Source organism: Primulina eburnea, chromosome 11, assembly GCF_022965805.1.
Source record: "Primulina eburnea isolate SZY01 chromosome 11, ASM2296580v1, whole genome shotgun sequence".
NCBI classification, from domain to species: Eukaryota; Viridiplantae; Streptophyta; class Magnoliopsida; order Lamiales; family Gesneriaceae; genus Primulina; species Primulina eburnea.
The window spans coordinates 5,726,467-5,840,514 of record NC_133111.1 but is presented as its reverse complement, the minus strand read 5'-3'; the positions used below and the strand labels follow the sequence as shown (position 1 = coordinate 5,840,514).

Genomic DNA, 114,048 nt, shown 5'->3' with positions numbered 1-114,048 from the left:
ATGAAATACTCGGAATGTGTATTAAAAAGCTGGATATTCGAACATGCATTTAAAAAAAACAAATGCGCAACTAATTGAATTTTTTGAAATACTTAGTTTTACTTGTGAAATACCTAATTTCAATTTTAAAATACTTGATTTAGTAAATGAAATACTCAGAATGTGTATTAAAAAACTGGATATTCGAGTATGCATATAAAAAAAAACAAGTTCGCAACTAATTGAATTTTTTGAAATACTTAGTTTTACCTCAGAATGTGTATTAAAAAGCTAGATATTCGAATATGCATTTAAAAAAAAAACAAATTCGTAACTAATTGAATTTTTTGAAATACTTAGTTTTACTTATGAAATACTTACTTTTAATTTTAAAATATATTATTTAGTAAATAAAATACTCAGAATGTGTATTAAAAACTGAATATTCGAATATTCATTTTAAAAAAAACAAATTCGCAACTAATTGAATTTTTTGAAATACTTAGTTTTACTTGTGAAATAATTAATTTTAATTTTAAAATACTTGATTTAGTAAATGAAATACTCAGAACGTGTATTAAAAAAACTGGATATTCGAATATGCATTTAAAAAAAATCTCAACTAATTGAATTTTTTGAAATACTTAGTTTTACTTATGAAATACTTAATTTTAATTTTAAAATACTTGATTTAGTAAATGAAATAATTAGAATGTGTATTAAAAAACTGGATATTCGAATATGCATTTAAAAAAAATCGCAACTAATTGATTTTTTTGAAATACTTAGTTTTTCTTATGAAATACTTAATTTTAATTTTAAAATACTTGATTTAGTAAATGAAATACTCAGAATGTGTATTAAAAAACTGGATATTGGAATATCCAACGCAAGTTCACCAAATGCTCGCATTTCCATCCAAGATCCATTTGGATGACATGTTCATTTCATTTAATTATTTTTTTATTGTTAAAAAACAATTTCGCAACTAAGCATTGAACTTTTTCAAGTACTTAGTTTTACTTGCGAAATACCTAATTTCGATTTTAAAATAGTTGATTTGGTAAATGAGATACTCAGAATGGGTATTAAAATACTGGAAATTCGAATATGCAACGTAAGTTCACCAAATGCTCGCATTCTATCCAAGATGCATTTGGATGACATGTTCATTTTATTTAGAAATTTTCTTTATTTTTTTTGAAAAAAATCGCAACTAAGCAATGAACATTTTGAAATACTTACTTTTATTTGCGAAATACCTAATTTCAATTTTAAATACTTGATTTGGTAATTGAGATACTAATAAAAGTTAATAAAATACTGGATATTCTAGTAGGCAATGTAAGTTCACCAAGGGCTCTCATTTCTATCCAAGATGCATTTAGATTACATGTACATTGCATTTAAATAATTTTTTTTAATTTTTAACAGAAAAACAAATTCGCAACCAAGCATTGAACTTTTTGAAGCACTTAGTTTACTTGCCAAATACCTAATTTCAATTTTAAAATACTTGATTTGGTAAATGAAATACTTAGAATGTTGTATTAAAATACTGGATATCGAATATGTAACGTAAGTTCACCAAATACTCGCATTTCCTTCCAAGATGCATTTGGATGACATGTTCATTTCATTTTAAAATACTTGATTTGGTAAATGAGATACTCAGAATATGTGTTAAAATACTGGATATTCTAGTAGGCAGTGTAAGTTCACCAAGTACTCGCATTTCCATCCAAGATCCATTTGGATGACATGTACATTTCATTTAAATATTTTTTTATTTTAAAAAAAAAAACAAATTCGCAACTAAGCATTGAACTTTTTCAAGTACTTAGTTTTACTTGCGAAATAATTAATTTCAGTTTTAAAATACTTGATTTGGTAAATGAGATACTCATAATGAGTATTAAAATACTGGATATTAGAATATGTAACGTAAGTTCACCAAGTACTCACGTTTCCATCCAAGATGCATTTGGATGACATGTTCAAGGACTTTTCAGCAGCCAAAAAGCTTTGAAAAAGAAAAAAGGCTTAGAGCGAAGATTTAAAGATTTTCGGACAATGTTCTTCGAGAGAATATCTCGTGATAGGAACGAGTAACTTAATCCGTGGATTTACAATTTACAGAGAAATATGAAGTCGGATATACGTCGATAGTCATAGTTCAGTAGGTCGAAAGCTAGTGGATTTAATAAAACGACATGCAATTCACCCTTGATAAATAATTAAAGAGATTTAATTACTTCACTGAGTTGAATTAGTTTGACATAGCTTGAGAGGGCGTGTTCAATTGGATATGAAATCTCGTCGAAAGCATAGATCATTGTCGAACGAATTAAGTAGATTAGCGAGAGGTATGTGAACCGAGATTCTCAATAAATTCATTTCTCAATTTAACTTTAATCAATCATTCTAGCTTATTTATTTCATCATTTAATCCTTGAACCATTTCATTGAGTTTTTATTTAATAATCGTAGTAGTAAACAATCATCTGAAGTATCGCTGCTAAAAATTGAATAACTGAGAATAATAATTGAGAAATACAGTCCTTAGAGGAACGATAATCGTACTCTTTTACGCTATATTATTACTTGACATCGTACACTTATGATTAATTCGAGCTTGAATATTATTAATTTTTACTAAGAATTTTACAATGAAAGTTTTGCTCGATCACAAAGCATGAAACATTTTGAAGTACTTACTTTTACTTGCGAAATACCTAATTTTAATTTTAAAATACTTGATTTGGTAAATGAGATACTCATAATATGTGATAGAATATTGGATATTCGAATATGCAACGTAAATTTAGTCATGATTGGTTTTTTCAACTAAGATTCATTAGAATACTTATTAATGTCATTTAAAGAAATGAAACAGTTCATTACTGATCGTGGAGTAAGAGTAAGTTGTTTGTAGATCAAAATAAGCACTTACTTTTGACAAAAATATAGTAGCATACTTGTCCCGGAGTAAAACTAAGTTTTTTATTTGTATACCGAAATAAATTGTTATTTTTATTTCATGAGAAGTGATGAGCAATGTATTTGTTAAAATTTCATTTGCATTGAAATTGCATCAGAATGCATATTCGAATATCCAGTATTTTATTATCTATTTTAAGTATCTCATTTATAAAATCAAGTATTTTGAAACTAAAATTAGGTACTTATCAAGTAAACTAAGTATTTTAAAAGTTTCATGCTTAGTTGGGAATTTGATATTTTTTTTTTACAAAATAGATATCACATGAGAAGAATATGTCATCCAAATGTATCTTCTGAGGAAAGACTAACACTTGGTGAACTTACGTCGAATATTCGAATATCCAGTATTTTAATACTCATTCTGAGTATGTCATTTACCAAATCAAGTATTTTAAAATTGAAATTAGATATTTCGCAAGTAAAACTAAGTACTTCAAAAAGTTCAATACTTAGTTACGAATTTATTTTTTTAACAATAAAAAAATAATTAAATGAAATGAACATGTCATCCAAATGCATCTTGGATGGAAATGCGAGCATTTGGTGAACTTACGTTGCATATTCGAATATCCAGTATTTTAATACAACATTCTGAGTATTTTATTTACCAAATCAAGTATTTTAAATTGAAATGAACATTTCATCCAAATGCATTTTGGATGGAAATGCGAGAATTTGGTGAACTTACGTTACATATTCGAATATTCAGTATTTTAATACAACATTCTAAATATTTCATTTACCAAATCAAGTATTTTAAAATTGAAATTAAGTATTTGGCAAGTAAAATTAAGTACTTCAAAAAATTCAATGCTTAGTTGCAAATTTCTTTTTCTTTTAAAAAATAAAAAAAATATGTTTAAATGAAAAGTACATGTCATCTAAATGCATCTTGGATAGAAATGCGAGCACTTGGTGAACTTACATTGCTTACTAGAATATCCATTATTTTATTAACTTTTATGAGTATCTCAATTAGCAAATCAAGTATTTAAAATTGAAATTTGGTATTTCGCAAATAAAAGTAAGTACTTCAAAATGTTCAATGCTTGGTTGCGATTTTTTTTTAAAAAAAATAAAGAAAATATCTAAATAAAACGAACATGTCATCCAAATGCATCTTGGATAGAATGCGAACATTTGGTGAACTTACGTTGCATATTCGAATTTCCAGTATTTTAATACCCATTCTGAGTATCTTATTTACCAAATCAACTATTTTAAAATCGAAATTAGGTATTTCGCAAGTAAACTAAGTACTTGAAAAAGTTCAATACTTAGTTGCGAATTTGTTTTTTAAACAATAAAAAAAATAATTAAATGAAATGAACATGTCATACAAATGGATCTTGGATGGAAATGCGAACATTTGGAGAACTTGCGTTGGATATTCCAATATCCAGTTTTTTAATACACATTCTGAGTATTTCATTTACTAAATCAAGTATTTTAAAATTAAAATTAAGTATTTCATAAGAAAAACTAAGTATTTCAAAAAAGTCAATTAGTTGGGATTTTTTTTAATGCATATTCGAATATCTAGTTTTTTAATACACATTTTGATTATTTCATTTACTAAATCAAGTATTTTAAAATTAAAATTAAGTATTTCATAAGTAAAACTAAGTATTTCAAAAAATTCAATTAGTTGCGATTTTTTTTAAATGCATATTCGAATATCCAGTTTTTTAATACACATTCTGAGTATTTCATTTACTAAATCAAGTATTTTAAAATTAAAAGTAATTATTTCACAAGTAAAACTAAGTATTTCAAAAAATTCAATTAGTTGCGAATTTGTTTTTTTTTTTAAATGAATATTCGAATATCCAGTTTTTAATACACATTCTGAGTATTTCATTTACTAAATCAAGTATTTTAAAATTAAAAGTAAGTATTTCACAAGTAAAACTAAGTATTTCAAAAATTCAATTAGTTGCGAATTTGTTTTTTTAAATGCATATTCGAATATCCAGTTTTTAATACACATTCTGAGGTAAAAACTAAGTATTTCAAAAAATTCAATTAGTTGCGAACTTGTTTTTTTTTAAATGCATACTCGAATATCCAGTTTTTTAATACACATTCTGAGTATTTCATTTACTAAATCAAGTATTTCAGAAGTAAAACTAAATATTTCAAAAAAATCAATTAGTTGCGAACTTGTTTTTTTTTTTAAATGCATACTCGAATATCCAGTTTTTTAATACACATTCTGAGTATTTTATTTACTAAATCAAGTATTTTAATATTTAAATTAAGTATTTCATAAGTAAAACAAAATATTTCAAAAAATTCAATTAGTTGCGAACTTGTTTTTTTTTAAATGCATACTCGAATATCCAGTTTTTTAATACACATTCTGAGTATTTCATTTACTAAATCAAGTATTTTAAAATTGAAATTAAGTATTTCACAAGTAAAACTAAGTATTTCAAAAAATTCAATTAGTTCCGAATTTGTTTTTTTTTAAATGCATATTCGAATATCCAGTTTTTAATAAACATTCTGAGTATTTCATTTACTGAATCAAGTATTTTAAAATTGAAACTAAGTATTTCACAAGCAAAACTAAGTATTTCAAAAAATTCAATTAGTTGTGAATTTGTTTTTTTTAAAAAAAATATTTAAATTAAATATACATGTCATCCAAATGCATCGGGATTGATGAGTGGAAAGAGAAAATGTCCAACAAAAATAAGTATTTATATATTTTTTATTAATTAAAAGGGTAAAAATGTAAAAATACATTAAACATGTAGTAAAAACTAAGGTGGTCTTTTGTCAGGTACTAAAATACAAAAAAATTCTGTTGGGTACTGAATCTTAAACAAATCATGCACAGATGTATTTTTCTCTAATTTACCGTTATTATAATGAGGTGTCATAAACTATTTTTATATAATAACATGATATTATATTTTAGATATATACACAATAAAAATAAATAAACAGTAAAATAAATATTTTTACTTTCACTACAACAAAAACGCAAAATGGCAACAGATATTATCCGTTGTCGTATGTGCCAAAAACCATTGCAATTGACAGTGTTGTTGAAAGTGTGTTCCGTGACAACGGTTTTAAACTGTTGTCTTTTAGTACCAACGACAACAGTTTCACAACAGTTTTTAACGTTGTATTTTAGCGACGGAAAAAAACGTCACTAATCAACTTAACGACGGTGTTATCGACAGAACTTTAAATCTTTGCTAAAGTCACTGTCGCTGTCATATTGCGATGATTTTTGAAAAATTGTCGCTTATTAGCGACAGTTAATTAGTGACGATTTATGATATGGAGAATTGAACCTTCGAGTATCGTGCTGATAACGTGTTAAAAGTAAAAATTTACGGTAAAAAGTAAAAATCTCAAACTCCCAAAATATATTAAACTACACACTTTATAAAATTTTGTCTACTCAATTGTGTTTTTCTTTACAAATTAAGATACATATTTATCAGTGTTTTAAAAAGTCCGCTTAAGCACGCTTAAGCTTGAAGCTCGACAAAAAAGCCCCGCTTCGGAGAAAAACGGTTAAACTGTAGTTCGACCGAATTAAACGTAATTAAGACGTTTAACTAAGTGTGCTTAAGTACAATCAATCGCATCTATTTATTTTTAAATTTTTTATTTTGAAGGTATATATTTTATTTTAAAATAATTAATTAGGTTTATAATTCATATATTTATTTTTAATTTTAATAATGATTAAGCATATCTAATAACGATTTGACAAATATTTAGCATTTTTTAATGTGGTCTAGTTGCAAAAACAAATAAAAATTGTAATTTTGATATTTTTATGTTTTTATAAATATGAGAATTAATGTATCAAATTTAAATTTATCATATTCATGTAATATTTTATTTATTTATTGGTTTGATATAATTACAATTATACTAAATATAAAAAACATTTTTTCACACTTAAATCTGACCTAATCTCGCTTAAGTTTGAAGCTCGACATCCGCGTTTCAAGATGATTCACGTTTTTTAGAACCTTGCTATTTATAGCATTTCTTTAAAAATAATTTAAAAATAAATATATCATTACATAAATCATCACAAACTAATTTTCAATATTTATAAACCTTCAATCTCTTATTTTCAACAATTTTTTGTTTTAAAGAAAAAATCATATTTCTCGAAAAACAGACTGAAAAACAGACTGACTTTCCCAAAAAAGCAAAACAGTGGCATCAACGAAACCAAAAATCAATAGGAAAATACCTGTTAACTAATTTCTCACATTTAATAAGTAGCCGAAGAAGCTAAAGAAATCGAAGATCTTTGCACTTGGTGGCCCAAGCGCTTCCGTCTTCGGTCATGTTTCCGCGACTGATTGAATCACATGAATCAATTTTAAGCCGAGAAAATATTCAGGGTGCGAGCATTAAGGAATATGGTCAAAGGGTTGGCGGGGATCCGTGTGTAGTCCTCACTTCCGATCAGAAACCACGCCTTCGATGGACTGCTGACCTACACGAACGCTTCGTTGAGGCCGTTGCGCAGCTTGGTGGCCCCAGCAGTCAGTTTTCTTTTTCATACTTTGTGTAATTAGCTTTTGCAGTAAATTAATTCATTCAATCTGTTGAAAGATTGTTTTGGTGTGCTTGATAGGTTTTGTTTTATCCCGCGTTCATGTTTACGGTCTTGAGTACGTGAAATGTGAATTCCTTTACCATTAAAGATTTTAGCTTGATGTCAGCTGGAATGTTATACAAGTGATTTAATGTAATCATATAAATAAGAAAAAGTTAAGTGCAGATGGGAATTTAGATGAGTGGAGAAGGCTTTATTTTGGGGTCAACTTTCATAAAGTTTGAATTTGTTTTCGTTTTTCTCAGTCCCGTTTTGTCCATCTGAATTAATCGATAACTTTACTTGAGCATTTGCTTGTTTACTGGGATCATTCTTGACCCAGCTCATATGTTCATATGAAGGAAATTAGAAATTGATGTCCTCCAGAAATACTAACCCTTGAGTTAGTCGTATGGGCTGGATATGTGAGAAAATGGACATCCTGGTAATTATTTGGTCAAATTCGTTTTGGTATAAACAAAATCAACCTTGTCGAACTTTGTGGTATACGTATTTTCAGGGCCCTTACGCGAACGCATTGAGTTCTTAATGGAAGTTAGACATTTAGCATCATGTTGAAATTTTTCTCTATTTGGGATTTTTTTCCCTTCTTATTTGATTGGTTCTATTTGGGAATTGTTAATCTGTAAGTATTTATATCAAATGTTCTCTGGAGTCTAGATAGGGATTCATGCCTTTTGGTAGGCTTTACTTTAATTATATTTGCAGAAGCTACCCCAAAGGCTCTAAAGCATGCGATGGGTGTTAAGGGATTAACTCTTTTTCATCTAAAGAGTCATCTCCAGGTTGTTCTCATTTTATTTACTTATCATTGTACATGTTTTCTTTCTCTGTGCGCCGTCATATTTTGGCAGCACCCTGTCCTAGTGTTTGACTGGATTATTCATACATTCTCGCAGAAATACAGACTAGGCAAGCAGTCAGGGAAAGATCTTGGTGAGGCCTCAAAAGATGGTAGGTGTAACTTCAGATGCCTATCTCGACTGCTGTCATTATAATTGACTTTAATCTTGCCAACCTGGTTGGCGTATAATGTGAGACATTGTCTGTGACACCATATCAGCCCTTGAACATTGCCCTCTACGGAGAAGTGGGGGATTAATTTTTGGGATAAATGATTTGAAGATATTGATATCAGTTCCCTTAGTCAACCCCATCCTCTAAAACTTGATTATATTCAGCCCTGAATCATGACTTGAATCTGTTTATCAAGATTGATTGTGCTAATAATTATTTTAAAAGCAAGAGCTCTTAATTACTATTTATCTTGAACTGATTTATTTTCTTGCAATTGCATACTCTTTCAGGTTCCTACGTTTTTGATAGCCCTCATGTCAGCAGTTCTCCTCGAAAGCTGCAATCCGCTGACATCAAGGAGTATAGTGTTTTTATTATTGTTTGGAAAGTCTGTTGGGTGAATTGCTCTTTGATTATAGCTTCTGCAATATAATTATGGAAACTAATAAAAGATTCAATGATGTGTTAGGGATTATCGAGCTAAGGAGGCATTGGGAGCTCAAATGGACATTCAAAGCAAACTACACTTGCAAGTTGAAGTAAATTCCCTTTATCGGATATTTTTTAAACTAGAGGGTGCAATTATGGATATTTGGTGGTATTTAGAGATGGCTCTTCAACTCGTCTCAATTTAAAAAATTTGAAAGAAATGTATGGAAATGATTTGAAATGGTTTTCGGGTATAGATTTTAAAAGAAGTTTTGATGTTCATGCATGGAAGGGTAACATTAGACTAGAAAACCAATTTCCTGAAATTACACGGTGATGTTGTGTTCTCCAAACTTGTTGGTTATGTGTATATAAAGATTGGTTTTGGCTGCGCAGGCTGAAAAACACATGCAGATTCGTCAAGATGCCGAGAGACGGTATATGGCTATGCTAGAACAAGCCTGTAAAATGTTAGCTGATCAAGTTATTGGAACTGGTGTTGTAATCGATGATGGTGATGGTTTTCAAGGGAATGAAATGAAGGTGTCGTTTCCTTCTTCCCATAATCCAATCGGACCGTGTCCAACACAATCTTCTGATGATTTTGGATTCCACGGCCCCGAAATGGCATCGCCTGCGTGCTAAGGTATGTGCTAGATGAGGATCAATGGGATGTGCCTACTCCTAGTCTGGTGTAAAAACCGGACACTACCTCTTAACTTTAACTTCTTGTTCTGTTTTTTCTGATCAAGCAAATGCCAGAAATATTCCAATGTTGTAAATCATGTATTTGTATGATAACCAACTCTCGCTGACTTTAACTTAATGTAATATTACTTTAAATTCATTTTTTCCAAATAATTAATTATAGTTATAAGGTCCATGGGTCTACCTCTTTTGGGTCTTGCAATCACATCTGATAGACCATGACACATTTACTCACAGAATTCTTCACATTTGGCCGTGGAGTACGTGATTCCCCAATATCGAACCCAAAACTTCTGTCCAAATCATAAATACTTGGTCCAAAGAGAATTGGTACAAATTGATACTAGCTCAATTAGCACCAATTCTCTTTGGACAAAGTACTTATATCCTGTACATAAGTATTGAGTTTGAGACTGGGGAGACACGTACTCTACTACCAAGAGTGGAGAGATTTGTGAGTAAACTTGCATGAGCTATCGTAAGACCTGTGATTATATGACACAAAACAGGTAGGTCTGTGGGCTTTACAATAGTAGTGTTAATATACATTAGTGGTTTGACATAAGTGTTACTTGCTTATAGAATATTTGATTTTTAAAAAAAAATCTTTGGAGTTTAATTTTTAATTATAAAAATTGATATGAAGCGTTTTGGTAATTTTTTAAATTGACCATAAAAAAGGGGCAAAAGAAAAAAATGATAAAATGAAAAGAAAAAAAACATACCATCCTATCATTTTGGTCTAATTGCCCCTCTTTTTCTTACATTAATACTAGCATCAAGATATATATGTTGCGTGTTTGTACACTCTTTTGAAAAAGTGAAAAAAATGGCAAAATAAGAAAAATACAAAAGCTTTAATGTAGAAATAGAAGATAATTTTCTATCTTTTGACTCAATTTGAAGTTCAAATGGAGCAAAAGAACAATTTTGAAAAGTGGCTTCTTCGTGAATAATACTCATCAAAAGGCAGTATATGTACATTAATTTTACATAAGTAACAAATTTGAAAGTTTGGGCATACCAACGTACCAAACCCCCCGACAAGCTTACTTGATATTTTTCGTTATTTACACATTAAAAATTTTTTCATAATTTTTTTATTATGAGTAATTTATAAAAAATTTAATAATATAAATATATTAAAAAAATTAAATACTTCTATAAATTTAAAAGTATTTTGGCAGTTGATAATATATAATAGATATAGATACGTTACAAATTTACTAAAATAGGTTTTATAATATTTTATATTAAATAAAAATTATAATATATGTAGATAGACTACAAATTTATCAAAATAGGGTTTTTATAATATTTTTTATTAAATAAAAATTGTATTTTTTTAATTTGATATACTTAAAAATTGTCATACTCAGACATAAAAAATAATTAGTATAAGACTTTTGTCCTTACATATAAAGAGTAGATCTCTTGTGATGCGGTTTCACGAATCTTTATCTGTGATACGGGTCAATCCTGCTAATATTCACAATAAAAAGTAATACTCTTAGCATAAAAAATAATGTTTTTCCATGTATGATCCAAATAATGCTATCAATATATTATATAAACCGTACGTAGTTATTGTTCGAATATATTTATTGTAGGATATAATTTGATTGAGTATGTCTCTCGTGAGACAGTCTCACGAATCTTTATCTGTGAGACGGGTCAATCCTACCGATATTCACAATAAAAAATAATACTCTTAGTATAAAAAGTTATACTTCTACCGATACTCAATAAAAAGTAATAATATTAGTATAAAAAGTAATATATTTTTTTCATGGATAACTCAAATAAGATATCCGTCTCATAAAATATGACCGTGAGACCGTCTCACAAGTTTTTGCCAATTTGATTAATAGACTTGGAAATAAAGGCATTACAGATATAAAGTAGGCGGTTAACCAGCCATATAATATGAACACCAATAGAATAAGAAGTTGAAGTAGCGGAGTTAAGAGAAGTAGATCTACAGAAAATTGATATCAATAACAATTATATATATATATATATATATATATATATATATATATATATATATATATATATATATATATATGTATATCAAGAACGCATTAATTACATTCACTTCCCTTGTTATATGCGACATCTAACTCTTTTTCGGCATACGAGAAAATGTTAAATTCATCAAATATTAGGGAACTATTCTTGAAATTTTAATTCATAGTTCTGGAAATTAATGATATTGTAAATTAAGACAGAAGTTGACAAAAGTAAGGAAAACAAAATAGCATCACTACTTTGTAATGAAAACATAGATTCCGAGTATAAGGACATGAAATAAAATATTGTATTCAATTTTTTATTTTTTATTTCTAAAATAAAATAAAAATACAAACATAAAGAAATATACCCCGAATATGACTACATTGAAAAAATTACTCCCTATTCAACGAATAATTGATGTTTTCACAGTCGAGATATGTGTAAATACTAACCGAGAATAATTACATGTTTGTTAACTTTTTGGCTCATCCAAAATATCTATAGCTTGTATTTAAATTTTGAATTTTGTAAAAAATATTATTTTAATAATATTATAGTTTATTTGATTTTTAAACATTGGTAAATATATATCTTTACTAATATTTAAAAAATCAAATAAGTTATAATTGTACTAAAATAATATTTTTAACAAAACCTAAAATCCAAATAATCATATATATATATATATATATATTTATAATCAATAATATAAATAATAAATGTAAACTGATCCAACTAGTTCAATACTAGTTCGACCAATTCTTGATCGATTTTGATCGGTTAAACGGTTTTGAAGAGTTGTTTGGATCGAACACATGAACAGTTTTCAATCGAATGGATAACTCTTTATATAATATCTATAAATTTATAGATTTTTTTTCTTTTCGTATCCAATGTTTTATAAACAGAATATTTCTTGATATATATCTTTTGCTTCTTACTATGTTAATAAGACAAATTTGGTATGTTGGTATGATCAATTATCGTAATAACAAATTGGTCCTATCAAGTGTAATAATTAATATCGCCTCTTATTTTCTTATTTCATCAATTGATTATAAAATTCGAATGAACCCTAATTTATATTATAATTCAAATTAATTTAAAAAATGTCCAAACTAAAATAAATATATATATATATTTATATATATAAACATTTAAAAATGTACAAACAAACAGTACATACATCGATACTGAAATTGTGTTTGAGAAGATGAATTTGAAATCCATAAATTTTGATTATAATTTTATTATGAAATAATATATCAAACATTAAATCAACGCAGTACTTATTTACATATTAGTAAGAAAAAATATAATGAATTTCAAATAATGTTATTATCGACTGAAATTGAAATTCATTATAATTAACATGAAATATTATATAGACAAGTAACGAGTGAATTTAAAGTTTATGATCTTACTTATTTGAACAATCAAAATACTTTTGAAATCCATCGATCCAAACAAACAAAACATAATATAATATAGAGTAGGTCTCTTGTAAGACAGTCTCACGAATATTTATATGTGAGACGAGTCAACTTTATAGATATTCACAATAAAAAGATATATTCTTAGCATAAACTGATAAAAGTAATACTTTTTCATAAATGATCTAAATAAGAGATCTGTCTCACAAATACGACCCGTGAGACCATCTCACATAAAATTTTGTCTATAATATGAATCAATCTTGGAACGGGAAGCTGATAGATTCCATTGCCGGTTCACTGTCTTTGTTATTGTCATTTTGCTCGGCCGTTTTGGAATTTTGAGGGCAGCGGGCAACCCCTTCACAAGCTAGTAGTACCTGCCCGGAGGGGAACCCCTTGTTATGAAAATTGAAAACATCACCATGCGAATTTACTCTTCTAACCTTGCAACGTGATATCCAGAAAATGACAGTGGTAATAATTGGTTGGTTAAATTATTGTCTGGTAGTCAAACTGCATGGCATATTTTTTCACCGCTCGAATGATTATAGTTTTTTTTGTTCACAAAAAACACGAGGAACAAAGGATCAAGATCTTGATATCAAATAAAATTTAGATAATTTGAAATTGTGACACAAATTTATAAATTTTTACTAAGACAAAAAACCTAAAACGATAATATAGGGACAAATGATTTATATTATAACATAAATGCACAAATTTTAAGTATTAGTTAAAACGAATTAAGTATATATTTATATGAAATGTTAATATTTTTTCTTGAAAAATAAGATACATAGAAAATAAGATACAAGTATATGCATTACATTTAGCAAGTGACTTAAATTGAGTATGTATAATTTAATATCGAGTGGGTGTCATGTGAGATCGTCTTACGAATCTTAATCTGTGAGACGGGTCAATCCTACCAATATTTACAATAAAAAGTAATACTCTTAGCATAAAAAGCAATACCTTTTCATGAATGACCCAAATAAGAGATCCGTCTCACAAATATGACTCGTGAAACCGTCTCACACAAATTTTTACCTTTAATATTTTGTTTTTAATTTCAGACAATCAGATGATAGAGTTAAAACTAAGTTTTTCTAATATGGGGACTGAATTACAACTTATATTTAGACTTAATGACTAAATACCAAATAACCTCAAAAACATATGCCAAATTTGATTCCAAATTTCAATTAAAACACTATTTTGAATGTTCACATCGTTCAAAGAATCACATTTTTCTTCGTTTTTAACACATGTATCAGATTTGAGCTCGGCTCATTTATGATATATATAGACTCGAGTTTAGCTCGAGCTTAATTAGAGCTTTTATCATGAGACTCGAGCTCGACTCGTTTCAAAAATATTGAACTCGCAAATAGTTTGATCTGTCATGTGTTAATGAGTCTAACTTGATCTCGACTCGTTAAATAGGCTCGTTTTTCGAGCTCGTTAAACAATGTCATTTTCGAGCTCGTCGAACATTCTTTAACCCAAAGATCAACTAAAATATGAGAATATAAGGGAATGCACTATTCATTTTATAGTTTTTCAATCACTTCTTTTACATTCAAATTTTAACGTGAGACCATGCAAGTTATTATTGTACACTCAAAGCTCAACTATAAATGAGTCGAGCTCGAGAACAGGCTCTCGAGGTTACGAGCCGAATATCCTTAAACTCAAGCTCGGTTCGATAACATTGTCGAGCTTGAGCTAGCTCAATTAAGTGAATGAATGATCTCAAACGAGTTTTTTATTGAATCGATCTCCGAATATTTGCGACCGACATAATAAAATATGTTTAAATCCAATAGTTTTTTCCACCAAAATTAGGGTAATCTCATCCATCTAATTTTTTGAATAAATAAAATTGACTTAAATTGATCGTACACTCATCCCTTTATTATCACCCAAATGAATTTTCAGTGCCTTTAACCACTCCCCTCTTGGCTCAGTAAAGCTTTATTTTACAAATCGATTATTATTATCCGAGCAAGGTTGAATCACCGCACAATCGCGAGTTTATCTTCATCGTCTTTACTTCTGGTTATTTGGGTGTTTTACCGAATTGAATTGTTGGTTCGATTTTAACCGTGTTGAGTTGAATCTTTTGGTTCGTAATAGCATATCGAAGATTTCAAGGATCGGCCTTGGAATTAATGGATCTGGGTATGGATTCATTTTTTGTTTTTTCAGTTACCTTGTTCATTTTATCATCATGTGAATTTTCCCCCACTTTCCTGGAAATTGGAATTGCATGCTTTCTCGGTTCTGGAGTTCTGTCAATTTCGTGATTTTTTTGAGCTTTTGATATGAGAATATTGATTTCTCAAATTCCCGCTGAATTATACTTCATTTCTGGAGTGAGAGGTGGCCATAGCCTAATTATGGATTTAACGGTGCTTAATTAAATGCTTCATTTATGGGAAGTTATTTGCTAATTGCTACCTGGCATGATTTCTCCTGAGGATTTTTAATTTAAAAGTTTCCATGTGTTTTCGAAATATTTTGCTATCTTGGAGACTGGAAGAACTTTCCTCCCCTATTTCTACACGTCCACTGCAGCATTCCTAAAGATATGGGTTCTTATATCATATTTTTTAACCTTGGTCTAAATGCCACAGTATTGCTTGAAATTATTCAGATGACTTTGATTTGGTCATATGTGCTATTTCTTGTCGTTAGGATTATTAGAGACTGATGAGCAATTTCCCTCAAGTGTTTCCTCCTTATAGCGATGACTGTAGCTTTGTGTTTATTTTTGTTGATTTGAGCAATCCGCTGGAATTGTTACTTCACCTTTATCTCACTTAAGTTTTGTATACCTTTTGTAATCCATCCTGCCTATCAGGGTTTTCCAACACCTGCCATTTCATTTATTAATTTTTGCATTCTCGGTGTAACAAATATCTAAGTTAATGTTTTACGCGATCTGTACGGAATAATTGCGTGATATTTTCATTTCTATGGAAATCGAATAATAAATTTTGTTCAATGGGCCAAATGTGCCGAATGCTTTCCAATTATCACCATCATCTATTCTCTTGATGAAAACCTGTCCTCATTGTTATGCCATCGTGTCTCCCCCTCCTAGTATCAACCTCACATGAAAGGAAAAGGAAGAAGTAAGTGGTTTACTAGAATGCATTAAGGTTATCACACCCAACCGATGTTTATCATGTGTTTGGATGCTGCCTGCTTTGGTGTTGCTTAGACTTTTTCCCATCCTGTCAATACTTTGGTTTTGTTTCCTGCATGGCTTAATTTGACAATCATCAACCCAAAGGTGGTTCAAGCCTTAGCTTAGCTCACAGCAATCCAGAAGTTTGAAGTCAGTTGCTAGACTGTCGCACAAGTGCTATGGAACCTACCAGTGGAGGTAACAATGCGAATCTGGCGTCAAAACAGCGGCTTCGTTGGACACATGAGCTCCACGACCGATTTGTTGATGCTGTAGCACAACTTGGTGGTCCTGATAGTAAGTTTTTGTCTTCACACTTAAAAAGTTAAGATTTTTGGCCCCTCCTCCAGCTGCCCAAAAGAGAGCTACAAAAGATTAATGAGTTTTCTGATATCTTCACTTTAATTTCAGGAGCTACTCCAAAAGGTGTACTCCGAATTATGGGAGTTCAAGGGCTGACAATTTACCATGTAAAAAGCCACTTGCAGGTATTCATGTCATTAATTATTTTCAGAAGGCGGTTTATCTGCGTATTTTGTCAGCTTGGGAGCTTTCACTAATTTTATTGTTGCAAACAGAAATACCGGCTTGCCAAGTATCTTCCAGATTCATCTTTGGATGGTAAGTCACTGTATTGCAAATTTTACTGATTATTTAGTTGTTTGGTTGTATTTTTATCTTGCATTTGGTTACTTGGACGTTTTGTGATATTTTTTAGGGACGATGCCAGATAAAAAAGAATCTGAAGATATGCTTTCCACCTTGGATGGTTCATCGTAAGTTGAATATTATTTCTTATTCTTATTTTTGTCAATTTCTCGTATGGGTCACTAAAAGACGCGGGTGACCTTTTTATGTTATCTTGTGCCTAATCATGTGAATTATTTAGAGATATTCACTTTCTGTTCTGCTTACTAATGTGGAAACTGTTGCTTCTAATCGCCTCTCTCCTTGTTTATGTGATCATTCCATGAAAGAAGGTTTTTTACGTGTTGCATGTAGTGGTGTGCAAATAAATGAAGCACTCAAGCTCCAGATGGAGGTTCAAAAGCGACTGCATGAGCAATTAGAGGTAAATTCTCTCATTCCTGTTCTTTATAACCCCTAGAATTTTTTTTGAAATACAACAAGGCCAAGTTTGGGAAGCTCATTTGATTACGTACCTTTGTTGCTTACCAAGATGTGTTTTTAAATATTTATCAGATTCTATGTATTTATTTTGAAACTTATTCTGGAGCTGTTTTGGTATTTAACTACTGTGAGCTGTGGAGAATTTATCCTCTAGAGATTCAAAATGTTGGAACATATTTTCTTCTTGATTAAAGATGCATTACACTGACATCTGACTTGTAATGGTTTCCCAATCATCCCTCAAAGTCTATTTTGAGCACCCAATTGTTATATACCTACCATACGCATATATTGTCACCAACGTTGAAAGCCTTTTTTAAAGTGATCTGTCTCTGACCTCCTGAAATGATGGGGTTAATTTAAGTTAAATTCACCTTTGCATTTTCCACCTGTTGAGAAAAATATAGTCTGACATTTACCTGATTAACAGTGTATATTAGTTTTCAACTAGGAGGATGGGATAACTTATGAATGAATTTAGAAGATTGTTTTGCATATTAGGTTGTCAAAATAATTTGATGAGATTATGTTACGTTTGAATCTTACAGGTGCAGAGACAGCTACAGTTGAGGATTGAAGCCCAAGGAAAGTACTTAAAGAAGATAATTGAAGAACAACAGCGCATCAATGGAGTTGTTCCTGAGGGGCCTGGAACAGAGGACAATTTTCCAGAATCAGATACTAAAACTGGCTCAGGTACTCCTGCTTCAACACCCGAGCCACCTTTTCCTGACAAACCTGCCAAAAGACATACCACAGATAAGAGCCTCTCTTTTGATGAATCATTCTCTCATCACGAACCACAAACCCCAGATTCTGATTTCCAGTCGACTTCTCGAGTTAAAGGCACTAATGAGAGGCCCGGAAAGAAGCTACGGGTCAATGATGATGGAGCATTCTCTAAACCTGAAATGGAACTTACCCATTCGATATTGGGGTCGAGTTTGAACCCGCTTACTAGCAGCCATTTGCATTTTTCTTTATGAGATGCAGCCTTGATCATTCTGCAATTGCCCAAGTGTTGTTCATATGGTGCATTTGCCTGCTTCCAAGGCTATTACCTATTTGTCACCTTGTATCTGTAACTTGTTATCAATACATTGCTGGTTAGGTCAGGTAAGCGTTAATTGGTACCTAGATGACAAGAGGTTTTGACGAATAAAATTTAGGAGATGTTTGAACCTTAACTTCTGAGTGGGTGAATGTTTGGATATCAGATAATGTGTAGCCATGGATTTACTTTTATTTTTTCTGTCATATATATTCTACAGATGTGCGTATGACATTCAATCAAAGAAAGATTGAGATCCTAATCTCGAGATCCCAGCCAAATGTGTGGATTAACCACTTTTCCAAAGTCTGAATTTTTGTTAATTTTACGAAATTTCCATTCAATTATATGGACCTCTTGTCATTCCCATCAATTATTATGTTAGTACATATTTTTCATATATCTATAAAGTGTTCTTGTTGGGGCTCCTAGAGAACCAACCAAAAAAATGGAAATTTTTTTATGTTATTTGCGTCAAAAACTCATGCTAGTGTAGAAATCATTATTAACTGAAATGAGCTATGTAAAGAGAATTATCATTCTAGGTTACTATTTGACTTGATAAATTGCTTACGTTTATATACTCGTCAATTCATTAAAATGCCATCAATCTCACTGAGTTAATTACTCCAATTGTGGAGATTTTTTTTAAAGATTCTCGCTTTAGCTTTATAAGAAATATGATGATAGGTGAAATAAGAAACTTCACCACTAAACAAATTTTTTAAAAAAACTCTTCGATTTCCTCAAAAAAAAAAAAAAGCACTTCGAATTGAACTTGGGAGTTATTGCACCAAGCATCTGAAATATTGAAAACAAACACTTCTCTCATGTAAAAATTAAATAAATATCATAGATTTTAAACTTTATAAAAGTTGTACTTCCAGTCTCACCTGGAATCTGACGAGCTGAAATATTTTGATAATATGTCATATACAAGTGATCAAATTAACCAACGAGCAAAACAATTAAAAAAAAACTTAATTTGCTCCAAGTCATATATCAGGCCGGCTAAACTAGTTCGGACGTTATCTATGCTAAGCGGACGTTAGGTTGTTGTATATGTGTCATCCAGCTCGAGCTTGCAGCGTCCTGATTAGTATAGATAAAGTCCAGACTACTCTAAGTGATTTGAAATATGACTTTTCGAAAATTGAATTTTCTTTTAACCGTTTTGCCCCCGATCATTTTGATCAATGAACACTGTTCTACGAGAAGCCCCTTAGTTATAAAGCCATATCTCGATTTTTCATATATAAATGTAATTAATGAGTTATGGCCCACCACGCTTCGGCTGCACAATTCTGATTTGGCTTCATTTGATTTTGATAAGGGTTTGGAAGAGATTCATAGAAGAAGTTTGGGAGAAAATGATGAACCCTAGCTATCTCAATTTTTCTGGTATGTGTGGGGAAGAAATGAGTAAAATATCATCTCTCCTAGCATTTAAACACCTAGAGTCGTGTTTTCCAACTTGTGAGACGCTGGGACGATCATCAAAATACTTCAGTTCACCATATCCATATTTCAAATGATGTAGGTGTTTGTGCAACTTTTATAAAAAATTAAAGTTTAGAATGTCTATTTAATTTTATCATTGGAGAAGTGTATTTTTTATATTTGACATTAGATTTGGTGGAAAAAAACCCATTGAACTTTTCATCATGCTTCTGTCAATACAGCTGTATGGGATTTGAAAATTATTACAATTGCAAATGACCATACACCCAAGACTCATTGGCCGCATAGCATTGTTCTGTTAGACCATCCGGGCGGTCAATTCTGCTCCAAACATGCACCATTTATTGAGAATCTCAGCTGATATTAACACAAAAATTAAAGCATATACAGTAATATGTAGAACATGATATAAAAGAATCGAAGTGGAGCTTAGGATTTGTAGCTGAAGTTACTTATTACTTTACACTGCGGATCGCAACAGTAGGCAGCTTACCGTACTACTGCAGTGAGACAATTAACATCGAATTCTTTCCTGTAAATGCAAATGGAACAGACAAGATTGGTACAGATATCAGATTACACCGGGCAATCTCATCTTTAAAGGGGCAGGGAAACATTCTGGATCTCTTCAACAAATAATGGCTTGTCATTACCGCCGGAACGCATTCTTATCAGTATCTGACCTTCCCTGTGAATAATGAGTTCGACGCCGAACACTCTCCTCAATGGTCGAGCTTCCTCCCTTCTCAGCACCATATATACTTTTTTGAGCAGTATCCAGGAAGTTTCTCCCAGCATATGCTTGATCTCGAAGAGCTTCCTGAGCATCACTTTCTGCAGCCTTGTCAAGCCTTTTCCATCTTTGCACTTCGTGCACTTCAGCATCCATTTGCATCTCCCGCAGCCTAGCAGCCCTATCTTCTGCTGTAAGTTTAACAGAATTTTGAAGTCTATTGTTGGAATCAGGTCTTGGTGGCTTTTGAGAAGATTTGAGCCGGCTTTGCTTGTCATAATGAGATTCAGAATGCCTTTCTGAAATATGTTCTCGCTTGTCATGACGAGACTCAGAATGCCTGTCTGAAAAACGTTCTTTGAGTTCATAATCATGACGACTCTTCTTTATTTTCCGTGCATCATCACTTTTCTCATGTTTGGGATCAAGGTGGCCATTTTGGTTGTCATAATGAGATTTGACGGTTTGACCTGTCGTCGTTCTGAAATATTCTTGATGTTGAAATTCATAATGATCCTTCCACCGTTTTCGTCCACTATTGTATTCGGTGTCCTGATGGCCACCAGATTGCCCTTCTTTGTACTGCTTGTCATAATATCTCTTTCTTCTATTACCCCTTTCGCTTGATTCTTCATCAGAATTCTGAGCTTCTTCATGGGAAGATCCTTCATATTTTTTGCGTTGTTGATAAAACTCTGACTGTTTTTTCACAGGTGAACTCAGTATCTTCTGAATCAGAATCACTTTTCGATGATGATCGTTTCCGATGTTTAGACTGCTTCTCACGACGTTTCTTTCTATGTTTTTCCTCCTCATTGTCCTTCTTTTTCGCTTCTACCTGTAATTTGACAATTGAACTAGTGACCATTTGACAAAGATCTAGTGCACATCACTTAAACACCCTCAATAGGGTGTATATAACAATCATTTGACAAATATAGCCTCAAAGTAAAGTATTTTCTAGAGATCTTTTGCGTAATAGATAATAACAATCAATAATACAAGGTGATATGTCGGATATCACATCAGATTGGTAGGGGCAGCTGCATCGAATAGTCTGGTAGATGAGACTAGATCTATGCGGTGATTGAATGTGGCAAGAATCCTATGTTTATACTGCATTCCAGAAAGTTTGAAAATTCGATACAAGTCTTTGGCCAAGCACCAGATTGTCGACTCATTTTCCAGTTATGTCTTTTGAAACACAAGGAGATGGGCTTATGAAAACATTAACAGAAGAGAATAATGTTCCTCCCCATGGATCCTATCAAACTTGAAATGGGAAAAAATGTATATTTCTCCTAAAACATTGCCACTAGTGGCACTTTAAAACCAACCATTAACCCTTCGGCATAAGCCCCAAATACCCAACCTAATACAATAATTCTAAAAAACATCACACTAGCGCGCAATTTCCAATGGCTTGATTTTGAGATAATTGATAATTCATAATTCTGATCTAGCATGCATTTCTAAAGTAAACCTAATCGAGATATCGAAGTATATATTAGATTGAAATGCAGAAAAAACGTCAATTTATATTATACTAGATCACTTTGTTCTCATCAGAGTGAAAAGGAGGACAACCCAAACATTTTTTAATTAAATCTTCGGAAAAATAAGCCTCGAATTCTTTATATGAAGTGTGGCACAAATATATTAATGAAGTTGCATAGATTTGCTCTTTCATCCACCATTGCGCTTTCTGTAAAATAATTGAGAGTGCTTATTCCATACAAAAACAACAAGTTGAAAACAAAGGTCAATATTTGAAACACAACCAAAAGATGTTATAGTGAGGCATCAAACAGTCTTTTATGTTGTCCTATAATTGTTTCTATGCACCAAATCATGAGTAAAACCAGAGAGATTAGCTAAATGAGGTAGACCAAACCATACCAAATAAATGTTTTCATCCAATGGACTTACAGATTTGTGAATCATGGCCATCTGAACTGGGTTATTCTTGACACGAGCAAGTGCTTCCTGCTCTCTCCGACGGATCAAAAGCAAAGGATCTGAATCAAAAGCAAAGGATCTGAATGCAGTTTCCTCCAAGTATCATTTGCTGATTGTGGCTTCTCCTCAAACAAAGCCCCTGGAACTGCCAATTGCTGTTCGATATGACAAACATGCAATTGCAATGCATACATTAATACTTCAAACACCAGGCCAATTTCCATAACAATAAAAATATAAAAGAAGAAAAGCCTTTGACAACCTGAGCGGTAGCAGTAACCGAATCGACAACAGAAGAGGAAGGGGCAGCGTTTTCGAGATCATTCTTGGGCAAAGATTCAAGAGCCTTGAAACCGGAAGTCCCCTTCCCAACAGCTAATCCCGATTCGTACAGAAAGTCCAAACGCTCTTGCTTGCTGCAAATGAATCATTTCAAATAAATTAAGAAAGAACCCATAAGCCCTAATTCTCTAACAGACCATAATACAATAGAATAGTGAGAAATTACGGTATAAGGCCAGCTTGTTCTTGGAGCTGGCGAAACTCTGATCGCTCTCGTTCCTCGTGTATCTGCTTGCGGAGTTCCTCGAGCTTCTTCTGCTCGGCTTCGTGCTTCTGCTCGGCTTTCCACACATTCTCGATGTTGCGCAGACTGCCCGTGTGCCATCCCTTCTTGTTTAGAAACTTCAGCGCCATCTCCAAACGATTCCGCAGAGGAAATCAACTTGGAACCGGATTTCCGATTGTGGTGGTCAGCAACTTGCGGAATGCCTTAAAATACACAGTCAAATATTAGTAATTCCTGAAAAATTGAATATAATTATTTTTAGAGTATAAAAGATTTCCTTTGTTTTCACCATTTACATGTAGGCATTTTTGTCTATTTTAGCTTTAAATATTAGTAAATTCTTAGGATACACCGATTCTAGGTTTTTAATAATTTTTATGGAGTTTAAAAATCTAATTTATTCAATTTTATATACTCTATAAAAGTTTGGTCATTCAATATAAACTTTTGTAAAATTTTAAAAAGTAATGTGATATTTAAGTTTTATTTTTTAAAACTCTACAAAAGTCTATAGGTATTCAAAATATAAAAAAACTTTTAATGATTTCATGGAATTCTATTAAGTACAAGAATTAAAGCTTAAAGTACAACAATAAAATGTATTTGATTCAACTTAATGATTTAGATGTTCATTTAATTGAGAAATCTCCTAAACTCATGTACTTAATACAAATACTACGTTTTTATTATTTTCTTATCTATTTATTTTTTCTTTATTTGTATTGTTTAAAAATATATATTTTTATTGCAATATCACACCCAATAACACTACCGATGTTTGTTTATCGAAAAACATGACAAATATCATTTTATTATATCATATAATCTTTTGTATGTGTCATATATATCATGCCTCGCTAACTTTTTGTCCTACCATACTTCGTGGCACTTTTGAAAAATCAAATAAGTCCTATGTTTTTTTTTTGTTTAATTTCTTATTTTCTAAATGATCAATTTTTAATTGAACACTCAAACTATTATGCTTTCTTTTAATATTGCAAAAATAAACATTCAGAAAACGATTTAAAAAAAGAGTATAATTTTATTCAAAATAATCGTAACATGTTAAATAGTTTGGTAACATTTAGAAATTCGATTTTTTTTTCAAAAAGTACTATCAAATGTATTTATTTATTCGGATAAATTTCAATTTTTCTACATTCACTTTTATTTTTAGAAATTAAATTAAAAAAATCTTATTTTATCCAATATTGATTTTAATTTTTTGAAAATTTGATATGTTTGTAAATTTTATTTTTTTTGTATTATTTAAAAAATTCTCAAAATGACGTGGCATATGATGAGCCGCCATATGCGGATAATATATTTCTGACATTGGAAAAAATTCCAACCCAATTCAGCCGAGTACCACCGCTCACTAGCGGAATGATTCAGTGGCATCAATGGCGGCCAGAGCTGTAGAGCGAGCCCAATGAATTGGAATTGAATGCTCGTGACATCTAGCGAAATGATAGGACTGGAATCCACAGTCTACCTTCCGCCACAGAAATTTCACACTCAAGCTTTTTCAAGAAGTGCCACAGCTATTCAAATCAGCGGGAAAATCAAGTATCGCAAATTTTGTCGGTTCAGATTGGTTCCTAATCGTTCATTTTTCGGTGCTACTCGGAGGAAAAAATCGGGTCCCTCTTTGTTTCCAGCTTTTGTTGGTGATTTTTCCTCTGCTTCACCGGAATCTGATCAGGTTGTTTGTTCATGATTCAATTATCCAAGTACGGCTCACGATGTTGACATATGACAATGCCTTCAAATTTGCTGGCTTGTTTTAAAAGAACGTTTTGGTTTTGTTTCGAGTATAGGAGAATGCGCGGAGGAAGGCCCCAAATGTCCAACTCCTACTGAAGAGGTTTTGGGAAGTGGCTGCACCTTATTGGTTTTCCGATGATAGGGTCCACGCTCGGTGGCGGCTTGCAGGCGTTTTTGCACTTACTTTGGGGACGACGGGTATCAGTGTTGGTTTCAACTTTCTTGGCCGTGACTTCTATAATGCCCTTGCTAGTACGATTTCTCCCTTGTTCTTTTCATGTTATTGTACTATCTTTGCAGCTGTTTGATTTACTAACGAGGGTGACTTCTCTGGTGTGTTCTCTGGTGATGATAGATAAAGACCAAGAACAGTTTACCAAGCAACTGATGTATTACTTGGCTGCCTTTGCTATTGGAATTCCGGTGAGCACATTGCTCCATTTTCTTAGGTATTTCTCGTGTTAGTCTTCTCTGCATTATTTACAGGATGTGAAATGCCTTCATTGCTTGTACCATGAATATGATGATTGATACCTAATATCCAATCTGAATCGATATTGCTTGAATCTTTTTCTGTCTAAAATGCATTTAGAGCCCTTGTGATAATTAAATTATGCTGAAACCCCTTGTGTTAATATTGAGGATACCAGATCTTTGTGTTAGAAAATAGCCTACAAACCCTTGTGCTATTGAAAAACATGCAAAAAGATCCATTCTTGCATTTAACCAGAGATGCTGTTGCATGCGCTTGATCCTCACAACTCAAGATCATTGTCGAGCTGTTGCCATTTAGTCATTGTCTACTCCATGGACATGACTATAGCATCATAACAGTCACCTCAATCCAACGCATGGCTACAATAGCAAAGGATCAAGACTCAACATTTCAAATTTAGTAAATGCATCAAATGGCAATCATGACAATGAGTGATAATCATTGAGTGACTTCGAAAAACTCACGGGTCGATTGATTCACTATCAAAAAGAAATCGGATAATCACCAATTAGTAACATTACGCCAATTATGGAAAATTCTTCTGTATTACCTAGTGGTAAGGTAATTTTCATCAAGTCATCGGTCCAGCTAGAAAGCGATTTTTATCTGTCAATCTACATCAAACAATCTGCTTCTATTTAACATTTAGCCAACATAAAATACTTAACACATTTGATAAATTGTTTGGCAATTTGAAGCTACGGGCCAAATTACTTATGTGAAAATGATTTCAACACCTTCCTTGAAATTTTTAACAGAGCACTAGATTCTAAAAAATTACCAAAAACTATAAAATTACACTTTTACCAACCAGCGCCTAAATAATACTTTTAACATGCTAATAATATAAAGCTTTTACACCATCGAACTTCAAATAGATATGTTTTCTCAATTGATAGAAAATAAACATTTCCAAATTATTACTTGCCATCATTTTGGTTGGTCACTACCTTGCGGATGATCTAATTTCAGAATGTTGTTACTTGAATTGAAATGTGTCATAAAGAAGCTCCATTACAGACTGTATAATTCCTGTGAATTGTTTAGTGGTGTTCATTTACCTATTTAGGAATATATCAACGCAGGGGATGTATGCGCCTTATTTTATTGTTTCCGTACATATTTGGATTCTAGATTACAGCAAGGCTCCCAAAGGAATACTGTTGCATGTCAAATTTCCTTTACCTCTTGTATGCTATTGAAAGTATTCAATTCATAATATTCTGACTGATTTATGTCATACACGGTACCGAATGTCTTAGGTAGGATTTTCAGTGATAAACTAAGGAATTAAAGAATATTCTTGATTGTGTTAACTTTAAATTTTATTTATGACAAAATTAAGAATTTTTCCTGGAATTTCTTTTATTTGCTCCATTTAAATCCAGGACATGGTCGGAGACTCAGAGCGTTACAATATATGAGCTCAAAGAATGCTTCCTCATGTTTTTTCCTTTTCTTCATATTGATTTTTGTCTTAGCTTCTGCTGATTTTAGGAGTTATTCCTACTCATATTATTTTATTTTCAGGTTTTTGTTTTGAGGGATTATGCAAAAGATACTCTTTCTTTGAGATGGAGATCTTGGATGACAAGCTATTACATGGATCGATATTTGAAGAATGGAACTTTTTACAAAATACAATCTCAATCAATAATTGATAACCCGATCAGAGGATTGTTGATGATTTAAGTTCTTTCACAGCAACAGCTCTCGCATTTTCCTTGACACTCTTCAATGCTACCTTGGACTTGATATCTTTCAGTAATATCTTATATGGAATCTATCCACCACTTTTTCTCGTTCTTCTGGGTTACTCACTTGGAGGAACAGCTATCAGTATTGCCCTTGGAAGGGTAAGTCTCACCTTAAACATCACGCAGTTTTAAAATACATAGACGTGCTTCTTTAAAACTCCTTGGAGCAGTATAATATTTTTATCATAAACTAGTGTGTGCACAACTTACCTTCCAGTATTGAGAACTTTTTACCTTCAGGGACTGGTGAATCTGAACTTTTTGCAAGAGAAAAAAGAAGCAGATTTTCGTTATGGACTAGTGCGCATTAGAGAAAATGCTGAATCCATTGCATTTTATGGCGGTGAACAAAATGAGATGCAACTTCTAATGCAGCGATTCAGAAGTGCATTCGAAAATCTCAGTGTATGAAAGTTATAAGACTGTCTTTTGTAGTACAAGCTTTTAACCCTTCTCACCAGCCATTTGCGCTGTTTCCACTTCATTTCGATTTTTGAACCTTGACTGTTTCACTTTTCATCTTATAAAATTTCAAACACAGGGGTGGAATCATTCTTTCAGAGTTATTTGTGAAATTGTGAAATGCAACGTGAAATAGAGAATTCTGTAAATCTAATTCTAATTAACTTTTGATTAACTTGATTGTTTCCCTGATTGGTTGGTTGATGTACTGCCTTTGCTTTGTCACTGGTTGCTGTTAGTGTCTTGATGAATATAGGGACAATGAAAGGGATACTCAAAACGGGAGTCTAGAAAAAGCAAGTGAAAATATTATGCGTCAACGATCCTTGAAATACCTGTGAAATATCCTGATGTTTCTTTCATCTCCATCCATTCTTTCAAAATCAGTATTATTCCTTTATAAAGAGCTGTTGATAGTTGATATCATTTAAGTCGCTTATCTTATTATATTTAAAAATTTCATTTAAAACTTTACAGCAATTATTGATATCTTCCAGAAATCTGGAGTTCTTCACCAATGGCTACAGATACCTGATCCAGATTCTTCCTGCAGCAGTAGTTGCACCCATGTTTTTCTCTGGAAAAATTGAATTTGGAGTTATTAATCAGTCTGCATCTGCATTTAATCACATTCTTGGAGATTTTTCCCTCATAGTGTACCAATTTCAAGCTCTCAGTGCCTTTTCTGCTGTCATTGAGCGACTAGGTACATCAATATATTCTCTTTGAAAATGTATTAAGATTTTCTCTTGAATATCTTAAAGTCAGAGCAACTGTTATCACATAATTCTGATTTCATTAGATGCTGATGTGTGGAAACCACCTGGTGTTGTTGATGTGTCGAAGTTCTATGTTGAGCTGAGGTGATGCTTCATGAATAAACAATTTGAAACTTAGTCAGTTGGTTGATAATAGAATTTTATGTTGGCCATCATGGCCACAATTTATTTACCAGCTATACTCATTTGGATTTAGATAGCTCGTTAAATTTGGTATGCATATGTTGTTGATAGAAGACAAAGTATGGTGAGAATCACCTTTTTATTTGGTGAATGTGCATGGAGTACGATAATTTATATTGCTATGTCAGAACAGTGTCATCGCTGATTCTATCCGTGTCCTTTTTTTAAAAAAATCGTGCTTGTGCAATTTGATTTATGGATCTTTCACATATACTGCTACAGTTCTTTTGTAGCATTGTCAATGGTTGTAAATTTTCAACAGCATGCCAAAATGCGATGTAATTTAGAAAGTTTAAATCTCAGGTGAATTCGACGATCTTTTAAACAGCAAAGAGACTAGAAGTGATGCTGACAACTTGGAAGAAATCTGTCGTGAATTATGCGTTATTTCTGACTGTAGCATTTCTAATGGATCTGTGCCCCTTGGCAACAGTTCAAAGTTATTGAGTATCAATCATTTAACTCTAATGACTCCAAGCGGAGCAACACTTGTCAGAGATTTGTCTTTGGACGTCTATGAGAGGAACCACTTGCTGGTTAGTAATTGTATTTCATTATTAAGATTATAACTGAGTTGGGAAAGTGAAAGAATGGATTGGTTATTGGTGCTTGGCTTGAGTAACAGATTACAGGACCAAGCGGAAGTGGTAAAACTTCATTACTAAGAGCTGTAGCTGGTCTCTGGAGCTTTGGAAAGGGCACTATCACAACTTATGAGATAAATGAGGGAGATCCTCTGTCACAGTTTTCTTCAAACCTGACTTCTCTTGAAGAAAGTTCAGTGGACAAGACCAAGGGCCATGAAAAAAGACGGAAAAATGAACGTTCTAGAGGTGTATTTTTCCTTCCTCAGAAACCATATATGGTTTTGGGAACGCTTCGTCAACAATTGCTTTATCCTACTTGGTGTGAAGATTCAATTTCCATGTCAGACAACGATAAACCAACTGGTATAATATCTCATATATGCCACCTCATCCCTGAGTATCACCATGCATGCCTGAAACTGTTTTAATGCTCATTAACCTATGAAAGGTTTATATGTTGTGAGGACTTCAAACTTTTGTATGTTTCGATTAATTACGGATAATTTCATTGATTAAGAAATACACAAAAAGTCGACAATGTAGGAAAGTCCTAGGAAATGCTAGACGTCGAACTTAACCAATTTCACAATGTTCGAAAATTTGTAATTATCTTGAAATATTTTTGTTAGTTTTTTCACCACTCTAGGACATTCTAAACGCACGTTAACTGAGTAGATTGAAAAGAACATGAATTGGGAAATGCATTGAAGCCTGAAAACTATGGCTGATATGGGTGCACGTGCACTTATTTAGAACTAAAGTTGTTGAGAGATTTATTTTTCAGGTTCACTACCTTTCCTAATGAGGGCACAAAACATGGATCCAAGGCTTCAGAAGCCTACTACTGATGATATAATTCAAGTTCTACACGATGTTCGGCTTGGCTACATACTGTCACGATTTGATCTAGATTCCATATATGAATGGTCTAGTGTTCTTTCTCTTGGTGAGCAGCAACGTCTAGCATTTGCACGTTTATTGCTTTCAAAGCCATTCTTGATTCTCTTGGATGAATCTACTAGTGCTTTAGACGAAGCCAACGAGGTGACTGAAATTTAATACCTTTGTTTCCCTATAATTTCTTTTTGTGACAAACTTTACATTATGCTTACCAAATCAACATATTTGCTGAAATATCTGGACACTAGGAGTGAAGTGTTCTTGAGTAGTCAAAGCCAGCCAATTATGGATCTTCTGCAGCGTACTTGAATAGTTTTTCCAACTCTTTAAAAGCAACACCCAATGTATGGCTGGTTCTTGTCAACACAAACCAGATTCACTCCTTTGTTTGTATATATATATTTTGTATATTTTGTCACAGATTCGTTTATCGTGTAATTCTATGTGCCTCCTTTCTTTATTGTGGAATTATCATCTGTCTAGTTATTGCTGGTGATTGGCAACGATATCCTTGCTTCTTACACTAAACTATTACTTGCAGACACATATATATCGGTTGATCGAAGCTGCAGGGATCACATACATAAGCGTCGGTCACAGAAAAACACTATACGAATACCATAAGCAAGTCTTGCGTGTATCCCCAGTGGAACCAACAAATGCAGATCGCAACTGGCACTTTGAGCCAATCAATGAAACTTCCACATACAATCTACTGAAGCAGTCAGTAACAACAACCTGAAAGGCGTCGAGGTATCAACCTTTACTCCTTTGCTTAGGAATGGCCTTCAAATGATGTACAAGTCCAATAAGGTTTGTATAAATATAACCAATGGATTTGCCATTGATGTCTCGTTCCTTCGCTAGCGGCGAATCATATTACACGGATTTAAGAACTGTGGGACAACAAATCATAAAAGATGATATAGAAATTATTGTCAATGCAATCAATGAATTGATGCTGTACTGCAACAAGATCTAGCAAATTGAACCGAATTGCATTGGATAACTGAATTAATCAAAATTTTAAAAAATATTAAAAAACCGAATCAGTACATTCAAAAAAAACCGGCCTTTAAAATAAGTCAAGCTTAGCTTAATTATGATTGTATGATTTTCTCTGTATTTTATCAAGTATCTTATGTTAATCGGTCAGTTTTTTTGTTTGTTTTGTATTTAATTGTAGGCAAAAACTTGTGTGAGACGGTCTCACGGGTCATATTTGTGAGACGAATCTCTTATTTGGGTCACCCATGAAAAAGTATTAATTTTTATGCTAAGAGTATTACTTCTTGTTGTGAATATGGGTAGGGTTGACTCGTCTCACAGATTATGACCCGTGAGACGGTCTCACATGAGAGTCACTTTTGATTGTATGTCATTGTTTCGATGATGGGTAGATTTTTTGGTATTTATATGTTTTCTGCTGTGCAATATCATCTCGTTCTGTTTTTTATTTGATAGTATCTCATTAGTTTCTTAATTTTAGATTGTGTATCCAGATATATTTAATTATTTTTTTAATATTTAAAATTCTGGATATTTGAAGTTAATAATGGAAGTAACCACATTTGAACATGTTCAAACTTGAGTAGGTCTTTTGTTAAATGGTTTCACGAATTTTTATCTATGAGACATGTCAATCCTACTGATATTCACAATAAAAATGAATACTTTTTCATGGATGACTCAAATAAGAGATGCGTCTCATAAAATACGATCCGTGAGATCGTCTCATACAAGTTTTTACGTTCGAACTTTGTTAGATTTTGAATAAATCTTGAATTTTCCTAATTATGTACGGCATAAATATATATAACATATAATATTTATTAGCTCATATATAAATATAATAAAATGCAAAAATTGAAAAACAAATGCAAAATTCGAACAGCAAAACCACTAGATTACTTAAATAATACATAACTTATAAATTAATATATTATAATCAAATACACACTCAAATAATTTACATTCATTTTCTACACAAACGATGTCCTGTCCCACAACGATACAAATAATAATATTAATTAAAAAACATAATAATTGCAATACTTATTTGTATTTAATAAGTTAATAATAAGAATAATAAAATCTATATTATGTATGTAAAATAAATTAATAATACTATTTTTTATATACTTCTTACATAAAATAATAATAATAATATTAATTGTAATATATAATAAAAACAAATGAAATTTATAATAAAATAATATAGATTCTCAGTCTCATGCATCATAATTCATATGCTAACCTCATTATAGATGATGAAGGTGATTCAGCTCTTTATATAGAAACAAAATATAATGAATTGATTGTTCTCATAGAAGAAAAAAATATTCAATGGCTTTATACATTTTCTACAAATTATTAATTTATTTTATATTTTTCTGCTTTCCGTAACTCACGGATTTCTTTTTTTTTTTTTCTATCTTTTTATCTTTCAAACAAATTTTTTCTTTCTATAAAATTTTTCATCCCTTTTCGCTCCGCTTAGCCTTATCCCCCTCTAGGGGGATTTTAGTGATAGGTTCATCTTTAATTTTTTTCTTTCCTTTATTAGGTGAATGAATCCATACCAAAGGAACACAATGGTCTAACATAAAAAAATATTGAAGTTCATTAGGGAAAAAAAATATGAATATACTAAAATTTCACCGAAACTTTGCTCATTCTGATTTTTTGACAAACAAAAATCTTCACCTTTAAAAAATTTAAAATAAAATCATATATATTAAAATATATTTATTGTAAGAGAGTGTCACATATTTTTTTTCGTGAAACGAGTCAATGAGCGTATATCTACAATAAAGAATAGTATTTTTTAATAAGTGACTTAAATAGAATATTAGTATTACAGATCGTGTAAAAAGTTTTTGTGATTTTATATGTGGTTGTATTTTAAAAAAAAAATGCATCAAGCTATATTGGAGATTACTTTCTCTAATTATTTTTAATCAGTCTTATTCATATAATTGAGGATTGAACCATAATATTTTATATTTTAGAAAATTTTATCAGTTAACCCAATAAATAAATATTTGTTTATTTATATATTTTAAAAAAAACAATATTTGAATAATGAAAACACAAAAAGAAAGAAAAGCAAACAGTGAAGATTTTGGAATCAGTCCCAAAACGGAAGATGAGAAGCAGCATTAGGAAAATCCCCCACCCATTGATCGGCCGCGCCACCACCTCTGCCTCCATTCCCGCCGCCTTATCTACCTCTGGTGGAGGTAGGGGCCGTGGAGGACCCACCCCCTTCATTTTCAGTGTCGACAGCTCTGCCCAGACTGAATCTGACACTACCAAAGACGAATCGCCATCTTCATTTGGCCAAGGGCATGGCCATGGTAGAGGTAAACCTCTTCAGTCCCCTCCTATTCTACCGTCATTCCCTTCTGGTCCTGCTGCCATTGGCAGGGGCCGAGGCGGTGGATTTATTCCCACCAAAACCATTCCACCACAAGAATCTAAGCCACCCCAACAACGGCCGCCACCGAATCCCAATGCCAAAAAGCCCCATCTATTTGTTGAAGATGATGCACACCGCGATTCAACTGATTTTGAATCTCCTGTGAGGCACGAGAATATCCTGCCTTCCCAAATTATCAATATCTTAACCGGCGCAGGTCGTGGGAAGCCCACAAAACCTGAAACGGCTCATGCCTCGAAGCCCAAGACTGAAAATAGGCATGTCCGACCGCAGCAGCCCACAAAACCAAAGAGCTCAGCTGAGGAGCAATTGACTCAGGAGGAGAAAGTGAAAAAGGCCGTGGGAATTTTGTCAAAGGGAGATGGTGAGAGCGTCAGAGCTAGTGATAGCATTAGAGGTGGTAGAGGTCAACTGGGCCCACGAGGAGGCAGAGGAAGACGAAGAGGACGAGGAGGATTTTTGGGGAGAGGTAGTGGCCGAGAGAGACGAGAAGATAAATACGAGGATTCCGACAACGATGAGCCTGAGGGGCTTTATCTGGGTGATCCTGCAGATGGAGAGAAGTTGGCCGAGAAGCTCGGGCCAGAGGTTATGAATCAATTAGCTGAAGGGTTTGAGGAAATGTCGAGTCGGGTGCTGCCTTCCCCCGCAGATGATGCTTATATAGATGCACTTCACACAAACTTACTGGTAATGCACTTTAGGTTTTGGATTGTAGGCTTGTCATGTAAAGATGAGATCATTTGATCCTTCACATGGAAATTGTTTTTGTGCAGATTGAATGTGAACCAGAGTACTTGATGGAAGAGTTTGGCACCAACCCGGATATTGATGAGAAGCCTCCCATCCCTCTGCGTGATGCACTTGAGAAGATGAAACCTTTCCTCATGGCATATGAAGGGATTCAAAGTCAAGAAGAGTGGGAGGTAAAAAAGATTTGCTCTCTTGCAATTGTTGTCTGAATCAATTTTGTTTTCTACCAATACTCAGATTTTACTGATGCAGTGGTCAGTGGCATTTGAGCCTTTAATTTTTTGGTTCTACACTTATATGAAAGTTGAATTTTAAGAAAATTTGAAGGGGTTTCAGATGCTTTTGATATGGGCGCCTTATACTTGCATGCATTTGGTTTGAGAACATTCACTTAGGATGTTACTAATTCAATCTGGAAACTCGATAGATTTAGCCTGTTTTGAGAGTTTCTCAAAACTTTTGTACTTGCACTTTGATTTACCTCCTTTCTCAAAACTTTAGTTCTCTCACTTTGATTTATGTCCTTGCCCTCTTGATATTATAGATATCCATGTCATTTACATGAACTTGCTACAAGTTAAGAACAAATAATGCACATTTCATTAAAGTTTAACCCTTTGACAGGAGAAATGTGGTCGGCACAATCTAAGAATGCACATTGCTTAATAGTTTATCAGATCATACAACTTCTTATAACTTATATGAGTTCATTTTTTGCTTGCCTGTGTGTATAGAACTTCCAAACTTGTTTGTTCCTTGATTTGCTTCTTGAAATGCACATATTTGCCAAATTTTAGTGCTGAAAAAATATTCTGGCCGAGAGAGTATATATATATTTATTTATTTATTTATAATTTATAATATTCCATTGGTTAGCTGATATGAGTTTTGTCCAGCTCGAGGATATAATATTTAAAATTTACCTTATTCAAATTTTGACTAATAATTCTTGAAAAAGCCAGATAAGGTACATTTTTTGCATGCCTCTGATTTGGCAATTGGCATTGCTCTTGCTGCATGGAAAGTCTTATGATTTTATTCCTACTCGTACATTTTCAAATTTAGGTTATGTAGAGAAAGTACTTCTTGAATTAATAGTTATCAGAGACGTGTGAACTGTCATTTCATGTATTAAAGTTACTCAATTATGCGTTTTGTTGTATAAAAAAAATCACGCGTCTTGTTGTTCACTCTTCTGTTGAAGATTTTTTGTGTTCATTTCTTGAAATATTTAATGGACATTATTTAATATTTTGCAGGAAGTGATAGAGGAAACTATGAAGAATGTGCCCCTTATGAAAGAGATTGTAGACCACTATAGTGGACCTGAGAGAGTAACTGCCAAGCAACAGCAAGAAGAGCTAGAAAGAGTGGCCAAAACTCTCCCAGCAAGTGCACCTGCATCTGTAAAGCGCTTTACTGAGCGTGCTGTTCTTTCATTGCAGGTCGCGTTTCTTATTGGCTTTTACTTTTTTATTTGCACCTTTAGCTGCATAATTTCAGTGTCTTTTGTATGAGTTGCAGTCTTATATTTGTTCCGTTCTTGACGTTTACTTTTACCTCTTCTTGCAGAAATATGTATTTAGGGCGGAGTGTTACAAATTATTATGGTTCTCTGAAAAGCAATGAGTGAAAAATAATAGCTGGTTATCTTTTTTAAACCACTGACTTGGTTTCAGATTTTGAAGGAAAATGCACATTTTTCCTTTTGTTATTGAGATTTGTTATCTTAAAGGGCCAGAAATAACACCTTTTTCTTAACCTCGCAATTGTTATGTCTAGAGTACAATTGATGATGTACATCCCATATGGCGTATGATACTTGTATCATTTACCAATTACTTGGGTTCCATGTCAAATTCATGTGAGAGACCCATGCATGTTAAATTATGCTACAACTTAAACTATATAAGGGGGTGTTTCATCCTGGGTAGCATAGCCTTGGTCCCTGCAAATCTATGTGTCGATAGCTGTTATCTTTCTAATCTGAACCTCTTTAACTCGGCCACTCGGGAGAAGCTCAAGTTGGGGGACTTTCCTCTATGCAAGTTCTTCTGTGCATTTGCTCGTTGGGAATTCCAGAGGGGACCTGCCTGCTATGGCTGTGCCAGTTTTGATTTACATATGCCTTATCCACGTGTATTTGTGGTTTTATTTGGTTTTGCATCACATTTTCAGATTCAAAGTTTTTGTTTCTTTCATTCTAACGTTTTATATACAAGTTTCAGCAGCTGTTACTTGATCTTTTTTTCTGGTATCAGTAGTTTTGTCGAGCGCCAAAACCTACTGATCAAAATTTGTCAACACTCTTAACAATCATCTTGCATGTGAATTGCCTTCATTATCATGTTTTTCCCGATTTGACAAATCGTCATGGTGCAGAGCAATCCAGGCTGGGGGTTTGACAAGAAATGTCAGTTCATGGATAAGCTAGTAATGGAAGTTTCGCGACAATACAAGTAAGCTGGGCATTGCTGCTTACTTGTTAGCAGTCTTGATCATGAAAGAACCACCCCAGATGAGTTGACACACATCGGTTAAAGTCATTGATATCGATCTTTAAGAAATAAATATATTTTTTTTGTAGTTTGTCTATGGCTTGAGGGATGGCATAGCTCTTCTTGTTCATCAACATGTCATTGCCATTTTCCAATGGCTTTTGGATTTTGATAAACCATTCCCAATCTCTTTTTCATTTTGTGCTAGCAATTTTGTCCACGCATCGCATTGTTACAAAATATCAAAATCTAAGATATTTAGTGAATAAAATATCAAATATTGTAACTTTATGGCTAACTTAATTTTTTGATTCATTAAACTTTTTGAATTTATTTTATGATGTATAATATAATATTGTTAAAATGTATTAGATAAGCTAGCTAATAATAATGGGGTTTTATTTTCAAGTCAATTCCACCAAAAAGTTTTTATGGTCCATTCCACCGAAAATATCACGCAAGTAATACAGAATTATGTGGATTCCAACGAGTTCTTGTAAAAATAATAACAACTATACATACGTTCAATGTTGGTGTCTCTCTTGTAACAAAACAATAAATGAAAATAGTAATTAATAAACATCATGGAAATGTGTCTCTTGTCCAACGTGGATTTCTTAGTGAGTTGATTTTTGTAATGGGAGAGGACATACCAAATAAACATTTGAAATTGCATCTCCTAAATTTATTATATATAAGCCGAACGCACTCCATTTTTTTTACGCTTATATCACTTATATTCCAAAGTATAGTAAAAAAAATTCTTAATATTTGTATTCATTTTCTAGAAAATATTTCTTATCCGAAAGGAATAGAAACAACTGTTGTAAGTTATTTTTTTTTTCTCTCTTTCTCAAAACAAAAAGTATTAGTTTTGCGGTCGCCCAACATAATTTTTTTACTTTTCCTTGTTTTTACAAAAAAATAAATAAATTATTATCATATGTTAAAGATCGAGGATATTAGTTTATGAGGGATGAATAAACTTGTGATGTCCTGGCCCAAATAAGGTTGGGAGTGATCACCCAGGCCAATAGGCTGTACGGACAATGAATTGCTCTTGACATGCTTCTAGGAGAAAGGAACATAAATGAAGCGATCCCACATCAAAATGAGAGTGATTACAAGACTGTGTTGGTATGAAACTGTACTATTGAGGAGATATTAAAATATTGATGTATACTGCTCATATCAACAAGATGCATAATATTTACGAAGCTCATCACATAAAAAATACAAAGTTAAGCACGTTTAAATTGGAGCAATTATGGGATGAGTGACTCCCTGAAGAGTTTCTTAGGATGCGTCTTAGTTAGGACATAAGCTCGTTGGAAAGACCTATGTCGGTACGGTATGAACAATCATCAAATCTAAGGCGTTACAAAATTATTATCCAAATATGACAAATAATTCAAAATTTAATATGTGTTAACAACTCAAGTTAATATTTCTATCAAATTGAGTAAACTGTGCTACTAAAATACTAAGTGCGGAAGCAGCTCAAAGTACTAATTGAATAAGATATAAGTAATTGCAACAGATCAATTACGTAAACATAATCAATAACAGATAAAACATGTAAATTGACTGATAATAAAAAGAGGACAATAATTTGTTTCCGGAAGTTCGACGATCAGACGAGCTTGTAACGAGTTTATCAACTATGCTATTACTTGGTAGGTTAAGTTAGTGCATGATAGAAGGAGATATAATGAGGACGCTATAGGAATGAGGGATAAGATGAAAAGGGTGATGATGAAGCAATTTGTTTCACTACGATAAGAGAGTTGGCAGGATAGATGAACGTGGCTTGTATGAATCTTCTTTGACATTCATCTGGCGGTCAAGATTGTAAGAAAAAATAATTGATAGGCCAATGATGGAGTCGAAACGTGAAACTTTGAAATATTAATATCAAGATACATTTAAAAATTCAATTTCTCGTACTTGTGATATTATATGTTGTTGATGTCTAGAGATAGGACATGACATTATACAATGTTCACATAAGAAAGTGACAGTAGTAGATTCATCAATTGGTATTGAATTTCAAATTGGAGTTGAGGTTGGAGTGGAACCTGAATATGAGGTTGCGGTTGAGAAAGTTGTTGATGATATTATTCCAGAAGTTAATGAGTCGAATGATGTTGAACGATATACAGTGGAGACTGAATCATTAGCTGGAGAAGAAATGTCTAATTTATCTACTACGGAGGAAAAAAATAATTAAAGTGAAACTTTAGTTCAAACTTGTATTGAGGAAAAATGTCTCTTGTTCAATCGAATCTAGAAGAAGATGTTCCAGAGGTTTAATTGATAGTTCATGAAGTGAGTGAAAAATATTGTGAAGTGGTCGAAAGAAAAGGTAAACAAAAGAGTGAGATTATCGAAGAAAGAAAACTAGACAAAAAAGATGAGATGAAAGAAAAAAAAAGGCCAAAAAAAAAAAGAAGAGAAAAATAAATTGATGGTCTAAAAGAATGAAGAATGAGATAAACTTGATTTTATGTAAAATCCTTAAAGTACCTTTGTACAAAGAAGTTTACTCACATCATGTGATGTGGCATGTTCAATTCCGAGAGTTGTTATTCCCTCTTCGCAGGACTTTGGAAGTGTCATGAGGAGAAGACAAACAAGACATGTTGATGGAAGAATCCAATGGGTTGAGCCACGTGAATTCAAGGGAAATCAAGGTGTGGTAAGTGTACTTGCTAATACAACGACTCAAATAGGGTGTCTATTCGGGTGGGTCGGGTCGAGTTGGTGCATAGTATTTTGTACAAATTGCTCAATCCGAACCCTGTCCAACCCAAAAAATCTCAACTCGAATGCAAACCCGACTAATCCGATCAACCCAACTAAACCGATTTTTTTATTTTTTTTAAAATTAAATAAAATTAAAAAAACTTTAATTTAAACACTAAATAACAAAATCTCTCTTATATATATATTAATTAAATTTAAAAGTCTAATTGTAAAAAAATAAAGTATATTTACTAAGTTAAATAAACAATTGTTTAAAAAAATAAAAAATTTACAAAATAAATATTAAAATATGAAATTTATAATATAAATATACAATAAATATTTTTTTAAAAAATACAATATATAAAAATGCATGCAATTTTTATTAATTATATTTTTAAAAAAAATTAAAATTTTCGGGGCACCCCGGGTTGACCCGAACCCGACTCAACCCCATCATTATTTTGGGTCATCTATCGGTCCAAACTGATCTGACCCGAACCCAAAAATCTCAAACCTAAACCTAATTTTTTTCGGGTTGAGCCGTGTCGGGTTGATGGGTCGAATCTGATTTTGGCACCTCTAGATTAAATGCATATCTTTCTTCCTTTCTTGTTTTGTTTTCAAATATATTGTTTTTTTTTCAAGAGTTTGAAGAATAAGTTTCAAATGTGGTAGTCAAGAGAACGGATTTACGCTTGATTTTTGTCTCTAATTTCTATGGATTCGATGGTAGTGAAAAGTTGCATGTATATATTGTTATTTCTGATTTCTTATAAATTGTCAAATTGATGAAACTTAGTCGTAAAAATGACATGTATGCATTGGAGTTATATTCTTGTGATTGGTTAAAGGATTGCGTGGATAAAACATGTAGTATGTTCTATTTGCATATTATTATTTATTAGATGATATTGGTGAAATGTGCATGGATGAATATGATAATTTCTAGTTCATGATGAATATCTTTTTAAAGACAATAAAATTTTCAACTTATATTCATTGCATGAATTGAGTGATAGTGAGGCATACTGCTATGATTTTATTATTGATATAATGTATGATTTTCTCTGTTGGTTACATATGAAGCGAAATGTTGAGTGGCTTGCTGAAACATGCATCACATTTAGGTAAATGACGTTTATTCTAGATTCTTATATCGTGCATGAACTACATCTTATTCCTAGTGAGAAAATGTCATATATTTGTATGGAAATTTTTGTGTTGTCAACAGGTCTAAGAAATTGAGGAATTTGGTTTTCATGATGCTTGATGAGATTTTTTTATTTTCATTTAGTATCGTTTGTTATTTTGTGTATGGTGTAGTTGATAATTACATGGTGAAGGCAACCATAGAGTTAGGATTCCAATCAGTGATGGAGCACATGGACGACATCGCCTACAGACTAGAGTTGAAAAATAATCATGTTGATAATATAATTCTTTTTATTACTTACTTGCTTTGTTTTTGCGCAGACAACGAAGATTTGAGAACAAATGTTTTTGAAGAAAGAAGTATGATAGGAATCTGACCGAGAATGACGTGCTAATTCTTGGGAGAAGATTCGGACATGTGTGTTGTCTCGATCCTACAATCTTGATAATGATTAAAGATGAAGAATTAAGCTCATTCGAACGATTGAAAGAGCTCAATGAAGCATTCCATGAAGAGGTATCGAGCAACAAAGCATTTGAGTCCGAAATGACAGCGGAAAGCAGCCAGGACGCGCCCTAGCGGCCAGAAACATGGGCCCCAGCGGGGAAAAATCCCCGCCCTAGCGTGCAAGGCGCGTCCCAAAGGTGAAAAAGAGCCACCCAAGCACGCCTATGTGTGAGGACAGCCTGCCTCTGCAGCCAAAATTCCCCGCCACAGTGCATCGCAGTGCAGATTTGAAGATGGAAATCATAACCTACAATTTTTGTTATATATTTCCATATAAACACATTTAAAAAATATTATAAAACAATTATTGAAGATTGAATATATTTCTTTGAATTTTTTCTCAAGATTTTCAAAACTCTGTTTTGTACCACCAAAAATCAAGTTTATCAAGATTTAATCTTTGTGGTGTTTATCGATTGTTCTTTACTCGGATTGTCAAAGACGAGTTCTTTGAAGGTTCATTTGAGATCAGCTATTTATCTTCATAATTATTTGTTGCTAAGTTTTTCGTAGTTTAGAGGTTAATATCACAAACTTTACTTGTTTCAAAAAAATCGGGACAACACAACGTTCTTTATATAATCGAATCGAGGGCGTGACTCAGTTTTTGCGCGCGTTTTCTTTTCGTGTTTGAAGATTCACATCACTTTAGGTTTGAGGATCTCAAATGTAGTTAACAATAAAGATCGAATATCAATCTTTTAAGATCGACATAAAACTTGAATAGAAAGGTGAAAAAATAGTCCAACTGAATTTAGTGGATCAAATACTTGTCAAAATCAGCAGAACATAATCAGTAGACGACCATAGTAAATGAAATGCTCAAAAGAAATAACATAGTGATTTTTTATGAAAGTTTAAAGGACAAAACACTTTTATGTCTCTCATTCTTCTGTTTGCAAAAAGATTTCGCTAAATGATTTTGATAATTATAAGAATTGGAATTATGATTTTGATGATTACAAGAATTGAAATTACACAATTCAGCAAGACTTATCAATTGCATTACTGAAAACTCTTGATGTTAGATAAAAGTACTCACATTTTAAAAAATGAATGTTCGATACCCTTGTGCGTGAAAATCAGCACAAAAGATCCTTCAAGAGATCAAACAAATACGTTGAAGTGTGTGTGTTGAGGTGCAATAATTGTACTAGCAAGAAGAGCAATCAAATATGACGTTCGGGCTGTTGTACGGTTTAAAATATTTGAGTTGTACCATTACGACTGACTATAACTTTTGGTAAAGCGGAAAACATTTGATCCTACAATTGATATCAGAGCTAATGTCACGAGTTCGATTCTCAATTATTCAAAGAGTGGAATTATCAAGAGGAATATTGTTAGTGTGCAATAATTTCCCCTGCTAGAAGAGCAGTCGAACGTTGCATTTGGTATACTGTATGGTTTAAAATATTTGAGTTGCATCATTACCACAAGTTATAACTTTTGATAAAACGGCAAACGGTCGGTCCTACAGTGTGATTGACGATATTTCAACATAGATTGATTTTCTTCTTAGACCTCGGATATATAAAAATATTATCAGTTCGTACAGTATAATCTAAATCTTGAATTGACCTTTTATAGAGAAAATGCAAGGTTCAGATTTGAAAAACTACAAATAAGTTGTACTAAATCCATAACAGAAATAATACTCGATGTCATATGTCATTTTTATTTTTCTCAAAATGGCAAGTATCAATAAATACTTAGAATACTAATATAAAACGATCATAATAAGTTTGTATTTATACTCAAAACATTCTATGAATCATATGATTTGCTGATGATTGAGTTTTTCAGATATGGAAATATTCGGAGTTCAGCTGACATTAGCATAGCTGACACTAGCATTATGTTCATTGTCATTGAAGACTTTCTGAACTAAAGTCGGTAGATGTCTTCTGATTTTATCACAATAACATCTTCTTATATGCATTTCAATTATTTTTAAAACTGTGTGAACTGAATATTATGATCCGTTTTATTTGTCTTGAACATATATTTGCAGTTAATATTTGCTGAGTTTGACATCACTAAAAAAATTCAGAATTTTTTTTGAAAAATTATGAGTATCAGCGATGTGATGCTAACTGAAAAATTTCAGTTATACAACTTAGTACAATTTACATAGAAAGATCATTTCTGCCAATTACGAGTAGTCACACTTTAAACGATAAATATTTTATACACTTGTGAGCGGAAAATCATCACAGAAGATCCTTCAAGAGATCGGATAATACTTTGAAGTTTGTTCTTTATGGTATTTCAGCAGAGCTTGATTTTCTTTTTAGATCTCGTATAGATAAAAATATTAGCATCGCGTAGAGTAGAATCTGAGTCTTGAATTGGTCTTTTACAGAGAAAATGCAACGTTCATATTTGAAAGTCTATAAATTGATCGTACTGATTTCCATAACGAATATAATACTCGATGTCATGTGTCATTTGTCTTTTTCCCAATATGGTAAGCAATAACAAATGCTATCTTTATGCTCAAAATATTCTCCGAATCATATGATTTTCTGATGATAGAGTTTGTGTAGATATTGAAATGTTCCGAGTTTTTCTGACACTAGTATTATGTTTATTATCAATGAAAACTTCCTAAACTGAAATCTTAGAGGTATTTTGATTTGATCATGAGAACATCTTCTGATATGCTTTTGCTGAATTGACTTGTTTGCTCTGAATTTTGGTTATTTTTCAATTAGCACCACATCACCAAAATTTATAATTATCCAACCAACTTGGTCATATATGTTCGCTTATCAATGTCACGCATTTTTCAATCTGCTTCTAACGTGATTCTGACAATCAACTCTCTCAAAATTAAAAGAAATTTTTTCCATCCAAATACCAATCATAAAAATAAAAATAAAAAAGTTAAAAAACATAATAATAGATTTTCTCAATGTACACCACAATTTAGTTGAATTGAGCACACTAATTAAATTTTTGGTCTCGTGATTCGTAATTTTTTTTGGTCCTGATAACTGTGAATTTGCAATTTTAATCTTATAACTTATATATTTTATCTGTAGATTGTAGTCTTGTTCATGGTGAATTGTATTTTTTGTTCTGTAACTTGTAATTTTTTTTACTTATTTCATTGTGTCTTTCATAAACTGTTTCGTAACAGACGTGTATGCTGACATGGATTTTTAGAAGAAAACTTGCATGTATCGTGATTTTTTTAAAAGAATATTATGTATCTTTTCAAAACTCCATATGAACATCTACGTCCCCCATTAACACTTAACAAAATTAAGTTGTAGGACTAGTAATTTCAATTTATTGTTAACACTTAACACGATCAAAACTTCAGATGTGAGATAATTAGTTTGCTGTGAACTTGTTGTTAGCAATTAGGTGAAGTGACATGAATCTCTCTTTTTGTTTTGTTTTTTTGTTTTTTTAGAGAGAGACGAATAATATTGCAGTCGGAAAAGAATAATGTGTTTGTCTGAAATAGACTCATCCCAGATCTAATATAATAGAAATCAGTTTTACCAGGTGTCCAAATTATCATAATTCCTATAAGATCATTCTAAATTAATATTTATTAAAGTGTTTCATATGTGACCAAATTGACGTGCATATATAATTAGAACTCTAAGAAAAAATTAATATAACACAAGAAAACAAAGGCCTAATTGTCCTAGTTTGGTGTGCCCACCCCATATTAAACACGTGCATCGTTTCGATCAGCTTTTTAAGGATACTTTAATTATCCTATTAACTAATATCTAATAACAACCAAAAGACTAAGTAGAAGAGAAAGAATATATATTTATGAGATTGTTTTCCAGATCTACATCAATATTGACGAATCAATTTGATTTATATATACTATAAAAAGTAATATTTTTTTACACTAAAAGTATTATTTTTTCATAAGTTGAATTGGAGATCCGTTAAATAAAATTGATTTATGAGACGATATCACAATTTTTTTATAAAATGCCAATTATTGGTATAAAAACAAGCAAAATTCCACATCATAGTATCACATAGTATATATGGGAATAATATCACATAATATATATGGGAATTGTTAGTTGTCTTAAATCGGTTGGATAAAATACCTAAGAGTTGTATATATAGTCTTGGACAATCCTCTCCCCTTGAGCTAGGTTTTGAGGTGGAGTTTGGTCCAAGTTCCAATCTTAACATGGTATCAGAGCTCAGGTTCCACCGTTATGTGTTGGACTGCCCATAATTAGGTCACTCATTCTTCCAATAATTGGGTCATTTGTAAACTTCACGCTCCAGATGTTCATTCTTGTACGTGAAGAGAGTGTGTTAGTTGTCTCACATTGGTTGAATAAGATACATGAGAGTTGTATATACGGTCTTGGACAATCCTCCCCCCTGAGCTAGCTTTTGAAGTTGAGTTAGGTCCAAGTTCCAATCTTATCATGATATCAGAGATCAAGTTTCATCATTATGTGTTGGCCTGCCTATAGTTGAGTCACTCGTTCTGCCCATAATTGGGTCATTTATAAACTTCACGGTTCAGATGTTCATTCTTGGGCGTCAGAGGGTAAGTTAGTTGTCCCACATCAGTTAAATAAAATACCTAGGATAAGGGAGTGTGTTAGTTGTCCCACACCGGTTAAATAAAATACCTAGTAATTGTATATATGGTTTTGGACAATCTCTCTTTGAACTAACTTTTGGGATTGATTTATATCCAAGTTCCAATCTTAGCACAACAATGGATAGATGTAGATTCAATCCCACGTTAAAACAAAAACCTTGGCTCCGATGGCTATCGTAATATAAAAAACAGCAAAGGTTTAATTACGTTGTATGTCAGCATTGGTTCTAGAAGAACCCAACATAAAACAGATCAAAAATAGTTTGACCCATTAAGGTAGATAGAAACATGGGTAAAAATTATTATTGCTGGAGAGGACTCCGAAACTCCTGTACAAAGAATGGGGAGAAAAGGAAATACCTGACGAACTGCATATCTCTACGAAGCATATACAATATACCAAGAACGTGAATATTTTTACAAGATCTTGCTCTTCATCCAGGAAAGAATACACAGGTTGGCTGTACTCGTATCTCGTACCCCTTCATTATGAGACTTGTTCAGTTGTTCTATACTTTAATTGAGCAATTGAAGAAGGCAGTGGTGCATCTATACAGGGATCGCCTCACTATTCTGGTTTTCATCGCTCGTTAAAACAAGGCCCTCGATGTATGTTGGGAAAAGGCAACATGGCCAGCGGCAGCCTGTTGAAATAGGTTCTGTGGGTGGAACAATCATGACCACGTTATCATGGCAACGAATGATCCCCATTACGCTTACGGTACTTCCTTCTTTGACACAACTGCGACAAAATAACAACATATATATAATCAGCTGAATTATAAAGGTTTCATAAACTCATCATGATAATTACTCACTTCTCTTAAAAGACTTCGCCAGTCATCGGGAATATATTTATCTAGACATGTAACTCAATGAACTCTCTGTTTTGGAGGTTCTCTTTAATAAGGAGCTGAGATTCCAATGGTATAACATTGACCCCGAACTTCTGCAATGCCTAATTCTAAATATGGTACGTTCAGTTGTGATCTCTCAATTTATTATCAATATGAAGTAGAAGAATACCAATTTTACAGGTATTTTTTGGCAGTAAAAAGTGTCTTAAACTATAATCTACAGTAACATGAAATGAAATCCTGTGATTTCAGAGAACACAATAAACATTAATGGTCATTGGGACCATTGTTTCGCACATAAGTATGAAGTGCACCCTTCTAAGCAATTGTCTTACCCTTCTTTGAGGCGCAGCACACGGTCATCACCAGACAAACCTCTAGCGGAGAGCCAGCTTAGAAAGTTTGGAGATAAATCTTTGTTATTCTTGGTTACATCCACAATTGTAGTTGGTTTGACAAATGGGGTGACTTTAGCACCATAGCCTGCTTTCACTAAAGCTCTCAATCCAGACTTGAAGTCTGATATATAAAAATCTGCTACGTACTTCTGTTAACAGGGCAAAAAAGCAATCAATTACGAAAATTGAATGGCTATTCTAGTGAACAACTCTGACCTAAAAAAAGTCATGACGATAATGTGATTCTAAACAGTACTACACTCAATTAGACACCAAATTTCTTCGTAATCTCAACAAACAATATCAGAACTATCACATTCTAGCATTTTATGTGACAACGAGGCTGAAATCATGTTCAGGTGCAAGAGAGGAAATAAATGGAATCGGTCACTGAACTTGAGGTGAATTGGCTGCCAAGAATAACCACAAGACCTTTTTGTACAACTGCCCTCTCGAGTCTAGGTTAACATAAATAATAACATGACCATATTCAAATATCAAGTTCCATTTATAAGCATGCATTCAATCTCTTAGAAATCAACGAATATATTCAGCAATCAGTTTTAAAATAAAACAGATTATGTATCTTTCATATAATTTGATCACTAGAGGATATTTTCAACATATTTATCTCAATGTAATTACAACAATATGAAGAGGACTAATGTAATTTAAAGAGATTATAAGAGTTTTAGCCTCCTGATCATTATGTCATGGAGGCGAGGCTTTATGGTTGAACCAAATAACCGCGTGTTGTGTTCCTCTCTCTCCTCACAATATTCCTGCTTTTTAAAGTTCAGCACAATCAAATATTGATAGTTGACATAAATGTCCCCGAAACACAACAGACATAGTTTACAAAGATCCACATTCTCAGTTACATCTAAATCCACATGATTTACAACTCACCTCTGAATGTCTGCATCCCCAAGAGAAAAAACGCTGTTTAGTGTTGCTTGGTTTTCCACCACAACCTCTGTATTCATACAATTCAGACAAAGTGTATACACATCTTGGCACCTTCTGAAATGAAGTTTCGAGAGGTATACTGCCACAAGTAACAACCTACAGTACACAATCACTCTATGATGTAAAGTGTAAGAAAAAACACGGTGGAGAGCAGAACACGAATGTTTAATAAGTTCCAGGTCACGTAGCACATGGTTATTAATACACAACAGAAAATGGAGGAGCCACTAAAGAAGTGAAACTGGTAGAAAGATCCTGGATAATTTGATATTTACCTTCGCCAAGAATAATTTCTCATTATTGACTTTTCCATTGATATATACTGAGATCATAACCACTGTTTCCAAGAGCATGGCATGATAGTAACATGCCACCATTATTTATTTGCCCATTATTAGAAAACTTAAATGGCAACATAAGTTTGAGTCGTGATCGTTACCATACTATAACGAAAGGAGATGAAAAAAAACAGATAAACAAATAATTGAAATTTTTATTTAGTAAAAATTCTAAAATAGACAATGATTGAAATCCTCCACTTCACTTCAAAATTATCTATTATGAGTGTGCAGAAAGACATAGAAGAGTTGAAATGCTAAGGATTTTTTCGCCACAAATGTAACGCTATGACTCCATAGCATCATGGTTTTAGCAAAGAAAGTGTCTATGGTCAACAATTTGTCATTTAGAGCAAGCTTGATTAAAGAAAGAATCTTTCCCCATTTGCTATCACAGGAACTCAATTTCCCCACCACTTTTGTAGAGCGACGATCCTAATAGAGCTAATTGTGCAAATTTGTGCTTTTGCATCTTGGACAGAGGGTGTGGCATTTAACTGATGGTAAACATAATTTTCTGATATCACTTCATCATTTAAGGGCAACAGACATGGATTAACCAAAAGAATAAAGTTGGCGCAGAAAGGCTACGACATGGCTGTATTCCATTGATTTATCATGAGTGCGCACAGAGTCTTAGACGAGAGTTAAAAATTAAGCATGTTCATTTATCTTTTGCCTCAAAAGTAACTACCATGACTTCGTAATGCTTAAGTAAAGAAGGTGCCTATGGTCCATATTGTCATTTATGGAAAGCATAATTAAAGAAATAAGTCTCTTCCCATTCACTATCAAAGAATCTTGATTTCCATACTATGCCGTCAAACCAATATAGAGCAGCAACGCCAAATTAGAACTGAAACCCCACACTTTCCAAATTAAAGCAAAAATATGACATCCGGGAATTCGAACAATTTATGTCAAAAGATTTATTTCAAGAAATTCCTTGTTTCCCCGCTACTACATGAGATCAAACATGGCAAAAACAAATATTTTGTCCATGGCAAAAAAAAATTCAAAGTGTCTTATCCTAAAATACTAATATTCAATTTGGTACATGCCAGATAGTTACTCACTCTCCCATGATAGCCTTCAGGACCAAAATGGTGACTGCTAACCAACCAAACACGAATATATCAAACAATCAATCTCAAATCAGTAAACACGACAATCGAAAAATCAAATCATCCAAATCAATGAAAATAATTTAGATAGTTTAACATTATGGAAAAATGCATCGTAAAAACAGGCAGAAAATTTACCCCAGTAATCTTGACGTACTGCCCATCAACCACGCCCCGCAGCTCAGCATCAGGATACTTGCTTAAAAACTGTAAAACCCTTGCTTTTTATACGCGAAATTCCATATTATAACCACCACTGCAGGGACAATAAGCGCAACCACCGCAACCATAACCACCGCGTTCTTCACGGCGGCCAAGAGGAACGCGCCAACCCCCAACCCGACAACCAACAGCACCAGGAACACCCACACGGCAACTCTCGACAACTTATATTCTAATTTCACCTCCTCCTCCCCCAAGCTCGTCACAGCGGCACCGTACATATTTTTATTAAACGAGCTCGGCGCGGAAGGCGTGTCAAGCTGGCCGGAACGGCGGTTGGAGCTGGACGAGCCCAGTGGAGCGGATGTAATAAGACCCGTAGGCTGAATTGGCGTCATGTGCCCGGAGAAGGAAGAGGAGGAGGACTTCTTGATCAATGGGCCAGAGCTGTCGGACTTGCTCCCTAGCTGACTAGAATTCGAGCCGGATCTGGAAGATCCGCTGTTGGTCTGAGAAGAAGACGGGAGGCGTGATGGAATCTTGGGGGAAGCCACGGAAGGGTGGTCGCCGACGCCGTACATTTTGCCAAGGTCGCCGGATTTCTTAACGTCGCCGCCAGTGTACGGAACAGGGCACGACGGCAATGTGGAGTGACGTTCCTTGGGCTTGTGTTCGGATCGACCCGAAACGAAGAGGCCATTGCTCAGTCGGTGCGAAGCTGTTCGATTACTCATCTCTACGACAATGAACTGATGAACTGAACAGCTTCTGCCTTGCTTTTAGTTTTAGTACAGTGGGGGCTGCACAGTGTAGCTGACTTTGCAATTACGTAAATACCCTTTTTTTCTTTTTCTAACATCAAACTTGTCTTTGAAATTACATGGTTCTAAGATGGATCATTTTCGTATATACAATATTTTAAAATTTAATGTTAATAAATATAGTCCAAGCCTACCTGTAACAATCATGGATCATAACCAATATGAGTCTGAATTCATACTCATATATCATTACTGATGTTAAGATGGTTCAGTTCATACCTACGTATCGTCACTCATATAATATTTCACCTCTAACAAGTGATTTTTTTCTCTTCTCCCAACATTTGAACTCAAGATCTTCAAACTTATCTAAATTCTTAAAATGTTGATATCAGCTGAGATCGAAGAAAACTAGATATGATATCCCATGGATGGACACATTATCCCTACCTCATCCTAACCCCAAATAGAAGACACACCCATCACGGGCCCAAGTACCCTCCTATAAATACCAAGTTTGAGTGTTCGGTTCATTCATTCACTATATTGTTTTTCACCAGCACCCTTAGCTGCTCCTCCTTATATCCTCAGTCTCTGACTTGAGCGTCGGAGGGGCTACGTCGGGACACTTTCTTGACCACCTTCTAACGGTCTTATTCGTGATTTCAGGCTCATGACAATCTCGAAATTTGTGTCTAGACTAATGACATTTGCTAGAATCGGATCTTAAATTTGTCGTTAGTATCAAGATATTAGAGTATTAATATCCGTCTATAGCTTTTTTTTAGAACTCTAATTTAAAATAAAAATTGAGGAAAACTAGATATTGGAGGATAGGGACATAAATTTGGTTAAAAATATTTACCGGGTTGGTGTGCCAGCTGGTCACCCAACCACATTTACAAAAGAAGAACCAAACTCTGAAAAGTCCGCATCTTGCCGACACCAATTCATAAATACTAAACAAAAAATTATATATGCTACTTCATCACTCTAATTTGCATCACCTATTCTCTATTTGTGCTTACGCACATATTTAATCATGATATAACAAATAGGCACATGTCTATGTTTCGATAGCTCTTACCAGATGTCAATTATTGCCCCCAATGGACGCTTACGCGATTGCTCTGATATCGATTATATGATCAAACATTTATCGTCCATATAAGTTAAATATTTTTTTAGATGGTACGTCACATCAAACATTTATGTTTTTCAAATGAGATTGATTTAAATTTATATTACCTAGAATCTTATTATATAATAATATTTTTGATAATTATTTTATAGATGGAAATTTTGATGTTTGATACAATACCCAATCTCTGTTACTTAGTTCAAGTTCTTCGATGGCCCAATTATCAGCTTAGCCCAAATCAATCGTACGTGTTTATTTGTTGGGTAGGCCCAACTAAATATTTCTCCGTTTAACGGTGGGCCAAGACGCTACATAATCAAAACCACGTGACATTCATTGTGGATAAAACTGCAATTTTTAGTCATATTTTTTTTGGAAAAAACTTGTGTGAGACGGTCTCACGGGTCGTATTTGTGGAACGAATCTCTTATTTGGGTAATCCATGAAACTGTATTACTTTTTATGCTAAAAGTATTACTTTTTATTGTGAATATCCATATGGTTGATCCGTCTCACAGATTAAGATCCGTGAGACGGTCTCACATGAGACACACTCTTTTTTTAAAAAAAAAATAGTTTTTTATGTTGATTGAGTTTTAAATACGCATATTTTGATAATTTTAGTTTTTTTTTTTTCCAATTAAGAATGTTAATATGACACCAGATACGTTAACGTCAAATGATTGTCATATTAGCACCACTTTTTTAAAAAAAAAAATCGAAATTGCATATACAATTAATGAATGACATATTTAAACTGAAATTTAACAATACAAAATACTAAAATAATAGTAAAAAAATTTATAAAACCAAACTTACAAGTTTTCTTTGGTTATAATTTCATGAATTGTGACATGAAGTATACATTTGAAATGTGGAATGGTTTTCATTATTTAACCAAGTAAATTAAAAAGGAGATTTTTTTAAAACATCTTCCATAAACTATCATAATGAGTTTTGGCATTGAAGTTAATTTTTATACATAAACACAAAAAAATTAAATTAAATTGCAAGAGTGTGTCTCATGTGAGACCGTCTCACGGATCTTAATTTGTGAGACGGGTCAACCCTATGGATATTCACAATAAAAAATAATACTCTTAGCATAAAAAGTAATATTTTTTCATGGATTACCCAAATAAGAGACTTGTCTCACAAATACGCCCCGTGAGACCGTCTCACACAAGTTTTTGCCAAATTACAAATGTACTTTCATGATTAAAATCTTAAAGTTTATGCATATATTAAACAAAATCTAAAATAGAATAAGGAATTTTCCAAAAAATTAATAGTAAAATAAAAGATAAGTTGGTGTTTTTCTTTAAAAAAATAATAACGAAATTATAATAACAATTCCATTTTGCAATAAGGGATAGTTGATGTCGAGACTTCGACTTCGTCAGATCGAGAAGGGAAATGTATAAATTGTTGTTGATGCAGGATTGCACAACTCGAGTTTGATTTGACTTGAGTTTCCCAAAAATCACATACTTTACTTTATTGCATTGATATTTGCAATTGAATGAAATTGATATCTTTGATCTATTGATTTATGTATTGAGTAATAGGTGGATACGTCTAGGCAGAGACGATTGATCTCGTGACAGGGGTGCCTGATAGTGATGGAATAATCACAGGCACATTGCACATTGTCACAATATACTGATTTGGCGAAAGTGCCAAAGTCTGTGACGGATAGGTCAAGACACCAGACGTTTGGTTATATCGAATTGGATAGAATTGGAGTTTCTTCTATTACTGATGTTCGATATGGAAAGAGCCAAAGTCCGCGAATAAGAACGTGCCACCATCCCGATCGGGAGTGTAGGTGGGTGTATGTTCTTATTTAGATCGGGATCCCTAGATTAGGATGAGTCGAGTCAGAGTCTAAGAATCACGGAGTGTGATTCAGAGTTTGTATTGATTCATGTGATTCAGAGTTTGTATTGATTCATGTTTCTGATTTGATACATGTTATGAAACATCTATTTCATGCTTTTATATCTGTTTATATGAAATGCATGTATACATGATTTATACTGGGAATGTTATTCTCACCGGAGTTCCGGCTGTTGTCTTGTTTGTATGTGTGCTTAACAACAGGTGAGACATGATCAGGATTAGGAAGAGGATGAGAGATTATAGTTAGCGTGGAGATCCGGGCCCAGATGCAGAATATAATTCAGCATTGGATGTATAGTCGTTGAACCTAGTTGAAATAGAGACTTGTAGTACATGACTTGTACTTTGATATTGATATGTATATCAAATAGATTATTGTTACGTTTCTGCATTTATATTTTAAAAAGAAGAAAAAAATATAGTCTCACTTTTCTTAATTGTTATATTTGACATTAATAATGACTAAAACATGAATTAGCGTCCGGGTCCCCACAAATATGGTGGGATAAATAACATGGTGTTTGATATGATTTTAAAATGATGGATTAATTTTGTAAATTTTTTTGTAATGACCAAAATGCGCCAAGTGTTAATTTAATAATCAAGGACTTGAAGACTAAATAAAAAATGAACCAAACACAAGATAAAGAATGATTATTTAATAATCATTATCTTATCATGGCTACCAAACATAGCCTAAGAGTATTATTTTTTATTGTGAATATCGATAAAGTTGACCCGTCATACATATAAAGATTCGTGAGACCGTCTCACGATAGACATACTCTTTTAAGTAAGGACATTTTTTAAAATTACAGGTTTTACATGGTCTAGTATAACTAAATTCTCTTTAAAAAAACACTGAATCATACTTATAATTTTTGTTTTTTAAATGAAAAAAATTCAATTGAAACCAAGATTTCCCTATTCCTCAAAATAGTTAAGTTTCATACTTAAATACAAGAAATCGTGCACAAAAATAGAATATAAAACTAATGTTTTCATAATTGAATCGACGATAAACCATTTGATCTTAAAAAGCAATTCAACTGGTCAGATCAAAAAAATATTGTTTATATTAAATAATATTATAGTAAATAATATATTTTAAATTATAAAAATCTATAATGTGTTTATAAATAATAAAATAATATAATTATCAAATTTTAAAATCTAAACAATATGCATATAATCGGGTATAATTATATATGTATTTTTTAAATAAAAATAAATCAAAATAAGTTTCAATACTGCTAAAATAATATTTTTAGCAATGTTTAAAAATCTAAATAATTATATATATATATATATATATATATATATATATATATATATATATATATATATTATCAAATAATAAATTTTTTTTTTAAAATTTTAAATATAAGAAATATATTTTTTAAGGATATGAAAATTTATCAACAAAATTTGGTGTGAGGTGATGGTGGAGTACTAGGCTTTGCTTGATGAGAGCATAAAGTGGTCTACTTTTGGAAGCTGTGGCTAGTAGATCAACTAGGAGATGCACAAGAAAACTGTAGAGCTCGATTCCTTTGAGAAAAAGCTATTCTCTGTCCACAGCTTAAACAACAACTCACGGGACACTCCTGACTTTCTGGATTTGGATTCATATTCTTCTGCCAAACCAACTGCTTTTTCTTCTTTGCCAGATTATACAGTGAAAAGCCATGAAGCTTAAGCCATATAACGGAAAGACAGCCACCCTTTCTTGCAATTTTTTTATCCCTTTTAAAAATATATATATATATATATATATATATATATTTCATTCTAAAGTTTTCATGATCTCCCTTTTCTTCTTCTGTTCTCGATGTTTTTCTGGGCCTCTGTAGTTGTGTTACTTTGTTTACCTGGTTTAAATGAAAACCCATGATTTTTTTCCTGTGATTTTATCGGACACAGATGTTTCCGAATCAGCTGATGCACTTCCTGAAGTCGATTCACACATTCAGGAGGAGAATCCCTTGTGATATAGTGTGTTTTGACACGTAAACTAGAAAATATCAATGGCTGCATCATGTTTCAACCCGTTCCGGCTTCGGAAATCGAAGAGCAAATCTATGTCTTCGGTCCCTTCATCTTCAAGGGGACAGTTGGATTACGGGAGTGTGAACATGGAGAGGAAGAGATTCGACAGTTTGGAATCGTGGTCGATGATCTTGGACTCGGAAAATGTCGAGAACTGGGAAACGTCGAATGATGATCTAGAGGAATGGACGGCTGATCTCTCTCAGTTATTTATTGGCAACAAGTTTGCTTCTGGTGCGCACAGCAGAATTTACAGAGGGATATATAAGCAGAGAGCTGTTGCTGTGAAAATGGTGAGAATCCCGACCCACAAAGAGGAGACTAGAGCTTTGCTGGAGCAGCAATTTAAGAGCGAGGTTGCCCTGCTTTCACGTTTATATCATCCCAATATAGTGCAGGTTAGCCTTTCAAAGAATTACGATCATCTTCCTAATATCAAATAAGTGTATTAAGGGTTTAAGGAACGCAAAATCCATTTTTTTTTTAAAACCAAAAATCAAAATTCACTTTCCATGCATGCTTTCATTGTTGTATATCCTGTTTCTTACAGTCCTGTTTTGTTTTCTAAAAGTTCGTTGCTGCTTGTAAGAAGCCTCCTGTCTATTGTATCATAACCGAGTACATGTCACAAGGAACACTAAGGATGTATCTTAACAAGAAGGAGCCATACTCCCTCTCAATCGAGACGATCCTGAGGTTGGCCCTCGATATATCTCGAGGAATGGAGTATCTTCATTCCCAGGGTGTGATGCACAGAGACCTCAAATCAAACAACTTACTTCTAAACGATGAGATGCGCGTTAAGGTCGCGGACTTTGGTACGTCTTGTCTAGAAACACGGTCTAACGAAACCAAAGGAAACATGGGGACATATCGTTGGATGGCACCTGAGATGATCAAGGAGAAGCCTTATACTAGGAAAGTCGACGTCTATAGTTTCGGGATCGTGCTGTGGGAACTTACGACGGCCTTGCTCCCTTTCCAAGGAATGACTCCCGTGCAAGCTGCTTTTGCTGTTGCTGATAAGGTGAATTACATGTCAGTTCACGCAAGTTAGCTAGACAGACAATTGTGTGTAGTTTAAATGACTTAAATCTCACAAATATGCAGGATGAGCGGCCACCATTTCCACCAAGCTGTCAGCCTGCACTAGCACACTTGATCAAGCGTTGCTGGGGCGCGAACCCCTCCAAACGTCCCGATTTTAGCGAAATCGTATCGACACTGGAAAAGTACGATGAACGTGCCAAGGAGGGACTGCCACTAACTCTCAACTCGACAATTGTGAGTCGGAATGCAATTCTCAAGCGATTGAAAGGTTGTGTGTCCATGAGTTCATCCATATCTATACACGCCTGACTCCAGGGTAATATGTCAATTATGCTATTGTAATTCAAATTTCTTTATTCCGGAACTTTGAGTGTAACATATTTTAATTCATTTGGATTGATAATTCCATTGATTTTCATGCACACTCTTCGAAATTTCTTCTAGTTATTGAAGCTACTCGAACATCTGTCTTGAGGGCCATCAAGACATTGTTCCAAATACATTTTTAAATGAAAGTGGAACTGAGCGATTTGAGTTGCATCGTTGCCAACAACTATAATCTTTAGTAAACCAACAAATGTTCGATTCTATGTTCGATTCTCATTGATTGCGAAAAATGTAGTTATTAGAAGAGAGATTATTAGGTGCAATAATTATCCTGACGAGTAGAATAATCGAGACGTGATGCTTGAGCTGTTTTATGTTTTAAATTATTCGAGTTGGACTGTTACCATAAACTACAACTTTTTGTAAATCACCAAACTTTATGTCCTACAGATTACATAACCATCTTAATGACACTATTTGAGTCGTGAAATGTTACGTTGAATGATGTATAATATAATAACCTAATTATATATAACTTCAATCATTTATTATAGTATAATATATGGATTGATATTTTTCATTTGGCCAGAGTGATGTGCTGCAAGGTTTGTGTTAAATTGTGTTTTATGTTAAATAATTAGATTTATCGAACTTGATCTATTTTGTGTTAAATCAAAGCTATGTTTTATGAGTAGGTTTTTTGTGAGACGGTCTCACGAATCTTTATCTGTGAGACAGGCCAACCTTAACGATATTCACAATAAAAAGTATAGCATGAAAAGTAATATTTTTTTCATAGATGATCTAAATAAGAGATATGTCTCACAAAATACGACCCGTGAGACCGTCTCACACAAGTTTTTGCCATGTTTTATTATTTTGTGTGTTAAATTATTGTTACTATTTTGTAAGTAGAATTGTTTATAGTTCATATCGTTCTTATACGTGCTGTTTAATTTATCACAAAAACTCTCGTGAGACGGTCTCACGGATTCCTATTTGGATCATCCATGAAAAAATATTACCTTTTATGCTAAGAATATTAATTTTTATTGTGAATATCGTTAGGGTTGACTCGTCTCACAAATAAAGATCTGTGAGACCGTCTCATAGGAGACATACTCTTAATTTATTATATGCACCAAAAAATCTGGATTGGAGAAATGACATTTAGATCATTCGATACTTTTGGTCGCATCCAAAAAAATTATTAGAGGTGCAATTAGGTGTTGGTTGAAAGATAAGACAATCACGTAGTTAAGATTCATTACTATCAAGTCAATGTCATTTTGATCTCTAATAATTATGGAGTAATTATATTTTTTGCGATATTCAAATGAAATGTCTAATAGTATTTATAAAATAATTATTTATGTAAAATTAGTTAATAATATAATTATTAATTTCATAATTTTTTAATGCAAATATAATTTTATTTAAAAATATATGGAATAAAAACTTATAATTTATTTTGTCGAGATTTTAAACTTAATTAAATGAAAAATAATTTATTATATAAAAATATTTATATAATTACGATAGTGCTATAAAATACTTTATTTAACAATCAAAAAATATTTACCAAAATACGCAAAAAAAATATTAAAATTTAATAATGAACAGTAAAATTTATAATTATAAATAAGAAAATATATAATAATTATAATTTTCTAGTTTTCTTATATTGTTGATTAAATATTTTTTCTTGACAATCTGGTGAACTTGGACTGCTTATACGTAGTTGCATCGATCTCATCCAGGGTCGTGCTTCTTCAGAGTCATGAGAGTCGGATGACTCAGGCCCAATTTGTTTTGAGGCCCAAAAATTTTTAAAAAAATTTATTATATATACTGTTTTTTTTAATTTATAAATATTAAAATATAAAGAATAATAAAATATCAAATAAAATATTGTCAAATTGCTTATCTCAAACTTGGCGAGAAAGACAGAAACAACGACCAAAGTGATATCTATCCTTCGTCTTCTCCATCTTCGACTCCAGCATCAGTTGCTCACCCTTGTAAGTGTATTAATGTTATGTACAGTAATAATTTGTATTATAATGCTTTCTCCCCTAATCAGTTGCTTACAACGTGCATACGATGAAACTTTGTTGAGGTCTTGCAAGAATCTTGAAAATTCTTTGACTCACAAGGGTTGTTCTGATATTAATGGGGATGATCTATTTTCGGAGTTGACATTCTTGAGGTGCTCATTACCAAGAGAAGCAAAATCGGCCATTGATGTAGTGAATTACTATTACTTGAAGAAAATGGATGGGTGTTTACCAAATGCTCATATTACTTATAAAATCTTGTTAACTGTCCCGGTCACAGTAGCAAATACAGAGCGAAGTTTCTCAAAGTTAAAGCTCATCAATACTTTTCTCCGATCAACCATGTCACAAGAAAGATTGAATGGATTGACTATATTATCGATTGAGAAAGAAATTACTGAACAACTTAATTGTACAGACTTGATTAGTATTTTTAGCTCTAAAACTGTTAGACGAGTTGTTTTTTAGTGATCATTTTGGACATTTTTGATATTTTTATTCATTTAATTTTTTATATTGTCTTTAACGTATTGGTTTAATTTGAAAAATTGCTATCGAACTAAAAAAAATATGAACACACATTATGATTCAGAGGCCTCTTTTTAAAAGTTAGACTCAGGCCCAAATATTGTTAAGATCGGCCCTGATCTCATCCTGTCTTTTTTGTCGTGCCCGGAGGTTTTCTTACGAGTCTCGATCTCCATTGTTTTGTTGGCCTTCTAACAAGATTTGGTTGGCTTTATCAGTTACTCCAACGACTTTCTTGGATTTTTTCAAAGATGTGTTTTACCTTGCTCTTTCGTTCCATCAAAGTATCCAGTTGTACAATAGTATATGTATTCACTTCTTTCGTCGTTCGTTTTTATAAGAATCTTGCTTTGTTGAATCGTACATTTCGTATGCCAAGACAATTGTTTCATTAATTGCCTCCTCTTGTCCCTCAAGAAGATGAACCTAGATATTTTCAGCTTTATTTTTAAGATAACGATAATGAGTTCCATAATATAATGTTTGTCGTTGATGATTCAGATGTCGAAGATGGTATATCATGTGTTGATGGATATATTAAAAGTTAACCGGTACGCTAAGCTTCTTAAAAAGTTTATTCAGACACCGTCCCTAATCAGCGACAGTTTATTCAGACACCGTCGCTAATTAGCGACTGTTTTGTTCATTTTCTGTCGCTATGGGCGACGGTTTATGTCAAAACTGTCGCTAATTTAGCGATGGTTTATTGACTGACGATTTCGGTTGGGAATAATTCTAGCAAGCGGACTAGGTCAAGTTATAGTAAATGGACGTACTGTCCAAGTATCGATCCCACATAGACTATTATTTAATTACTAAGATTCGATTATTTTATTTAATCTAGGCAAACAATAACGAGCGATTGGATTGTTATTTCAACTAAGTAAATTTTCAAACTAATGTATACTAATTAAATAACTAAATCAAATTTCCGAGAGGCTTGGAACTTGGGGATTTTCAAATTTAAATGAAATGACCGGGAACACACGATGATAACAAACTTTTGATTAATATCATGCAATGGAATTATTTAACTATAGATCATTTGATGTCACGATGCGATTCTCTATATTAATTATAAATCTATTTCTAGAATTTATAATCCTATTTTCATTTAACAGTCCAAATATTTCTAATTGAATTTAATTAAACAAAAACGCATTCATCAACGATAAAATCACAGCTGTCGCCTAAAATCGCACACTGAAACCGAATACTATTTCTAGTCGGTTTAACCGCGTGTTGATTAATATTTTTGAAGCTAAATTTAATCAATTCTCTTTCGAGTCAAGATTAAACAACAAACATGCAAATAATTGGCCAAATTAAAAGCACGAAATTTATACAAATATTAATCAATAACATAGAACAATTTTATAAATCAAACACTTCAATGAATAACAAAAATCAATCGTTTGTTCCTATCGTGGTCCCGATCACAAAAGAAAACTACTCCATAAATTCAAAATTAAAATCAAATTTAATAATTGAATTCATGAATAAAACTAAGAAATTAAAAGAGACGAGAAAATCTCAGCGATGGCGCGCAGATGTGCGTGTGAAGCGCGTTGGTTTCTCCCTCGATTTTCTCCCCGAGCCGTTGCCTTCTTCAACAAGTATGAAATCTCCTTCAAAACTCTCCAAAAGTCGGCCGCCTCCAATCTCTGAACAACCCTATTCTATCTTCGATTTTCTCTTTTATTTTCCTTCAGATTACGCGCAAATCTTTTCCAAAATCCCGATCTGATATTACGCACACGGACCCCGTGCTTGCATCCGGGCAAGGGTCCGTGTAGACTCTGCCTCAAAATTCTTCCGGAATGGTGGACACGGACCCCGTGCCTGGGTCCGTCCTGGGGTCCGTGTACATACTGTATTTTTCTTCTTCCGGATGCAAGCGACACGGACCCCGGATACAGGTCCGGCAAGGGGTCCGTGTAGACTCTGTAATTGTCTTCCTTTGGCTTCAGATGCACGGACCCTTACACGGGGTCCGTGTATGGGTCCGGATTTCCACTTTTGCTATTTTTTCGGCATTTTTGACGTGGCATTGCGGAGTTTGACTTTTCTTTCATTTCTTTGGCTTTCATCCTCTTTTGGTCAAACCTACAATTTGCCATAATAGTACGAATTAAGCGCAAAATTCGGAATAAAACATGCCAGATAAGCACGAAAACGACAAAATAAAGACCCTAAAACACTATATAATTCGTGTTTATCAACTCCCCCACACTTAACCTTTGTTCGTCCTCGAACAAATCAGACAAAAATAAGGATGAGAAATACTTCAGATTCAGAACTCAAGTGACACAATCAAACCTTCTCAATTTGTCAAATTCGTTCACCCCCAGTCAAAAGATCACGCTTCGCATATCACAAGATTCGTTTTCGTCGCAATTTAAGAGTCAAACATTTACCCAGTAAAGCTCAACAGAACAAAATGTGTGTAGTGTGTAGGTCAGACTCGTACTCATCTCCAGCTACTTGGTTTCATGATCACTTATTTTCATTTGTTATAGAAACGCCCCATATGCTTGACTTTCATACCCCTCTCTACTAAATGTTGAACGACAGTGACTTGGTTAATAGGTCTTTTTAAGCTTATAACGTAAGGCCAAGGCTCACGGCTACAATAAAAGATAGGGAATCAAAAGTGTGATACAATAAACATTATTCCTGTAGCACATTCATTCAACTTTCGACTCGTCAACAGTTATTGTCTTTTCATCAATTCCAGAGCTCTAGCGTCTCCTTTTCTTTCTTATTGTCCACCAACTTTCACCCACAGAATTTTGTTTCGGGTGCTTTCAACACTATACATTTTCTTCCTTTTTCCTTTTCTTTCCACTTTTTTTTTTTTTTTCATGAATAAAAATTCATCGACTCCTTCACACATATTTCTTCAATCTATTGGAGTATTTCAAACATTTCAATGTGCATAGGAGTTTTATTTCTCTCACATGTAGGTAGGAAAAAGTGTATAGGCTATGATTCAGGTAGTTGATGTGGGACATTGAATAACTGACGAATGGGGCTAACTGTGTGTCATTGACACACACCATTCGATTTTTTCACGCTCAAAAGGGGTCGCTAGGGGCAATGAATGATGTGTCGGTCAGGCTTGAAAGGCTCAAACGGTCCAAAGATCGCCTAAATCATCCCTAAGTCACCATCGTTCGTATTTTCGCTTCGAGGGCTAATCAGACAAGTTCTAGGGATCGTTGTTCGATTTCACTTTTCTTTTTTTTTTTTTTTTTTTTTAGTTCACAATTCACCAATTCAGTATCAATGAGTAAAAGTTTGACCACGTGCATTGAACAAAATGTTGATACATAACTGGTTCATGTTAGACTCTCTCCTTGAAACTACGACTCCTCTCACTCAATACTAGGCATGAAGCAATTTTCCGGGCGATCCCAAAATCTAACAAATTAATCCGATTATCAAGTGAAACACGAGTTCTTAGTCTACAAATAGTTCCATCCTACGTGAAAAGTACTGTTAAGTGTTGTGCAACGATGTGTAACAAAACTGACTCACCCCCACACTTTGAACTCGACACTGCCCTCAGTGTAAAACAATATAATTTGGACTAGCACGAATGTGAAAGCAAAAATACTTCCCTGGTTAGATGTCACGCACGTGGTGGAAGGAGGTAGAGATCAGCAAATCCTGAAAAAATGACATCGAATGCACCAAGACAAACAACGTAAAATGGAAAAGATAAAAACACTCAAGCACTCCAATAAAATCCAAAATAGCGTAAACATAAAGAGCATGTCCACAAATATCAACACATCAAACAAATGAAATGAAAAAGTCCAGAAACATGAATACAGTCCTCCACACAGTCTAACAAAATAAAGCTCCTAATCGTCGGCGGAGTCCGCATCCAAATCCTCCATGTCGTCAAGGCCAGATCTGTCAAAGGGGGGCGCGGAGACATCGTCAGCAGAGGGCTGAATCCCTAGATGATGCTCAATGCGAGCCATTCTGGTGCTGAGGTTGTCCAAGGCATCAAACAATGACGATTAAACCTGATGTCTACTCCTCGAGGCTCTCTGTCGTGGTGGCACATGACCCTGAGGGTCGGCGTGATCATCGAAGCCCGCTTCTTCCCGTGCACGATCGTCCCAAGCTCGGTCATCGATGGCAGGTGGAGGTACCGGTGGGTCACGGGGGTGCGGAGTGATATGTCGACTCGAAGGGTTACGGTACCAAGCACCCTGACGGAAGATGAAGTACATGCCCTGCATAGCCTGGGGGGTGAGCATCTGTGTAGAGGTGGGGAGGAGGGATGTCTCGCCACTGAGATCTACGCCGTGGGCCGATAGAATCCGGGAGATGATAATCGGAAAAGGGGCATATGGCCGCTTGTTTTTTGTGGGGTCAACATGCGCGACAGAGCGCATATGACCGAGAATGATCGACGCGACCGGAATCGCAGGTATGGCCCCCAATCCATTCAGCAGCTTGTCAATAATGTATAAGTCCAAAATGCGGACCTCGTTGTTCCCGGCCTTCCTCGGCAAGATGTTTGCTCCCGTGAAATAACAGATGATGCGATCGAGCAACAGGAGAGAAGTGGGAAGGACGCTCGAGCGAGAACCCGTCGGAGAGGTGAAATAGTGAAGGCGACGTCGGGCCTCGGGGATCCGAAACGTAATGTCGGAGAAGAAAATGTCTAGCTGATTGTGGCTCACCGGAGGGCCCTCATTTGGCACATTCAACAGATTTGCAAGAGTGGCAGTGTCGAACTCGATTAGCACCCCGTTGACGAAAGTGCGGACTCGCTGCAACCCAGTGATGCCCTTGTCTTCGAAGTTGGCATAGAATTGCCATACCAATTCGGGAAAGTAGGGGCCGGTGATGTCCAACAGCGATCCCCAACCAAATTTATCAAATTCGGCTCGGATGGGTACCTCGGCGTCAATCCGTGGGTGGATGGATTTTTCAACAATCATCGCATTCTCGTGGAGTGCCGAAAACCATTCAAAATTTTCGAGGCTTGTGAATCTGGATGCATCATAGGGGGACGAGGTACCGGCTCGGGCGCGCTTACTGATCTGTTTGCGGGGTGGCATATTGATTCAAGCGATGATATCTGAAATTCCAACAATTCAATAGCAATAATCCAATAAACCAATCTCAAATCCCCCGACAAACACGTACACCATTCCAATAATTCACCACAAACAATACGAATTCACTCCAACTGATCCCAACTCAACGAAGGAAACCAATACCCGATGCTAGTCAACCCACATTGAACAATGCTCAACAACAATATATTCCGAGAGCAGACCCGATGCAAAAACAACACAAATCTCAAACAATCCAAGCAATAATCGAACGAATTTGCGACAAATTATTCTCTTTTATGGTACCCAAACTCCCCAACACTGATACTTAGCAAATCGAGAGAAGACAAGCCGCGCTTACCGGTAAAAAGATGAAGGCACCGCGACGGAGGATGGTCGGCGGCGTGAAGGCGGTGCTGTGTTTGGAGATGGAAAGGGAGTGTGGTGGTGGTGATATTTGAGGGCAACGGATGGCAGTGGTGGCGCAAGGGCGGCGACGGGGCGGCGGTGGTCGGCGATGTGAGTGGTGGAGCGAGGGTGGACGCGCGGCGGAGGGAATTGATTTGGGGGTTAGGGATTTGGGAGCAGGGCTGCGCGATTTTATTGCTGTGAATTCGCGAATTTAGAAGGCACGGACCCCGTGTAGGGGTCCGTCCTTAGGTCCGTGCTCTGCGCAAGTTTGAAAATTCTGGAAATGCTAGACACGGACCCCGTGTAGTGGTCCGTCCCGGGGTCCGTGTAGACTCTGTAAATCGGCAATGCGGAAAGTGGAGGACACGGACCCCGTGTAGGGGTCCGGGGTTAGATCCGTGCAGACTCGGGAAGTTGGCAAAATTGAGAGTTAAGTACACGGACCCCGTGTATGGGTCCGGGGAAGGGTCCGTTGAGACTCGGTATTTGAACATCAAATTTCACCATTTTTTTTTTAATCAAATATACCACCCAAACCCAAATGTTATACCATGCATGTACAATTCTATAAATCTAAAACTCAAATTTTAAACTCAATCAAGCACACAATATGCAAGAATTGTACAGAAACTTCCCTGGTCTGTTCGAGATTTTGAAAATCGATCGCCTTGATAAATTTTCCCACACCTGATAAATTCTACCGTCAGTGGATAAATAACCTGCACCACCATTTACTAAGATTAGCTCTCGAGTAATGCTAGAAAAACAAAAAGAAAGTAAACTAGAACAGATAAAATAAACTAAAACAAGAAAGAAAAAAAAGAAAAAAAAAATAAATAAAACCAAACACTGGGTTGCCTCCCAGTAAGCGCTAAATTTAGAGTCGATAGCCTGACTGTACTCCCTTGATTCAGTTGGGATCCTGCAGATCCACTGTGGTCGGCTCATCGGGTATGGCACCACCATGATAGACCTTCAGCCTATGTCCATTCACTTTGAAAGATCCAGTTGCCTCACTAGTGATCTCCACTGTCCCATATGGAAAAACTTGCGTGATGGTGTAAGGACCGGACCACCGAGAACGCAACTTACCTGACATCAATTTCAGTCGAGAATTATATAATAATACCTGTTGACCCACCAAAAATTCTCGACCGACAATGTTCTGATCATGCCAGCGTTTTGTTTTCTCCTTGTAAAGCTTGACATTTTCGTACGCCTCCAACCTAAACTCATCCAATTCGTTTAGCTGCAGCACTCTCGCGTCACCTGTGGCTTTAGCATCAAAATTCAGAAATTTAGTAGCCCAATAAGCCTTATGCTCAAGTTCGACAGGTAGGTGACATGACTTTCCATACAACAATTTGAAAGGGGACATGCCAATGGGGGTTTTAAAAGCAGTGCGGTAAGCCCGAAGTGCATCGTCGAGTTTCCTAGACCATTCTTTCCTCGAAGCACCGACAGTCTTCTCCAGAATGCGTTTAAGTTCTCGGTTCGAAACCTCGATTTGGCCACTAGTTTGGGGATGGTAAGGTGTGCCCACCTTATGTCGGACCCCATACTTAGCCAATAGACTGTCAAACTGACGATTACAAAAATGAGTACCCCCATCGCTAATGATGGCTCTAGGTGTGCCAAAACGTGAGAAAATATTTTTCATAAGAAATTGAACGACAACCTTAGAGTCATTAGTTTTGCATGCAGCCGCCTCAACCCACTTAGATACATAGTCTACAGCCACCAAAATATACTTGTTCCCAAAAGAAACCGGGAACGGCCCCATGAAATCTATACCCCAAACATCAAATATCTCACATACCAAAATATTATTAAGAGGCATTTCATGTCTTCTAGAGATATTACCTGTGCGCTGACAATTTGAACATTTTGTAACATACTCATGCGCATCCTTAAACAAAGTAGGCCAATAAAAACAGGACTGGAGGACTTTGGATGCAGTTCTAGTGGCCCCAAAGTGGCCTCCAGCCGGACCAGCATGACAATGAAACAAAATTTCGCTTACCTCTTCTTGGGGAACACATCTACGGATTATACCGTCTGCACATATTCTAAACAAATAAGGATCTTCCCACAAATAATACTTCAAATCTGAGAAGAATTTCTTCTTTTGCTGGTATGTAAAATGGGGAGGAATGAACTTACTTGATAGATAATTAACAAAATCGGCATACCATGGTAGACTGTTGATCGCAAACAGTTGCTCGTCTGGGAAATCATCGCGAATAATTTCATTACCTGTACTTGGATTCTCCAATCGCGAGAGATGGTCTGCAACTTGGTTCTCTGTTCCCTTCCTATCGATGATCTTCAAGTCAAATTCCTGCAACAGAAGAACCCAACGAATTAGTCTTGGCTTTGCGTCCTTTTTAGCCATCAAATATTTTAAGGCTGAATGATCAGTATGCACGACAACTTTGCTCCCTATCAGATACGATCTAAACTTATCAAGAGCAAAAACCACGGCAAGAAGCTCCTTCTCTGTAGTGGCATAGTTCAGTTGGGCAGCGGAAAGTGTCATACTAGCATAGTAGATGACATGAATACATTTATCCCTCTTTTGGCCCAACACTGCCCCTAGAGCGGTGTCGCTTGCGTCACACATCACCTCAAATGGCGACCCCCAATCAGGTGCTATCATCACTGGTGCGGTGATCAATTTCTCCTTCAGGACCTGAAATGCCTGCACACACTCAGCAGAAAAATCAAATTTCACATCTTTTATCAGTAAATTGGTCAGTGGCTTAGAAATGCAGGAAAAATCTTTGATAAACCGTCTATAGAACCCTGCATGTCCTAAAAAACTACGCACTCCTCGGATGTTTGTTGGGGCAGGGAGTTTCTCTATCACTTCAATCTTAGCCTTATCGACCTCAATCCCATTTTCAGAAATTTTGTGCCCCAACACTATCCCCTCTCTCACCATAAAGTGGCATTTTTCCCAGTTCAGCACCAAATTTGACTCCTCACATCTCTCCAAAACTTTAGACAAATTAATCAAACAAGTATCGAATGAAGAGCCAAATACAGAAAAATCGTCCATAAATATTTCAATGAAATCCTCAATCATATCATGGAAAATTGCCATCATGCATCGTTGGAAGGTTGCTGGTGCATTACATAGACCGAATGGCATTCGTTTATATGCAAATGTCCCATAAGGACAAGTAAAAGTGGTTTTCTCCTGATCTTCAGGGTCAATAGGAATTTGCATATAACCTGAATAACCATCCGGGAAACAGTAAAAGGGATGTCCAGCTAACCTTTCCAACATTTGGTCAATAAAAGGGAGGGGGAAGTGGTCTTTACGGGTGGCGTCATTAAGTTTTCTATAATCAATGCAAACACGCCACCCTGTAACAGTTCTAGTAGGGATTAATTCATTATTCTCATTTTTGACAACAGTGATCCCACCCTTTTTCGGAACTACTTGCACTGGACTAACCCACCTACTATCAGAAATCGGGTAAATAATACCTGCGTCCAGTAGTTTAATCACCTCTTTCTTTACCACCTCTTGCATAGCTGGGTTCAGTCGTCTTTGAGGTTGGGTAGAAGTCTTGTGGTCAGCCTCCATCAGAATTTTGTGCATACACATGGATGAACTGATCCCTTTGATGTCTGCAATGCTCCAACCAATTGCTTTGATATTATCCCTCAGAACTCGCAGCAGCTTTTCTTCCTCCAAAACTGTCAAAATAGATGAAACAATTACTGGCAGTTTATCATTGTCAAGCAAAAATAAATATTTCAAATGAGAGGGAAGAGGTTTCATCTCTAAGATTGGGGCTTCTTCAATGGATGACCTTAAAGGTCTTGGGACGTGCCCAAGCTCCCCAATCCTAGAGTTTACCGTTCTCGAGATCGGTCTGCCTGCTTCCAGATAAAGCATGTATTCCTTAACATCCTCATTCTCCAACTCTCCTGAACATGAATCAGTCAAACAAACCTCCAAAGGATCTTCACCGATCAATTCCTGCAAACTGCACTCAACAAGCTCGTCAGTAGCATCAATTCTAAAACAATCAGATTTATCATTAGGATATTTGATGGACTGAAAAACATTAAACACCACACTCTCATCATTCAGTCTCAACACCAACTCACCCTTTTGTACATCTATCAGAGCTTTCCCAGTAGCTAAAAATGGTCTTCCCAAAATAAGAGGAATCTCACGATCCTCTTCCATGTCTAACACAACAAAATCTACTGGAAAAATAAACTTGTCGACTTTCACCAACACATCCTCTACAACTCCCCTAGGAAATTTAATTGATCTATCAGCTAACTGTAGAGAAATTGTAGTTGGTTTCACTTCACCTATTCCTAGTTTCTCAAAACATGAATAAGGCATCAAATTAATGCTTGCACCTAAATCACACAAGGCTTTAGCAAAAAATGAAGTTCCTATGGTACAAGGGATAGAGAAACTACCTGGATCCTTAAGCTTTGGAGGTAATTTATTTTGTAAAATAGCAGAACATTCTTCCGAAAGCTTAACTGTCTCAAGTCAACCAATTTCCTCTTGTTTGATAAAATTTCTTTAAGAAATTTTGCATATGAGGGCATTTGAGCTAAAGCTTCTGCAAATGGGATATTTATGTGCAGCTTTTTGAAAATCTCAAGAAATTTTGAAAATTGAGTATCCAATTGCAGTTGCTTAGCTCTTTGGGGAAAGGGGAGCGAATTAATATCAATATTGGAGTTCAAGTTTAGGGACTTACCTTTCTCCTTCGTGTCATTGGATCCTTGCTTTGATGACTCCTTCTCCTTCGCATAATTATCGATATCAACCAACTCTTTCTTTATGGGAGACTTCACCGTGACTGCATTGACACCTTTAGGATTCTTCTCCGTGTCACTAGGTAGTGAACCCGGAGCTCGTGTAGACATTTGTGTCGCTAGCTGCCCTAGTTGAGTTTCCACTCTTTGCATCATGGCATCATGATTTTGCCATCTCATCTCATTTCCTGCTATGTACTTTGCAAGCATGTCCTCAAGGTTTGACTCGCCATCTTGTGGCTTGAAACCGGGTGGCATAGAGGGTCCAGCACCTTGTGGAGGCTTAGGTGGTTGTTGAGGAGGCTTTTGCTGCATAGGATGTTGTGGAGGATTAAACTGTAATGGCATAACAGCATTTTCTGATTGTCTCCACCCGAAATTTGGATGATTCCTCCAGCCTGGATTATACGAGAAACTGTATGGGTTGTTTTGCTGACGCCCCTGGTTTCCCAAATAATTTACTGAATCCCCTCCAAAACACTGTATTTCCTCACAAGGCATATCTGGCATGAATGGCATGTCACAAGATGGACCACCAACTATTTCAGCATTTCCTTGGATCTGATTCACTGACTTGACTGGTATTGACTTCTGCGCTTGTAACTGTGACATCTGATGTGTCAATCCATCAAGTTTTGCTGTAATCGCTGTCAAAGCATTTATCTCAAGGAATCCTACTTTCTTCTCCCTGCGGTTGTCTTGCCAACCCACATTGCTCTCGGCCATATTAGATATGATTTCGAGCGCTGCGGTTGGCGTTTTCCTGTATAGACTCCCATTTGCGCCGCATCAAGCATAGATCTCACAGAAGGATCTACTCCATAGTAAAATGTCTCCACCTGCTGGCCTACTGAAAAACCATGTCTCGGGCACATTCTCAACATCTTTTTAAACCTCGCCCATGCTGAATTCAGTGATTCCCCATCTCTCTGTCTAAATGAAGTGATTTCATTTCGCAGTTGTGTAATCTTAGTAGGGGGAAAATACCTGTGCATGAAGAACTCAACTAGCCCATCCCAAGTAGTGATAGAACCAGCTGGAAGGTCGCGAAGCCACTCCATAGCTTCTCCTTGCAAGGAGAATGGAAATAGTCTGAGTCGAATGGCATCAGTACTCACCCCATTGCACTTGATCGTATCACAGATTGACAGAAAATTCTCCAGATGTGCATTGGGGTCTTCAGATGGTGCTCCACCGAACTTTACTTGCATTTGGATCATCTGGATGATGCCTGGCTTCAGCTCGAATGTATTTGCCTGAATCGTAGGGCGGATTATACTAGACCCATAACCTTCGAATGCTGGTCGATGAAGCTCCATCAATGTACGGTTATCCTCTTCTCCGGCCATTTCCTCAACTTCTGGTTTACGGTCTATTTCGGATTCTGCTTCAGATTCGAATTCCAGAGTCAAGTTGTTGTTCCTTCGGGCTCTGCGGATACTGCGGAGAGTGCTTTCAATCTCAAGATCAAGTGGCACTAGATTCCTGACGTCTTGAGCACGGCTCATATAACACGAGCTAACCCCTGAAATCAAAAATTTAAGTGCACGATTTAAGCTCCAAGAGAGAATAAGTAGAATAACCAAAGGTAATTAAAATGCGAAAGAAAGAATAAAAACAATTTTAAACTAAGAGTAAAAGCCTAGTCTCAAACAAATAATTTATCCTAATATCAAATAAATAGTCCTCGGCAACGGCGCCAAAAACTTGACCGACGATTTCGGTTGGGAATAATTCTAGCAAGCGGACTAGGTCAAGTTATAGTAAATGGACGTACTGTCCAAGTATCGATCCCACAGAGACTATTATTTAATTACTAAGATTCGATTATTTTATTTAATCTAGGCAAACAATAACGAGCGATTGGATTGTTATTTCAACTAAGTAAATTTTCAAACTAATGTATACTAATTAAATGACTAAATCAAATTTCCGAGAGGCTTGGAACTTGGGGATTTTCAAATTTAAATGAAATGACCGGGAACACACGATGATAACAAACTTTTGATTAATATCATGCAATGGAATTATTTAACTATAGATCATTTGATGTCACGATGCGATTCTCTATATTAATTATAAATCTATTTCTAGAATTTATAATCCTATTTTCATTTAACAGTCCAAATATTTCTAATTGAATTTAATTAAACAAAAACGCATTCATCAACGATAAAATCACAGCTGTCGCCTAAAATCGCACACTGAAATCGAATACTATTTCTAGTCGGTTTAACGTCGTGTTGATTAATATTTTTGAAGCTAAATTTAATCAATTCTCTTTCGAGTCAAGATTAAACAACAAACATGCAAATAATTGGCCAAATTAAAAGCACAAAATTTATACAAATATTAATCAATAACATAGAACAATTTTATAAATCAAACACTTCAATGAATAACAAAAATCAATCGTTTGTTTCTATCGTGGTCCCGATCACAAAAGAAAACTACTCCATAAATTCAAAATTAAAATCAAATTTAATAATTGAATTCATGAATAAAACTAAGAAATTAAAAGAGACGAGAAAATCTCAGCGATGGCGCGCAGATGTGCGTGTGAAGCGCGTTGGTTTCTCCCTCGATTTTCTCCCCGAGCCGTAGCCTTCTTCAACAAGTATGAAATCTCCTTCAAAACTCTCCAAAAGTCGGCCGCCTCCAATCTCTGAGCAACCCTATTCTATCTTCGATTTTCTCTTTTATTTTCCTTCATATTACGCGCAAATCTTTTCCAAAATCTCGATCTGATATTACGCACACGGACCCCATGCTTGCATCCGGGCAAGGGTCCGTGTAGACTCTGCCTCAAAATTCTTCCGGAATGGTGGACACGGACCCCGTGCCTGGGTCCGTCCTGGGGTCCGTGTACATACTGTATTTTTCTTCTTCCGGATGCAAGCGACACGGACCCCGGATACAGGTCCGGCAAGGGGTCCGTGTAGACTCTGTGATTGTCTTCCTTTGGCTTCAGATGCACGGACCCTTACACGGGGTCCGTGTATGGGTCCGGATTTCCACTTTTGCTATTTTTCCGTTATTTTTGACGTGGCATTGCGGAGTTTGACTTTTCTTTCATTTCTTTGGCTTTCATCCTCTTTTGGTCAAACCTACAATTTGCCATAATAGTACGAATTAAGCGCAAAACTCGGAATAAAACATGCCAGATAAGCACGAAAACGACAAAATAAAGACCCTAAAACACTATATAATTCGTGTTTATCATTTATCTATTCAAAACAATCACTAATTAGCGACGAGTTTTGAAAAACAGCGCACTATGTTTGCGATGGTGACTTTAGCGACGGTGTTAATGTCTGTCGCTAAGCCCAATTGTTTTTTTTAGTGATATATGGAACAAGTATTACGACGTCAAAGCAGACATCAAAGAATTCTAAAGTAAATCGTCCCCATGGTACGAGGCTTGCAGTAATTGTCACAAAGTTGTTATCAAAACTACTGGTGGATTTAATTGCACAAATACTGCAAAGATTAATGTAAAAGTCGTCCTAAGATATTCAATTATGCTAAACTATAGATTCTTAATGAAATTACCATAATGACATCGTTCGAAGAAGTTGTAGTGACATTTAATGATTGTTATGTTGAGAAATACATCCATGCACACTTACGTGATTTAAAATATTCATTCCAATATTTTTTTATTTATCTTATAGTATTTCTAATAATTACATATTTTATATTACGGCAACCAAGTACTTTAGAGTAAGGAAAAGTACTTTATCATCCAAGCGAAAGAATTCACAAGTTTCTTCTCAAATTAAACAAGTCCGTAAGTAAATGTTAAAAAGTATATTAGAAATGATTAGGGATGTAATCGAGTCGAGCCGAGTCGAACTCTTGAATATTTGAGCTTGGTTTGTTTATAATCGAGCCGAGCTCGAGCTTTATTTAACGAATATATGCATGGCTCACGAGCTTATTCAAGCCTTTATCGAGCCTAAATAAGCTTAATAAATATGAATTATACATTTAAATTTTCATTAAATTAATTAAAAAGTAAATTATATATTTAAAGAATATTCTTTTTAAAATTTGTAAATTTATTTATAATAAATAAAGTTAATAGATTTTTCTATATATTTAATAAATAATATGCAAAATCAATAAATCAAATATCAACACTATAATTTTTTCATCTAAAAGATTACTCATGAACTCACTAACGAACTTGTTCACGAGCTAACGAGCCGAATACTGTAAAGCTTGAGTTTGGTTTGTTTATCTTAACGAGCCTTATTAAACGAGCTATGATGCCACTACATCCACTAGAAAAAGAGCTCAAACGAGCTTTTATTGAATTGAGTTTCGAATAAATCACAAACGATTTGGTTCGTTTACATCCCTAGAAAATGATATTGTTCATATTTCAGAGATTGAAGAAAATACCGTACATAAGGTTATAGTATATTTTGACATTTGTAGGATACAGAAATCCAATTATATTTAATATAGACTTTTACGTCAGTACAAATTTTCTTCTCACCGCTACAAAAGCCCACCCTCACCCAATTGTTTCGCAGAGGTCGAATTTGGCGCGGTGGGGATGACTTTTGTGCGATGCGATCAGCCGGGGAAGTGGTATTTGGGCAGAACTCAGACTTGTGAGGTGGAATGAAGCAGCCATGATTTAACTTTTTATTTATTTTTAAATAATGTTCAAGATTGAATTGAAATAAATGAATATGGGGATGAAGGTCCAAGACTCATTTTGGCTCAAGTTCACAAAGCAATGAGTTGAGATTAGTATTTCCACGATTTGGGTTCTAGGTATAATTTCTGTTTTATTTTATTTTTCATAACGTGTGTGAAATTTTTACAAAATAAAATTCTACAAAAATCTTTCTCATAACATAAATCTATCGACTCCACAAAAATTTCTATTTAAAAAAAGTACATAAATCTCTGCCATGAATTTGATAAGAGTAGGTCTCATAAGACGGTCTCACGAATCTTTATCTGTGAGACGATTCAACCTTACCGATATTCACGATAAAAAGTAATATTTTTAGCATAAAAATTATTATTTTTTCATGGATGACCCAAATAAGAGATCCGTATCACAAAATACGATCAATGAGAATTGAGACCATCTCACACAAGTTTTTGTCATCTGATAATTACAGTTGTTATTCAAATTCAACTGAAAATAATTAAACATAAAGGTGTGATTACTTGGAAGGAAATACAATTGCAATGAAAACCGCACTCTTTGGTTTTACCATAAAACCGTATATTAACTACAGACGGTCTTTTCTGTAAATCCAATGCACAACGAGTCTATGTTTTAACAGAAGAAACACCCAGAAACAAACTAACCATGACAAATATCGTCCCAACGAATCTCCAGAGTTTCAGGTTCTCCAGCTTCTTTTGTTTCCGGCTCGACTACAGCAAGTCCACCTTGTTGAAAAATCAACCAAGGCCGCATCGCATCACTGATGAGTCTCTCTTTAACCACTCAAACTAAGCAACAGCAGGACCAGAACATCTGGCTTAATACTTGACAGAACTGAGTGAGCTTTTATCCTAACCTGCATTTGAATTCACAAAAATTTCAATGAAGTAACATACAGAATGAGCAGATGGAGACGAAACTTTCTGCAGATATCACCACCAGACTGTTCATACAAACGATGAGCAAATTGCCTAACATAGAGCATTGGTGCAATCCTATTCGTAAAACAACTTGAAGAAAAATTCTAACAAAAATAAATGCTAAATGGTGATTTTTTTTTAGTCAAAAAAATGGTGAATTTCAAAACGAGGGAAATGATAAAGAAAACAGAAGACACTGAAAGAATAATATTATCCACATTAAAATTCATGCCCAAACATAGAATGAATATCACAGCTCAATGATGAAACAAGAATATAACAAATACTATGGAAATACATAATCCACAATAATTTATATCATTCCTGGCAAGGAAAGTAAGCAAGAAGTCTTGGGGTAGGGGAGAATTATTCTCAGCTATGCTCCAAAAGAGCAAATAAACAAACATGGGAAACAGTCAAATAGAAGGGGAAAGAAAAGCAGCACATGCCATCAATTGATGAAATCCAAGACACATTGCGGAGTATTTACAGCAAAAATCACATACAAACTAGGGAACATGTTTTCAACTAAATCGAAAACCACCAAGCAAGGAGTGGGAGAAGAAAGTTGACAGCAGAAGAATCAACGACAAGCACAACGGCACAGCGTCTCAACAAGGAGAAATGTTACTAGAACAGTTGAATTTCAATTCAGAAGCAGTAGGGAAGTTCAAAAAAACCTTTTAAAAATTATTAATAAATAATTCAGACAGGCAGAACATACGAGATTTACCCCAATAGTTAGATTGATTCACTCCATGTCTTAAGAGGTAAAAAGGTTTTTTAACATGTGATTTCAAACTCATCATCCTGAAGCTTCAGGATCTATCACCAACCTCGTACTTATTTCCAAGCCGTATTGACACACTCATGGTTATTTCAGGAATAGCCTTCCGAAATTATAATATGACATGCAAATGAAAAGGCCGGATTATATTTTCGAGATGAGCCTAAAACACCAAGGGTGATCAGTTGGAACCCATCTAAATCCAATTTATCTGGACAGCTCCTCACCAATTAGAGTACCATTTGCAATCATCAGCTAAGACCTAAGCACCATTTTGTGAATGCTTGAACTACAGGTTCTGCTTTAATTAAAAGCTTAAATGATAGGACTTTCAACGCAATGTGTTTAAACTAGCAAAGCACCGTCCTTTGTATTTTCCTATCAATATTACAGAAAGATTCATTCAATTTTAATTTGATTCATAATGACTGATGAGGCTGATTCATAGGCCCAAGTACTTTGCCAGTAACAGCAGGAGTATGCTGGTTTATTCCATTCATTTATACTTTTTTTTATATGTTTCCATTCATTTATACTTGAAATAGGGTTTACTAGGATTCTATTTCTTCAATCTCAACACGGTAATATTTTCCAAATTTTTACACCATGGTACAAAATAGTCAGAAGTCAAGACTCCAAATAAAAAGATTGAAATCAGGTGATGCAATAGATTATTTAAACCAAACAATGTATTGTTTTCTTAAAAGGGAGGGTTATCCGTGATTGATGATTCCTCCCATGTCTACATGATGTAACAAAATGGAGTCACAGAAATGCAATATTCATCTCCTTGACAAAATCCATGCATCATTAGTATAAAAATGCATACCAAAAATCTACTGAAGAGAAGACAATTTACATCAATGTACATCGTACACAAATTACCATTCAGAAGGTTAGATTTCAAGAGTCCTATTTAGTATTTAAGAACTATCTATGTTTTCCCATCCAAGTATTAGAACAACAAACTATCTTGCTCCTTTGACATGGGGATGCACCTCATTTGTCCACATACATAAAATATAATAAACTAGATTTCGAGGCTGTTAAACCGTGTTCTTCAAGGTTGCTCTTACAAGAAAAAGGGTATGTGTCATCATCTCCACCAAAGAGTTCTTTATCTCGGCACATGTCACTTTGCTGTAAGTAAAATACTAGGAAGATAAGGCCAGAGACTTATTCATCCTCCATTTACCCATCCAGAGACCACACTACATGTTAACCCCTGATCCTTCATCTCTAGTCAATAAATCGAATTACCAAACATCCAACAAGATTACCAGAACACGACTTGTTTAACTTGAAAAAGAAATATCTGAGACCTAATAATATTTATTATATTTGATATATATTTATGAGAGAGAGGATGATGAAAAATAATAATATTTTAGTATGAAAAAATAAAAAAGTAGAGTTATTTAAGAATTGGAAGTATCTAGAACACCAAAGTTTCAAATACATCATCCATAATAATATTGAAATTAAATAAGACAATAGAAAGATATTTATATCAATAATAATTCACGCTGCAAGACCTATACGAAAAATAACCATGTATGAGCTAATCCAGTTTAAAATGCTAACATACTTACAAAGCAGAATCAAAATAACTAGAATTACGATTAAAATAAATAAAGAGTAAAACTTTTGTCAAACCATTGATATACACAATATACATGAAATTATACAAATTTATTTGATAAAACAAAATTAAAAATTCACAATATATACTTACAAACAACGAAGTGATAAGAACCCAATGATAAGATGAAATTTTTGTGGAGAATACAGACTTAACATAGAATATTGATAGCAACTCATTATCTTTAAAAAATAAAAATAGAAACAATAACATAATATTGGAGTGTGGATAGTAAGTATACTTTGAAAGGTAAGAAAATATTTAAGATTTTCAATTCTAATTTAAGACTGAAAATGATTGAGATCATATTTTTATTTTTATTACTTTATGTTATTTTTAAATAAACATTTTATAAATACAAAAATTTAAAAAAAAAAAATTGGGTGGCGCAAATTTTTACACATCAAATTCACATAATAACTCCACAGTTAACTTCAGAGCAAAACAAAAAACACATAACCCAAGTGAACCATTGTAAGAAATAATTCTCTACCTTTTATGCCTGATCCAACCCACATCAACTTTTATAAGAAAAGAGTTACTTGACCTTTATCGCTTGATCCACTTCCTTCTCTTTATTCATTAGTTCTTCTTGTTTATTTATCTTTTTCTCATTTCCACAGTTTTCTTACAGCACCAAGTTGAATCCCTCTGACAAGAAATTATCCCTGGAAAGAGAACATCAGACTCAATAAAGTTGACAACTTGCGTCTCATAGTTTGTTTGATCAGGCAAATTTACATACTTGGCTGTTAATTATTATGGTAAAAACATGCACAATTCTCAACATTAGGGACAGTCTCGTCGGAACACCGTGTAGAGAATAACTTTCATAATCCAAAGCGAAAAAAACACATACATATGATTTTGGAAAAAATTCTTACAAATTTTCAAAAATATCAATTGAGAGAGGTGACTCATTCCTTCCCAACGAGGTCACATAAAAGAAACCCTTTTTTTTTTGGTAGTTCCGCAGAGTATAAATTTTCGAATCGAGACTTGGTCCCAACCGTGGGAGCTTAAAATCATCGGCAATAATTTATCTTAAAACGTACCATACAGATAAGGTAGAAGAAAGATATAAACTGATTCAAGTTCTTAATTACGCCCGCAATCATTATTATTGTATGACTGATCAAGTCTTCGTCAAGTCAACGCCAGACAAGACAAGGAATGCTGTTGCTATAAAATTATTGTAGTTCTCACAAGTCATAAACACTGCCCGATTACCTTTTATTCAGACACTTGTTTCTCTTCTTTTTCTCTGTTCCCAGTTTCTTGACTTGTCCCGGGACATCGAACCCCACAAGACTCTCGACACAAACCTCAGCATAAAACATGAAAGGCAAACCATCAACAGAGACAATTTCGAGAGTTTTCTTCTTTAAATCATACCAAGCAAGATCTTTGTCATCACAATTCAAAAGAATTCGTTCACCATCACTTGAATAGACCAAAGGCTTCACAAAATCACCCCGATCAATTAAAGGTGGTCTAATTGATAGCAGTTTAGTCCATGATCCCTTCACACCATATTCTTTCATCGCCCAAATGACAACCCCAGAGGTGCTGGCAGAAACAATACATAGACACCCTCCGATCACATCCAAACTCGCATTAACACCCCTGAACCGAACTCCCTGCGGCATCATCACTTCAAAATGCTCCTCAGTCTCAATATTAAAAGCCATTATTTTAACAAATTCACCGGATCTCAGGTGCTCAAGCTTCTCTATCAGCGTATGCAATGCTCCATTGACGTGCACGCGCCAGGTCCCTCTCAAGAAGGGCAACGGATAAGGGAAGTCCTCAATCATCTCCCACGAATTCGATTTAGTGCTGTAAATCTTAGCCTTAGAATACATCCACACATGGGTTATCGTGTTCCTTACTTCCTCAACTCTGACAACCTTATAAACATCATTCACCGAATCATAACCAAAACCATACGTAACCTTACAGTAAGAATCCCCAGAATTTGGCCGTGCAATAGTAGTTTGGGGCAAAATCTTATAATACCTTGAAAAGGGGTTCCACAAAACAGGAGGCTCACTCGTCACAACCACCAAACCATTGCAAGAATTGCTGATGCTGTCCACACTCTGATAATAAAAAGGGGGCTTGATAACATGGGCCTTGTCGAGCGAATCCAAATCGACCGAATACAGGGCGAGACCTCCCAAAATCAGATTACGGTTGGAATTAGAAACCAAGGAGCGACGCAAGTGCAATTTGACGAAATCTTGACTGTCTATCTGGAAACACCACCATCTTGAAACAGCGCGAAATCGCTTGAGGGATTTGACGGGTAGGCGGCAGAGTATGTCCACGATGATTTCCAAAGGAAGATTACGCATTTTCCTGCTCTTGGCGCTTTCCTTGCATCAAGGGTTTCGTTAGGTTTGTGGAGATGGTTGCGTCACATATCCAAATGGACAGTCGGCGACGCGTAAAGGCGTATACGCGTGAAACCCAGACACGTAGTCATCAGACAAAGACTGATCTATTTATTCGAGAGTGTCCTTTTATCCACAAAGGCAGATAACGTATATTTGGGACCACCTATATTTGCATATTTGAACGCAAACCAATAATTTTTTGTATAAAAAGATTATGAGTAGGTCTAATGTTGAGATCGTTTCACGAATCATAATTTGTAAGACAGATCAATCTTATCCATATTCACAATAAAAAGTAATGCTCTTAGCATAAAAGTAATATTTTTTTATGGGTGACCCAAATAAGAGATCTGTCTCACAAATACGACCAATGATATCGTCTCACACAATTTTTTGCCAAAAATTATATTTTTTTTTGATTAAATTAGATATAATATATATCTCATGAAATTGATTTGTATCTGTAATAATTTTTTTATATTACACAACACATGGATCCAGTAAAAACAAAATTGATTTTTCACTGACAATTGAATATAAGACGAAGATGAAAAGCGTAAGTCTAATTTCTCTCGGATAGAAATTATTCTTCACCCATTTTTTGGAAAAACATAAATATTAAGATTATTTATTTCGATTTCACATTTCAAGTAAAAACTTATGAGATGATTTTTGAAATAGTATTTAATATTATTTTTAAAAAAAGATAAACTTTTTCTTGGAAAGAAAAAGAAAAAAGGAAAAGAAATGTGAACACGAAACTTTATAGGTAGCTTGCGGCATTATATTTTGTTCAAAATTTGTGGATATTAATGGTTTTCTGCGGATATGCGTGGTTGTAGAAAACTTCCCTGATAAACCAGAAAACCACAAAACAATTTTCATATTTTTTAAATTTTATGGAATAAATTTTAAAAATGAATTCAAAATAATAAAAATTTGTCCTAAGATTATTTATTACACCGAAGTCTTCTAAACTTGTTACGCCAAATTCTTTTTGTTAGATCAAATTCTAATATTGATTTCTTAACCTTATTCTAATATAATGTAACGAGATAACATTGGAAAAATATTATTTGAGTAGGTATTTTGTGAGAAGTTCTTGAAAATTTATTTCTATAATATAGGATAATTCGATTCATATTTAAAGTAAAAAATAATATTTTTTATGAATTAGGTCAAATTGGGGATGTCTCACAAAATTGGTTTGTGAGACTGTCTCAAATGAGTTTTTGTGATATTATTTTTCCCATAAAAAAAATAAAAGTAATGGGATGGCAAGTGTACAAAAGAAAATACCCACATAAATTTCGAAAATATTTTTGTTATTGTATAATCTATGATGATGATTAAGTGAATCGGGTTGAATTTAGTGGACAATTACACCGAGTCGGATAGGTCTTGGGTCGAGCACATTGGAATTGAGATGAAAAGTACCAGGGGGCAAGAATATGAACATTTAAGAAAGCAAAGAACGTTAGTGGACGCCGAAAGGTTCTTCGGCAAAACCACTCCAACGCTCAAGTCACTCAAGTATTTTTGCGAAGGAAAAGTATGCACCGATAATGTATGCTCTTTTGTATATGAATAACTCAATGTATTACTATCAAACAAACCTGGTATTTATAGTAGAAAAATCAATGATAATCTTGTTTTCAGTGTCCAGTTGCTACTTATGGCGAGACGGTCGTCCATACCCTGATACTGGCAAATTTGACAGCCCATATTATTTCTGACTTTGTCAATTCACTCATATGTGCGCTGAAAAACTTGCCAATGATTATTGAAACATGGCGTCCCATACATGCGGTCCTGGAAGTGATACTTGTACCGAGGTGTTCGGATGGATGACAGTAACGGGGAGCACTGTACTGATTGTATTACCCGAGCCCATACTGCCCAGGCATATCTGAGAGCCGAGCCTCTTCTCGGCACTGGCCGGTTTGCTCAATATCTCTTGTCCTTGAGATATCCCTGTTTCCTGACCTCCTGACTCACTAGAACCCGATCTAAGTACGATCCGAGTCCCCCAATTATTATGGGTATCAATATAAAAGATTTTTTGTTCAAAAAACATGTCTGATAAAATTATCCATATAATTTTTATGTATAAAAAACACAAAAATGTATCAGTATTAGTTTTGCACTAGCTGTCAAACAAATAATTGAATCTAAAATATATTCAAACTACAAAGCTCGGCTTCAAATCTTCTACACCATTTCACGCACCACATTACGCTACATTCCTTTTTATTGATGATCATGGGCCACAAATCTTACAAATACACAAAATAATTATTTGATGCCACCAAAAAATAGCACCCAATAAAATATCCTAACCAATAATCGTGAATGATACTCACGGGAAATTTAGGGTCCGATCCACGCAAGCGTCACTAATTCAGACGTGGGCTTTGAAACTACCCTGAGCCTGGAATCACCAATAAGATCGTTAGGAGGGGGCCAGGAGGGTGTCCTGGCGTAGCCCCTCCGACGCTCAAGTCAGTGACTGAGGATATATGGGGGGAGCAGCTAAGGGTGCTGCTGAAAACAATATACTGAATGAAAAATCATACGCTCAAACCTGGTATTTATAGGAGAATACATGGGCTTGACATGGGCCCTTCACCTGTGGGCTACCTTTGGGCCTTAGATATGGGCCGAGGGTTTGGGCCAGATCTTGATGGTCTCATCCATGGGGTATCACCAGTCTCCCCCTCCCGAGTCGAACTGAATTGTAGGTTCAAAGTTCGATTAATTGTGTTGTCCTTGGTTTATCGGCGATGAGGACGGACCGTGCCAGATAATTTTGTTTGTCGTTAACGAACGGTGTTCACCGCTATTACGGGGATCGAATCGTAATCTTCTCCTGGATGGGAGGAAATCAAATCAGAATCCTGCCTTGAAAAGAAAGATTCGGGCTCCCCCTATAAATATAGACTCCTTCCCCATTTCATTCTCACTTCTCCCTCTGAATTACCCCTACGATACATTTTATAATCCTCCTTCGTTTACACCTCATCCCTCCCACAACCGACCACCACCTCGCCGAGCGTCGCCTACGCCCTACCCCCCGCGCACGCTCGCCCCTGCACTAACGCTCGCCGCTCGCCCGTTCGCCCCTGCCACTCACGCTCGCCCCTTTGCCAGCACCTCGCCCAGCACGCAGCCACCTCCCTCACTGCACAAGCTCGCCCGTGCCAGCGCGCCCCGCAGCCTAGCGCCACGCTCGCCCCAGCCGCGCGCTCGCCCAGTGCCGCAGCCACGCTCGCCCTGCCCTAGCCGAGCGCCCTGCCCCACGCGCAGCTCGCCCCTCGCGCGCTCGCCCAGTGCCGCAGCCACGCTCGCCGCTCGCCCACGCTCGCCCTGCCCTAGCCGAGCGCCCTGCCCCACGCGCAGCTCGCCCCTCGCGCGCTCGCCCAGTGCCGCAGCTACGCTCGCCGCTCGCCCTGCTTGCACGCTCGCCCGAGCCCGCCTGCACGCTCGCCCGAGCTCGCCCCTCCCTGCTTGCACGCTCGCCCGAGCGCCCCTGCACGCTCGCCCAGACGCCAGCGCCTCGCCTGCACGCTCACCCGAGCGCCCCGCTTGCACACTCGCCCGATTGCCTCGCACGAGCGTGCACCGTACTTGCTCACCTCCGGCTCATCCTTGCGACTTTTCGAGTATTCTGTCACGCCTCTCCCGGGTCAGTTCTCCCCTTTACCTGTTTAATTATCCTTAGCACCTATGTCTTCTTCAGATTCCGATTCCGAGTCTAGTTCTTCGAGTGGTTCTGAGAGGTTTAGCGAGTCTAGCGAGTCCAGCAGGTTTAGCAAGTCCAGCGAGTCTAGCCAGGGTAAGATTTCCCTAGCCGATCCTGATTTTACCATTGATCCTCCTGAGGAGGAAGTCACCACTCATAGTCGTCCGGGTAAGGAAGTTCGTCACGTGACCCAACAGATGAACATATCTAACGCAGACAACTTGTGGTATGGTCATCTGTCATCCCACATCCCTTCCGGTAGCGAACCAAAACTTAGAACTTTATGGCACATTCCTTCCTCCCACCAGATTATCATTCCTAGCCCAGAGGACCGGCCCTATCTAGCCCCTAAGGGTTATTATACCTTCTTTCAGCATCACTTTGATGCAGGTCTCCGTTTCCCTTTGTGCGATTTCTTCCAAGAATTAAGCAAGTACTACAAGGTGCATTTAGGTTTACTCACGCCCAATGCTTTCCGTTTAATAAGTTGCTTCGCCGTGTTATTCAGGGCCTTAGATCTCCCTTTAAATTGCACCACCTTCTCTTACTTCTTAGTTCTGTCCAGATCAAAAGATGGACCTTTTTATGTAACCTCCCGGTCTAGCCACAAACTTTTCGATGGGGCTCCCAGTCATGTGAAGGACTGGAAAAAATACTTTTTCTTCGTACAGCCACCCGAGGAATTGACTTGCTCTACCGATTGGTGCCCTTCTTTCACTAAACCAAAATTTTCCAAGATTTATAAGAAAGATACAGAGTATCTGAAGATAATGAGGGTACTAGGAGATCGATGCTTTAACATTCCCAAACTTCTATCTGAAGATCTTCTGTGTCACGCCGGGATAAGTCCCGCGGAAATTAAGCTAAAGGAGAATGCTGGTAGATACTCTCATTTTTTCATACTTCTTGTTTTTTATTTTGTTTATTATGTTACTTGATAAAATTCTTATTCGGTTCCTTGTCTCTGCTTGCAGGTATTAGAGTCATGAACGCTCTATTTCTCCGTGAGCTTTCCAAGAAGAAGGCCGAGGGTTCCTCATCAGCACCCCAGAAGTCACTTATTCCGGCAGTCACGATGGGCACAAAGGGAGACTGTTCTGCTACTGAGAAAAAGAAAACAGATTCTTGCTCTACTACTGCGAAGAGGCCTGCTAGCTCCCCTACTGCCGCGAAGAAGAAGAAGACAGGCTCCTCCTCCTCTGCCCCAAAGCGAGCCTCCTCTCCCCCTCCCCGTGCCAAGTCTCCTCGTCCGTCTGGCAAGCAAAATGCATCCACTGATCCTAGCCCGCCAGTCCCGCATTCTGGTAAGCGCAAGATTTCTGAGATCTCAGTCGTGTCGGTCTCTTCTCCAGAAGGGTCAGGGTCGGATGAGGAGCTTCCCCCTGCATCAGGGGTACATCCTCTATACACACCAGATACAGCCATTGTGGGGCGGGGTCCTACTCAGCTGGCTCAAAAGATAATGTATCAGCTTCCTTCCGAAGCGGATGCGGCGTTCATTAATTCACTGGGGTGGTCTGACCTTACTCGTCGGACATGCAGCAGCATCACTGAGGTATATTTCTCTTTATACTCTCTAGATTAATGTCCAATACATGTATGATTTCCTTGTCATCTTTTCACTCTTGTCTATTTACCCAGGGCATGATGTACATAGGGGAGTTGGTGGAGCGTGCCAACACCACTCGATCTACTGCCTGCCAAGACTTGCGCGAGGGCATGGCTCTTCGTGAACAGCTTCAAGCTACTATTGATGAGATGAAAGCGTCACATGCTAAGGAGCTTTCGGAGTGCCAAGCTCGAGGTGACGAGTTTCTGAAGGAAAAACAAGAGCTTCTGAAAGAGAAACACGAGCTCCAGCGACTGACAGAAGACCAAGCTAAAGACATCCAGAAGTTAAAGACAGATTTAAAAGATTCACAAGCTGAGCTCGAAGATGCCAAGGTGCGACACGCTGCAGAAGTTTCCTCCTTCAAAGAGGAATTTCTCAAATCCGAAGAATTTGTCGAGATCTGTGGCCCGAAAGCTTTTCACTACCTGGGGGTGGGCTTCGAGGGTGCAGTCGGCCTTTTCCATGCTCAGGGCTATCCTCCGCCAGGCGCCCCTACTGACTTTATCGACTTCGAGAGCTTCATATCGAGTCTCCCCCCCGATTCCTAGATTGAGATCCTTTATTTATGTTATTTTCTGCATTGTTTTATTTTCCATAGGATTATGCGACTTTTGGGACGTTTACATTTGGCTATTTCCTTTTGCGCACTTTTGACATGTATGAACTCGCTTTATGCAACATTGAGTATTTTGCATTCGTATTTATGGTTTCTTCCGAGTTTATATACGATATTATTAACCCGCTAGGGCAAATAAAATCTCCACCCTCTAACTCATCTGCTAAGTGACATCCCAACAGGAAAATAAAATTTTAACGTCACCACACTCTAACTCCTCTGCTAGGTGACACCTGAGCAGGAAAATAAAATCAACACACTCTAACTCCTCCGCCAGGTGACACCTTAGCAGGAAAATAAAAACCAACACCCTCACCCTCTAACTTCTCTACTAGGCGAAGCCTTAGTAGGAAAATAAAAATCCACACCCTCACCCTTTAACTCCTCTGCTAGGTGACACCTTAGCAGGAAAATAAAATTTTAACGTCACCACACTCTAACTCCTCTGCTAGGTGACACCTGAGCAGGAAAATAAAATTTTAACGTCACCACACTCTAACTCCTCTGCTAGGTGACACCTGAGCAGGAAAATAAAATCAACACACTCTAACTCCTCCGCCAGGTGACACCTTAGCAGGAAAATAAAAACCAACACCCTCACCCTCTAACTCCTCTACTAGGCGATGCCTTAGGAGGAAAATAAAAATCCACACCCTCACTCTCTAACTCCTCTACTAGGCGATGCCTTAGTAGGAAAATAAAATTTTAACGTCACCACACTCTAACTCCTCTGCTAGGTGACACCTGAGCAGGAAAATAAAATCAACACACTCTAACTCCTCCGCCAGGTGACACCTTAGCAGGAAAATAAAAACCAACACCCTCACCCTCTAACTCCTCTACTAGGCGATGCCTTAGGAGGAAAATAAAAATCCACACCCTCACTCTCTAACTCCTCTGCTAGGTGACACCTTAGCAGGAAAATAAAAATCCACACCCTCACCCTCTAACTCCTCTACTAGGCGATGCCTTAGTAGGAAAATAAAAATCCACACCCTCACCCTCTAACTCCTCTGCTAGGTGACACCTTAGTAGGAAAATAAAAATCAACACCCTCACCCTCTAACTCCTCTACTAGGCGATGCCTTAGTAGGAAAATAAAAATTATTCACGCTGCTCCTCTACTAGGCGATGCCTTAGTAGGAAAATAGAATTATTTTATCACTCTCATAATATAACAACCTTCATGAACTAAAGGGAAGAACTTGATTTTATTGAATCCCAATAGATTACATAGGAAAATTTAGGAAATAAAATACATCAATGACAGAATCAAGAATAATATTTTCTGAGGTGATAAGCATTCCAAGGCCTCTTCAAAGCTTTGCCTTGCGTATTCTCTAAGTAATAGGCTCCAGAGCTCAGTCTCTCGACCACCTTGAAGGGACCCTCCCACTTTGGGTCCAGTTTTCCCCTCTTTTCTTCTTGCACCTTCCTTAGGACCAAGTCACCCACTTGAAAGTTTCTCTGCACGACTCTCCGATTATAAGACTGTGCAATGCGGTTCTTATAAGCTTCCAGTTGAATGCTGGCAGATTCTCTCTTTCCCTCCAACAGATCAAGGTCAGTAGCGCGTCTCGCACCATTGTCCTCGTCATAAAACATCACCCTTGCCGATTCCAACCCGATCTCAGCCGGGAGCACTGCTTCAGTACCATAAACCAAACCGAAAGGAGTTTCTTTGGTTCCTTCTCTCGGAGTGGTTCGGTATGCCCATAAGACACTTGGTAGCTCATCCACCCAATTGCCTTTAGCTTTGCCCAGTCGAACTTTCAGACCCTGTACCAGCGTCCGATTAGTCACCTCCACCTGGCCATTACTCTGCGGGTAAGCTACAGAGGTAAAGACTTGTTGGATCTTCATCTCCTTACACCAAGCTTCGATTTTGGCCCCTTGGAACTGTCTCCCATTATCGGATATCAGCCTCCTAGGTACCCCGTACCTGCATACTATACTCTTCCACAAGAATTTCAGGACGTCGTTCTCAGTGATTCTGGCCAAAGGCTCTGCTTCCACCCACTTTGAAAAATAATCAACTGCTACCAGTAGGAATTTTTTCTGAGCCGGAGCTATAGGAAATGGTCCCACGATATCCATTCCCCACTGGTCAAAGGGACAGGCGGCCGTGAAAGCCTTCATCATCGCGGCCGGTCGGTGACTCAACCGCGCATGACGTTGACAACTATCACAAGACATTACCAACTCTTGAGCATCATGCAGCACTGAGGGCCAAGAATAACCGGCGAGGAGCACCTTCCTTGCCAATGCATAAGCTCCCAAATGATTTCCACAACACCCCTCGTGAACTTCTCGAAGCACATAATCAGCCTCTTGGTAACTCAAACACCGAAGAAGCGGTCCTGCAAAAGACGTTCTAAACAACACGTCCCCCACCATTACATAGCGTGCACATTTTGTCTTCAACTTACGAGCCTCTCTGGGGTCAGCAGGAAGTTTTCCCTCTTTCAGGTAATCAATTATGCCAGTCCTCCAATCCTCTTCTTCTTGCTCAACTGCAGGTGAACTCGTGTGAGGTGCGAATTCGATTTGAAATACCACATCTCTATTCTTCCAACTTCCCATTGTTCCAGCCATTTTGGCTAGAGCGTCCGCCTTTTCATTTTCTTTCCTAGGGATCTGTTCAAATGTAATCTCCGTGAATTTCTCTCTAACTCTGTCTACTTCTCGAGCATACTCAATAAGTTTCTCATCTTTCACATCATACATCCCCTTCATCTGTTGTGCTACCAACTGCGAGTCAGAAAAAATAAGTACTCGGGTAGCTCCCACATTTCTGGCTGCTCGAAGTCCGGCCAGCACAGCCTCATACTCTGCCTCATTATTGGAGGCTCGAAAGTCCAACCTTACAGCCAACTTCACTTCCTCCCCAGCTGGTGAAATTAGTACTACTCCCACTCCACTTCCATCCTTCGACGATGAACCATCCACATACACCTTCCAAGGGTCTTCATTCTCTTGATGAACAGTCTCAGCCAGAAAATCGGCTAAGGCCTGTGCTTTAATAGCTGTTCTCGGCTCATACTGAATGTCATATTCTCCCAATTCCATAGTGCACTTAACCAAGCGGCCGGATATATCAGAATGAGTGAGGATTCTACCCAATGGACTGTTGGTGAGCACCACAATCGGATGAGATAAGAAGTAAGGCCTCAAGCGTCGGGCTGTCATTACCAAAGCCAAAGCCAATTTTTCCAACCCGGAGTATCGGATCTCTGCCCCTTTGAGTGCATGCGAAACATAGTACACCGGCTGCTGAACTGATCCATCCAGCTTAACAAGGACTGAACTCACAGCCCCTTCAGTGGCAGATAAATATACTCACAGCCCCTTCAGTGGCAGATAAATATACTCCTTCAATTCTGTGAAAGCCTTCTCACAATCCGGCCCCCATTCAAATTTTTTTGCTTTTCGCAAGGTCCGGAAGAAAGGTAAGCTCCTGTGGGCGGACCTCGAGATAAAACGTGCCAGCGCAGCAATCCTCCCTGTCAACTGCTGAACATCTTTGGGCCCCCGAGGGGAGACCATACCCTGGATGGCTTGAACTTTCTCGGGGTTAGCCTCAATCCCCCTCTCTATCACCATATAGCCCAGAAACTTCCCACTCTTCACCCCAAATATACACTTTTGAGGGTTCAGCTTCAGCCCATAGGACCTGAGGGTGGAAAATGTCTCCACTAAGTCAGGTATGAGCAGGGTCGAATCCTTAGACTTTACCATGATGTCATCCACATACACTTCCACATTCCTCCCCACCTGCTTAGAAAAGACTTTATCCATCAACCGCTGATACGTGGCTCCGGCATTTTTGAGTCCGAAGGGCATGACCACGTAACAGAAAGTTCCTTCCGAGGTGATGAAACTTACTTTATCTTGATCCTCCACTGCCAAGGGGATTTGATGGTACCCCTGATAAGCGTCCAGCATGCACAAATACTGATGTCCAGCTGTGGAGTCCACCAACTGATCTATCCGCGGCAAAGGATAACAATCTTTAGGACATGTCTTGTTGAGATCTCTGAAGTCCACACACATCCTCCATTTTCCTGAACTTTTCGGAACAAGAACGACATTCGAGAGCCAAGTAGGAAATTGTACCTCTCGAATGTGCCCGGCACTGAGCAACTCTCCCACCTCCTTTTTTATAACTATATCTTTCTCGGGCCCGAAGTGTCTTTTCTTCTGTTTCACGGGACGGGAATTCGGTAAGATGTTTAACCGATGTTCTGCTACCTCTGGACTCGTCCCTGTGAGCTCTTGGGCAGACCAAGCGAACCTGTTGATATTAGCTTGTAAACAAGTAATAAGTTTTTCCCTTACCTCTGGGTCAAGGTCAGGGGCTATTCTTAGAGTTTTCTGGTCAGGCCCCAATGTCACGATCTCCGGCTTCTCATCCATCACCTCATGAACCTCCCTCTTTACCACGGGCAACCCGCTTCGTCCCCTTCTAATCATATTGACCTCCACACGTGCCCTCTTCCCCTCTTCTTTCACTATCCCCTCATAACATCGACGAGCGACTTTCTGGTCCCCACATAAGACTCCCACCTCCCTCCCGACAGGAAACTTCAACTTCTGATGATAGGTGGACGCTACAGCTCTGAAATCCTTGAGGGCTGGTCGCCCCAGAATTCCATTGTAAGCGGATGGGGTGTCCACCACAGTAAAGGTTGTCATCTTCGTTACCCGCCGAGGCTCATGTCCCAAAGATAGAGGAAGGACAATTTGACCGAGCGGCGGGATGGCATGTCCTGCAAATCCATATAGAGGAGTGGAGATCGGCTCGAACTCAAATCCCTCCACCTTCATCTGATCCATGGTGCTCTTGAACAGGATATTAACAGAGCTTCCATTATCAATAAAAATTCGTGCCACATCGTAATTGGCAACGGTGGCTGTCACCACCAAGGCATCGTTATGGGGAGCCACAACGCCTCGGAGGTCATCCGGTCCAAAACTGATGACAGGATCCTGGGGTAAGTTCGCACTCCTCGATATTTCAAAATTCTCCAACCTCCTCCTATGGGCCTTCCGCGCTCGCCCGGAATCCCCATCAGTAGCACCCCCCGAGATCATATGAATCATCCCTCTTGTGGGGTGGTTATCTCCATCTGCTCTCCTCCTCGCTTCGACAGGTTCCCGAGGAGCATCCTGACCCCGCCCTTCTCTTCTCGGCTCTTCGATCCTCTGATGTATCCATGGAGGGCCTCGACCCCGCCTAGAAGATGGGCGAGATCTCAGTTCACTCCTGGACGAGGATCCTTCTTGTCTACCCTGCGACGGAGGTCGAGCATTGCTCTCAACCCTCTGCGACTTCTCCCCCCTCTCCCCTGACTCCCTCACTTCCATCACCTTATCCCGACTCCTATTCAGAGGAACATGTGATGAGAATTGTCCTCTACCTTTGGTTCTGTCCTCATCTCTTTCCCCTGCACCCCTCTTCTTTCCACCTCTCTCGGCTCCCTCCACCCTACTTCCTCCGGGCCGGTTTTCCATCCTCCTGTATCGTTGAGCATCCTCCAAGTTTACGTATTTCTCCGCCCGAGCTAACAAGTCATCATAGCTCGACGGAGGCTTCTTGACCAGCGATTTGAAGAATTCTCCCCCCCTCAGCCCTTGGGTAAAGGCGCTTATCATGATGTCCGGGGTAGCCGCTGGTATTTCTAGTGCTGCAGTGTTGAAGCGCTGGACAAAGTCCCGCAATGTTTCAGCCTCTTGTTGTTTCATCACAAATAGACTCAAATAGTTCTTTTGATGCCTCTTGCTGCTGGCAAATCGGTGCAAGAAGGCTGCAGAGAAATCCTCGAACGACTGTATGGAGTTGGGCTGCAGGGTATTAAACCATTGCTGGGCTGACCTCACCAACGTGCCCAGAAACACCCTGCACCTGACTCCGTCCGAATATTGGTGCAACAGAGCCGCATTCTCAAATCTCTCCAAGTGTTCCTCAGGGTCTGTATGTCCGTCATACTCTCCAACGTTTGATTGTCGGAAATTCGGAGGGAGCCCTTCCTCCAAGATGGCTAGTGAAAAAGGGCTTCCTCTCTTGGGTACCGGCGCCCTGCTTCCCACCTGCTCCCTCAATCTCTGTATCTCCTTCCACATCTCCCCCATCTCACTAATTTCTCCACTCTGAGGTGGTTGCGTCTCTTCAACCCTGCTCTGGTGGACTTCAACATTTTCCTCACGCTCCTGACGATGGGCCCGTTCCCCAGCACTCATAGACTCTTGGTTCCTCCTCATGGCCTCATCTACTGTACGGGCGATGAATTGGCCCAACTGTTCCAAGGTCAAGTTTCCCACGTTCTCATTAGGACGGGTTTGCTCAACCCTCGTCTCGTGACGGGGCTGCTCAGTTCTTGTCTCTTGACGAGGTTGTTCCTGCCTCGCCTCAACATGAGACGGTTCGGGTCCCCTCTGAGGACGCGATGACGCTGAGTTAACTCTTCTGCTTCCTCTCCTGCCTACCATCTCTACGTCTCAACTCAGATTGTTCCCACAGACGGCGCCAAGTGATACTCACGGGAAATTTAGGGTCCGATCCACGCAAGCGTCACTAATTCAGACGTGGGCTTTGAAACTACCCTGAGCCTGGAATCACAAATAAGATCGTTAGGAGGGGGCCAGGAGGGTGTCCTGGCGTAGCCCCTCCGACGCTCAAGTCAGTGACTGAGGATATATGGGGGGAGCAGCTAAGGGTGCTGCTGAAAACAATATACTGAATGAAAAATCATACGCTCAAACCTGGTATTTATAGGAGAATACATGGGCTTGACATGGGCCCTTCACCTGTGGGCTACCTTTGGGCCTTAGATATGGGCCGAGGGTTTGGGCCAGATCTTGATGGTCTCATCCATGGGGTATCAGTGAACTAAATTTCTTCAATAAAACCGAATCAAACTACTCAAAAAATATTTCCGTGTATCAAAGAAAAATGGTGAGATGAATTCGTCCAAAGTGCAAATGAATTGTGAATCAGATTCGACATAATGAATTTCCCTTCGGATGCTTTGAAAACCATCAATACCAGTGAAACCTATAATTAATTGAGAAAATAATATATTTGCATCTTCTAAATAGATTTTCATTTACAGACAAACTATTACTACAGTTCAAAGTAACTAACCGTGGATCTAAATTGAGGATTGAAAAAGGGTGATCTCTTGTACTCTAAAGTACCAATGCCACTACTAGTATCACTGTCATCACCACATGTTTCATTCCTACTATCAGCACCAAAAACATAATTGTTTGCCTCAACTCAAGGAGTCCTCTACTAGTTCATTTGTTCCTTTTTCCAAATCAGCAACAACATTATGACTCCATTTTTTCTTTTAAAATTTTTGTAAGTTTCCTTGGATCAGATCTACCATCTTCCTGTTTCATTGCATATTTTATGTCCAACAACTTATTCTCAACAAACTTTGACAATTTATATGACTGAAACTAAAACATATCAATTTACTGGACTAAAATTGCAATTTTCCCATGTAATATAATAGAACTCCTAGTGCATTCTAAAAATTTTATTTCAGGAACCTTATAAATTAGACACGTATAATTCTATCTTGAAGTTTTACTTATTCTAATAATGTTTTCACAAATAATCCCTTTTAATTAGCTTGAGGTTAATATTTTACTTTATCACCACTAGCTCCAATATCATAATAACAAGCATATCCAAAGCTTTAAAATTTGAACTTCTTTAACAATTAACACTACGAATTTTTTTCTTAGTAATTTTTCTTCATGGTCTCGCACAATAATAATCCAAATCTTAATAATTAACCTTTTACTTTATCGGTGGGACAGTGCGAGACCATGAGGGACACATCCTGATAGCCTTTGGAAGAAAAATCTCCAAGCCATTATCGGTGGTCCATGGGGAATTGGTGGCCATTCGTGAAGGATTACGGGTGATCCAAGATCAAGATTTAATTATCCATGAGATCACAACGGATTCCCTGCTGGCGGTGCAAGCAGTCACCAACCCAGCTGAGGATCTCAGTTATACAGGTGCAATCGCATTAGACATTAAAAGATTATTGCTCGGACAACATTTAATCACTCTTAGCCATGTTCGTCGCTCGGCGAATGCTGTTGCACACAAACTCGCTTCGTTTGCTATTTCTTCTCAGTCTCCCTTCGTCTGGGGACATGGGAATTTTCCTTTTTGGTTGGTTGACCTTGTAATGAACGATCTTACTATTTGATAATAAAATTACAAGCTTTACCGTAAAAAAAAAACACTACGAATTTTTTAAAAAAAAAAAAACCCGAAGGGATTTTAAGTCAATAATTTTTAAACCGAAGTTTTTTTTCAATAATTAAAAAAGATTAATAAATCTAATTACCTTGTTAACCATGCAAGCACAATAAAAAGCACAATTATATATATATGGAATTCCATATATATGTGAAAGGTTAATTATTACCCTTGATTATAAAAAGCACAATAAAACCTTTAAAATCTCTGAAATTTGATTGCATTTTATGCATGATTTGTTTGTCAGTTCATTTATTTAGAAAATATGGCTCGAATAATGAAAATATTATTGTAATGTTACGAATATATTAGGTATATAGCCAGTCAACCTACCAAAAATGAGCCAAAAGATATCAAATGAGACACATGCGAAGCAGTTGTGGTTCTATATAAACACATAGCATCGCTCTCCAATTCCTCACAAACAAGAAAGAAACCAAGACGAAGCAATATATCATATCTACAAATGGAACTCAAATCTTGCTCACTTCTCTCTGCAGTCCTCCTTTTCCTGGTGGCTTCATTTCATTACCAAGTCTCCGCCGTTTCACACAGCGCCATAGTCGGCGGCTGGCAGCCAATCAAGGACCTGAACTCGCCGAATGTGTTGGAGATCGCTAAATTCGCAGTGTCGGTGCACAACAAGAAGTCTAATGCGAAGTTGCAGTTTGTGAAGGTGGTCAAGGGTGAAAGCCAAGTTGTGGAGGGTATGAATTACAAATTGGTCATCACTGCCAACGATGTGGCTGCTGGAAACGTGCCGAGTGACTACGAGACCGTGGTGTGGGACAAGCCTTGGGCACATATCAGGCAGCTCACGTCTTTTGTGAAAGTTTGAAGGGCGATTTTATGTATAAGAATGCCATAAATAAGATGTATGTACTGAGACTTGAGAGGATTTAGATTTCATTTTTCTCTTTATCAATATAAATGGATTTCCCAGCCTTTTGCATTCTACATTTTTCTGCAATAATTGCATTGATACATTTTCAGAGCACAAGTATAATCTTCTTTTGACCTAAAAAAAGTATAATCACCTGCCAAAACAAAAAAAGAAGAGAATAATCCCCTTTTAATTCGTATAATTTTATATTTAAATTTTGACGTACTCATTTACTTTCATTCAACAAATTTCGATATTTCAACATATATTTATTTGAAAACATCTATTTTGATACGCCATATTCGTTTTCTTGGCTATTTTAGTCATTTTTTCAACGTGGTGATGACTTGACATGATGATGTTAAAAGTTTTATTTCAATTAGATGTGCAGAATTAGGAAGTGTGGTGAATATGTCAAGTGTGTTTTGAATGGTTTGTGTGGATTCTCGATCGCATTGTTTCTGTTTCAAATCATATGTTGAGCATGAAATATCAGTCAAAGGACTTTTGTCAATCTTATGAAATCTGATGTTTATGCCAGTATATTAATAAGCAATTTAATGGGTATCTTCTTATCTGAACAAATCAATGGGGGGTTATTTAGAAACAGGTCTAGTTTCACAACCTCGATTGCCCTTGAGGAGTGCCTTAGTTGTGGTCAATCCTACATTATGTTTTGTGGTAGAGGAATTTGAATCTGTGTGGCCCTTGTTTAGGAGAATGTCTATATATATGTGGTCCTTGATGGAGCCAAATGCTAGTGAAGTGCCAATGCACCTGATTAAACTGGAATGGTTTTGCATCTAATCTTCCCTCCAGATAGAAAAGTTGGTGCCACATCTGCTTGTGGTGCTACAGAATTGACTGAGGAACCCACTTGGATTGTTGATCCTTTGGATGGAACAACTAATTTTGTGCATTACGTTTGAAATGAGACATTCTGAACCGTAAATAATAGGTTTTCCATTTGTATGTTTAATTCTTTGATTGTTTAGATATTAGGTGATGGTCCTTACAATGAGGTGTAAGTACTACACTAAATCGAGGGAGGTCGATCTTTGTGTTATTTGTTCTTCTTCATGATCTTCAGAACATTGAGCACTATGAGTTGAGGTAAGGAATATCGATCTTTTTTAAGCAAGACGAATTTGCCCGTATGAATATGCTATACATAATGACAACCATATCCACGATACAACTCCAATTCCATAAATACAGCACTACAATTTCTGGATGTCAGCGAACAACGATATGCTTGAACTTTCAAGTTTCGGGAGAAAAAAGGATGCAACGAAATGAGTATGCAAAAAGTGTCTGGTGAATGCCTGCAGAGGGACTATTTAAAGAGTGAGTCACATAAGTCAGGAGATATGCCCAGAGGACACATCTTTCTGTGATAAGTCAGGGGACGCATCCTTCTGTGATAAGTCATGGGACGCACGCACAAGCCAGGGGATGCACGGTTCTGTGCCAAAAGACAGTCACACGAAACGCACTTGTTCGGATTGGAGCACTGACCTGGAGGGTGCAAACATTGGACACACTGTTTCCAAAATAAAATTATTTTTCAAATAAACTTTGTCCAAAAAGATTAATATTGTCAAGAGACCGCACCTCACTGGGCCGGCTGGCCGCGTGCATGTGTGTTTTACCAGAACCCAGCCAATCAGCGTCTTCTCCCTTTCAAAAACTTTTGGTGCCCCTTGGTGTCCAAACCTTTAGCTAAAAATTGGAGCTAATAAAGAAGACTTTTCCTGGAACATTTTCCAATGTGAGATATTTCCCACACTTTTTCATTCACTAATCATCGTTTATCTAACAATCTCCCACATGATTGAAATTAGTGCATGTATACAGATTCACTTGAAAGCTCTTGTGAATTATTATTGCATCAAGATAGGTAGTTTTTAATTTTTACCTTCCTTAGTAAGATACTATCAGATTTACTAGTTGTGTTGTGATGTTATATCTTGAACCAACCAACCGTTTATGTTAAGTCAATAGTACTCACACAACAATGATTCTAATATATTCTTATTCTTATGTTGTGTCTATTTCAGCCCTGGACCATATATTTGATTCATAAGTGTTTTTCGTTGAAGCGACCATTACTTCTCACTTATATAGGTGATCTTCTATCTAGAGTATCATGTGATACCCTACCTTTTAGGTATATGAATCTTTAAAAGAAAACTTAACATCACCACATGTTGTAGATCTTTTCTACTTGGATTTTTAAAGGAACATGCCTTAACTGATTCCAAGTACTCAAAATAATATTTATAACTTAGTTTTCTCATTGAACCAAAGTCTTGGGATATCCAGTTCACAAGGTTGGACTACCGCTATAGATATTTTATTTTGTGAGTTTTAAGCCCATTCCTCTTAAAAATTTGTACATTTGATATATGTTTATTCATTTAGTAAAAGGGTCCGCTAGGTTTTCTTTTGATTTCACATATTCAACAGAAATAACCCCGTGCAAGATCAATTGTCTTATGGTATAATATCTCTGTCGAATGTGTCGAGACTTATCATTGTATATACTGCTTTGTGTTCTTCCTATTGCTGATTGACTATCACAATGAATAATAATAGAAGGCACTGGATTATTCCAACAAGGAATATCTTCTATGAAATTTCTCAGCTATTTGGCTTCTTCCCCAGTTTTATCTAAAGCAATGAACTCGAATTTCATAGTAGATCGAGCTATACATATTTGTTTAAAAGAATATTGTCAGTATATATCTACTAGTGGACTTGGATTCTTTTGTGTAAGATATCCAATTGGCATCACAATATCCTTTTAAAATTGCATGATAATTTTTATATATCAAACCATAGTTCAATGTGTATTTTAAATATCCAATCACTTTCGTAAAGACTTTCTAATGATCCTTACTTGGATTACTTGTGAACCTACTTAACTTATTTGCTATATATGCAAGATCCGAACGAGTACAGTTAGTCAAAAACATTAGACTACCTATTATCCTTGCATATTCAAGTTGTGAGATAAGTTCTCCTTGATTTCTTTGCTAAATGAATGTCTAAATCTATAGGTGTTCTAGCAGGACGACTATTTAATGCACTAAATCTTTCAAGTGCCTTTTCAATATAGTGAGTTTGTGATAAAATATTTCCATCAGGTGTCCTAGAGATTTTAATCTCTAATATAATATCAAATGACCCCAAGTCTTTCATATCAAAATATTTTTTTAACATTTTCTTGGTATTCATAATCAACTCATAATCAATTTTCATAATCAACATGTTGCTACATAAAGGCAGACAATTAAATAAGCAATTGAAGTACCTTTAATATAGACACATTTGTCACATTCGTTGATTTTGAAACCATTTGACTTCATCGTAGTGTCAAATTTTCCTTTACATTGTTTAAATGCTTGTTTGAGTCCGTATAGTGACTGGACAAGTTTAAACGCATTTTTTCTTGTCTGTGTGCATTAAACCCCTTGAGTTGTTCCATGTATATCTCCTTTTCCGGTTCTCCATTCAAGAAGGCAATCTTTACATCCATTTGGTGAATCTCGAGGTTATACAATGCAGCGATAGCTATGAGAACATGTGTAGTATCCCGATGCCTAATTTGAGTTAATTATTGGATTAATTGTATTTCGGTGGGATCGGAAGGACAGAACCGGGTTCGGATCGTCCGAAGTTGGTTCGGATCGTCCGAAGTGGGTTCGGATCGTCCGTTCTGTTCGGAGTCAGACGAGTCATGTCATGTCAGAGTTCGGATCGTCCGATCAGGGTTCGGATCGTCCGAAGACAGGTGGCTGGACACGTGGAAGACATGCAATGTTCGGATCGTCCGAAGTGTACCGGATCGGAGCGTCCGAAGTGGATCGGATCGTCCGATCGTTGTCTATAAATAGAAGCGCGAGGCTTCACTTTTCACTCGCCAATTCCGAGAGTTCCAGAGCGTTTTAGTCGTTTCTGATGGGTTTCTAGTCTTTTCCCGAGGTTCGGGCACTAGCGGGGAGCTACTGGTTTTGTAGCGGAGCTGTGCTCTAGTTGGGGGCTAGCGGCATCAGTTGGCTGACTACGGACGCAGGTATAGTTCTGGGTTCCCTTTGAGATTTGGGAGTATCTATTAGTCTAGTTAAGGCTTTTAGATGTGGTTTAGTGATATGGTATCACTTGGATTGTAGGCTTGATTCTAGGGCTGATTGCTAGGATCTACTGGTTTGAGGTACGAAAGTACTATCCGAGATAGCAGGATTGAGTATGCTTTACTATGTGTTGCATGTTTATATGTTGCATTATTATCTGTCATATGATGCATGGTTTATTATGCGGCATTTGCATAATCATGTTGAGCCTGATTATCTTTGAGATAGCCTGTTGAGAGGGTGCTCAGCCCTCGTTTGTTGTGGATGGTTGGACCCCGTTGGCCGACGGTGGTCAGGTCACCGGTATATCCACAGGTTTATTTTGGTATGGGAGCCACCTCCTGGTGCGACGGCGCAGAGTGCTACATACCTTGACGTCATTTGTCTGAGCAGTATTTCGATATACCCAGATCCTGGTATCCAGTACATTTTGCATACATGCATGTCATAGTCTTGTATACTCATGCTTTCGGTACTGAGCGTTTTATGCTCACGTCCTCGGTTTATCTCTGTTTTGGACACCCTATTCGATGGGGCAGGTCTCAGGTTAGACGGTCCAGGAGGGAGTGGACAGGGAGCTGGCAGAGGTTGACCTGTAGTTGTTGGTATTTGTTCTTGGTATTTAGTTCGATCTGGTTGTTTAAGTATTTTGTACTTACAGATTCGATTGGGTTGTATTACTGTTTTTCCGCTGTTTACCTGATTCAGTTTTAAATGTTAATTTTGCATGCTTAAGTTCTGATTAGTAGGTGATTCTGGAACGGGTCACTACATTTATGGTATCAGAGCATGCATTAAGATTTTGGGATTTAGAACTGTTCTTTTGGGTTTAATCTCTGGTAACTTTTGTAGCTAAGAGATGTCTAGTTTTGACGACGATGCTAGTAGTCATGGAAGCGTTGGACGCTGGGGAGACCGCGACGATCGGGAACGTCGTCGAGAGCATCGAGAACGTCGTCAACACCGTCGTGATGAGCCTCGGAGTTTTAGTATGCATCGGTTCTTGCAGATGGGGCCGAAACCTCTTTCGGGCGGTGAGACTCCGGATGTTGCGGAGAACTGGCTTGAGAGGATGGAGAGCTGCTTCAAGACTTTTCAGTGCTCGGCGGAGCAGCAGATTGATACCCTTGATTTCTTGCTGGAGGGTGGTGCGCGCAAGTGGTGGAGGTCTACCTCTGCACCGATAGTTCAGCGACAGGGTCGAGTTCTTTGGGCCGATTTCCGAGCCGCTTTCATGTTGCTTTACTTTCCGCCAGCTCTTCTGCAGACCAAGGCGATTGAGTTGATCAATCTGAAGCAGGGAAGTTTGTCTGTTGATGAGTATCAGCAGAAGTTCTTTGAGTTGCTTCCATATGTTCCGCATGTCAGTGACAATGCTAGTGCCAAGTATAACCATTTTCTTCAGGGCCTCAATCAGGAGATTTATGATCGGGTTGTTGTCTGCGATGATCCGACATCGTATGAGGGCCTTGTAAATCGTTGTCGCCAGGCTGAGGGCAGTTTGTTGGGAGGTCGAGCCATGCAGTCTGCTCGTCCTACTAGTTCTTTGGGTCCCCGCGCCCAAGCATTTAAGAAGGCTGGATCTACTTCTTCTTCCTCTGGATCTGGAGGAGTTCACCATTTTGGGAAGAAGAGGTGCCCGTGTCAGCACTGCGGGAAGGATCACCCGACGGAGCGTTGTCGCAGGGTTGCGGGTGCTTGTTACAAGTGCGGTCAGATGGGCCACATGAAGAGAGATTGTCCACAGACGGGCGGAGGATCAGGATCTGGTTCTCAGGCTTCAGTTCATCAGAGGCCACAGCAGGGACAGTCTACTCAGGGTTCTAACCTCCGACCGCGTACTCAAGGGCAGGTCTTTGCTCTTAACCAGGATCAGGCGGCTGAGGAGAACGAGAGAGTTATCGCAGGTGTGTTTTTATTATGTGGATTACCTGCTTACGTTCTCATTGACACTGGTGCATCGCATTCATTCATATCTGCGAGGTTTGCTAAGCGTCATGCATTACCCTTCACTTCTTTGGACGTTGTGGTATCTGTTTCCACACCGATGGGTCATTCGGTGTTAGCTAAACGTCTAGTTTTGGGTTGTCCTCTAGAGTTTGAGGGTAATATTTTAACTGCTAATTTGATGATTCTTGCGATGGAGGATTTTGATTGCATTCTGGGAATAGATGTGCTGACTGTGTTTAGAGCTACTGTGGACTGTTATCAGAAGTTTGTGCAGTTTCGTCCAGTTGAGGGCGACAGTTGGTTTTTCTATGGAGAGGGAGCGCGACCCCCGATGCCTGTGGTTTCTGCTCTGAAAGCCTGTCGTGCTTTAGAGTCGGGCGGGGAAGGCTACCTTATCTATGCTATTGATTCGTCCGCAGTTAGTGTCGGTATCAGTGACATTCCAGTGGTTTGCGATTTTCCGGATGTTTTTCCCGAGGAGATTCCTGGTTTTCCTCCCGTTCGGGAAGTGGATTTCGGCATTGATTTAGTGCCAGGCACGGCACCAATCTCTAGGGCTCCTTATCGTTTAGCTCCATCGGAGATGCAAGAATTGAAACAGCAGTTGCAGGATCTTCTTGACAAGGGGTACATTCGACCCAGTGTGTCCCCGTGGGGAGCACCAGTTCTTTTTGTCAAAAAGAAGGATGGTTCTATGCGGCTCTGCATAGATTATCGGCAGTTGAATCGTGCGACGATAAAGAATAAGTATCCGTTGCCACGGATTGATGATTTATTTGATCAACTGCAAGGTACCTCTGTGTATTCCAAGATTGATTTAAGGTCTGGTTATCATCAGCTTCGAGTTCATCAGGGAGATATATCGAAGACTGCATTCAGGACCCGGTATGGGCATTATGAGTTTCTGGTTATGCCTTTTGGGGTGACGAATGCACCAGCAGTTTTTATGGATCTGATGAATCGGGTTTTTCGGGAATTCTTGGATAAGTTTGTTGTGGTGTTTATAGATGATATCTTAATCTATTCGCATGATCAGCAAGAACACGCACAACACTTAAGGATTATTTTACAGACACTTCGCGAGAATCAGCTTTATGCGAAGTTGAGTAAATGTGAGTTTTGGATTGACAGGGTTGTATTCCTTGGTCATGTCATTTCTAGCGAGGGAGTTTCAGTTGACCCGAGCAAGGTGGAAGCGGTATTGAACTGGTCGCGTCCGACGACAGTAGCCGAGATCCGCAGTTTTCTGGGATTGGCTGGGTATTATCGCCGTTTCATTGCCAACTTCTCTCAGATTGCTAAGCCACTCACTCAGCTCACTCGGAAAGATGTTTCATTTGAGTGGACATCAGAGTGCGAAGAGAGTTTCTGGGAACTTCGCAGACGTTTGACATCTGCGCCTGTTTTGGCTTTACCGTCTGGATCTGGTGGTTTCAGTGTTTACACCGATGCCTCTTTGCAGGGACTAGGGTGTGTTCTGATGCAGAATGAGCATGTGATTGCTTATGCGTCGAGACAGTTAAAGCCTCATGAGGAAAACTATCCTGTTCATGATCTGGAATTAGCAGCGATCGTTTTTGCTTTGAAAATCTGGCGCCATTATCTGTATGGTGAGCGATTTGAGATCTTCACTGATCATAAGAGTTTGAAGTATCTGTTCACTCAGGCTGAGTTGAACATGTGTCAGCGTCGTTGGATGGATCTACTCAAAGATTACGATTGTGAGATCAAGTATCATCCAGGATCTGCGAATCTCACGGCCGATGCTCTTAGCCGCAAGGTGAGGTTATCTGCTCTTCAGACTTGTGCTGTATCTGGGATTATTCAGGATTTCTGTTCGATGGGATTCAATTGTAAGCATCGGAAGGGAACAGAGAGTATCCGTATAGCTACTATTTTGTCCGAGCCAGTTTTGTATTCTCGGATTAGAGATGCTCAGATGTCTGATTCTAAGGTTCAGAAATTAGCTCGGTTGGCTGATGGAGATAATACTTCTGGATTCCACTATCAGTCCGAGGGTCTTTTGTGCTTATCTGGTCGTGTTGTTGTACCGGAAGATGACACTTTGAGGGAGGAGATTTTGTCCCAGGCTCATCGTAGCAAGTTGAGTGTTCATCCAGGGAGCAACAAGATGTATAAGGATTTGAGGACTCGATTTTGGTGGAAAGGTATGAAACGTAATGTTTATCAGTATGTCTCCAAGTGCCTAGTCTGTCAGCAGGTGAAGGCTGAGTATCGACGACCTGGAGGTTTGTTGCAGAATCTTCCTATTCCAGAGTGGAAGTGGGAGCATATCACGATGGACTTCGTGACTCACTTGCCTATGTCTGTGGTGAATAGAGATGCTATCTGGGTGGTAGTGGATCGACTTACTAAGTCTGCCCATTTTCTTCCGTATAACAGAGATTTCACTTTCGATCGGATGGCACGGTTGTACATTCAGGAGATTGTACGGTTTCATGGTGTGCCCGTGAGTATCGTTAGTGACAGAGATCCTCGATTTACGTCTAGATTTTGGGGCAGCTTTCAGCAAGTTTTGGGCACTACCTTGAGTTTGAGTACTGTATATCACCCAGAGACTGACGGTCAGTCAGAGAGGACTATTCGTACTCTTGAGGATATGTTGAGATCTTGTGTGATGGATTTCGGGCCAGCTTGGCAGGATCATCTGCCACTGATAGAGTTTGCATACAACAACAGTTTTCATAGGAGTATTGGTATGTCTCCGTTTGAAGCATTGTATGGTCGACGTTGTCGTACTCCCCTGTTCTGGGAAGAAGTCGGAGAACGACAGGTCGAGGGTCCAGAATTGATTCAGCAGGCCATGGACAAAGTTCTTGTGATCAAACAGCGGATTAAGACTGCTCAGGATCGACAAGCAAGTTATGCGAACACCAAGCGCAGACCTCTTCATTTTGATGCAGGCGAGAAAGTGTTTCTCAAGGTATCACCTTTTCGGAGGATTCTGAGATTTGGACTCAAGGGTAAGCTATCTCCGAGATTCATTGGTCCTTTTGAGATCTTAGAATGTGTGGGATATTTGGCCTACAGATTAGCTTTGCCACCGTATCTGTCTAGTGTTCACAATGTGTTTCATGTGTCCTTGCTGAGACGATACGTAGCGGATGAGTCTCATGTTTTGCATCCAACAGAAGTTCAGCTGAATCCGGATTTGTCTTTTGTGGAAAGACCGGTTTCGATCTTAGACCGGAAGGATAAGGTACTGCGGAATAAGACTATTCCTCTTGTCTTAGTGCAGTGGCAGCGCCGAGGTACTGAAGAAGCTACTTGGGAACTAGAGAGTCGCATGCGGTCAGAGCATCCAGAATTGTTCTAGTTGTAGTATTTTCAGTTATGATTGTAATTTCAGTTGTGCTTTCAGTTGTAATTCATTCTTAAGTTGAATGTATTGTTGTTCAGAATTGTCATTCTTCAGACTCGATTTCGCGGACGAAATCCTTTTTAGAGGGGGAGAATGTAGTATCCCGATGCCTAATTTGAGTTAATTATTGGATTAATTGTATTTCGGTGGGATCGGAAGGACAGAACCGGGTTCGGATCGTCCGAAGTTGGTTCGGATCGTCCGAAGTGGGTTCGGATCGTCCGTTCTGTTCGGAGTCAGACGAGTCATGTCATGTCAGAGTTCGGATCGTCCGATCAGGGTTCGGATCGTCCGAAGACAGGTGGCTGGACACGTGGAAGACATGCAATGTTCGGATCGTCCGAAGTGTACCGGATCGGAGCGTCCGAAGTGGATCGGATCGTCCGATCGTTGTCTATAAATAGAAGCGCGAGGCTTCACTTTTCACTCGCCAATTCCGAGAGTTCCAGAGCGTTTTAGTCGTTTCTGATGGGTTTCTAGTCTTTTCCCGAGGTTCGGGCACTAGCGGGGAGCTACTGGTTTTGTAGCGGAGCTGTGCTCTAGTTGGGGGCTAGCGGCATCAGTAGGCTGACAACGGACGCAGGTATAGTTCTGGGTTCCCTTTGAGATTTGGGAGTATCTATTAGTCTAGTTAAGGCTTTTAGATGTGGTTTAGTGATATGGTATCACTTGGATTGTAGGCTTGATTCTAGGGCTGATTGCTAGGATCTACTGGTTTGAGGTACGAAAGTACTATCCGAGATAGCAGGATTGAGTATGCTTTACTATGTGTTGCATGTTTATATGTTGCATTATTATCTGTCATATGATGCATGGTTTATTATGCGGCATTTGCATAATCATGTTGAGCCTGATTATCTTTGAGATAGCCTGTTGAGAGGGTGCTCAGCCCTCGTTTGTTGTGGATGGTTGGACCCCGTTGGCCGACGGTGGTCAGGTCACCGGTATATCCACAGGTTTATTTTGGTATGGGAGCCACCTCCTGGTGCGACGGCGCAGAGTGCTACATACCTTGACGTCATTTGTCTGAGCAGTATTTCGATATACCCAGATCCTGGTATCCAGTACATTTTGCATACATGCATGTCATAGTCTTGTATACTCATGCTTTCGGTACTGAGCGTTTTATGCTCACGTCCTCGGTTTATCTCTGTTTTGGACACCCTATTCGATGGGGCAGGTCTCAGGTTAGACGGTCCAGGAGGGAGTGGACAGGGAGCTGGCAGAGGTTGACCTGTAGTTGTTGGTATTTGTTCTTGGTATTTAGTTCGATCTGGTTGTTTAAGTATTTTGTACTTACAGATTCGATTGGGTTGTATTACTGTTTTTCCGCTGTTTACCTGATTCAGTTTTAAATGTTAATTTTGCATGCTTAAGTTCTGATTAGTAGGTGATTCTGGAACGGGTCACTACAACATGAATGGATGTAATCCTAGTGATCGGAGAGTATGTGTCAAAGAAATCATATCTTTCCTTTTGTTTGAATCCTTTAGCTACCAATCGAGCTTTGTATTTATCTATAAATCCATATTCTTTGCATTTCATTTTAAGGATCCAATTGCATCTTAAAGGCTTACAACTCGGATGGAGATCAATCAACTCCCAAGTATGATTATGCATGATGTGATCTATTTCATCTTTTATTGCTTCTTTCCAAAAAAGAGCATCTGGATTAGATAGAGCTTCTTGAATAATTCTTGGTTCATCATCTAACATGTAAGTCAGAAAATCAGGACCAAAGGACTTTTCAACTCTTGCTCTCTTACTGTGTCTTGGTTAATCATTGATTTCAATGGAATCAATTGTATATTTGTAGAATCGTTCTCTAGAACATTCTTTTCTTTCTTTACAAGGAAAGTTGATTTCAAAGAATATTGCATTCCTTGATTCAGTGATAGTTCTTTCACTAATATCATAAATGCATGAATTGTGCACTAAGAAGCGATATGCACTGTTATTATGCGTATATCCAATAAAAATGCACTCAACTGTTTTGGGTCCAATTTTAACTTGTTTTGGATTAGGTATTTTTACTTTAGCCAAGCACCCCCACATTTTTAGGTATTTTTAAGATGGTTTACGACCCTTCTATAATAAATATGGAGTTTTATCTTTCCCTTTGTATGATATTTTATTAAGAATGTAGTTTGCAGATAAGGTTGTTTCCCCCACAGGTTTTGAGGTAAGCCAGAATTTATCAATAACGCATATATCATCTCTTTAAGAGTACGATTTTTATGTTCTGTAACTACATTAGATTGAGGTGAGTATGGTGTTGTAGTTTGATGAATTATGTCAGAGTTAGTGCAAAATTCTTCAAATAGAGCGACATACTCTCCAACTCGATCACTTAGAATCATTTTTATTTTTGTACTCGGTTGATTCTCGACATCATTCTTATCATTTTTGAAAGCTTCTAAAGCTTAGTACTTCTTGTCACAAAATTGAATGGAGTTTTGACCATCTTTGATTCAACACAAATCTCACACTTATCTCATGGATTTCTTTTAAATATAGGTAGTACATTTAGGTTTGCAAGTCTTCGTAAGGTGTTGAAGTTAACATGTCCTAATCTTTCATGCCATAAATTAGAACTTTCAAACAAGTAAACAAAATCATTAATTTTATTATTCGTCTCGTGATAGATAACATTCATCACATTCATCTTAAAGAGACAATTATCTTGGTAGCATTTGCCTACAAATAAACCATTTTTAGTTAGGAGAAACTTGTCCAATTCAAACACAAGCCTAAAGCCGACCTTCTCAAAAAGGATCCAGAAACTAAGTTCTTTCGAATGTTTGGCACATGCAGCACATTCTTCAGTGATATCTCTTACCTGGAAGTCATCTTCAGTACCACTTTGTCAATCCCTAAGACTTCAGAAGTCGTAGAGTTTCCCATAAACAGTTTTCTATCACTTACAGAAGTGTAGGATGAGAACATTTCTTTGTCAGCATAAATGTGGCTAGTAGAGCATGTATCTACCCACCATTCCCTTGGATTATCCACCAAATTGGCTTCAAACACAACTGCGGATAGATCAAGTTCCGATAGGTCTATTGGTACATGTCTTTTCTCAATGACGTTGGCTTTCTTTAGTTTCTGATTTTTGTTGTCTTTCTTCGGAAGACGACAATACTTGGCCATATGATTAGATTTGCCACAGTTGTAGCAACTTCCTTTGAACTTCTTGGCCTGCCCTCATTTCTTATCATTTTTAGGATGCTTTCTCTTGTGATCGGCGCTAGATTATGTCAGATTGGCCTTGGCTTCTATTGCGCTTTTGTATGTTTTGGCTTCAGAGTTTTGGTTATCTTCCTCACAATCAAATATTTAAGTTTTAACTCATTGCGCTTGTACTTAAGGTAGTTCTTGAAGTCTTTCAACATTGATGACAGTTTCTCAATAATAGCCACCACTTGGAATTGTTCATTGATTTTCATCCCCTCTACCAATAAGTCATGAATAATAATTTGAATTTCTTGTAACTGGCTTATTACAGATTTGGTGTCCACCATTTTGAAGTCTGAAAATCTACCAACAATGAACTTCTTGACCCCTACATCTTCTGTCTTGTACTTTTTCTCCAATGAGTCCCACAAATCCTTGGTTGTCTTGACATAGAAATAGACACTGTAAGAATGTCGTCAAGTCCGTTCAAAATATAGTTGTGACAGAGGAAGTCACTGTGGTTCCATCCATCAATGGCATTCCTTCATAGCGAGTCTGTATTGCCTTCGGAGATGACAGGAGGGGACTCTGTCAAGAACTAAGACATGCTCAGTGTGGTTAGATAGAATAACATCTTCTGCTTCCAATGTTTGAAGTAGGCACCAGAAAACTTTGGATGCTTTTCTCCGTGAGCGGGAGCAGTAGGGGCAGCAAGCACGAGAGAGAATAATCCAGTTCACATATCGGTAGAATGAAGATCAGTAAGAAACAAAAATAATCCGTCTTGCAATTGTTATTTGTTTTTCTTCTTGATCTTCGGAACAGTGCGCAGTACGAGTTGAGGCAAAGAAAATCATTTTTCCGCAAGACTAATTTGCCCGTATGAATGTGCTATACGAAATGAAAATCATCCCCAAGATACAAAAACTGCAATTCAAAAAATGCAGCAATTTTTGGATGCAGCGAACAACGATATGCTTGAACTTTCAAGTTTCGGAGGAAAAAAGATGCAACGAAATGAGTATGCAAAAAGTGTCTGATGAATGCCTGCAGAGGGACTATTTAAAGAATGAGTCATATAAACCAGGGAACATACCCAGAGGACACACCGTTCTATGATAAGTCATGTGATGTGTGCACAAGCCAGGGACGCACGGTTGTGCACCAAATGACAGTCACACGAGACGCACTGACTGGAGGGTCCAAACATTGTACATCTTTTATTATTATTGAATATTATATTCATTTGTATAAATCATTAGTTTAAAAATCATAAAATCAATTCTAGAATTCAAAATTCCATATGGTACTAAAATAAAAAAATTTATTAAATGAACCATCATCAAATCTGAAAAAGAAAAAATATAAAATGGATATAGAGATACATTTTGAAAATTAGAGAGAGTGATATTGACATACGAGAGGACAGAAGATGAGAGAGAAGATAAGTGATGTGATGTGAAATGAGAGAGAAAAAGAGTTTGTGTATGACTGAAAAATTTTAACAATACATCCAAATCTTTGGGTTGAATCAAAGAAATTTTTGAAAATTTATAGTTGTTCCTTATATTTTAATATTTGTATGTTAATGAATTACATGAAGTTGTTAAAAGTATAATGAAAATTTGAATACATCTAAACTTTTATAGAGTTTTTAAAAATCAATGTTGAATACCTCGTCACTTTTTAAAACTCTTTTTTCTAAGTCTATTTTGAATATCACTTGACTTCTATAGAGTATTCAAAATTCTTGATTGAATATCTCTAGACTTTTTTTAATAAAATCATTAAATTTCCTATATTTAATACACAATTTTTTAACCGAAATTTTTATGCATTTAATTTGTAAAGTACCCTTACTCTTTTATGCAATTTACCTACTGAACCAAAACCTTTAAAAATCTCTAAAATTGGATTGCATATTATCAGGGGCGGATCTAGGATTTTGGGATTGGGGGGGCCACTTAGTTTAGAAAACCGTCGCAATATTGCGACGGTTACAATAAACCGTCGCGGATGTTGCGACGGTGTTTGTCAAACCGTCGCTAAACCGCGACAGTTTCTATATAACCGTCGCTAAAAAAAATTTTTAATTTTTTTGGGGGGGCCGTGGCCGCCATATAGCGACGGTTGTTGATAAAACCGTCGCGAATTTTGCGACGGTTTCGGTCACAACCGTCGCAAAAAAATTTTTTAAAATTTTTTTGGGGGGGCCGTGGCCCCCGTTCGCCCTACACTAAATCCGCCCCTGCATATTATGCATTATTTCTTTATTAATTCACTTGTATGCAAAATACTTGCCAAAATATTACACATAAATATGGTGTAATATATCGCCAGTCAACCTACCAAAAATGAGCCAAAATATATCAAATGATACACATGCTAAGCAGTTGTGGTGCTATATAAACACATAGCATCACTATCCAATTCCACACACACAAGAAAGAAACCAAGACGAGGAAATATATCATATCTTCAAATGGAACTCAAAACTTGCCCTCTTCTCTCCTCTTTCTTCCTGATCATGGTGGCTTCATTTCATTACCAAGTCTCCGCCATTTCGCGCAGCGCCGCTGTCCACTTTTGGCAGCCAATCAAGGACCTGAACTCACCGCAAGTGTTGGAGATCGCTAGATTCGCAGTTTCGGAGAACGACAAGATGGGTGGTGCGAAGTTGCAGTTTGTGAAGGTGGTGATGGGTACGGAAGGCCAATATGTTGAGGGTACGTATTACAAATTGGTCATCATCGCAAATGATGAGGCTGTCGGAAACGCGCCGGGAAACTACGAGGCCCAGGTGTGGGACATGCCTTTGACACATATAAGGAAACTCAAATCTTTTGTGCAAGTTTGAAGGGTGATTATATGTATATATTAAGAGTTGGTTTTAAAAAAAATTGGGTCCGAATATAACTTTATAAAGAGGTTTTTAAATCATAATATGTTTTCATATTCTTTTAGAACCATAACAACTTTTTCGAATTAAACAATATATTAAAGACAATTTAAAAACTAAACAATGACAATAATAAAAAATTTGTATTATAATTTAGTAATAAGATCAAATATATAGAAAATAATAACTATAAAACAACTTGTCTTAGAGTTTTAGAAATAAAAAAATAAGCAAATTGTTATATGATCTCTTTCTCAATTGATAATATTGTCAATTTATTCAATCTTTTCTTATGACACAGTTGATCGGAAAAAAGTTTTGATGAACTTTAATTTTGAAAAACCTTGTTTTTACATTTACAGATATAATCATGATAGTCAACATGATTTTTAAAGCAATGTGAGCATTTAATTAATATCCATATATTTTTTCAAGTAATTCACTACAACAATTATAGATTTTCCATTTCTTGGTAATGAGAACTTCAAGAATGTCAAATCCGAAAATAAATCATTCTCATTAATATCAGACAACCCAATGAGTCAGAAAATGAGTTTTTATATTGGTCCAATTATGTACTATATAATAAATTTAAGGACTGAAAGGTTTTTTTATTTATGTTGAGCACACAAAAAAAAACATTTATATTGGAAAAAATATCAAAAGAAATAATAATTTTATAAATAAATTTAAGATCCCCAAATATAATTTTAAAAAAAGGTTAAGTCCATGCAAATGAAAAATAAAGTTTTGTGATATGAAAGAAAAAAGCTAAGGAAAAATAATATAAGGTCGGATTTTCCACACCTGAACACATGCAATATTTTTAAAGGTTTAAGTCTTATTTAAATTACCGATAACCTATATTATCCATACAAATGTCTAAAGTTTTTAAGAACCATAATTTATTTATTGGAAGGAAACAATGAATCAATCTTTCAATCATATCAATGAATTAATAAATTAGTCTTCCAAAGGACTAGTCAAAATATTTAAAATAAAATAAGCAACGAATGCTAAAAGAACTCAAAGTCTAAAAACTGTATGAAACATTTTTCATGTCATCATCATCCTCAATTATCTCTTTTATATCTTTCTCATCCACATTATTACTTGAAACCAAAATCATTCAATACACTCATGTATCCAGCGATTAATTCAATCTCAAGGATAACGACAAAAGCTTTAACAACAATAAATAATAAATATAGATGAAGAAAGATGACAGAAAGCAAAAAGAACATACTCCAGATCAAAATTGCTATCATTCACCACTTTGACCATAGAAAAACAAGATGTGGCTCACATGTTCCCCACATACAGTACTTTCGCCGGTATGAACCAAGATGTGGCTCTCATATAACAGACAAAACAGAACATCATCAACAATGAGACTCTGTCGTGCAGCACTTTGACCATAACAAAATAAGAGGTTACTCACATGCTTCCTAACATACAACACTTTGACCCGCAGAAACCAAGATGTGGCTCACGTGATATACATATAATCCAAGATATCACCAGAACATAACTAAATACAGAATTTCAATAAATAAAGAAACAATAAAGTACCAACAACAACAATATGCATTCAAGCCAATTATTGTGGAGCGTTTTAGAAATAACGTCGAAATATGAGTGTACACACCTGATATCTTTAGCTTAATTATGAAAACTAAATGAAGAATCTTGAGCAATATCAAATCTATAAGTAATCCTAAGCCCTTGTTCGGTATATAAAGTTCATACACAACTATATGTTACTGTTTAAATCCTTATATTATAATATCATAAATATTGGAAATTCAGATGGCCGAAGCATTCTAACCAAACTTCATAATGTTAAGATTCTATTATTTAAGTTTTAAGATAATATTTCATATTTAACTTGGACCTAACCTCTTCGAACACAAAACACCAATTATTTACTTGTCATCAATGGTTTTATCATCGCTACATCTTATAACTCTCAAATTCACTTGTCATCCTCTTCTTACATATTGGTCCACATATAAAGTCTCGAAGAATGATACAACAAAAACAAAATTAGTGATCTAGTCATCTTGAATAGTGAAAATCGAATGAAGACAAAAACGTGTGTAAGACGGTCTCACGAGTTGTACTTTGTGAGACAGATATCTTATTTGGGTCATCCATGAAAAATTAAAATTTTTTTATGCTAAGAGTATTATTTTTTATTGTGAATATCTGTATGGTTGATCTGTTTCACAGATAAATATTCGTGAGACTATCTCACAAGAGATCTAGTCTCGAATGAAATCAGTGGAATACGAGTGAATTTCCTCCCCGTCCAATTTTCTTTCTACTACAATGGAAGACGGCGCCAGTGACTTAAAATCAGGGTTTCTCTTTTGTCCTCACTTTATATATAAATTTTGCTTTAATAAAAATGAGTAGGTTTTTTGTGAGACGATCTCACGAATCTTTATCTGTGAGACAGGTTAACCCTACCGATATTCACAATAAAAAGTAATATTCTTAGCGTAAAAAGTAATATTTTTTCATGGATGACCCAATTAAGAGATCCGTCTCACAAAATACGATATGTGAGACCGTCTGACACAAGTTTTTGCTTATAAAAATTTCTGATCTACTAATAGGCCTCATCTACTTATTTAATATTTTATTTTAAATCCCACTAACATTTTATTAGTATTAAAAATTAAATACATGTATGTATTGTTTCATTAAAAAAATAACATGTATGTATTGAGAATTTTTTTTAAATTTATGCGTGTCATCCTTGCGCAGCGCCATGCCAGTCTTCTCTGTATGTATTGTATTGAGACTTGAGAGGTTTTATATTTCTTTTTTGGCATTATCAGTATAATTGAATTTAGCCAGCCTTCTGCATTATTTCTGCAATGATTGGATTGGTGAAGATATAATCCAATTTTTTTAGGAAAGGTATAATAAAAAAGAATAGGTCTTTTGTGAGACGGTCTCACGAATCTTTATATATGAGACAAGTTAATTCTACCGAATTTCACAATAACAAGTAATACTCTTAGCATAAAAA

The 114,048-nt window shown here is 36.4% G+C and overlaps 11 protein-coding genes and 2 pseudogenes across 14 annotated transcripts; 8 read left to right on the top strand and 5 right to left on the bottom strand.

Annotated features, from left to right (window-relative positions):
- Positions 1-7,164: 7,164 nt before the first annotated feature.
- Positions 7,165-9,879, top strand: LOC140804274 (protein PHR1-LIKE 2-like). Its single transcript, XM_073160167.1, has 6 exons — positions 7,165-7,514; positions 8,297-8,373; positions 8,488-8,542; positions 8,896-8,965; positions 9,075-9,144; positions 9,431-9,879. Exons 1-6 carry the CDS (start codon positions 7,313-7,315, stop codon positions 9,677-9,679), a joined length of 723 nt encoding a protein of 240 aa, XP_073016268.1. The 5' UTR covers positions 7,165-7,312; the 3' UTR covers positions 9,680-9,879.
- Positions 9,880-15,112: 5,233 nt separating this feature from the next.
- LOC140804273 (myb family transcription factor PHL7-like) lies at positions 15,113-18,766 on the top strand. 2 transcript variants are annotated; one of them, XM_073160166.1, is made up of 8 exons: positions 15,138-15,206; positions 15,334-15,378; positions 16,496-16,687; positions 16,802-16,878; positions 16,969-17,011; positions 17,109-17,166; positions 17,393-17,462; positions 18,070-18,766. In XM_073160166.1, exons 3-8 carry the CDS (start codon positions 16,570-16,572, stop codon positions 18,505-18,507), a joined length of 804 nt encoding a protein of 267 aa, XP_073016267.1. In that variant the 5' UTR covers positions 15,138-15,206; positions 15,334-15,378; positions 16,496-16,569; the 3' UTR covers positions 18,508-18,766. The 2 variants fall into 2 exon arrangements, with proteins under 2 accessions (XP_073016266.1, XP_073016267.1); XM_073160165.1 differs by having other exon boundaries at positions 15,113-15,378.
- A 1,652-nt stretch (positions 18,767-20,418) lies between these two features.
- Positions 20,419-23,510, bottom strand: LOC140804972 (uncharacterized; annotated as a pseudogene).
- A 1,104-nt stretch (positions 23,511-24,614) lies between these two features.
- On the top strand, positions 24,615-31,166 carry LOC140804408 (ABC transporter D family member 2, chloroplastic-like). Its single transcript, XM_073160418.1, is given in 11 exon segments — positions 24,615-24,998; positions 25,114-25,312; positions 25,416-25,483; positions 27,087-27,216; positions 27,219-27,412; positions 27,554-27,718; positions 28,253-28,481; positions 29,041-29,273; positions 29,363-29,687; positions 30,109-30,368; positions 30,766-31,166. Coding segments are annotated over 11 exon segments (2,262 nt in total). The 5' UTR covers positions 24,615-24,740; the 3' UTR covers positions 30,967-31,166.
- A 2,159-nt stretch (positions 31,167-33,325) lies between these two features.
- LOC140804754 (uncharacterized) lies at positions 33,326-37,114 on the top strand. The gene is made up of 4 exons (XM_073160867.1): positions 33,326-34,356; positions 34,443-34,592; positions 35,679-35,864; positions 36,802-37,114. The coding sequence occupies exons 1-4, from the start codon at positions 33,373-33,375 to the stop codon at positions 36,880-36,882; spliced, it is 1,401 nt and encodes a 466-aa protein (XP_073016968.1). The 5' UTR covers positions 33,326-33,372; the 3' UTR covers positions 36,883-37,114.
- A 9,100-nt stretch (positions 37,115-46,214) lies between these two features.
- On the bottom strand, positions 46,215-50,598 carry LOC140804848 (uncharacterized membrane protein At1g16860-like; annotated as a pseudogene).
- Positions 50,599-55,015: 4,417 nt separating this feature from the next.
- LOC140805281 (serine/threonine/tyrosine-protein kinase HT1-like) lies at positions 55,016-57,104 on the top strand. The gene is made up of 3 exons (XM_073161536.1): positions 55,016-56,030; positions 56,204-56,659; positions 56,743-57,104. The coding sequence occupies exons 1-3, from the start codon at positions 55,611-55,613 to the stop codon at positions 56,989-56,991; spliced, it is 1,125 nt and encodes a 374-aa protein (XP_073017637.1). The 5' UTR covers positions 55,016-55,610; the 3' UTR covers positions 56,992-57,104.
- An 8,814-nt stretch (positions 57,105-65,918) lies between these two features.
- LOC140804572 (uncharacterized) lies at positions 65,919-75,335 on the bottom strand. Its single transcript, XM_073160622.1, has 4 exons — positions 75,224-75,335; positions 70,874-71,411; positions 69,829-70,649; positions 65,919-69,604 (listed from the first exon to the last, which is right to left on the bottom strand). The coding sequence occupies exons 1-4, from the start codon at positions 75,333-75,335 to the stop codon at positions 65,997-65,999; spliced, it is 5,079 nt and encodes a 1,692-aa protein (XP_073016723.1). The 3' UTR covers positions 65,919-65,996.
- On the bottom strand, positions 75,102-80,469 carry LOC140804219 (F-box protein CPR1-like). Of its 3 annotated transcripts, none has more exons than XR_012112135.1 (3): positions 79,162-80,469; positions 78,425-78,599; positions 75,102-75,438 (listed from the first exon to the last, which is right to left on the bottom strand). XR_012112135.1 is itself a non-coding variant. In XM_073160076.1 (2 exons), the coding sequence occupies exons 1-2, from the start codon at positions 80,286-80,288 to the stop codon at positions 78,560-78,562; spliced, it is 1,167 nt and encodes a 388-aa protein (XP_073016177.1). In that variant the 5' UTR covers positions 80,289-80,469; the 3' UTR covers positions 77,897-78,559. The 3 variants fall into 3 exon arrangements, 1 of the variants encoding a protein (XP_073016177.1); XR_012112136.1 differs by having other exon boundaries at positions 78,479-78,599; XM_073160076.1 differs by lacking the exon at positions 75,102-75,438 and having other exon boundaries at positions 77,897-78,599.
- Positions 80,470-83,764: 3,295 nt separating this feature from the next.
- Positions 83,765-86,556, top strand: LOC140805082 (uncharacterized). Its single transcript, XM_073161267.1, has 3 exons — positions 83,765-84,951; positions 85,047-85,627; positions 85,714-86,556. The coding sequence occupies exons 1-3, from the start codon at positions 84,057-84,059 to the stop codon at positions 86,230-86,232; spliced, it is 1,995 nt and encodes a 664-aa protein (XP_073017368.1). The 5' UTR covers positions 83,765-84,056; the 3' UTR covers positions 86,233-86,556.
- Positions 86,557-89,639: 3,083 nt separating this feature from the next.
- On the bottom strand, positions 89,640-92,789 carry LOC140804571 (uncharacterized). Its single transcript, XM_073160621.1, has one exon. It carries the CDS (start codon positions 92,787-92,789, stop codon positions 89,640-89,642), a length of 3,150 nt encoding a protein of 1,049 aa, XP_073016722.1.
- A 2,261-nt stretch (positions 92,790-95,050) lies between these two features.
- LOC140804570 (cysteine proteinase inhibitor 1-like) lies at positions 95,051-95,422 on the top strand. The gene has a single exon (XM_073160620.1). The coding sequence runs from the start codon at positions 95,051-95,053 to the stop codon at positions 95,420-95,422; it is 372 nt and encodes a 123-aa protein (XP_073016721.1).
- A 15,214-nt stretch (positions 95,423-110,636) lies between these two features.
- Positions 110,637-110,966, top strand: LOC140804568 (cysteine proteinase inhibitor 1-like). Its single transcript, XM_073160618.1, has one exon. It carries the CDS (start codon positions 110,637-110,639, stop codon positions 110,964-110,966), a length of 330 nt encoding a protein of 109 aa, XP_073016719.1.
- The last annotated feature ends 3,082 nt before the right edge of the window (positions 110,967-114,048 follow it).

What these genes read in the sequence shown, in the direction of transcription:
- LOC140805082 (XM_073161267.1), top strand. Translation starts at nt 84,057, where the DNA reads ATGTCTTCTTCAGATTCCGATTCCGAGTCTAGTTCTTCGAGTGGTTCT. An exon ending in TAAGCTAAAGGAGAATGCTG is followed by an intron (nt 84,952 to 85,046) that starts GTAGATACTCTC and finishes CTCTGCTTGCAG; the next exon opens with GTATTAGAGTCATGAACGCT. An exon ending in CATGCAGCAGCATCACTGAG is followed by an intron (nt 85,628 to 85,713) that starts GTATATTTCTCT and finishes CTATTTACCCAG; the next exon opens with GGCATGATGTACATAGGGGA.
- LOC140804274 (XM_073160167.1), top strand. Translation starts at nt 7,313, where the DNA reads ATGTTTCCGCGACTGATTGAATCACATGAATCAATTTTAAGCCGAGAA. An exon ending in ATCTAAAGAGTCATCTCCAG is followed by an intron (nt 8,374 to 8,487) that starts GTTGTTCTCATT and finishes ACATTCTCGCAG; the next exon opens with AAATACAGACTAGGCAAGCA. An exon ending in TGGTGAGGCCTCAAAAGATG is followed by an intron (nt 8,543 to 8,895) that starts GTAGGTGTAACT and finishes ATACTCTTTCAG; the next exon opens with GTTCCTACGTTTTTGATAGC.
- LOC140805281 (XM_073161536.1), top strand. Translation starts at nt 55,611, where the DNA reads ATGGCTGCATCATGTTTCAACCCGTTCCGGCTTCGGAAATCGAAGAGC. An exon ending in ATCATCCCAATATAGTGCAG is followed by an intron (nt 56,031 to 56,203) that starts GTTAGCCTTTCA and finishes GTTTTCTAAAAG; the next exon opens with TTCGTTGCTGCTTGTAAGAA. An exon ending in CTTTTGCTGTTGCTGATAAG is followed by an intron (nt 56,660 to 56,742) that starts GTGAATTACATG and finishes ACAAATATGCAG; the next exon opens with GATGAGCGGCCACCATTTCC.
- LOC140804273 (XM_073160165.1), top strand. Translation starts at nt 16,570, where the DNA reads ATGGAACCTACCAGTGGAGGTAACAATGCGAATCTGGCGTCAAAACAG. An exon ending in TCCACCTTGGATGGTTCATC is followed by an intron (nt 17,167 to 17,392) that starts GTAAGTTGAATA and finishes TGTTGCATGTAG; the next exon opens with TGGTGTGCAAATAAATGAAG. An exon ending in GACTGCATGAGCAATTAGAG is followed by an intron (nt 17,463 to 18,069) that starts GTAAATTCTCTC and finishes TGAATCTTACAG; the next exon opens with GTGCAGAGACAGCTACAGTT.
- LOC140804219 (XM_073160076.1), bottom strand. Translation starts at nt 80,288, where the DNA reads ATGCGTAATCTTCCTTTGGAAATCATCGTGGACATACTCTGCCGCCTA. An exon ending in AACAAGTGTCTGAATAAAAG is followed by an intron (nt 78,600 to 79,161) that starts GTAATCGGGCAG and finishes TTCTCTTTCCAG; the next exon opens with GGATAATTTCTTGTCAGAGG.
- LOC140804572 (XM_073160622.1), bottom strand. Translation starts at nt 75,335, where the DNA reads ATGCGGCCTTGGTTGATTTTTCAACAAGGTGGACTTGCTGTAGTCGAG. An exon ending in GTTGAGTTCTTCATGCACAG is followed by an intron (nt 70,650 to 70,873) that starts GTATTTTCCCCC and finishes GAGTCTATACAG; the next exon opens with GAAAACGCCAACCGCAGCGC. An exon ending in CAATGACACGAAGGAGAAAG is followed by an intron (nt 69,605 to 69,828) that starts GTAAGTCCCTAA and finishes GACTTGAGACAG; the next exon opens with TTAAGCTTTCGGAAGAATGT.
- LOC140804754 (XM_073160867.1), top strand. Translation starts at nt 33,373, where the DNA reads ATGAGAAGCAGCATTAGGAAAATCCCCCACCCATTGATCGGCCGCGCC. An exon ending in CACTTCACACAAACTTACTG is followed by an intron (nt 34,357 to 34,442) that starts GTAATGCACTTT and finishes GTTTTTGTGCAG; the next exon opens with ATTGAATGTGAACCAGAGTA. An exon ending in AAAGTCAAGAAGAGTGGGAG is followed by an intron (nt 34,593 to 35,678) that starts GTAAAAAAGATT and finishes AATATTTTGCAG; the next exon opens with GAAGTGATAGAGGAAACTAT.
- LOC140804568 (XM_073160618.1), top strand. Translation starts at nt 110,637, where the DNA reads ATGGTGGCTTCATTTCATTACCAAGTCTCCGCCATTTCGCGCAGCGCC.
- LOC140804570 (XM_073160620.1), top strand. Translation starts at nt 95,051, where the DNA reads ATGGAACTCAAATCTTGCTCACTTCTCTCTGCAGTCCTCCTTTTCCTG.
- LOC140804571 (XM_073160621.1), bottom strand. Translation starts at nt 92,789, where the DNA reads ATGGTAGGCAGGAGAGGAAGCAGAAGAGTTAACTCAGCGTCATCGCGT.